At 46.8% G+C, this 144179-nt stretch overlaps 4 protein-coding genes across 4 annotated transcripts; all 4 read right to left on the bottom strand.

The window, feature by feature from the left end:
• Nucleotides 1–3798: 3798 nt before the first annotated feature.
• Nucleotides 3799–13607, bottom strand: LOC142004031 (kallikrein-6-like). Its single transcript, XM_074981452.1, has 5 exons — nucleotides 13580–13607; nucleotides 9111–9200; nucleotides 6645–6813; nucleotides 5896–6061; nucleotides 3799–3963 (listed from the first exon to the last, which is right to left on the bottom strand). Exons 1-5 carry the CDS (start codon nucleotides 13605–13607, stop codon nucleotides 3799–3801), a joined length of 618 nt encoding a protein of 205 aa, XP_074837553.1.
• Nucleotides 13608–27560: 13953 nt separating this feature from the next.
• On the bottom strand, nucleotides 27561–61377 carry LOC142004032 (anionic trypsin-like). The gene is made up of 6 exons (XM_074981453.1): nucleotides 61329–61377; nucleotides 50361–50523; nucleotides 45125–45378; nucleotides 44303–44439; nucleotides 43290–43415; nucleotides 27561–27734 (listed from the first exon to the last, which is right to left on the bottom strand). Exons 1-6 carry the CDS (start codon nucleotides 61375–61377, stop codon nucleotides 27561–27563), a joined length of 903 nt encoding a protein of 300 aa, XP_074837554.1.
• A 17825-nt stretch (nucleotides 61378–79202) lies between these two features.
• Nucleotides 79203–86737, bottom strand: LOC142003960 (kallikrein-14-like). Its single transcript, XM_074981354.1, has 5 exons — nucleotides 86692–86737; nucleotides 83959–84121; nucleotides 81088–81344; nucleotides 79739–79875; nucleotides 79203–79370 (listed from the first exon to the last, which is right to left on the bottom strand). The coding sequence occupies exons 1-5, from the start codon at nucleotides 86735–86737 to the stop codon at nucleotides 79203–79205; spliced, it is 771 nt and encodes a 256-aa protein (XP_074837455.1).
• Nucleotides 86738–111749: 25012 nt separating this feature from the next.
• On the bottom strand, nucleotides 111750–137755 carry LOC142004033 (trypsin-3-like). Its single transcript, XM_074981454.1, has 5 exons — nucleotides 137653–137755; nucleotides 121591–121753; nucleotides 113587–113840; nucleotides 112799–112935; nucleotides 111750–111911 (listed from the first exon to the last, which is right to left on the bottom strand). The coding sequence occupies exons 1-5, from the start codon at nucleotides 137753–137755 to the stop codon at nucleotides 111750–111752; spliced, it is 819 nt and encodes a 272-aa protein (XP_074837555.1).
• Nucleotides 137756–144179: the final 6424 nt, after the last annotated feature.

A 144179-nucleotide genomic window follows, 5' to 3' on the forward strand; every position in this document is an offset into this window, starting at 1 on the left:
GAGAAATCAAGACCCTGAGACTGGCAATGCCCAGGATCAATGGAAAGAGGCTAATGCCTCCGGACAGCCTGACTGATGGGCAGGGGGGACAATGAGGGAGTCCTGAAGTCACAGGATCCCCGTCCTCCATGTGCACTGGATCTGCTTGGGTGAGGTTAAGTGGGGCTGAGCTGAGGAGATGACATGTGCCTGAACAGAGCTGGGAGCAGAGCCCTGGCATCCAGAGAGAGCCAGAGACAGCTCAGCAGCGGAGCCATGCAGGGAGCCAGAGACCCTGACGTGCAGCCTGGAGGGCAAAGCCTGGCTGACCTGCAGCATCCCTGCAGCACAGCCAGGCCCTGAGAAGGAATCACAGGACTACAGAATCCACGGGCTAGAAGAAACCTCACGAGGTCATTGAGTCCAGCCCCTTGCCCAAAACAGGATCAACTTGAATGAGGCCTGGGAGCTACAAGGGACAGATTCTGGCCTGTCCTGAAATCCCAGAGGTACTGTTTGCGAGGTGTCTGTGCCGCAGAGCAGAATGATGTGTTTAACTTATTGCATTTTTCCATAGACTAATTTTTACAAATTGAACGTACGAGCCCAATGTGCTTCTCTCGTCTCTGTCCTGGCTTCTTACCTGGGGTCACCCTGTGCTTCTTCCACCCCTCACACCTCAAGAGTTCCAAATGGCTAAGTATGGGCCCCCCAAAATAGCGAGCCCTGGTTGAAAAAAATCACAAGATAAAAAAGAAGAAAACCAGCCACCAAAACCGCTGGGGCTTGTTCATTCTCTGTTTTTTCTGGCTGTGAGTTGGCTTCCCAGATGTCTCTTTCCCAACCCCAGATCTTGAAAGGGATTTCTTGGTCAAAAGCTCAGAGTCTAATGAGTCACGGGACTCCAGAAGCTCGAGGCTTTATGAACAAACCCACCCTCGTGTGACTTGTCATATAACCATGTGAGATTTTGGTCACTTGATCTGAAATAATGAGCTAAGGGTTATGGCTTGTGCAATGGGGTGTGCCAACCTCGCACTGCCCGACGGGTTGTGAACGGGCTTATTGGGTGGAGAAGGCCCCTCCCCCATGGCCCTCCCGGGCCTGCTCCAGATGCAGGCCTAGTATAAAGGCCAGAAAAGATGGTCAGTTGTGGGCTGGCCACCAGGGAGGAAGGAGTCACACCCTGAGGAGCAGCACCGAGCCTGAGGGAGCAGCAGCCTGAACCCAAGCAACACCCAGCACAGACAAGTAGGAAGTAGCTCAAAGGCAGGGAGCCAGCAGGCAGCCCGGTGAGCTGGTGGGTTTTGGGGGGACTCCCTGTTTAGCTGGTGATTGGGGGTGCCTAGGCTGGGACTTGGTGGAGAGGGCAGGCCTGGCCCCCACTGCCCCCACCTTTGTGACCCCAAGGAAGGGAGAGCACAAACTACTATATGGACTAGACCGCTGGGTGTGATGGCGGGAGCGACCGGGCTGGAGAGCCCAGGTACAACGAGAGAGGGTGTTATTGTCTGAGTCACAGATCCAGACGTCCCCAGAAGCTGATGGGGCTGGACTGTGGACTAAGTCACTGCGCACTATTGGCGAGAGGCCAGCTTACGAGGCGCAACCCCTTGGAAGGGGGATGGGGCTGGAGGCTCTGTCACAGCTCACCCCTGAGCGCACCTGACCAGAAGATATTTAGATATTTGGAGCTCTAGCTCGGAAGGGCAGTTTTGGGGCATGGCCAGAAAAGGATCTGGATTGAGGACAACACCAGTTCATTAAAGCCTTTATTACAATGCATAGAAGAGTAACGCACATTGGAAAGCGTAGGGTTACTACAACACACCATCCTAGGGCTCCTTCTGGTAACATTACAAAGATAAAGAATTACTTTGCCTAGTGTCCTCACACCCCTTCCTGATGTCGGTCCAGAGTCACCCCAGCACACCCAATGAAGCTGATGGTCTCAGCAAGTGGATCATTGAGTGGCTAAACTGTATTATAATCTAAGACCATAATTTATAGAAGATAAAGGCTAACCACCAACTGGAAAACACACACAGTAACAGAGAAACACTACCTAACTGCAGCCAAACACATCACTATAGAGGGTCTTGGCATTGCTCAATTCCAACTCAGCCTACCACGTCCACATTTTATTTCCTTAACCTGACATGGTGCCGGGTATCTTACTCTACAGGGTAGTAGATTATGACACTTGCCACTACGTATAAATGAGATTATTTCATCTCAAAACTGTTACCTTTGACCCTTTGGAAAACTTCTCTGTGCTGATGTTTTGCATTGCAGCTACCGACCAGTTATGGCATCAGGTGAACCGGCACAGCCTTGAGGGTCATTTCCCCTGCTTGGTTCCCCACAACTTGAGGAGCAGTAAGCACAGCAAGCTTTTTCTTTCCTTAGGACAAAAGTTGCTTATGCTGACCTACTGTGCCGCTCTGCTTTAGCTGTTCATGCAAGATACAGGCCTTCAGGTTTCTTGCATGGCAATTTAATACTATGGATAATCAATACCTACAAAGAATACCCTATCAAGAATGCATATTGGTTTTTTTTGTATATGGCATATAATGAATTAGTAGGATTCCCACAAGAAAAACATGTTACCCAGCATAGTAGGAGAGCAACTTAGTTCCAAAAAGAGGAGAAAAGAAAACCAACCACCAAAACTGCGAGGGCTTGTTTGTTCACTATTTTTTGTAACTCTGTAAGCTTCCCAGGCGTCTTTCTAAACCCTAGGTGTAGAAAGTGATTTCTTTGTCAAAAGCACAAATTCTCATGGGTCACATGACTCCAGGAGTTTGAGGCTTTATGAAACAAATCCACTCTCATGTGACTTGTTGTATAGTCACGTGAGATTTGGATCACTGATTTGCACCATTTCCAGGTCTTGAAGTTTTAAGCTGAGACTTGTGGAGATGTTAATGGCCATAGGTAAATGCATCTATCTAGGAACAAAGAATGTCCCCCAGACATAGGGGACGGGGGAGTCTATCTGAACAAGCGGTGACTCTCAGAAAGATTTGGGGGCTGTCATAGAAAATCATTTGAACCAGAACTCCCAGAGGTTGTCTACACTAGAGGTGCCACAACTGCGTCACTGGAGCCATGTTCCTGTAGCAGCGCTGGAGACCACTTCAGTTCCGTCAGATTTCAGACTTCCAGACTTCTCAGCACCTCTAGGCCCTGACACCACCCGTAAGCAAGAGACCAGATCAAAGACCCTTGAACTATTGGTAATTTAAAACAAACTTTTTTCATTTTTAATCCATTCTCAGGATTTTTGAACCCATCCCAATATTACCCAGGGATCTCACGATTTAAAAAGCAACCCCACCATTTTCAAAGCCATTTTGTAGATTTCAAGCTGAGCCCCAAGGTCCAAACCAAATCTCAGGAGTTTTAAGGTCAATCACTTGATTTTTTTCAAACAATAACGTGAATGTCAGAATGACTCATAACTGTTAAGAAAACCTCCCCAATTTAAATCAATCTTGTGAATTTATCAAAACAATGTTGCAAATTTCAAGCTGATCTCATGATTTGTTAGACAATCTCATGATTTTCTGGCTGATTCTTGCCTTTTAAATGACTCCCCCATTTTTAACTGAGTCTCAGGATAAAGTCAGACCTGGCTGGTAACTGTTGGCTGCTTTAAACTGATCACACTACAGCTCCCCGATCCCAGTCCCACCCGGGCTAGTTCTGCACACCCGAATGCGTACACACTGGGTGCTGCAGCAGGATGAAGGGAGAAGCCTGGCTGGGGTGGGTGTTTGGTGGGTTTTGGTGGTGTGGTGACACTCTGAGCTCTCAGTATGATCCAGAGTCCTTCCTGCGTATGGTGTTATTCACCCACTTGGTGACTCGGCAGACATTAGCATAGACTCCAGGATCTTCCTGATGGCCACAAACGGTCCCCCAGGAGATCACGCCCTGCAGCTTCCCATTGCAGACGAGTGGGCCTCCTGAATCACCCTGTAGAGACAATGCAGAGTGTCAGCAAAAACAGCCACGTTCCCAGCATGCACACACAGATCATGGACCATCCCCTCTAGCACTGGGAAGCAGGGATATACACACACAGACACACTCAAACACACGCATAGGGCAGGGCCTGTATCCTTGTGGGGGCGAAGGGGGAATCAGGAACATGCACCCTTTTCATAACCTCCAGCAGGGGGCAGCAGGGACACAGAGAAGGCACCAGACCTGGCTGGGGCAGGGGCTGAGTGACAACTGCCCCTCAGTTCAGACCAAGCAGGATTTGGAGGTTATAGGGGATAGAGTATTGAGCTGTGGGAGTTCAGACACCAGCACCTGCCCCCATCTCCAGGATATGCTTCTTACTTCGCATGGGTCCTCTGTGCCCTTTTTCGCTCTAGCGCAGAACATGCTGTTTGTGATCCAGTCTGGGTAAGCGTCACGACATTTGTCCTGGGGGAGGGTGTAGACGTTTGCACACTGCAGGATGTCTGCGTACGTCGCTGGACAATGACATGAAAAGAAGAGTTTAAATAGAAGGTGCAGGAGAAGAAAACTTAGTGTAAGACCCTTGACTGCTGTAAAATGGCATAGATCCATTGACTCCCCTGTCGTTACAGCCAATTGATCACAGCTGTGATCTGCTGCCATTGACTCTGTGTGATTGACCCAGCTGGGATCTGGCTGCACTGAGTCCAGAGGAGCTATGGCTGGTTCCCACCAGCTGGGGATCTGGTATATGTTTTCCAAAGAAGAAAATTTTTGATCAACATAAAAATAGAAAAAAAAAAAAGCCTCATTTCATAGCAAATGTTTCATACAGATCCAGCATTTTAAGTGATATTTTAATGTTTTCTTTCTAATTGAAGGACATCGGTGATGTTTTAAAATGGTTTTGAAACCAAAAGGAAAGGTCATTTCAAAGGAAATATTTCAAATAAAAAAATCAAACTGTTGTATCTCAGAGGTATCAAGTTTTGTTCACAATATTTATTCTGCAAATGTTTCTGAGAATGAAATCACCCCAAATCAAGTGGTTTTGAAGCTGCATTTTTCACCACATCTCATTTCAATTGAATAGATTCACCAGGAGGAGCCCAAGATCCTTGACAGCCCAATAACAAGGTCTTCTGAAAGAGCCTCCACCCCACTTTTGACACTGAACTCAGCCTCAACCCCTCCCCTCAGGGCTGTCCTTCAGGTTTTTGGTGTCTGACACAGCCCAAGCACCCGCATCCTCCATCCCCTGTGAAGAGGGGACAGCCACTCCAAGAGGTGAGGTTGTGCAGAGAGTTATGGAGGTAGGAGCTGGTGAGGTGGGCAGGAGGAGAGCAGGGAGGACTGTGGGGGACTAGACAAATTGAGTGGCACAGCTGGCTGGAGCTGTGGTCCAGCAAGTGGAGGGGTGGGAGTATTAGTGAGTGTGTGGGGAAAACTGGACTGATGGGGCCAGAGGTGAAAGAGAGAGTGGTGGGACTGGGAGATCAGGGCTAGGAGGCAGAGTAAAGGATGGATGGAGAGGGGATTGGACCAGATGGTGCCAGGAGGTGAAGCAGGAAGGGAAGGTGGGGGCATGCGAACAAGGTTAGTAGGTGGAGTGTGGGGAAGGGAGCAGGGGGATCAGGGCCCAGAGGCAGACCAAGGAGCAGAAGGTCGGGTGACTGGGGCTGCTGGCATCATTGTGGCCCACACAGCTCATGATGGCCCTTGGCACATGCAGCACAGGACACTACTAAATATGGAACAACACCAGTGCCCTGAATTTTAGTGGCACCCAACACAACTGCATATGCTATGTACACCTAAGGATAGCACTGTCTCCCCTCCTTGCCCCAGCATACGTTTGGAGGAAGTTTGTCCCCATCCTGACACGCTGCATCGTATCCCAGGAGTGGGACATCTGGTAGCCAGTATGATCGTGTTCACGTAGCTGTTGATTTGAACGGGCTTATCCAACTCCAGAAGCATGAAGTCATAGTCGTCGGAACTGCTGTTATACTTGGGGTGTATGAAGTACTTGTAGATGTTTCGTGTCTGCTCTGTGCCTTCTTTCACGCGTAGATTATGCTCCCCCAAACGCACCTTCAACGAGCTGCATGGAGAGGGGCCAAGGGAAGAAGTTCCAATATTAGGGGATTTTTCGTACACTCCTAACTCTCTGTCCCCCCGCCCTAAGTGTCCCAGTTTTTCAGTTACAATCTCATCACTCTACTTTGGGCACTCATGTCACTGCAGTCTGCTCTTGCCAAGTTTAACCTACCCATGGAAGGACTGAGAAGGGCAACCAGTCACATCTGAGCCAGAGAGTTTTGAATCTGGGAACCACTCCCAGAGTTCCACCCCATCCCATCAGATCGTAGAAACCCTGCCCAGCAGCTGTCAGGGGAAAGCTACAAGGCTTGATGCCAGCAAGTGCTGGGCCAGTTTCGGCTGGGCAGACCCATACAGGTGTGTCAAGGCACATCTGCGGAAGGTTGTTGGAAAACCGCAGAGGGTGCAGAAAAGGTCCAGAAAAATGATATGAGGGCTGGAAAATAATAGACATGGATGGGGCTGAGGTTGTGGGGGCAGAGAAAGATGTGGGCATGGATGGGGGGCACCAAGGGAGAAGAGGATGTGGATGTTGATTATTCTATTACGTCACCATCTTTCCCTCCATCCCCATGCTGACTCACCTAATGCCTGGAGAGCAGTGTGCAGCAGTTAGCACCCACTTTGGGTGTATCAGGCTCCCACCACACAAGACTGTGTTAGAGTCCACGAGGGCTGCTTGGTAGGGACGTGAACCTTTGACACAGTTCTGCCCCCCAACGACCCGGTCTACATTTTCCACTGAGGCTGAGGCTGTAATGGAGAGAGGCACATGTCAGCTTCCAGCAGGAAAGGAGGCAGGGTGAGCATCATCTATCTGTATGGCTTGGCTGGTGGTAGAATGACTGTAAGACACCACTCACACACACCCGTGCACAAGCAAAAGGTGAGCTGAGGTTGTACCAGGTGAGGTATCTCCAGTGAGGCTAGGAATGTATTATTGCCACAGAAAACCATACATTTCCCAGAGAGAGGAACAAAGTGCTGATGATAGAAGGGGAAATGGAAAGAGCTTGGTTGGTTTAACAGCCAGGAAAGGCTAAGGCACATCTGATTGTTCTCTCTAAATCCAGCAGGGCGGGGAGCAGAGTTCCCTCTAATTTTTTCCATCATCATCATCAATAACCGTGAGCTTGTTGGTGTCTGATGCCTCTCTCACTATTCCCTTCCATCTTTCCCCGTCCAGTGTGGAGTGGCTTAGTTTCTGTAGACGAGCTCCGCACCAATCTACTATATCATCTACCCATTCTCTGTGGGTCTGTCTCTCCTATTTGAACCGTCCATTATGTTGAATACCAGGGTCTTGATTTTTCGTTCATCGTTCATTCTGTAAATATGACCAAATAGTTGTAGCTTCTGTTTTATCGCCTTCTGCAGCAGGTTCTCTTTTGGCTGTATCTTTCTATATAATTCCTCACTGGTGACCTTCTGCATCCATCCTGTTCTCAGAATCTTTCTATAACTCCTTTCCAGAGCCAATATTTTTCTTTTCAAATCTTTCATTATCACCCATGTTTCACATCCGTACAACATGCTGCTGAATACACACATTTTCAAGACACTCAAGCTTCCTTCCTAAGCTAATCGCTTTGCTTTTCCAGATCTTATCCATCAGCCTCAAACTTGCACTCGCTTTCGCTATTGTAATTGCTATTTCCTTCTTACAGTCTAGAAGTTTTTCCATCGGGGCAGAATATATGTTGGTATGTGTTCCAAAGCACGTGTGAGTGTACACCATGAACAGAAACATATGCTCGGACATGTGGGTGGCTGTGGGCACTTGGCTAATCAGTTAGGTGGCACCTGAATCTCTCTTGGGCAGCCACCCAAGCACTCAGCTTAGTGGAAACTCAGGCGGGGGTTGGAGAGGTGGTGCCAGGCAGGGAGAAAATATCTATAAGAGATGGACACTGTTGTTGGGACAACAAATGGGGATAAGCACCATGGACAAATCAAGGCTGAGAATTAGAAAAATTAGTGAGCAGAGAAGGAAAGAAGCTGTGGTCCAGGAGCAGGGGACAAAAATCCTCATTATTTACTGATGGAGCTTGGTACATATATGTGACTGATTTGTCCATGGGAGAAGGGGCTGGAAAAGATGACTGAGGAGGCCCATTCACTTTGGCAAGGTTCAAAGTTTTTCCAATTGTTTATTGAAATTGTCTAAAGCCTTTTAAGCAGGGACATGAAATTTTGCAAAGGGAATAATCAGGATCAGGGAGGTGCCTTTTGCTGCTCGCAAGTAAACTCACCTACCTACAGTCATGTAACAAACATCTGGACTTTGCAATTCACACACGTTTAGGAGACTAGTGAGATGATGTTTCTAGTGTTGGCTGATGTTTCTAAGCTTTACTGCAATACAGATAATTAAAACAGCCATCTGGTTTTGGATCGTATGTTTCCCATTTTGTCAAAGTTGAAAATTTTGGCAGGATTGTGTTTAATGGGAAGAAAATTCTTTAAACAGAGATAAAAGAAGAGTGGTATCTCGTATAGCTGGGCTCCACAATCAAAATTCATCTCCCATGATGCCTGAGAACTGGGGTCTCATATGAGGCATTACCTTCTCAACCAGAGTAGAGGACATTATCAAAAAAGTCTCATGTTCTATTTTAAACTACGTTTACGCATTTTTCTTTGCAGAATTACCACTGGATTAGAAACGATATCTAGTCTATAAAAGTGATATATTTTAATTTACTGACGTCCACATTTCAGTGAAATATATTTTTCCCCAAATAAAATATTGTTTTGTGGGAATTATCAAAACTCTTTGTGTCCTGATTTAGGATGAAAACAGATTGTGAAATCACAGCTCCCTGCCAGATCCACAAACAATATCAATTCATGTGAGGTAAAGTCTGAGTATATGAATTCTCTCACATAAGCTGTGGAATTTGTGATGGGACTGCCAGGAATTCTGCACTTCCTGAGCAGCAGCCAATCTTCAGCAATGTCTCTGTGATACCCCTGGAAGGACCTGTCGTGAAGCAGCAGAACCCGCTCATACCACCCAAATTTTCTTCTCACTTGACACTTTTTCCTACCTGCTGCTGCCCCGACCACCAGCATCGCAGTGATCAGCAGTTTCATGGTGGTTGTGGCAATGGGTACAGTCAGGGGATTCACTGGTTTTCCTGCAGGGAAAGATATTGACAGGGAATCACTGGCCATGAGAGTCTTCAGGAAGGCAGATGGATCTTGCATGCGTGGTGGTCACTTGAGATTCAGGAAAGCCAGGCTTGAGTCCCTGGTCTGCCTCATCCTCCCATTAGCCAACAGCTTCTCTGCACCTCAACTGTCCTGCCTGTGTCCAGCTACGGTAGCAGTGCCCTACATGGAGTTGGGGGTTGGGGAATAAATGCTCTAATGGTCTCATGTCAGTGGGGAGCCATCCTCAGCTCAGCTCCATCCTCCACTTCTGCCTGGTTTCAGTTGCCCCCAGGGACTTATTCCATGAAAAGACCTGAGCTGTTGGGTGAAGGGGAACTAAACTCAACCCACGTGTCAAAGATTTCCCATGAGCTGGACTGAGCCCAGCCCTCCTCCCATTTGCCCTTGTTCTCATTCTTGTGTGTTGCCCCAATAACAGACAAGAGCAACCCCACCCCTGCCCAAGCAGGTTACTAGGTGACCAAATTAACGGATCTAAGGTGCTATCTGCCCTCCATGACTGCCATGTCTGAGACACACCCCCTATTTTATTTATCCTCACTATACTTTGGTGAGGCTGGGCAGGACTACAATCCCCTCTGTATAGATGGGTAAATCGAGGGACAGAGTCTCCTACAGGGAAGTGGCAGCAGTGCAGATATTAGAAGGCGTGGCTTCAAATTACCCACTGAGGACCCCAACAGCCAGTCTTCTCTGAATGCCCCTTTTCACCCCCATCCCCACCCCAATAACCAATCTGAGGCCCAGTTACATCCCGTCAACACACCAAAACAGAGCTATGGCTTTGGAAGCCCAGAACCACACCAATAAGAGAACGACGGCCTCAACCCACCTCCCTACATTTTCCCCCTAACCTCACCTTTCTCCTTTGTCCTCGGCCTCCCAGCCCCCACTTTCCCAGGCAGCCAGCCTGATGACAGGGGTTGGACTCACCCTGCCTCACTTGCAGTTCCTGGCCAGGGCCCTCAGGAGAGGAAGAGACACCAGCAGCTGTGTCTTGGAAAAAGGGAATTATAATCTGGGGGAATGGGACACTTTATATACCAGAGAAAAGGGCTGTCCCCAGGAGTCACTGTGATTGCCACATCTAGATGTCCCACATGCCAGCAGCCAGGCACCACCCTGCATCTATCAACGCCTGGCTCCAGTAGGATTGAGCAGGGGAGTTGGAGGAACAAACCAGCCTTTGTTCCTGTCTCTGTTCTCTGCAGGGGAATTGGGTGGGAATTACAAGAGAACCTTCTCCATTGCCCAACCCTTCCACCGCGCTCTGTGGTGTGTGCCTTCCTCTTCTCTTCCTGCCATTGACCCTTTGTTCCCATGTTCACCCTGGGGCCTCCCTCTACTGCCGTCCCATCCGAATTCTTCTCTCTGGGCAATGGGTGGTTTTCCCAGTGGCGCTAATATCCCCACCCCTGATGGAGATACCTTGCCTTGTACAACCTCTGCTTGCCTGATTCATTTGTACAACTGTGCACAAGCAGCAGCACATTGTCATTCTGCCACTGGCTAATCCATACAGATGTGACTGATACTTGCCCCGGTTCCTTTCCTGCTGGAGGCTGACATGTGTCCCGCTCCATTACAGCCTCAGCCTCAGAGAAACATAAAGACCAGGTCATTGGAAGGAAGTCCTGACCTTTGGCACATAGCCCTCCCAAGTGGTTGCCCAGAAGAACAGCTACATGAACTGTGGTGGGACTCTGATATACCTGAAATGAGAGTTTTGAAGAGATTGGGTAAATCAATGTGGGGGTCAAGGGAAAGGCAGTGATGTAATGGAGTAATTGTTACCTGATCATTATCTTTCTCTCAGTGTCCCCCATCCATGCACACATCTCCCTCTGACCCCACAATTCCAGCCCCATCCACCTCTATTATTCTAAGAACATAAGAACAGCCATCCTGGGTCAGACTCAGTACCCTGTCTGCTGACAGTGGCTAATACCAGGTGCCTCACAGGGAATGAACCGAACAGGTAATGATCTCCCTCCTGCCATCCATCTCCAGCTTCTGACAAACAGGCTAGGGACATCATTCCTTACCCACCCTGGCTAATGGAACCAACGACATAGGAAAGGGTAGGAGAGATGTCCTGGAGGCCAAATTTAGGTTGTTAGGAAAGAGACTGAAATCCAGGACCTCTAAGGTGGCATTCTCAGAAATGCTTCTTGTTCCACATGCAGGGCCAGGTAGGCAAGCAGAACTTCAGAGTCTCAATGAGTGGATGAGATGATGGTGTAGGGAGGAGGGGTTTAGATTTATTAGGAACTGGGGACACTTTTGGGAGAGGAGGCGCCTATATAGGAAGGATGGGCTCCACCTAAATCGAAGGGGACTGGTGGCACTAAACGTTAAAAAGGTTGTAGAGCAGTTTTTAAACTAAGAGATGGGGGAAGCCGATAGGTGCAGAGGAGCACGTGGATGAGACGGAGACTCCTCTTAGAGGAGAATCCATCGATGGAGATACTCTAGGCTTTAGTAAAAACGAGAGGAGGGGAGATATCAAACAATGGGCTAGATCAGACAACCAATCATGAACAAAAGAATCTAATACATCTGGGATGGGAAGACAAATAAGCAGAGGCAAATCTTTAAAATGCTTCTACACAAATGCTAGAAGTCTGACTAAGAAGATGGGTGAACTAGAGTACCTTGTATTAAAGGAGGAAATTGACATAATAGGCATCACGGAAACCGGTGGACTGAAGACAATGTATGGGACACAATCATACCAGGATATAAAATATATCAGAAGGATAGAATGGGCCGTGTGAGTGGCGGGGTGGCACTGTATGTGAAAGATAATGTAGAATCAAATGAAATAAGAATTTTAAATGAATCAAAATGTTCCCTATAATCACTATGGATAGTAATTCCAAGCTCTGCTAAGAATACAGCAGTAGGGATATATTATCGACCGCCTGGTCAGGACAGTGATAGTGATGTTGAAATGCTAAGGGTGATTAGAGAGGCTACGAAAATAAAACACTCAGTGGTAATGGGGGATTTCAATTATCCCCATATTGACTGGGTACATGTCACATCAGTACGAGATGCAGAAATAAGATTTCTTGATGCTGTTAATGATGGCTTCTTGAAGCAGCTGGTACGGGAACGCACAAGGGGAGAGGCAATTCTTGATTTAGTGCTGAGTGGAGTGCAGGATATGGGCCACGTGGTCAGTATTACAGGACTGCTTGGGAATAGTGATCATAATGTAATAACATTTAATATTCCTGTGGTGGGAAGAAAACCTCAGCAGTCCAACACTCCAGCATTTAATTTCAAAAAGGGGAATTATGCAAAAATGAGGAGGTTAGTTAAACAGAAATTAAAAACCAGAGTGACTAGAACAAAAACCCTGCAAGCTGCACGGAAGCTTCTCAAAGACACTATAAGACAGACCCAACTTAAATGTATACCCCAAATTAAAAAACAGACTAAGAGACTGAAAAAAGAGCTACCACAGGTTAACACCCATGTAAAACAAGCAGTGAGGGATAAAAAGGCATCTTTCAAAAAGTGGAAGGCAAATCCTAGTGAGGTAAATAGAAAGGGACATAAACACTACTAAATTAAGTGTAAAACTTGTGGAAGAAACAAAGCTTCACTCTGCGTTTGGTTAGAAACTGTCAGAGACTCTTTATTAGAATATATGAGCAGCTGCAGGGGAGAGCCCCAACTGACAGAGTTTCCCCTAGCCAGTGATAGGTGTCTCCCCGAACACCACTTTGGGCAGATAGATACACTTTTACAAGTAAAGAAAACAATAGTCCCGTGGCTCAGTAACAGACAAACTTCAAAGCTTACTCTCCTAATTAACGGGGAGCGGGCACTGCTTGGGTCTGGCTTATCTCAGAGCTGCTTGATGTTATTAGTATGCTAGAAGCATCAGCGTCTCATCTCTGGTCTCTGCACACCTCTAGTGTAGTACCCATCATTCCTTTCAGGTCAGGCTATAGCTTGACCAGACTTTTGCTAGGCCTCTGGTCTCTTACTTCCACCGCCCCCACCCCCCCACCTTTTGTGCTTTAGCACAACCATCACAACATGCAATTTTTATCTTGCTGTGCCTACACACTAAAGCAGGCCTACAAATTGCAAGCTGATATCTATATCACAGATGAAGGCTTTTTTTTTTGGTCTTTTAGAAAACTGCTGGACCCAGAAGGTCGTCTAGTGCCCCAAGGCAGAGAAAACCCAAATATACCTTCATACTTTAATTTGGAGTGGCAAATCCTCTTCAGCAAGGGAGAGGTGACTAGCATGGTCACCTGCTGTTGGGGCTTGGTCTTCACCACCAGCGCAAGCTGGGTGCCCAATGTCACAGCCTACTGACCCGGTCCTTTAAGACCTTGAACGGGCATCTTCGGCTGCTCCGGTTGGTGCACCAAGGAAGGGTGGTTCCCAGGGTGAAGAGAGGTATTAACCAATATCAGGAGCACATCCACCATTGTTTCTCTTGTACAGACCTCAGATATCCCAAGGGCTAGTGGTTTGAGCTCACAGGCACATCAGGTGGGGTTGTTGGTGTGGGTGTTTCAGTGGCGACAGTAGTCTTCTTGCAGTGAGAGGCGTGAATTCAGTTTTGAGTCCTTCTAGCTTGACAGCTGTATTGGTTGTCAACAAGGCCTGGCAAGGATCCTTGAACGAGGTTCCAGCGCTGACTTTCTGTGATATACCTTGACATGCAGCCAATCTCCAGGTAGCAGGGAGCGACATGGCTCCTCAGGTTCTCTAGGGAGTGCCTCCTGTACCTGTGAATGGAAGACTTTGACACACTTCATTAATACCTGACAAGAGTTTAATAATGCTTCATCAGTCAAGTGACTATCAGCTTTTGATGCTGACAACAGTGGGGAGACCAGGATCCTATAGACCTTCCCATTAAAATCTCAGGCTCACCAAGGCTAATGGTAGAGCATCTACCCATTTTAGGCTAGTTTCTGCACAGATTCTTTTGCAAGCTTGTTCTTTAGAATCCCATTCTGTCTTTCCACAGCTTCTACTGATTGTGGGTGGCACAGGCAGTGAAAATTCTGCAGAATTTGCAAGGCATTACATATCTCCTGCATAATCTGACCTGTAAAATGAGTCCCTCTGTCACTGTTGATGGTCAGTGGAATTCCAGCCCTGGAGATGAAGTCCTTTAACAGAATCTTGGTTACAGCTTTTGTATCGGCTTTGGTTGCACGGTAAGCTTCTACCCACCCTGAAAACATACAAACTATCACAAGTACATATTGATATTTACAACATTTCGGCATTTGAATTAAACCAATCTGGATATTTACAAAGGGTCCCCGCAGTGGGGCATGTGTTGCCCTTTTGGTCTTTACAGGTTTCCCACCATTGTGGGCCTGACATACTGGACAATCCTGGCAATAATGCTGCACTACAGAGGGAAAAATTGGAGCATACCAATCACTTTGAACCACAGTAATCATCCACCCTTTGCTTACTTGAGCCACACCGTGGTGCACGCAAGCAAAATAAGGGAGAAGGACCTTGGGTGCAACCAGGCAGCCATCTGGGGAGCCCCAAAGGTGGTCAGGATGCAAAAGGCATCCATCCAGGCTGCAGGTGGCCTTTTCTGGATCAAGGGCCTGATTGTGGAATAGTGCAACATCAGTAAGAGTTGCAATAGGAGACTGGGAGTCTGTAAAAATAGGAAATAGTGAAGTGGCCCAAGGGGGGAAAGGGCTGCAGCTTTAGCTGCTAAGTGAGCCAAGGCACTTCCACATGTAACTTCATCATGAGGAGACTGATGAGTAGCACATTTAATAGCTGCAACAGCACATGGTAACTGCAAGGAGTTTAATAAGGCAGCAACATAGGGACCATTTTTAATTTGCGAGCTCCCCCACCCCCCGAGGTAAGAAACCCTCTTCACTTCCATAATTTACGATAATCATGAACAACTGTGAAGACATAACAAGAATCAGTAAAAATATTGACAGGTTTGCCTGTGGCAAGGACACAAGCATGCGTAAGGGCAACAAGTTCAGCCACTTGGGCAAAATATACATTAGGTAGGGGCTTACTTTCAGTAACTTCACATAGGGAACACACCGCCTACCCAGCTACTAGGTTTTCCTCGTTGTTCCTTATATACCAGCCAGGTGGTGTTACAAGTGTTGAGGGTGTGGCTGGAAGACCTCCTTTTCCTTTGTAAAGAGTTTAGGCACTACAACACCCTTACTTACGTAAGCAAGTTCATGGGGGAATCAGGTTTTAGCTGTTTTGCATACCTTTTCCTTTAGTTTGCCTGACCAAATACATTTGAGGGAGGGTGGAGTTGCTAGGCACCACACTCATTAGTCTAGGCAGCTGCTGAGCAATTTGATTTGTGGAGCTGATACTGCATTGTTACTAGCAACACATCAGATAACACGTGGCCTTGACAGAAAAACTGCCAGCTGAAGCTTCAAAGCACTTTGGGCAGACTCTTACACCAACAGGGTTTAACTTTTCTGCTTTTTCTGGGTTTTGCCTCACCTGAAACGTGTATTTTTATGTTTACTTAGAAATATAGGCAACTTAACAACGCTATTAATAAGATAAGCACAAACATAAAAAATAAAACCACACTCTTCATGCTGAGAGGGGATTCATGACGTTTTAGGTTGTTCTTCAGTAAATACCAGTTTTTCTGTGTTTCTGAAAGACAAAAGAACACTTTTCTAGCCCCCGTTGGGGGTGGCAGATTACATCTTCAAATATTCCATTTACAAATATGCTTAGTTCTTTTTAAACTCTGCAAGCTACTTTGAATTTTCTCCAGACGCTTCAGAGTTAGTGATTTACTCTTTCCCCCTAATCACATGCTTGCTGCCTCAAAAAAGAAAACTTTATTAGCTCAGATCTCACTAACTGAAGGTGTTATTACAGGGATCTGACTTTCCCTTTGACTTTTATTACTTCCCTTATTCCTGCTAATATGCCCTCAGGACTCTCAGACTATAGCTTTCTTTACCTATTGCTTACCTGTGTGGGCCCAATCCTGTTTTCATTGTTAAAACGTTTCTTTTTATGGACACAGGCTTTAACTTATTGGCAATATAGCAAGGACCGGGGGCTCCTTGACTACCCCACGCACACCTTTTATCACGAGGGATGTCTTTAATTATCATTTTGAACATTGCTTAAAGACTTTCCCTTTATTAAAAGACAACCATATATATAGCATCTTATTACAGGGTCACTCATGTTAAGAGCATACTTTTTTTTTAACATCCGTTGCACTACTCTAACTAATTGTACACTACTGTACACAGCTTACATTCCCTTTTATACATTTGGGGCAGTTAAATCCCAATAGAAACCCTTTATCTTCTTGTGGCAAGTTTTATTGAATTATGGAGATTTAAATTTGATTATTTCTTTAGAACTGGCCAAATTTGGGCTATTGAAGGGGCTCTGGGTCTTAATGAGGACCCCTTTCTTTAGTAAATCTTGGATTAACTTTAAAGCTGAGAGCTGTCGGCACATCGGTATTAAACCCTTCTTCTAACTTGTATATCTGGTTTACCAGACCCTGCAGATCCCTATGGCTCTGCTGGGCATAACCCTGAGCAGGAGATTTCAAGTACATCTCACCCATTATTTCTATATATTGATGTTACCTCTATAATTTATTTAACTTTACAACAGAAGAGACAATTTAACTCTGTGAGTTTATTTAGGTTTTACACAACTTTATAGACCGATAAGTCTAACATCAGTACCAGGCAAATTAATAGAAACAATAGTAAAGAATAAAATTGCAAGGCACGTAGAAGAGCACGAATTGTTGGGCAAAAGTCAGCATGGTTTCTGCAGAGGGAAGTTGTGTCTAACTAATCTATTAGAATTCTTTGAAGGGGTTAATAAACATGCGGACAAGGGGCACCCAGTGGACATAATATACCTAGATTTCCAGAAAGCCTTTGACACGGTCCCACAGCAAAGGCTTTTATGTAAATTAGGCAGTCATGGGATAGGAGGAAAGATCCTTTCATGGATCGGGAATTGGTTAAATGACAGAAAACAAAGGGTTGGAATAAATGGTATATTTTCACAATGGAGGGGGTTAACTAGTGGTGTTCCCCAGGGGTCAGTCCTGGGACCGATCCTGTTCAACTTGTTCATCAATGATCTAGAAAATGAGGTAAGCAGTGAGGTGGCAAAGTTTGCAGATGACACCAAGTTGTTCAGGACAGTCAAAACCAAAAGGGATTGTGAAGAACTACAAAAAGATCTCAGCAAACTGAGTGATTGGGCAGCAAAATGGCAAATGAAATTTAATGTGGGTAAGTGTAAGGTAATGCACATTGGAAAAAATAACCCAAATTACACGTACAACATGATGAGGTCAAATTTAGCTACGACAGATCAGGAAAGGGATCTTGGAGTTATAGTGGATAGTTCTCTGAAGACATCCACACAGTGTGCAGCGGCAGTTAGTAAAGCAAATAGGATGTTAGGAATTATTAAAAAAGGGATAGATAATAAGACAAAAGATATCATACTTCCCCTATATAAAACTATGGTATGCCCACATCTTGAGTACTGCGTGCAGATGTGGTCTCCTCACCTCAAAAAAGATATATTGGCATTAGAAAAGGTTCAGAAAAGGGCGACTAAGATGATTAGGGGTTTGGAACGGGTCCCATATGGGGAGAGGCTAGAGAGACTGGGACTTTTCAGTCTGGAAAAGAGGCGATTGAGGGGCGATATGATAGAGGTATATAAAATCATGAATGGTGTGGAGAAAGTGAATATAGAAAAATTATTTACCTTTTCCCATAATAAAGAACTAGGGGACACCAAATGAAATTGATGGGTAGTAGGTTCAAAACTAATAAAAGTAAATTTTTCTTCACACAACGCACAATCAACCTGTGGAACTCCTTGCCGGAGGAGGCGGTGAAGGCCAGGACTCTATCAGGGTTTAAAAAAGAGCTCGATAAATTTTTGCAGGTTAGGTCCATAAATGGCTATTAGCCAGGGGTAAAGTATGGTGCCCTAGCCTTCAGTACAAGGGCAGGAGATGGATGGCAGGAGATAAATCACTTGATCATTGTCTTCTGTTCTCCTTCTCTGGGGCACCTGGCATTGGCCACTGTCGGCAGACGGGATACTGGGCTGGATGGACCTTTGGTCTGACCCAGTATGGCCATTCTTATGTTCTTATGTTCTTGTTCTTAACTTTTGTTCTCTGATATTGGAAGGTGTCCACATCGGAAGGCGTCCTCTCCTTATGGATACACCAGCAAGACAAACAGACAGACAGACAGACAGACAAAATTACCCCAGACCGGTCAAAAGCAAAGAAGCTCCAAACACAAAAGGATGAGGAGTGCAGATTAGTACAGATTCTAATTGCCAGACACTTGGCAGTACAAAACCAAAACAGCTCTTTGTTGCTGCCAGGGCAATTTATCAGATTCTGACACAAACGTGTTAGCAAGACAATTAATTTAAACAAAACTCCATGACATATACACATATACCACAACATAAATGCTTGCATGACTACACTCTGTACCACAAAGAGTTAAGAAGTTAGGAAAAAGAACTTGAACTAACAGCTTTCAGAGTTGGTCAGTTTCTTCAAGGTCTTATAGTCCGGGCTTTTGTCCAAAAAGCTGTTTCTCACAGCCCAGATGCATCTGCCCCGATATTCCTTACTCTCCTACATTGTGTTTGATCCCATTCTCCTGCTGTGACTGCTGTGACCTGACGGGTTGCAAAGTTTAGCTTCTGCTTAAGCGGTTTAATAACGGATTTACAGCAATTATGATCTGAAGGGGCTCCACCTTGTTTTGCTGTTAGTTTCTTTACCTTGCCCTGTAGGACTGGATTTTAAATTTGAAGGGTCAGACTGATCAGTCTTATCTTGTTGCTTCAATTTCTTTACATGCAACATCAGTTTATTATTGGAGTCCTTAAGACTCCTTACCTGGGATTCATTTAAGAGCTTGGATGTTTTCTCTTATTAGTTTCTTCATACCAATCAAAATATACATTCCACTGAGTTTGAGAAATTTTGCTACCTTTTGATTCTAATGCCCTCTGGAGAGAAATAATTTTATCCAAGTCAAATGTACCCTCTAGAGGAAATTGCTTTGAAGGATCATTTCTGGTGCACCAATTCCATTTACCCAAACCACACACACTTTATGGCCATAGTATCGGAGGGGGAGCCGTGTTAGTCTGGAGCTGTAACAGCAACGAAGGGTCCTGTGGCACCTTATAGACTAACAGAAAAGTTTTGAGCATGAGCTTTCGTGAGCACAGACTCACTTCATCAGATGCTGGTCTTGGTTTTATACCTGGCCCTTCAGACTTCCAAGACCAGCATCTGATGAAGTGAGTCTGTGCTCACGAAAGCTCATGCTCAAAACTATTCTGTTAGTCTATAAGGGGCCACAGGACCCTTCGTTGCTGTTTATGGCCATAGTGAGTATACATATAGTATGCTGGGGTGCCCTTTGGCGGGGCTGGGACCTCCTTAGACTCACTGCCCCCCATAACCTCAATTCACGTGGGGCACTCACACAGGAATGGCTTATTAAGGATTAGGTGACCAAGACCGAGGGCAGTGCTCAAAGCAGCGTCCTAACAGTCTGACAGTCACACTCACCTCTGACCATTCGAAAGGAGTACCGTGGAGAGTATAGGGAAAGAAACCACACAAGTCTGCTGGGTCACAAGATTCAGACTGGACAGCCGTGGGAACAGGTTAGGGTAAGATGGGCCTAATCGTTGAGCCACGAGGTTCCATTGATCCCCCCGCCTTGCTTTCGGTCTCCTCATATGCAGGGAGCCCTGGTGCGGCTGTAGTCAACTTAAGTCCCAGGCTTGGTCAACTATTTATACAGTGATTCTAAAGGACGACACATCCAGTCCTAGTCCCAGACCCGGTAAGCGGCTCATCTCATCCATCCATCAGGGAGGGGAATGGCACTGCCTTATGCCGGACAGTGCATAGCATGGAAATATGCACACAAAAGGAAACACGCTGGGGTTCAGGATTTTTCCGTAGTCCTAACCCTGGACAGCATAACTGTGGACCTCAATGTCCACAAATTAGCCACCCCTATTGTCTAGGCAACTTATCTGAACCTCAATTCACACCAACACACTTACCAAAACTCTAGGAGCGTCTGACAGCTTTATAGGTCTTCATGTCCAGATGGCGTTGCCCTGACATCCACAGGCAGTCCTCCACCAAAAACCCTCACAGAGATTTCAAAAGGTCTCTTACCTCTGAAGTGGCGCTGAGGGTTTTGGAGGAGAACAGTCCACAAGTCGTCAAAGTTCTAATCGGGCGTTACCATCCGAGTCACGGCACCAGAATTGTGGAAGAAACAAAGCTTCACTCTGTGTTTGGTTAGAAACTGTCAGAGACTCTTTATTAGAACATACAAGCAGCTGCAGGGGAGAGCCCCAACTGACAGAGTTTGCCCTAGCCGGTGATAGGAGTCTCCCCAAACACCACTTTGGGCAGATGGATATACTTTTACAAGTAAAGAAAACAATAGTCCCGTGGTTTAGTAACAGACAAACATCAAAGCTTACTCTCCTAATTGATGGGGAGCGGGCACTGCTTGGGTCTGGCTTATCTCAGAGCTGCTTGGCATTATTCGTATGCTAGAAGTATCAGTGTCTCATCTCTGGTCTCTGCACACCTCTAGTGTAGTAGCCATCATTCCTTTCAGGTCAGGCTATAGCTTGACCAGACTTTTGCTAGGCCTCTGGTCTCTTACTTCCACAAACGGTAATAAGGAAAGCCAAAAAAGATTTTGAGGAACAGCTAGCCAAAAGCTCAAACTAAAAACAGTGGGGCCCCTAGACAATGCAAATACAAAAGTAGCAATAAAAGGATGATAAAGCCATTGCTGAGAGACTAAATGATTTCTTTGCATAAGTCCTCACGACTGAGGATGTTGGGGAGATTCCCAAACCTGCACCGTTTTCTGTGGGAAATGAAACTGAGGAACTGTCCCGGATTGAAGTGTCATTAGAGGAGGTTTTGGAACAAATAGATAAACTTAATGTTAACAAATCACCGTGACCGGGTGGCATTCATCCAAGGGTTCTGAAAGAACTCAAATGGGAAATTGCAGAACTATTAACACTAGTTTGTAACCTGTCCTTTGAATCAGCTTCCGTACCTAATGACTGGAAGATAGCTAATGTGACACCAATATTTAAAAAAGGGCTCTAGAGGTGACCTTGGCAATTACAGACTGGTAAGTGTAATGTCAGTTCTGGGCAAATTAGTTGAAACAATAGTAAAGAATAAAATTGTCAGGCATGTAGAAGAACATAGTTTGATGGGCGAAAGTCAACATGGCTTCTGCAGAGGGAAATCACGTCTTACTAATCTGTTAGAGTTCTTTGAAGGGGTTAACAAACATGCAGACAGGGGAGATCCAGGGGATATAGTACACTTAGATTTCCAGAAAGCCTTTTACAAGGTGCCTCATCAAAGACTCTTATGTAAATTAAGTTGTCATGGGATAAGAGGGAAGGTTCTTTTTATGGATTGAGAACTGGTTAAAGGACAGGAAACAAAGGGTAGGCATAAATGGTAAATTTTCTGAATGGAGAGGGTAACTAGTGGTGTCCCCCAAGGGTCAGTCCTAGGACCAATCCTGTTCAACTTAGTCATAAATGATCTGGAGAAGGGGGTGAGCAGTGAGGTGGCAAAGTTTGCAGATGACACTAAACTGTTCAAGATAGTCGAGACAAAGGCTGACTGAGGAACTTCAAAAAGATCTCATCAAACTGAGTGATTGGGTAACAAAATGGCAAATGAAATTTAATGTGGATAAGTGTGAGGTAATGCACATTGGAAAAAATAACCCCAACTATACTTACAATACAATGGGGGCTAATTTAGCTATAACTAACCAGGAAAGAGATCTTGGAGTTATCATGGATAGTTCCTTGAAAACATCCACGCAGTGTGCAGAGGCAGGCAAAAAGACAAAGAAGATGTTAGGTATTATTAAAAAAGGGAGAGAAAATAAGACAAGGAGTATCTTACTGCCCCTATATAAATCTATGGTACGCCCACATCTTGAATACTGTGTGCAGATGTGGTCTCCTCACCTAAAAAAATATCCTGGCACTGGACAAGGTTCAGAAAAGGGCCACTAAAATGATTATGGGCTTGGAACAGGTCCCGTGTGAGGAGAGGCTAAAAATATTGAGACTTTTCAGTTTAGAAAAGAGGAGACTGAGGGGCGACATGATAGAGGTATATAAAATTATGACAGGTATGGAGAGGGTGAATAAGGAGAAGTTATTTTCTTGTGCTCATAATAGAAGAACTAGAGGACACCAAATGAAATTAATGGTTAGCAGGTTTTAAACTAATAAAAGAAAGTTCTTCATGCAGCCCATGGTTAACCTGCGGAATTCCTTGCCAGAGGAGACTGTGAAGGCTAGGACTATAACAGAATTTAAGAAACAGCTAGATAAATTCATGGAGGTCAGGTCCATAAAAGGCTGTTAGCCAAGGGTAGGAATGGTGTCCCTGGCCTCTGATTGTCAGGGGCTGGAGATGGATGGCAGGAGGCAAATCACTTGATCATTGTCTTTGGTCCACTCCCTCTGGGGCACCTGTGTAGCCAGACAGCCAGCCCCCTCTCAGACCAGCATTGCTGGGAACACAAGGGAGCCAAAACAACAGGGCACTTAACATAAATTCCAGCACAGCCTTTGAAGCTGTGAGAAGCACAGGTGTGCTGCTACAATGTGCCTCTGGGAACATATACAACGATTAGGCTCACAGCAGACAGAGAAGCTGTGACAGACATGGCTCTTAGCCCCTACTAAATAACATGATGCACACACACCCACATCCTAGGTGGGAAAATATTTACCCTAATAAAAGAATGTCCAGTAGTCGAAACTTATTGTTTCTCTCCCTTGCAAGTGTAAACTACTCTTGCGAGAGCTGGCGTCGCCCAGACAGACCAGCCCCAATTTGGCATAAGAAAGGAGAAAGAGAATAAAGGAGTACAGAGGTATAAGTATGGGACCTACAGCACCATGATTTTTGAGTGCTTTTCACTATCTATCTGCTGGTCAGATAAGTGACAGCCTCCCAAGGCTTCTGCAGCTAAGAGGGTCCCTGAGCCTTGTCCCTTATTCGTCTTTCCGCGGAATTGAGTGACCGATCCTGGCTTGGCACCGCTGGAATCGAGAGATGCAAGGAGGGTAAGAAGCACCCACACCTGATCTCCTATCTTTAGTGTACACATATTTTGAAATAGAGCTCTATACTTTGTTGTCTTTCTTTGGGATTGTGGCTTCAGCTTTGTAACTTGTTTGTGTGTGTAACATCTATACATTTAAATAAGTAGGCACTAGCAATTTTGTAACCACATGATTAGAATCTAGTTTAATAAATTTTGGTAACCATTTGTGCATAAGCCTGATTTGTTTCTCTGGTTTACTGTAAAGCAGCCAACACAATTAAAGAACCTCAGCCGTTTTGGCTATAAAGCCTGGCCATTAGGTGAGAGTACTAAGAGCCTAGCGTTGAGTTGTGCCGCCTCCACGGGGCAAACTCTTGGGGCGCCTGTCAGTCAATCCTGACTGCCCACTGCGAAGGAGCTCTGAGCTCTAGCAGTTAAAGTCACGGGTGTGGAAAGGCTCTTAGTGCTGCCATTGGGGCACCTGTCAGTCAGTGTTGACTGCCCACTGCGAAGGAGCTCTGAGCTCTAGCAGTTAAAGTCATGGGTGGTTAGGACCTTGGGGCATCCGTCAGCCTAGCCCGGGCTGCCCGCCGCGAAGGGACAGTGCGTCCTAGCGGTTAAAGTCACGGATGGTATAAAACGGGCATAGCTGGCACCTCACCAAACATCCTTGGCCATCGGCTAACAACCTGGCACTGGTCACTGTGGGCAGACAGGCTACTGGGCTGGATGGAGCTTGGTCTGACCCAGTATGGCCGCTCTTATGTTCTTAATAGCCATTAATGGACCTACCCAGCATGAATTTATGTAGCTCTATCATGTTACAGTCCTACCCTTCACAGCCTCCTCTGGCAAGAAGTTCCACATTTTGTGTGCTGCATGAAGAAGAATTTCCTTTTATTTGTCTTAAACCTGCTGCCCATTAATTTCATGTGGTGTCCCCTAGTTCTGATCTTATGGGAACAAGTAAATAATTTTTCCTTGTTCACTTTCTCCACACCACGCATAATTTTATACACCTCTATCATATCCCCCTTAGTCTCCTCTTTTCCAAGCTGAAAAGTCCTAGTCTCTTTAATTTCTCTTCATAGGGCACCCGTTCCAAATCCCTAATTATTTTAGTTTCCCTTTTCTGAACCTCTTCTAATGCCAATATACCTTTTTGAGATGAGGAGATCACATCTGTACACAGTATTCAACATGTGGGTGTATCATGGTTTTATATAAGGGTATTAAGATATTCTCCATCTTATTCTCTATCCCTTTTTTAATGATTCCTAACATCCTCTTTGTTTTTTCGACTTTCCCTTCACACTGCGTGGATGGTTTCAGATGTTTTCTATCCATGATGACTCCAAGATCTCTTCTTTCCTGATTAGTTATTAACATTAAATTTCATTTGCCATTTTGTCGCCTAATCACTCAGTTTTGTGAGATCCTTCTGAAGTTTTTCGCAATTTGCTTTGGTCTTAAATATCCTGAGCAGTTTGGTATCGTTTTCAAACGTTGCCACCTCACAGTTTATCCATTTCTCCAGATCATTTATGAATAAGTTGAATAGGATTGGTCCTAGGACTGACCTTTGGGGAACACCAGGCTCTCATATAATTTTTCTGGATCTTTTGTTCACCTTCTGCAGTTTTCCAGCAACCTTCTGCAGAAGTGCCTCGGCACACCTGTATCGGTCTGCCCATTGGAAGCTGAACTTGCACTCGCTGGCAGCCCTTGTAACGTCCTCCTGACAGAATGCAGTGGAGCTCTGGGAATAATTTTCCTTGACTCCAGACTAATGTTTTATTTCTCACCCTAGAGGATGGGAGGTCTGAGACCCACTGCTAATTTCAGGGCATCTGGGAGGCTCATTGGCTGAAACCAGGAGCCCTGACTCCCAGTGCCTTCCAACCTTCAAGGCTAAACTACAGGTGCTCTCAAACCACAGGTGACGCTCACGGCTCCAAGAAATGCACCATGAGAATTTGAGACATGGAATGAATGAGTGGTGTTCTGCAGAAGGGGAATGCCTGACAACAAAGCTGCAATTAATCCAGGTCTTTTCCCTCACCTCCATTTGTCCTAGCTCTGACTTTGTGTTAGGACTAAGCAGGGTTCTTTCTTGTAAGCTGAAACATCCATTAAATTGTATAAGTAATATGCCATTCTCAGTCTTCCACAGGTAGGTTCAACATGATGTGAGCAGACCACGGTGACGTGGGCGCCAAAATTGAAGGGAGGAGACCACAACTGAGAAAAAATGGGACACATTTTGGTGTGTGTGTGCGGTGGAGGGGGATAGTCACTAGCATGAGACAAAGCCCCTAATACAGGAACCTCTTCCACTGGCCGAAGGCTTGGAGAGATGCCCAGAAGAGATTCAGGTGCCGCCCAACTGATTACACAGCGCTTACAGCCACCCACAGTGGGCGGAATATGTTTCTGTTGGTGGTGCACATCCACCCATGCCTTGGAGCACAAACCAGCATTTATTCCACCCACAGATGGGGAAAAGATTAAAGGGCACCCTGCACCCTGCCCTGTTGCATTGAGAGAGAACGCTCAGCTCCCATCTCAGCCTTACTTTCCAGTTGAACCAGTTGAGCTTTTCCCCTCTCCTCTTCTGCCATTGACCCTTTGTTCCTATGATCACTCTGGTGCCCACCTCTACCACTGTCCCAGTTGGAATTTCTCTCCCTGGAAATCCTGTGCTTTTTCCAGGGGCACCAATGCATCCCCTCCCTACTGGAGATACTTTGCCTTGTACAGCCTCAGCACACCGTGTGCATTGGCAAGTGGTGACTCTTGCTAATCCTGCCACCGGTCAATCTGTACAGATGTGACTGATGCTCGTCCTGGTCCCTTTCCTGCTGGAGGCTAACATGTGCCTCTCTCCATCACAGCCTCAGCCTCACAGGAGGATGAAGACTGGGTCGGAGGACCTGCCCTATACCTACTTATCTCATAGAGCTGGAAGGGACCTTCAGAGGTCATCAAGTCCAGTCCCCTGCCCTCATGGCAGGACCTGTCTCCCTCCCTGACCAATTATTTTTTTTTAAATCTCTTTGACCCAGATCCCTAAATGTCCCCCTCAAGGACTGAGCTCACTAGCCTGGGTTTAGCACATCAATGCTCAAACCACTGAGCTTCACCTCCCCTTCTCCCTTTGGTTCACAGCCCTACGAAGCAGTTCTCTTGAAGAATGGCCACATCCACTGTGGTGGGATCCTGATACACCCTACAGGGTGCTAGCTGCGGCACATAACTTTAAAGAGATGGGGATGCTGGGGGAGGGGTGGGCGGGGTGTCAAGGGAAAGATGGAAGTGGAAGGTGGAGCTGAGCTGGGGAAGATGAGGTTCCCATTGACATCAGAACATGAGTGCATATATTCCCCAAGCCCCCACTCCAGATAGGACATTGTATCTTCATGGTGCACAGGCAGGGTAGTTCAGGTACCGAGAAACTGCTTGCTAATGGGAATATGAGGAAGAACAGGGACTCAAGCCTGGCTTTCCTGAATCCTAAGGGAGCAGCACACATGTGAGACTGTTCAGCCTCCTGAAGCCCCCCATGGCCAATGATTCCCTGTCAATCTCTTTTCCTGAAGTAAAACTAGTGACTCCCCGGACTGTATCTATTACTACAACCGCCATGGAGCTGATCCTTGTGATGCTGGTAGTCGGGAAGGCAGCAAGTAGGAAAGAATCAGCCAAGACGCCTGGGTGAGGTGAGAGCATTCCGAAGTTTCACCACAGGTGCTTCCAGGGTGTAACAGATACGTTGCTGAAAACAGGTTGCTTTTCAAGAAGAGCATTGCTCCCAGCAACTGAATTATGGATTCACAGCTTGAGAAAGGGAATGAATATGTTAATATCTTATCTCACCTGAAACTCAGATGGATTTATATTGCGTGGGGAACAGCCAGGGAGCTAAGAGTTTGCAATCTGTTTTCCTCCCAGATCAGGACAAAAGGAAACGAGTTTGATGATTCTCACCAAGCAAAATATTTTATGGGGAAAAAAATCATTATTGCCAAAAACCAATAGGCAGCTGTCATCAATGTTTAGGTGCCAAATCTAGAGGCTGAAGATGATGTGAAGCAGAAGTTCTACACCCAATTGGACACAGTCCTAAAAGACAAGTTTATTTTCTGGGGGGATTTCAATGCTGGGGTTGGACGAAATGTGGACCACTGGCAGGCTGCCGTTGGGAAAGAAGGATTTGGCAGCAGCAACTCCAGTGGAGCGCTCCTCCTCATGAAATGTGTGGAACACGAGCTCGTCATCGTGAACACCCTTCTTCTGCTGGAAAAACAAATTTAAGACCTCATGGCAACATCCTCCGTTGAAGCACTGGCACCTCATAGACTAGTCACTGTCCATGCCCATCCCTGCAACAAACCTCGTTGCCAGCTCTGCCCACATATCTACACCAACAACACCATTACAGGACCGAACCAGATCAGCCACACCACTGTGGGTTCATTCAGGTGCACATCTACCAATATAATTTACGCCATCATGTGCCAGCAATGCCCCTCTGCTATATACATTGGACAAACTGGACAGTCTCTACGTAAAAGAATAAACGCACTCAAATCAGGTATCAGAAATGGCAATATACGAAAACCCGTAGGAGAGCACTTCAATCTCCCAGGCCACACAGTAGCAGACTTAAAAGTAGCTATCCTACAGCAAAGAAATTTGAGGACCAAACTCCAAAGAGAAATTTCTGAGCTACAATTCATCTGCAAATTCGATGCCCTCAGCCCTGGCTTAAACAAAGCCTGCGAATGGCTGGCTAAATACAGAAGCAGCTTCCCCTCCCTTGGTGTTCACACCTCCAGATCAACTGCTGGTAGTCAGCCTCACCCTTGCTGACTGAGCTAACCTTGTTATCCCCACCTTTGCTCTGGCTTATTTATACCGGGCCCTGCAGATTTCCAAGACCAGCATCTGATGAAGTGAGTCTGTGCTCACAAAAGCTCATGCTCAAAACTTTTCTGTTAGTCTATAAGGTGCCACAGGACCCCTCGTTGCTGTTACAGATCCAGACTAACACGGCTACCCCTCCGATACTGTCCGTGCTCGGGGTTGGCATGATGTCCTTCTCACACACGCAATAACTAGCACTGATGACTGCTGGACCAATCACCACCTTCTTGGATCCACAACAGCAATTAGGATTGTCAGCAAATGAAGAACTCAGAAGAAACTGATGTGATGAAAGATCAATGTACAAGGCTTAAAGGACCCATCAGACAAAGTGACTTCCAGATAGCACGCCAGAGGAAACGGCCAACAGCATACCCTGAAGATGTGGAAGAACACTGGTGTCAAATGAAAAATGCCATCATTGGAGCTTGTGGAGAAACCATTGGCTACCAGTTCAGGAAGCATCAGGACTGGTTTGATGAGAATGATGTGGAAATTGGATGTCTGACTGAGGCAAAAAGGAAAGGCTTTAGGGCCCAGCAAAGTGACAACAGCGCCGCAATGAAGAGAGAAGCACATGCCAAGGTGAAGGCAGAAGTCTAATGTAAAACAAGGACTCTGAGAAACCAATGGTGGAATGAGAAGGCACGAGAACTCCAGCATCTTGCGAACGTCAAGAGTACAAGAGGTTTCTTCAATGCCATCAAAGCTGCTTGTGGACCAAGAATCCCTTGACTCAATCCCCTGAACACAAAGCATGGTACCCAGCTTTTGAAAGACAATGAAGCAATTGCTTCTCACTGGACGGAGCACTAAAATGACCTCTTGATCCACCCCTCCCAAGTGGTCCTAGAATCCTTTGACCAAATCCCTCAGCAGCCACCAAGAGATGATCTTTCAACTCCTCCTATCCTGAGTGAGGTCCAAGCTGCCATCAAAGCGATGAAATACAAGACAACCAGATGAGATGGAACCCCCGCCGAAGTCTTCAAATAAGATGTGTCAGAGCTCCACAAACAACGCCACCTCCTGATTCTCAAGGTCTGTGATAGCGAGCAAATGCCATGACAGTTCAGAGACACTCTGCTAATCAGTCTCTTTAAGAATGGTGACAAGTATGATTGTGAATGCTATCGTAGCATCTCGCTCCTGACAATGGGAGGGAAAATTTAACCTACATCCTTCCAAACCAACTCCTGCCACTCTCAGAAGAAATTCTCCCAGAATCACAGTGTGGCTTCTGACCATTTCAAGGAACGGTGGGCGTGAGCTTCACTGCCCAGCAACTGCAAGAAAAATTTCGTGAACAAAACCAAGCCTTATACACGAACTTCATCAACCTAACCAAAGTGTTTGACTCAATCAATTGTACCGCCCTGTAGACCATCCTCTCAAAGATTGGCTGCTTCCAAAAACTTCATTAGCATCTTGAGGCTGTTTTACAACATGATTGCCCCTGTATTAAGTAACAACGGATCCCAAGTGACCCTTTTAAGGTCAAACTAGGAATTAAATAAGGCTGCATTATTGTCCCATCACAGTTCTGCATCTTCATCGCCATGACCCTTTACCTTATTGATGACAAGCTTCCAGATGACATGATGATTGTCTATGGAATGAATGGGAAATTTTTTAGTTTCAGAAGACTGATGGCTAAAAGCAAGACCTCTGTGACCTCAGGCATGGAGCTCCAATATGCAGATGACAACATGGCTGCTGCTCTTTCTTCCAGGGCCCTTCAGACCATTTTAAGCACCTTCATCAAAGCATATGAGAACCTTGGTCTCACACTGAAGACCAAAAAGACTAAAGTGCTCCACCAACCCTTGCCGATTGGACAATCTCATATACCTTCTCTTGAAGTCAACCGAGAATGGCTGGAAAAATGTGCAGCAGTTACTTGGAAGTTATCTTTCCACTAAAGTCAACATTGACACAGAAATCCAGCATCTTCTGAGCTGTGCAAACTCTGCTTGCACCCACCTGAGACAAAGGGCCGTCAAAAACTGGGACATCTATCCCAAGACAAAGTTCCTTGTATTCCATGCAGTGATTGTTCCAGTGCCATTTTACAAATGTGAAATCTGAACAACATACAAGTGTCATTTGAAGGCACTTGACAAATATCATCAACTCTGCCTCAGGATAATTCTAAATATCTCTTGGGAGGACAGGCGCACGAACACTAGCATCCTGGAAGAGTTGAGCATGACCAGCATTGAAGCCATTATCATTCACCAACCATTGACAGAATCATAGACTACGAGGACTGGAAGGGACCTCGAGAGGCCATTGAGTCCAGCCCCTTGCCCTCATGGCAGGACCAAGTACTGTCTAAACCATCCCTGACAGGCATCTATCTAACCTGTTCTTATATCTGCAGTGATGTAGATTCCACAACCTCCCCTGGCAATTTATTCCACTGTTTGACTACCCTGACAGTTAGAAACCTTTTCCTAATGTCCAATCTAAACCTGTCTTGCTTCAGTTTAAGTAACTTGCCCCAGCCCCTTCAAAGACCCGTGCAGGGATAGAACTCACAAAACTGGGTTTACAAAGCCCATGCACTAAGTTATCCCTCCCATGAAGTATAGAATTGGAGATACACATCTCCTAGAACTGGAAGGGATGACCTGGGGAGGTTGTCTAGTCCAGTCCCCTGCCCTCTTGGCAGAGGCAAGTACCATCCCAGGCAGCTATTTGCCCCAATCCCTAAATGGCCTCCTCAAGGATTGCAGAACTCACAACCCTGGCTTTAGCAGGGCAATGCTCAAACCACTGAGCTACCCCTCCCACTCTCCCTTTGCTTCACAGCCCTACCAAGCAGTTCCTTATGAGGATTCTCACCAACAACCACAATCTATACCGCAGGAACACCAGTCCTGGAACTTTTCCTTCCAACAAGGTCCGTTGACAACTTTGTCCACATATCTATTCTGGACATACCATCACTGGACCTAACCAGGTTAGTCACAGAATCATGGGCACATTCTTATGTTCCTCAACTAACATCATATATGCCATCATGTGCCAACAATGCCCAGACGGTTTGTGTATTGGACAGACTTCAAACTCTCTCAGACAAAGAATTAATGGGCACAAAACAAACATAAGAATAATCCTGATTCACAAACTTGTCAGTCAACATTTTAGTGGAGTGGGCCATCCTGTTCATGACTTAAAAGTCCGCGTTTTAATCAAGAGGAATTTGCACAACAGTCTGCAAAGAGAGGCTGCTGAACTCTCTTTTATATTCAAACTTGACACATTAATACGTGGTTTGAACCGAGGTGTGAATTTTCTGGGTCATTATAGGGGCTCTTTTGCATACTTGGCTTAATCTAATTCTTGACTCCCCCTGCCCCCGCCCCTCTACTCTCTGATTTGCTCACCTTGATAATTTTTTTCTGATTTGTCAACCTTGATTACCTTTTTGGTTCTTTGTGCTTTAAATATCGAGTCTGTTCTGGTATGGCTACAATCTGAAGTAGTGGGTCCATCCCATGAAAGCTCATCACCTAATAAATTATTTTGTTAGTCTTTAAAGTGCTTCTGGACTGCTTTTTTGTTTTGATAGAATATAGACTAGCTCTCTGTTACTATTCAGAACAGGGGCTGTGTAGACAAGGAATAGGTGCTATTTCGAAATCAGCCATACTGCATCCAAGGGATCTAATCCGAAATAGGCTGTATTGTGTCTGGATCCTCTATTTCAAAATAGCAGAGCACTGTTTCAATATGCATTTTGGCTATGTATATATTAGCCCCTTCCTTTTGGAAGGGGCATGGTAATGAGCGAGTTGGGAAGATGCTAACGAGGTACTTCCATGAATATGCAGTATCTCATTAGCATAATGGCACCTGGGTGCGATTCAAAAGCACCGCTTTTGAATTGTGGGCCACCGATGTAGACGAAGGCTTTTGAAGTCTGGGGTTCCCTTCGGAAAGCCCCCTTCTACACGGCCAGTGTGCGATTAGAAAGCAGCACTTTCAAATCGCGTGCGGCCCTCATTATGCTAATGAGGTGCTGAATATTCATGGTAGCGCCTCATTAGCATCTTCCCAACTTGCTCATTACCATGCCCGTTCCAAAAGGAGGAGGCTAGTGTAGATGTGGCCTTTGTTTGCAGCTGCACTATTTTGAAATAAGGCATTCCAGAAAATCACTTCCAAAATATAATGAAATAATGCTCCTGTGTAGATATAACCTTAGCGAGAACTGAAGGAAGAAAATTGTGGAATGGGGAAGGAGGCAAAAATCCTCATTATCTGAAGATAGAGCTTGATACATATATGCAATCAAGTTACCCATGGAAGCAGGGGATAGGTAAGATGACACAGGAGGCCCCTTCAGATTGGCAAGGTTCAAAATATTTTTCCAATCATTATCTGAAATACTCTAAAGCAGGCGTGTCCAACCCGTGGCCCACGGGCCGCATGCAGCCCTGGACAGCTAGTAATGCAGTCCCACAAGATCCTAAACTTTTAACATTATTATGTGATTTATATACATTAACTATGTTATATATTTTATATGCGGCCCAAGACAATTCCTCTTCACTCAGTGAGGCCCAGGCAAGCCAAAAGGTCGGACACCCATGCTCTAAAGTCTTTTCAGAAGTTACTTGTGATTTTGCAGGGGAATAACCCTGTTGGCAGGGAGGTGACTTTTTCTGTTCACCTATAAATTCATCTACGTATGGGTACAAATCTCTGGAAATGGCAATTTACATGTGCTCTGGAGACTGGTGTTTTGGTCAGTGACTGGTGTTTCTGGTGAAGTGGGTCATTAACCCCAAAAGCTTATGCTCCAATAAATCTTTCATTCAGCTGCACATCTACCAATGTAATATATGCCATCATGTGCCAGCAGTGCCCCTCTGCTATATACATTGGACAAACTGGACAGTCCCTACGGAAAAGAATAAATGCACGCAAGTCAGATATGAGAAATGGCAATGTACAAAAGCCTGTAGGAGAGCACTTCAATCTCCCAGGACACACAGTAACAGATTTAAAAGTAGCTATCCTACAGCAAAAAAATTTTAAAACCAAACTCCAAAGAGAAATTGCTGAGCTACATTTCATGTGCAAATTTCACACCCTGAGCTCAGGATTAAACAAAAACTGTGAATGGCTAGCTAAATACAAAAGCAGTTTCTCCTCTCTTGGGCTACGTCTACACTAGCCAAAAACTTCGAAATGGCCATGCAAATGGCCATTTCAAAGTTTACTAATCAAGTGCTGAAATACATATTCAGCACCTCATTAGCATGCGGGTGGCCGCAGCAGTTCAAAATTGACGTGGCTTGTCCAGACGGGGCTCCTTTTCGAAAGGACCCCGGCTACTTTGAAGTCCCCTTATTCCTGTGAGCAGATAGGAATAAGGGGACTTTGAAGTTGCCAGGATCCTTTCAAAAAGGAGCCCCATTTGGACGAGCCGCTCAGTGGCAAGCCACGTCAATTTCGAAGTGCCGCGGCTGCCCACATGCTAATGAGGTGCTGAATATGTATTTCAGCGCTTCATTAGTAAACTTCGAAATGGCCATTTGCATGGGAATTTCAAAGTTTTTGGCTAGTGTAGACACGGCCTGGGTGTTCACACCTCCAGATCAACTGCTGGTAGTAGGCCTCACCCTCCCTGACTGAGTTAACCTCGTTATCTCCAGCCTTGCTCTGGCCTGCCTATTTATACCTGCCTCTGCAAATTTCCACTACCTGCATCTCACAAAGTGGGTCTTTGCCCATGAAAGCTCATGCTCATACATTTCTGTTAGTCTATAAGGTGCCACAGGACTCCTCATTGCCAATAAATCTGTTAGTGTATAGGGTGCCACAGGACTTCTTGGCCCTTTGTGTTTATGAGCTTTATTGCAATACATATAATTAAAATGATATTTTTTCCCCTTTTTTTCCAGAAGGAAAATTTTCCCATCACAAAAAAACCATTTTTTCAAAGCTGAAAATTTTGGCAGGGTTCATGCTGATGCAAATTGTTTAAAAACATATCAAAAAGGAATATCCTCTTTTATAACCTGGGGTCCACAATCAAACTCCAAAATGTCTGTTAGTCTATAAGGTGCCACAGGACTTCTTGTTGTTCACAGTCAAACTATATCTCCCATGATGTACTAGCTCCTTCTACTCAAGAGTTGCATGGTGCTTACATTAGACACACAGTGAAACCAGAGCACTGAACCTTATCAGAAGGGGCCATTCTGATTTTTTAAATAATGTTTGCTTGCACATTTTTCTTTGCAGAATTACCACTGCATTAGAAATGATGCTTCAGTCCAGAAAAGTGATATATTTTGATATCAGTTTTTAATTTAGACATCCATATTTCAGTGAAATAAAGTTGTTTTCCCCTAAAACATTTTATTTAGTGGGAATTATCAAAATTGTTTCCTTCTGTCCTGATTTGGGATGAAAAGAGATTGCAAAATCATAGCTTCCTGCCTGTTCCACAAACAATAAAAATTCATATGAGTCATGTGCGATAAGATCTGAATGTATTAATTCCCTTTCGCAAGCTGTGGAATACGTAATGCCACTGCTGGGAATGTCGCTGTTCTTGAGCGACAGCCCTCTGATAACTGCCGCCTACATGCTGGTCAGTGACTGGGGGTCATCGTTGTCCTGCTACCATCGCCCATTGCTATGGGACTTGGACACAGAAATAAGTGTGGAACACACCTGGGTCTTATTTCATTTATTGTGGAGATGGGGCTCATGAAAGGTCCCTAAAAGCAGGCATGCCACCAGTGCCTGAACACTGGCCCCACCCTCCCATTGCCCTTTCCCCTTGAGGGTAGAGACATGGTAGGATGGCAGCAGGACAGTGATGATCAGAAGCCCCCAGTCACCGACTGGCACTTGGGCAGCAGACGTCAGAAGGTGCTGGTTGTATTTGGACAGAGGTAGACCTGCAACTCTGCAGCTGGCTTTAGGTGCATCTTTGGTCCCCCACAGGGGAGGAGGGGTTGCGTGCTAGATAGGCTCAGTCTGAACTAGAACATGATTTGTTGGGCAAAAGTCAGCATGGTTTCTGTAGAGGGAGGTCGTGTCTTACTAATCTATTAGAGTTCTTTGAAGGGGTTAACAAGCATGCAGACAGGGGGGATCCAGTGGACATAATGTACTTAGATTTCCAGAAGGCCTTTGACAAGGTCCCTTACCAAAGGCTCTTATGTAAATTAGGTGGTCATGGGATAGGAGGAAAGATCCTTTCATGGATTGGAAACTGGTTAAAAGACAGGAAACAAAGGGTTGGAATAAATGGTAAATTTTCACAATGGAGGGGGGTAACTTGTGGTGTTCCCCAACGGTCAGTCCTGGGACCAATCCTGTTCAACATGTTCATCAATGATCAAGAGAAATGGGTAAGCAGTGAGGTGGCAAAGTTTGCTGATGATACCAAGCTGTTCAGGATAGTCAAAACCAAAGTAGATTGTGAAGAACTACAAAAAGATCTCAGCAAACTGAGTGATTGGGCAGCAAAATGGCAAATGAAATTTAATGTGGGTAAGTGTAAGGTAATGCACATTGGGAAAAATAACCCCAATTATACATACAATGTGATGGGGGCAAATTTAGCTACAACAGATCAGGAAAGGGATCTTGGAATTATAGTGGTTAGTTCTCTGAAAACATCCACGCAGTGTGCAGCGGCAGTCAGTAAAGCAAATAGGATGTTAGGAATTATTAAAAAAGGGATAGAGAATAAAACAAAGAATATCTTACTTCCCCTATATAAAACTATGGTACACCCACATCTTGAGTACTGCGTGCAGATGTGGTCTCCTCACCTCAAAAAAGATATACTGGCATTAGAAAAAGTTCAGAAAAGGGCAACTAAAATGATTAAGGGTTTGGAAAGGGTCCCGTATGAGGAGAGGCTAGAGAGACTGGGACTTTTCAGTCTAGAAAAGAGGAGACTGAGGGGCGATATGATAGAGGTATATAAAATCATGAATGGTGTGGAGAAAGTGAATATTGGAAAGTTATTTACTTGTTCCCATAATATAAGAACTAGAGGACACCAAATGAAATTAATGGGTAGTAGGTTCAAAACTAATAAAAGAAATTTTTTCTTCACATAACGCACAGTCAACCTGTGGAACTCCTTGCCGGAGGAGGCTGTGAAGGCCAGCACTCTAACGGAGTTTGAAAAAGAGCTTGATAAATTTTTGGAGGTTAGGTCCATAAATGGCTATTAGCCAAGGGTAAAATATGGTGCCCCTAGCCTTTAGTCAAAGGCTGGAGAGAGATGGCAGAAGACAAATCGCTTGATCATTGTCTTCGGTTCACCTCTTATGGGGCACCCGGGCAGCCAGGCCGTCAGCCAGTGAGCGAACGCATCCGCATTCCGCCTCTTGCTCCCCATTACCTGGAGCACCTCCTCCTCGCTCCAGAGCCCCAGCAGGTCCCGCAGCTCGGCCTCCGTCCAAGAGGGGCCCCGCTGCCGCTTCCCAGACTGCTTGGTCCTCTGGCTGCCCTGGCTGCCCTGGCTCCCCTTGGGGGGGGTCCCCTGGGGGCGCTGGGGGGGCTGCTGGGCAGCCATGGCTGCTGACAGGGGCTGAGGGCTGTGCAGGCTCGCCGCCGCGTGTGCAGGCAGGAGCCTGCACGTTGCCTCAGCCTCCTGCAGTCAGGGCGGGGGAGGGGACCTTTAAGGGGCTGCTCCACGCGGCCACCAGTGAGCTGAGGGGCTGGAGACAGCGTCTCTCAACCCCACAGCTGATGGCCGCCATGGAGGACCTGTCAATTTCGACATTGCGGGACGTGGCTCGTCTACACTGTCCCTACTTCGACGTTGAACATCGAAGTAGGGCGCTATTCCTATCTCCTCATGAGGTTAGCGACTTCAACGTCTCGCCGCCTAACGTCGAAGTTAACTTCGAAATAGCGCCCGACGCGTGTAGACGTGACGGGCGCTATTTCGAAGTTAGTGCCGCTACTTCGAAGTAGCGTGCACGTGTAGACGCAGCTTGAATGTCACTCAATGATCTTTCAAGGTCCCTTCTATTCCTACATTTCTAAGATTTTACGGATAGCTCAGAACGTAGGTGAATGTGTGGCTGGGTGGATGGATGAGTGGTTGGGTAGCTGGGTGGAGGGCGGATAGATGGCTCCTGCATGGAGATGTGGAAAACGCTGGGTGACACTTGAGGTCTCTGCTACACTGTGATGGGTTGGACTAAGACCAACAATTTATTAGGTGATGAGCTTTTGTGGGACAGACCCACTTCTTCAGATCATAGCCATACCAGAATAGACTCAATATTTAAGGCACGTAGAACCAAAAATCATAATCAAGGGTGGCAAATCAGAAAAATATTATCAAGGCAAGCAAATCGGAGAGCAGAGGGGCAGAAGGGGGGGGGGTGTCCAAGGATCAGATAAAGCCAAGTATGCAAAAGAGCCTCTATAACGAGCTAGAAAATTCCCATCCCAGTTCAAACAATGTGTTAATGTGTTGAATTTGAATATAAAAAGCGAGTTCAGCAGCCTCTCTTTCCAAACTGTTGTGAAAATTCCTCTTCAGGAAAACGCAGACTTTCAGGTCATTAACAGAATGGCCCACTCCATTAAAGTGCTGACTGACAGGTTTATGAATCAGGAGTGTTCTTATGTCTGTTTTATGCCCATTAATTCTTTGTCTAAGAGAGTTTGAAGTCTGTCCAATATACAAAGCATCTGAGCATTATTGGCACATGATGGCATATATGATGTTAGTTGAGGAACAGGAGAATGTGCCCGCGAGTCTGTGAATAACCTGGTTAGGGCCAGTGATGGTACCTCCAGAATAGATATGTGAACAAAGTTGTCAACGAGCCTTGTTGGAAGGAAAAGTCCCAGGACTGGTGTTCCTGCGGTATACACTGTGGCTGTTGGTGAGAATCCTCATGAGGTTGGGAGGTTGTCTGTAGGAGAGAACAGGCCTGTCCCCTAGGACCTTCTGGAGATTGGCATCCTGATTAAGGATAGGTTGTAGGTCTTTAAGAATGCATTGCAGTGGTTTGAGTTGGGGGCTGTAGGTCGTGGCCAGTGGTGTTCCATTCTTGGCTTTTTTGGGCCTACCTTATGAGGATTCTCACCAACAACCACAGTCGATACCGCAGGAACACCAGTCAGCTACCTCAGGCAACAGTCATCCCTGCCCCCCTCCTTAAGCACCAGTTGCCCCCGCCCTCCCCCCCACCCCAAACACCGCTGCTGGGATGCTCTGCCTCAGGGGACAGGGGCAGCAGTGAGCTCCCGGCTTGGTAAGGTGGCCAGTCTGGTGCCCACAGCGTGCTGGCAGCGGAGGGGTGTCTCTGCAAAGGCATGGGGGCAACCGGCCCTGAGCGCGCGGCCGGGTGAGACTTACCTGCGGCGGCTCCGTGGCCCGGCCCAGTGGGCGCCGTGGTGGGCTGGCCACCATTCCCATTGGTCACCGCACTTCCGTGGCAACAGTGGAGGCCACATTGTGTGTGGGAGGGACTGGAGGCTGGGAGGGGAGGCTGTGGGAACCACAGGGGAGGCAGCAGAAGTCAGGGTGGGGGTGGGGTGGGGGGAGGGCGGGCCACTCTTCCAGAACATTCCAGTATGTTCATGACTACAGTGGGACGGACGGACAGACGGCTCTCCTTTTATAAGAGCATGTAGATTCACCCTCCCTGGTGCGTGTGTGTGTGTGTGTGTGTGTGTGTGTGTCCCTGCTGCCCCCTGCTGAAAGGGATGGGCCCTGCTCTGTGTGTGTGTGTGTGTGTGTATGTGTGTGTGTATGTCCCTGCTGCCCCTGCTGGAAGGCATTGGCCCTGCTCTGTGTGTGTGTGTGGGTGCCTGTGTGTGTCCCTGCCGCCCCCTGCTGGAAGGGGTGGGCCCTGCTGTGGGTGTGGGTGTGTGTGCACTGAGGGCGTGGCTATGTTTGCTCGTGTAACCCACACACCTAGGTGTGTAGTCTCCAAGGGGTAGCCATGTTAGTGTGTGTCTTCACAAAACAAAGCAAGCAATCCTGTGCCATCTTAAGAGTAACAATTTTCTTAATTATGTAATGAGCTTTTGTGGGTAAGAGCCACTTCATCAAATTTGGAGCGAAAATGAGCACACATATAGATAGAGTGCAGGGGATGTGCAGAGGAAGAAGAACAAGGAGGCAAAAAAGAACAGATGAGGTTCGCTGACTTATGTAGTGGCACCTAGACCGCTCAGAGAAAGAAACAGCCTCCTCTGTAGGCTTAGATCAGAGGCAGCTGGGCCGAGAGAGATACCCTAAGCTCCAGAAGTCCCAGTGTCAAGTCCACCTCTTGTCTGTTATACTGACCTTCTGCACCGCCCATGCAGGGTGATTCAAGTGGCCTGCAAAAGGAAGATTCAGGTTTAGTAGCTCGTTCCTCATTTGCTGAGTGTGCTATGAAGAGTGACAAACTTCTAATGCTTGTCCCGATTTGGGCACTTCTCTTGTATGAATAGTTGGCGTGAAAGGTTTTTAACATTGTCACAGAATCATAAGACCAGAGATGAGAAAAGACAGCAAAGGGCAATCAGATTAAACCCCTGACAAGGTGCAGGAGAAAAGAAATGTCACACTTTTATTGTCGTAAGCGGCAAATCTGGACCCACCCAAAATTGTGAGACTAAATGAAAAAAAATCACACTATTAAAAAAAAGAAAAGAAAAGAAAAAAGAAACCCAGCGAACAAAACTCAGTTTTTTGTGGGTCTGGGTTGGCTTCCCAGCTGTCTTTGCCCAAAATTCAGGCCTAGAAATTGATTTCTTTGTCAAAAGTTCAGATTTTCATGAGTCACATGACTTCAGGAGCTCAAGGCTTTATGAGCAAACCCTGCCTCATGAGCCTTGTCATATACTCCTGTGAGATTTGGGTCACTGTTGACCTGAATTAATTGACTAAGTGTTATGGCTCGCTGTAGTATAAACTTCTATTTTAGTTTTATCTAAGTTAGGATAACGTTGTAATTTAGGACAATGCTGTAATAGATTAACTCATATCTGATGTTAAGCTCAGATGGTAAAAGAATGTAAGGAGTGTTAGTTTTAACAAACTTGATGTTCTGTCTAAATGCTGATAATGTTTCTATGCTAATGAAAACCCCCAGTTGTGTGAGTGAGGAACATATGCAAGAGGTTCACCAGACGGTCTAGTAAGGGACCAGAGCAGACCCATATTGTGGCATATCCTCATTAAAAAGTGAGAAGAGGGCATATTGACAACTCTGAAGGAAGGAGGAAGCCATCAATTAGAATCTGCATGATGGGATAATAGGTGAGAAGAATAACTTAAGGAAACATTTAGAAACTTGAGAAATCAAGTAGTCTCAAATGGTTGCAGTATCCACTGATCCCGCTGCAAGAACACTGTTATAAGAAGGGGGCTCTTCTGCCACACATTTTGGGTTTGTCTGACTGTTCCACCGGGATCTGAAGGGAACCTGGTCCTGATCCATCCTCATATTTTATTAGCTAGGTCAACTAATTGAAAGCAAGCAGCAGTCTGGTAACTATAACATCAACCAACAAAGCAAACCAGCAGTCATGGAGCACTTTAAAGACTAACAAAATGATTTATTACGTGATGAGCTTTCATGGGACAGACCCACTCCTTCAGATCGATAGCACTTCCAGTCCAGACTCTGTTATATACCACAGACGTCCCATAAAACTGCAATAAAAACTGAGAAATCAAATACATGGAACGGAAGGAGTGGAGTGAGGGGTCATGGGATGCTAAGTGTCTTGCCAGAGATGCCGTTTACTGTTCCCAAGAAAATTCTGCATGAATTGTTTAAATAAAACCCCGCAAAAATCACAGTTTACACACTCAGGGGTTGGCTTACTGGCCTTGCACTAAATTGACTTATCAGAGTGCACCCATCAATGTCCATTCTCTTCACAGTCATGAGGAGTAAGGGAAGTCGACCAGAGAGTTTCTCCCATCACCTCCCTCTGTGGGGACAGCAGTGAAAATTGATTTAAGAAACATCAACTCCAGCTACTCAAGTCTCATAGCTGGGGCTGCATATTTTAACTGGTGCCCTCGGGACCTGACCAGGGCCAGACAAGAGAATTTGACAGACTACAGGTGGTCAATATTGTCTTGAATCATTGTCAACACTTCCACTGCTCTCTGGGTGCGTAGCAGACATTTAGGGGTACTTTAGAGCTAAACAACAGTCCCAGACCACTGAGAGCCAGGACTGGTGGCTGTAAACAAATTTTATGGGACCACACCCATGATAAGTGGCCTTCCAGGTGGCTAAAATCATGTCAGATTTTGGATGTTGCTGGATGAGAGAGTTCTGGATTAGAGAGATTCAGCCTGTAGTGTAGATTTGGCCTCAAACTATAGTTCATAGCTTAATGTGACATCAGACCAAATCTTAACGACTAACAATGACTCGGTTGATAGGAAGCATTGTTTTTTTCTTTTCCAAAACACTGTATAAAGACCAAGGCTGCAGGATTGTAGCAATGGCATGCTTTTATTGTAGAACCATAAATTTTCAACATGAGCAAAACCATTTCTTAGCTTTTCTCCCATGTTAGACCTGAACAAATCAGCTTTTCATTCCCATTGATAACAAACATTTCATTCCCACTCATAACATTGGTAGCCCCCCACCTCCTCAGCCCAAAATGTCTGAATTTCCCATGGAATGGATGCTTTGTTTTCCAGTCAGCTCTGGTTTAGAGGAGCACAAACTGTCTGCCTACCTGTCCATCTCTGTTCTGACACAGCTTCTTCTCTGAGATCAGGCTGTACTTTCTTGGCCTGTGTTGCTGGTATCTCTTACCCCAAGAGTTCAAAATAGGCAAGTCAGGGTCCACTGAAAATTGTGAGACTGGTTTTAAAAATCACAAGATATGAAAAACAAAACACAGCTGCTAGGGTTTATTTATTCTCTGTCTTTTGAGGCCCTAAGGTCCGTTTTGCAGTTTTCGTTCTCCAAACTCAACGTCTAGAAAGTGACTTTTTTCAACAACAGCTCAGAGTCTCATGGGGTCTAATGTGACTCCAAGAGCTCCAGGCTTTATGAAAAAAGCCACCCTCAAGAGACTTGTCGTGAAACTAGGTGAGATTTGGCTCACTGAATTGCTCCATTGCCAAATCTCACAGTTTAACCCTGAGTCTCATGGGGATGTTAATGGCTTCATATAAATGTATCCACCTAGGAACAAGAATGTCCACCAGACTTACAGGATGGGGGTGGGGTGTAGTGGGGGGCACTCTATCTGGACAGGCAGTGACTCTCAGAAGGATGTGGGAGCTGTGGTGGAAAATTAGCGGAACGTAAACTCCAAGGACTTGAATTCCTTCAGATCTCAGACTTCGGGGCTTCAGAGCAGATAGAGTCACTTACACCACCCGTACCAATGCAAGGGACCGGATCAAAGACCTTTGTGCTACTTATGGCACTTGAAAACCAACCTCAAAACATCTAATCAACATTTAACATTCTCATGATTTCAAAACTCAACTCACAATCGTCAGGCTGATCACGTGATTTTTCAGCGCAATCTCCTGATTTTTAAAGGCACCTTGTGATTTTTGAAGCAGCCCTGTGAACCTCAGGCTGATTCAGGACTTTTATGGAGTTTTTTAAACCAACCTTGTGAATTTGAGTCTGATTTGAAACTAGTCTCACAATCTTCAGGCTGGTTTGTGTCTTTTAAACCACTCGCTGATTTTTAACCCAGGCTCGGGATTTTGTCAGGCCTGGCTTGTGACTCTTGGCTGCTTTGGGCTGGCTGCTCTGCAACACCCCCATCCCAGTGCCTCTCCCATTCAGTACCCCCCACCCGGATGCTGTGGGCACATGAGGAGAGGTGTTGCTGGGATGTGTGTTTCAGGGGGTTGTTGCAGGTGCGATGTGCTGCGACCTCTCAGGATGAACTGCCACTATTTGCATTTATGACTCTCTTCACCCATTTGGCAGCTTTGCAGACATTGGCGTAGACCCCAGGCTGTCTTGGTAAGCCACAGACAGTGTTGCCCCAGGAGACCACACCCTGCAGCTGCCCATTACAGACCAGTGGGCCTCCTGAATCACCCTGCGGAGACAAAAGAGAGCCATCAGCAAACACAGCCACGAATGTTGCGTACACGCCCCCCAACACACACACAAGGGGTCCCAACCCCTCCAGCAGAGGACAGTAGAGACACACAAAGTAGGGCAGGGCCCATTCCTTGCAGCAGGAGGCAACATACACACAGAACAGGGCCATCCCCTCCAGCAGGCGGTAGCGCGCACACACACACACACACAAACACACACCCAGAACATGGGGCCCACACCCTCCAGCATGAGGCAGCAGAAATACACACAGACACACAGACATAGCCACACACCCACAGAGCAGCTCTGGGCCCATCTCCTTCAGCAGAAGTCAGCACACACACACACACACGCACGCACACACAGAACTGGGCCTATCCCTTCCAGCAGGGGGCAGCACACACGCATGCACGCACACAGCAGGGCCCATCCCTTCCAGCAAGGGGCAACACACATACACGTCCACTCTAGCAGGGGGGCAGTGGAGACACACACAGAACAGGGTTGGGCCCATCTCGTCCAGCAGGTGGCAACAAACAAACACACCCATACACACACACTGCACGGGGCAGCAGGGACATACAGACAGGAAGGGCATAATGAACAGAACTGGGTTCAGGTGGTCCCAGTTTACTACCCCAGCACTGGGGGTCAGGACAAGCCAAGGAGATGGATGAAGCCCACGCTTCGGGCTTACTGAGGCTGGAGGGTAGGCTGGCTGCTTTTCCCTGGGGCACGAAGACTGGCTGGGGCAGGGGCTGAGGGATGAATGTTCCTCAGTTGCAGGCTGAGAAGGATTTGGAGGACACAGGGGATAAAGAGTATTGAGCTGGGTGAGCTCAGACACCAGAACCTGCCCCGATCTCTGGGATACCCCCTTACATAGCATGAATCTTTGCCACCCTTTTCCACACCAGCGCAGAACACGTTCTCCGTGATCAAGCTCCCGTAAGTTGCCTTGCACTTGTTCTGGCTGATGGTGGGGATATCTGCACACTGCAGGTACTTTGGAAAATTCTCTGGGCAATGACAGAATATTAAGAGTTTATGAATAGGGTACAAGGAGCAAGAGAAAAACACTTCATGTAAGATCCTCCACTGGTGTAAACAAGCATAGATCAACTGACTCCAGTGGAGCTACAGCCCACTGACCCCAGCTGGGGTCTGTTCCCATTGATTCCAGTGGAGACACAACCCATGAACCCCATTTGGGATCTGGCCCCATTCCCTTTCTGAAAAAGGAAATGTTTGATAAATAGAAACACCAGAAGAAAACCTCTGTTTCAGGCTTACTTTTAAATCCAGAATTTTGTGATATATTACTCTTTCCTTTTGATTTGAAGCATGCCTGTGATGTTCCCAATTTGTTTTGAAAACAAAAGGGAAGGCAACTGCAAAAGAAAATGTTTCAAATAGGAACAAATATGCCATTGGGCCTCAGTGTTTTCAAAAGGCAAAGTTTTCACTTTGGGGAAATATTTTTTCTGAAATGAATGAAATCGCTCTCCAATTTGTGGAGGTCACATTCGTATTGTTGAAGCTGTGGTTTGTCACCAATTGTTTCCATTGAAAAATTTCCCAGGAGAGAAACCAAAGACCATTAGCAACCCAATAGCAAGGTTTCCTTAAAGAACTTTTGCCCCCCCACCACACCATACTGAACTCGACCTCAACCCCTCCCTTCTACACCTAACCACCTCGTACTTTTGGGGGAACTGGTGGTGCCCCATCCTGACAAGCTGCATTGTGTATCAGGAATGGGACAACTGGTAGCCAGCTTGATTGTTCGCACGTTGGAGTTGATTTCCACGGGTCTATCCAACTCTAGGAGCATGAAGTCATTGTCAAATGTGTGGCGGTTATACCCAGGGTGCACAAAGGAATTGCGGATGCTTCGTATCTGCTCTGTGCCTTCAGTCTTCTCTAGACTATAATCCCCCAGATGTACCTTCACTGACCTGCATGGAGACAGGGCAAAGGAAGAGATGAATGGGCAGCTCTTCAAAGGTCGTAGTGGGCACTAAACTGGAGCTGGGCTGAGAATGGAATTTCACTGCTGAGGTGGCCTAGGAGACCTTGTCAACTGGTCTTCCCAACAACTCAGTTTGGTGCCAATCACATCCAATCCCATTATTTCTTGGCACACATGCCTAGACTTCGAAGAGCTGATGAGGGTAGGTATGGGGCATGCCAAAGACACAAAAAATATAGGTATTAGTTACTTTATATACAACTGTAACCCCATTCCGAGGCAGGTGCCCTCCATTTTACTAATGCCATGCACTTTGTAATTGGTCTGGATATTTCCATATCCAGTTCCTGTCCATATCACACTTTGTTCTCGTGTCTCAGGTGCACACATATTTTCAGGGGGTAGCTCTTAGTGTGAGTTTCATAAATAGCAAACAGTCCTGTGGCAACTTGGAGACTAACAAATTGATTAGGTTGTGAGTTTCCATGGGTAAAACCCGCTTCTTCAGCGGGAAATGGAGAGGAGAAATAGATGCCAGGGTTTATATAGCAGCGAACTGCGGGGGTGGGAGGAAGTTTCTGTCACTATGAGGACCAGTTAATGGAACAAATTGGGTGTGTCTACACTGGCCGGCTACTTCGAAGTAGCTGGCACAACGTCGAAATAGTATGCGTTGCGTCCAAACGCACCATGCGCTATTTCGACGTTGAAATTGACGTTAGGCGGCAAGACATTGAAGTCGCTATTCCTATCCTAAGACGGGAATACTGCCCTACTTCGACGTTCAACGTCGAAGTAGGGTGTGTGTAGACGATCTGTGTCTTGCTACGTTGAAATAGCTGGGTCCTCCATGGTGGCCATCAGCTGAGGGGTTGAGAGATGCTCTGTCCAGCCCCTGCGGGGCTCTATGGTCATTGCATGCAGCAGCCCTTAGCCCAGGGCTTCTGGCTGCTGCTGCTGCTGCTGCTGCTGCTGCTGCTGCTGCTGCTGCAGCTGGGGGTCCATGCTGCATGCACGGGGTCTGCAACCGGTTGTTGGCTCTGTGGATCTTGTGCTGTGCAAGCCAAGTGTGTCTGGCAGGGGCCCTTTAAAGGAGCGGCTTGGGGCTTTGCTGCCCCCTTATTTTGACGGGGAGTGCTTGTGTGTGTGGACGCTCTGCATTTCCTTCCGGGGTGGCTCCTTTCGATGTTCTCTGTCGCTACTTCGACGTTGAACATCGATGGCACCAGCCTGGAGGATGTGTAGACGATAAGCGTCAAAGTAGCCCATTTCGATGTTCTTACTTCGAAATAGGCTACTTCGAAGTAATGTGCTAGTGTAGACGTAGCCATTAAGTTGGATGTGTCTCATTCCTGTGAATGCCAAGGTGTGGAAATTGCCCTTATAATGTGTAACTGCAATAACCACACACCACACCACAAGAACACTAACCCAGGAGCCTGTTCCTGCAACAAACCCCACTGCCAGCACTGTGCATGTCTATACTAGTGACACCATCACAGGACCTGAGCACATCAGCCACACCATCAAGGGATTCATACACCTACATGTCCACTACAGTGTGAACCTCTCTTGTCCAGCACCCTTGGGACCTGACCGCTACCAAGCAAGATAATTTGCTGAACCATGGGGGTCAATATTTTCTAGCACATTACCACCACTTCCACTGCTTACTGGGTTCTTAGAAAACATTAAAGGGTAAATTACAGCTAAAGAACAGAGTGCAGGGGTCTGGACTCAGTGGCTTATTGAGGTCCCTTCCAGTGCTAAGAGAAATGTATCTCTCAAAGTATGTATTCGCTCATATGTGTGCATGTATCATGTTGGTACTTGGGGTTATGAATAGTTATATATAGTTATATATCTTAGGAATGTGTAAGTCTGTTTGTTCAAGAACTCCTCCTAAATGTCAGAAGCCAGGATCACCAAATTTGTTATGCAGCTTCCTCTTATCAGAAGTTAAAGCAACGTCAGAGTTTGGCTGTGTCAGCTTACTGGGATGGGATTGTATTCTGAACAATGGTATTTGGAGATAAGGAAATAGGAAGGAAGATCAGTGTCGATGGTATTGAATTAGAAAATGTAGAGAAGTTCACATATCTGGGGAGCAACATAACATATGATCTAGACTGTCAGAAGGAAATAGTGACTAGAATAGTGAAAGCAAGAGTGAGTTTGAAGGCGATGGATGAGATCTGGAAAAGCAAAGCAATTAGCTTAAGAACGAAGTTGAGCATCTTGAAAACATATTCAGCAGCATATTGTATGGATGTGAGACATGGGTGATAACAAAATATTCAAAAAGAAGAATATTGGCATTTGAAAGAAGTTGTTATAGAAAGATTCTGAAAATAGGTTGGACGCAGAAGGTCACCAATGAGGAATTATATAGGATTATACAGCTGAAAGAACCTGCTGCAGAAGGCTATAAAATGGAAGCTACAACTATTTGGGCATATTTGCAGAATGAATGGTGAATGAAAAATGAAGACCCTGGTATTTGGCATAGGGGACTATTTGAATAGAAGAGGCAGACTCCACAGAGAATGGGTAGATGATATAGTAGATTGGTGCACAGCTAGTCTACAGAAACTAAGCCACTCTGCACTGGACAGGGAAAGATGGAAGGAAATAGTGAGAGAGGCATCAGACACCAATGGGCGCTGAGCCCATGGTTATTGATGATGATGATGATGAAACAGAGAGGGAGGGGTGTGAGAGCAGAGACAGTTATACTCAGGAATGACCACAAGAGGGCAGCAAACACCTCAGTGATCACTTGCAGCCCAGCGGCATGGCCCCGACTACCTCGGCCTGCCCCAGGAAGCAGCTGCTGGCTGCTCTGCAACCTCACCACCCTGCTTTGGCCAAAGGGAGTGCCTGGGCAGCCTGCTCCCATCCCAGACACGGTGTGGATTGTGCAGACCCCTCCTGCATTGGGGAGTATCAGCAAGCAGCCTGCACTGCCAGTGAAGAGTAGTCAGCCCTGTTAGGACTCAGCGAAGCATGTGACTAACCCACATGATACTAAACTTTATTTTGGTGCCTGTATTTTTCCACACATTCAGCTGGGAACTTGACTTGGAAGAAGGGGGTTCCTGCCCTATGGAACAGGCTACAAAAGCGGAGGGAGGGTAATTTCAACAAATGGCCTCACTCCTGATCTGGGAGAACACCTGGAAACACCCAGGGTCAAAGACTGAATTGGCAGGGCTGGTTCTAGGCAGAGGAGGAAGGAATCTTGCCTGTATAGGAAACATCAACTATCCCCCCGGCCCCATCTCACTCACAAGACCCAGGGAAGGTCGTCCCAGCTCTGACAGGGCCTTGGAGTTTGGAGGAAGGGAGAGTTGCCCCGGCAACCACATTCCAAGAAGAGGCCATGCAAATGAGGACCAGGATATAGCACCATCCGATTTGCTATCCCAGGCTGGTGCTCAAAACAAACGTGTTATTGCTCTGTACTGTTACTGTCTTTTGCTTTAATCTTCTTGATAAGTACCCTTGAATGTGTCCGTGTAAAGGCGCCATCATTGCTCCTGTAGACGCATCATCCATCCAATTAGACACATAGATGTTATTGCACGGCTGCTTTGTTTAAGTAATTTAGTAAGGAAAACCACTTCCACCAGAGATAAGGTATTCTGTAAGCAATGGCCAGGGATACTATGTAACATTTTTAGATGGTTGGCTTCTTGTGCTCATTTCGTCGTGCTGCTAGGACCTATCCAGGCTTGGGTAACACCCATGCCATATCAGAGAGGTAGCCGTGTTAGTCTGTATCCTTGAGAACAACAAAAAGTCCTGGGGCACCTTATCGACTGACAGATATTTTGGAGTATAAGCTTTCTTTCGAGGGCAAAGACCTTTGCCCATGAAAGCTTATGCTCCAAAATAACTGTTAGTCTATAAGGTGCCACAAGACTTCTTGTTGTACCCATGCTGTAGTTTCCCCCTGCCCATTAATAATCTATGTAATCAATTGTAAACTATTGTCTGGCAGTGGTCCTCTGAGTCCTGATGGGCGAAGTGGCACTCCACCAGCTCTGTCAGTAATAAATCCTCCTGCTTGCTTCATACACAGTGTCCAGACTTTGTTCCACCAATTGTGAGAGAGATGGGGGGCGAGTAATCCAGGTAGCCATCACTCATGATAGCTGGGTTTCTGAATTATAGGATTAGAGGCCTACTCCAGACTTTAGGATTCAAATAGGGGTTCTTTAGCAGAATACCATAACCTGCCTCAGAAATTTCCATCCTACACAAACACAGCTGAGTGTGGCCCTGGTTATGGATGTTTGTGTGAGCTTGGAGACCTTTGAAGCTTGTCACAATGTCCCAGTGGAAGAGGGAACCTATGTTGGTAAAACAGATTGGCTTATTGGTGCAGGATGCAACTCTGAAGGCCAATCTCAGGGGAGACCTGGGGCTTCAATCCCATGGGGTGCACTGAAGTTCAGGGCTTCAGTCTCAGGGTCCCTTAGCTACGGTATGGGTAATGGCCCTTGCTTTGACTCAGTGAAGCGTGTGACTAGCTCACACGATACTAAACAGCAGCCCCCCACGTTGAGAACTCAGAGCATCAGGCTGGATTGAAGGGTAAATATTCCCCGGAGTGCCACTCTATTACATCAGGTCCTAGAAAAACTGCACAGAAGCAGCCGGGGGGATGCTACAGGGATGAGATTCCTTCCGCACATGCCTCTGGGCTGACCCATCGAGGCCCACCATGTCTGTGCTGGGCAGGCATATTGGAAGAAGGGCTCTGGGAACCCGCAGAGGATGTACAGAAGAGCCACAAAATGATTTGAGGACCCGGAAAGAAGGGAGGAGAGCGGGACTGGGGACTGGGGGTGCAGAGGGAGACCTGGGCATGGGGGAAGGACACAGCAAGGCAGAAGATAAGGGCTGGGATGTGGATTATTCCCACTCGTCACCCTTACTCCCTCCACTTCCGCGCTGACTTACTTGAGGAGTGAGAGGCACTGTGTGGCAGTTAGCACCCACTTTGGGTGTACCAGGCTTCCACCGCAGTAGATGTGTTTGTTTATCACGAGAGCTGCCTGGAAGGGCCGGGAACCCACAATGCAGGGCTTCCCCCCAATGACCCGGTTTTCTTCAGATCCTGAGTCTGCAATGGAGAGAGGCACATGTCAGCCACAGGCAGGGCAGGGGGCAGGGCGAGCTTCAGTCAATCCACATGGACTGGGCAGTGGCAGGATGATCATGAACCGCTGCTCACATGCAGCCATGAAGAAGCACCTGGCACTCTGAGGAGGCACCAGGTGAGAGATTTCCAGCAGGGAGAGGAATCACAGAACACTACAACTGGAAGGGACCTCAAGAGGTCATCAAGTCCAGTCGCCTGCACCCCCAGCAGGATCCAGCACCATCTAGATTATCCCAGTTAGCTATTTCTCTAACCTGTTCTGAAATCTCTCCAATGATGGAGATTCTACAACCACCCTAAGCAATTTATTCCAGCAATTAACCATCCTGACAGGGGCTGTGTCTATGCTAGCAAGTCCTTTTGAAAGACTTTTTGAAAGGAGGGGTCTCTTTTGAAAGAGCCCACGGAGCACCTACACACAAAAAGCATTCTTTCGAAAGTAAATTGAAAGAAAGTGGTGCTTTTTTGAAATCACTCTTCCTTTCCTATTTCAGGAAGCACTCCCCCTTTCGAAAGCTTCTTTTGAAAGACAATGCATGTAGATATCTGCAGGGCCCTTCTTTTAAAAGAACAGTCTTCATTTTTGATCCCTCTCCTGTTCTTTCGAAAGAGCGGAGGCTATGTAGATGCTCTCTTTTGATAGATCAGATCACTCTTTTGATCCATTTTCTGTGTGTGGGCGCACACTTTCGAAAGAAGCTCTTTCGGAAGAGATCTTCCAGAAGAGCTTCTTTCGAAAGATCTTTGTAGTGTCGATGTAGCCAGGAAGTTTTTCTTAACGTCCAACCTAAACCTCCCTTGCTGTAATTTAAAGCCCATTGTTTCTTGTCCTATCCTCACAGGCCAAGGAAAATAATTTTTCTCCCTCTTTTTTGTAGCACCCTCTTAGGTACTTGTAAGTTGCTATCATGATGTACGCAGAGGCAAGACAAGGTTGAAGGCGATGGAGGATGAAGTCTCCCTCCTCCTGACTGCTGCTTGGCCTGGAGAGGTTTTGTCCTTCTCTGAAGGCTCCTGCCCCCAGCATACTTGGCCCCTGTCCCTGACAGCCAGGCCTGGGCAGGGAGCAGCCGCTTCTCATGCCAGCTGCTCCTGGTCACTGCTTTGTGTGGCACAGCAGCTGAATGAGAGAAAGCTCAGCTGTGGGGATGAGGGGGCAGGGGAGGAGATCAGTTTCCAGTCTCCACCCAGGCCTGGCTGGGGAAAGCTGGTTCCCCCTCTATCGCTGTTACGTTTCTGGCTCATTTGGCCTCTGTCCCTGGCATGGAGAGGAAGGCGCCACCTCTTCAGCCAGGCTCTCTCAGGTATCCTCAGCTGTAACTGCCCACAGGTGGACTTGAATCTGGGACCTCAGCAGCTCAGGGCATGAGCTTCTACTGCTGGAGCCAAAACCAAGCTGGCAGTTAACTAAGGCTGTAGAGGAGGCTCATTCTTTCTCTGGGTAAGTAGCCTAAGTTCCACTCCATGGGACAGTGAATGATACCCCGAGGTGTGTGGGTTACACAGCGACCATGGGCAGCCCCCATGCTGCTGGGCCAGGGCCATCCTCAGGGTGTATAGGGTCCTGTGCACAGCGATGCTGAGAGGCACCGTGGACCTGGGTGCAAGGTGGGAGGGGAACCTGGCTCTCTGCTGCTGGAAGGGGTGGGGCCAAAGGCAGAAGGGGTGGGGCTTGGAGACGTCAGACCTGGTGCTCCCAGGCCATTCCCTCGGCGCTGCCTGCGGAGCGGTGTGCAGCACTCTGCCACATTTCAAAGGGGCCCGGGAAATTCCAGGCCTGGGAGCTACTGTCACCTTTGCCCCCCTTCCGTGGGCCTGCCTATGCAGTAGTATTAAACTGGTGCACCCAGAGCAGTCCCTAGAAATTTTGATGGCTTACACAGCCCATCGTGGGGGTGTGCGTGTCCCTGTGTAACTCCTTGTCTTTCTCCTCCAAAGTTTGCTGGGCTTTTCTAAGTCCCTCCAATTTCTCATTCAGATTTCTCCCCAGCTAAGTGCACGCCACAAGCAAACATCCCACAGCTATCCCTTTCCCCAGCTCAGCCTATTGTTTCTTCTTCTCTGTTTCTATGCCTCATGTACAAACCCCACTGGGCTGCAATGCTCAGAGATCATCTTGCTCTCTCTTAGGCCAGGTCTCTACTAGACCTTAAAGTTGATTGTAGATACACAATTCCAGCAACGGCAATTGCGTAGCTGGAATCGATGTATCTATGATCGACCTATCTAGCTGTGTAAGTTACACAAGATTGAGGAGTAACAGAGAGGAAGCTGTGCTAGTCTATACACTATCAAAACAAAAAGCAGTCAAGTAGCACTTTAAAGACTAGCAAAATGGTTTAGTAGGTGAGCTTTCGTGGGACAGACCCACTTCTTCAGACCACAGCCAGACCAGAACAGACTCAATTTTTAAGGCACAGAGAACCAAAAGCAGTAAGCAAGGAGGACAAATCAGAAAAAGATAATCAAGGTGAGCAAATCAGAGAGTGGAGGAGTGGGGGGGAAGGTCAAGAATTAGATTGAGCCAAGTATGCAGACAAGCCCTTTCTGAGTCACTATAGGGGCTTGTTTGCATACTTGGCTCAATCTAATTCTTGACCTTCTCCCCTACCCCTCCACTCTCTGATTTGCTCACCTTGATTATCTTTTTCTGATTTGTCCTCCTTGCTTACTGCTTTCGGTTCCCTGTGCCTTAACTATTGAGTCTGTTCTGGTCTGGCTACGGTCTGAAGAAGTGGGTCTGTCCCACGAAAGCTCACCTAATAAACTATTTTGCTAGTCTTTAAAGTGCTGCTTGACGGCTTTTTGTTTTAAGATTGAGGAGTGCAGAGCTTGACTGCTGACCCCTGATTGTTCTAATCTTCTCCTTGTTCATGGGCACCTTGTAGTTCAAGCTTTCTGCAGAGGTGATATGATGGAGAATGCTGCAACGGAGACCCTCTCAGAGACGGGATCAGAAGACTCCACTGACTGGACGGCATGGGACGCTTATTCCTCGGGATGGCAGTTCTACGATCGCTATCCCTGAGAGAAGAGGATGGGTGGTGGTGGTCGGGGACCCAGACAATGATGTGTGTAGGCAATTGTTGGCAGTCCGTTCAATAGGTCCCCATAAAAATGGCGTCTAAAAGGAGTGCATCAATGTTGCTCCCTTGGTGGTCTATCACAGCTCAACCCACATCTGCAAAGCTCCACAAATGACTTGTCTTGTAATGTGTTTGAGATAAACACTGTTCTGTGTAGACTGGGAGAGGGGTCTTGGAACAAATCATCATCATGCCTGATGAGGCCGACCAAGTGGAAGACTCTGATGCAGAGAGCAACCTGTTCTGGAAATGACCAATTTTGCATGGTAAGCAATCAAAAGAGGTACTTATATGGTCCATTGGAGTGTCCTATCAAAGACCCACATTTCTGTTTTATTCTAAAGTAGCCTGCTTTGATTGGGAGTCAAGCAAGTTCCCCTCTTCCCACTGTTGAAAACATCACCATTATCCAGTTGGATCCAGACAACCAGGATTTAACAATCCAGAGCACACCCACATTTCTTGTCTATATCCCCACAGCAGTATTGCAATTAAAGTCATTGTTAGCTCCATCAAGAGACCCACCTCTTAGAAATGACTAATGATCTGGATAAGACTAGCAAGTGACTACCCAATTAATGAATAAAGATGATTTATCTTTAACAACCCTGGCTTGAACGTTGAATTAAAAGGATGGGTTATAGTCCAAGAAATAGTTATAGGGATTACTTCATTATTCCAGGAAACACACAGGCCGTGTCTACATGACAGATTTTTGGGGACAAAAGTGGCCTTTTGTTGACAAAACTCTTAGAATGTCTACACACAAAATGTGTTTTGCCGACAACCTCAACTGAACAGAGCACTTTCCCTGACACTGTTATCCCTTTCTGCGTTGAGGAATAACGCTTCTGTTGACAGAGTTCTGTGAACAAAAATGTAGTGTAGACACACCAGGGCCCTTTTGTTGACAAACAGGGCTTCCAGTTCACCAGATAGCCCTGTTTGCAGAGCTTCCAGTCAGCCATTCTGTCAAGAGAGGGCTGGGCAGTCTGACTGCTCTCTGTCAACAGAGTGGATTGCTCTTTCGACCTACTTTAATGTGTAGACGCAATCTGTTGACAGAGCTTTTGCCGGTAGATTCTTCCGACAGTTACTTTTGTGGACAGACTGTGGTAGTGTAGATGTAGCCTCAGTGTATAAATCTAACAGCTGTAAGCAAAGACTTAGACTGGTGCCAAATATTGATGACAACCATCAGAGGGTTAGCTCAGTTAGTCTGTATCTGCAAAAACACAAGGGCTACGTCTACACGTGCAGCCAACATCGAAATAGCTTATTTCGATGTTGCGACATCGAAATAGTCTATTTCGATGAATAACGTCTACACGTCCTCCAGGGCCGGCAACGTCGATGTTCAACTTCGACGTTGCTCAGCCCAACATCGAAATAGGCGCAGCGAGGGAACGTCTACACGTCAAAGTAGCACACATCAAAATAGGGATGCCAGGCACAGCTGCAGACAGGGTCACAGGGCGGACTCAACAGCAAGCCGTTCCCTTAAAGGGCCCCTCCCAGACACAGTTGCACTAAACAACACAAGATACACAGAGCTGACAACTGGTTGCAGACCCTGTGCCTGCAGCATAGATCCCCAGCTGCCGCAGAAGCAGCCAGAAGCCCTGGGCTAAGGGCTGCTGCCCACGGTGACCATAGAGCCCCGCAGGGGCTGGAGAGAGAGCATCTCTCAACCCCCCAGCTGATGGCCGCCATGGAGGACCCAGCAATTTTGACGTTGCGGGACGCGGATCGTCTACACGGTCCCTACTTCGACGTTGAACGTCGAAGTAGGGCGCTATTCCTATCTCCTCATGAGGTTAGTGACTTCGACGTCTCGCCACCTAATGTCGAAGTTAACTTCGAAATAGCGCCCGACGCGTGTAGACGCGACGGGTGCTATTTCGAAGTTGGTGCTGCTACTTCGAAGTAGCGTGCACGTGTAGACGCAGCTAAGAAGTCCTGTGGCACCTGATAGACTAGCAGATATTTTGGAGCATAAGCTTTCATGGGCAAAGACCCACTTTGTCAGGTCCATGAGTGGGTGTTCCAGAGGAGGGTCACAACTATATATCATTATGATGACAACTGTATGTCTCAAGGAATGCACCAGGTTGCAGAGTACGAGTTCTATAATAGTTTTCCACTTCCTCAAACAGTGGAAATTAGGGTTGAAACTGCCCCCTTGAATGCCTGATCATTCACATCTGCACGTTTGATGGAGTTCATTTGACATATCACACCAACAAAGAGTAGAGTGGAGTCTATGGGGCTAGCCTGCTTGCCTACCTATAGATATAGAATTTCTTATAGATTTCTTATGTCTGTATAGGGTTGATTACTTGTCTTTTTATTATGGGGTTTATTATTGTTGTTATTATTAATTATTATTATTATTATTACTATTATGGGTTTATAAGTTTATATAAGTTTGGCTGTAACATAAGGGACCTACTGGCCATATCCTGTATGTTGAGCTAAGGCAAAGTTAAAACATTTATATCTGGGATTTTTCACTCCCCCAGCAGAGGTGGCTTACATATGTCTGGGAGGTTTCACCTAGATCGTAAATCCATCTGACATATGTTCAGGACCCTTCATCTAGATAGATCTTGCTAAAATAAAGTGACCTTTAATGGCAGAGGGGCCTTCTAGACGTACTTCCAAATGTACTAGGTGTACCACAAGAAGAAAAATAACACATGTGAGAATGATTGAATGTCATTAACATGCATATACATCATCAATACATACAAACATACCATGTGTATTGAGCCTATAAAGTAAGTCTATTTTAAGATTTTTGTGGAGGAGGAAAATAAGTTTGGATGTAGAAGGAGGTTCCCAAGCACAGAAGCCTTATAAAAAGGAGTGCTAAGGGCTTGATTAAAGTAATTAGGTAGTTATATACTAGGTACTTTGGTAGTAGGAGGGTAAGGTTGTTTTCTAAGCAAGCTTCTAATTCTCTAAACTTTGTCTTTCTAAAAGTCTGATTTCAGAGGTAGCTGTGTTGTTTCAGCAAAAACAAGGACTCTGATGGCACCTTAAAGACTAATAATTTTGTTATGTCATGAAACTGTTAGGTTACACCTACACCACAGTGATTTGCTGACAGAAGTTACAGAAGTTGTTGACAGATTGTGGCCAGACAGCAAAGCAGGTCGAAAAAGCAATCCACTCTGTTAACTGCCCGGCCGTTCTCTTGACAGAATGGCCAACCAGAAGCTCAGTAGACAGGGCTGCCTCGTGACTTGGAAGCGCTGCCTGTTGGCAGAGGGTGCCCCAGAGTGTCCATAGTTGCTTTCAGTCTAGAGATTCTGTCGACAGAGGCATCCTGCCTCCTCGGGGAATGGCAGAACGCTGTTCACAAAAGTGACGCATTCTGTCGATTTACTATCGAGAGACTGCATTTGTAATGTGGATGCTTTGCAAGTTTTGTCAACAAAATGCCAGTTTTGTCAACAGGCTATCTAGTGAAGACATTGCCTTCATCTTTAAGGTGCCCCGGACTCCGTGATGGCTTTTTCTCTAACAGTCCCGTAGTTTTAAGTTTCATATCATTCAGTGAAATAGTCTAATATAGCTTTTATCACTCTTAGCATCAAGGTCTGCTTCAGCACCTCTCACTTGAGAATTGAGGAATCTGGACCTCAACTAGGTTGGCATACCAGTAGTGAGGCTGGTCCTTCTCAAGGAAGGTGTGAGCATATTAACCAAAGCTTTATAGCAGCAATGGGAAACCTTCTTTGGGTTGGGGCCACTGCTCCACAGAAAAATCAGTCAGGGAGCACACACGTGAGAAGCGAAAAAAACCAACCTCCCTCCCCACTGCACTGACATGGTCCCCAACTGAAAAACAAAACAAAAACAAGCAAGCAACCAACTAATTTTTCTTATTTCCCTCATGGGGGGAGGGGCAGGGCTGGTAGATTTTTGTGGGCACCCTGAGATTCTGGGCTGGAGCAAAAAATGTGGGGTTCAGTGTGTGAGGGAGCTGCCAGGAAGTGGGCTTGGGTTGGGTGCAAGGGACGATGCCAAGTAAGTCTGGGGTTTGGGATCTGGGCGAGAGCGGGGTACAAGAGTGTGCTGGGGGTGGGGCTGCAGGAGAGTGGTGGGGCAGGAAGCTTGCTTCATCTTTGAAGTAATAATAATGCATTTGTAACTCTGATTTATTTTACCATTTGATCACTATTTGATCACTATTCCACATATCTTAGCAAATCTTTAAACTATTTTCACCTCAGTGTGAGCGTCTCGTCATACCATGAGGGTCTGTTGAATATTTCATGTAGCCTGATTCTCAGATAAAACTTTGTTATCTTCTGATCTGATTAATCAGGAAGTTTATAACCCATGTTATCCAAATTAATGTGATAACCTTCTAAATTAGGCAACAATCTCCCAGGATGCACCACAGCCAGTGACACCCATAATGCTGTGACCCATAATGCTGTCACCTTCCCTCACCAAGAGAGGTGTGTCATGGATGATGTTGGCTGCCCACAGAGCTTGGCCAGCAGAGGAGGATAGAGGCCTCAAGAGCCTATGCTATAACTCCCATGAACTGGGGCAGCATTGCTGGGTAACAGTCAGCATGGACTGGCCAAGTACAAATCACCTCAGACCAACCTGATAGTTTTCTTTGATAGGACAACAAGCCTCGTGGAGGGGGAAGCGGTAGATGTGGTATACGCAGACATTAGCAAAGGATTTGGTACAGTCTCACACGACCTTTTTATCCATAAACTATGGAAATGCAACCTAAATGGAGCTTCTATCAAGTTGGCGTGTAACTGCTGGATAACCGCTCACAGAGATTAACAAGAAGTCAGGTGGCACCTTATAGACTAACAGATATTTTGGAGCATAAGCTTTCGTGGGCAAAGACCCACTTCGTCAGATGCATGAATGGGGGTTCCAGAGGAGGGTTTAAATATACGGGCTTATGAAAAGGAGGTAGTCCCAGTCAAGAGGAGGGCCACAGCTGAAAAGGTCAGTTCAGTCATGGAAGACGGCCCATTATCAGCAGTTAATGTGTAGTTGTGAACATCAAGAGAAGAGAAACCAGGTCAGGGACGGTGAGGCCCATTTTCAATCACAACTCCACATTAACTGCTGATAATGGGCCACATCCTCTGTGACTGAACCCTCCTCTTGAGTGGGACCCCCTCCTTTTCATAAGCCCATATATTTAAACCCTCCTCTGGAACACCCCCACTCATACATCTGATGAAGTGGGTCTTTGCCCACAGAAGCTTATGCTCCAAAGCATTTGTTAGTCTGTAAGGTGCCACAGGACTTCTTGTTATTGCAGATACAGACTAACTCAGCTACCCCTCTAATACTTGTCACAGAATGTAGTTATTAAGGGTTCACATTCATGCTGGAATGGAACAAGTGTCATTCTACTGGGATGAGTTCTGGGACCAGCTCTGTTCAATATCTTCGTCAATGATTTACATAATGGCACAGAGATTATTGCCTATTAAATTTGCAGATGGTATCAAGTTGGGAGGGGTTGCAAGTGCTTTGGAGGTTAAGGTCAGACTTCAAAATGATCTGGACAAACTGGAGAAATGGTTTGAGCTCCATAAATCATAGAATCATAGAATCTTAGGGCTGGAAAGGACCTCAAGGGTCATCTAGTTCAGCCCCATGCTTCAAGCAGGATCAACCCCCCACTAAGTCATCCCAGTCAGGACCTTGTCAAGGATGAATTTCAATAAGGACAAATGTAAAGTGCTGCACTTTGGAGGGACAATCAGTTTCACACATGCAAAATGGGAAATGACTCCCTAGGATGGAGTACTGCAGAAAGGGATCTGGGGGTCACAGCAGACCACAGGCTAAGTAGAAATACAGTGTGACATTGTTGCAAAAAAAAGAAAGCACGATGCACGATGCATTAAGAAGAGTGTTGTGAGCGAAACACAAGAAGTCATTCTTCCGCTCTACTCTGCACTGATTAGGCCTCAGCTGGAGCCCTGTGTCCTCCTCTGGGCCCCACGCGCTAGGAAAGATGTAGAAAAATTGGAAACGGTCCAGAAAAGAGCAACTAAAATGATTGAAGGTCCAGAAAATACAGCCTATGAGATAAAAAGGAATTGGGTTGGTTTAGTTTGGAAAAGAGAAGGTTGAGAGGGGATATGGTGGCAACTTTCAAGTACCTACAAGGGTGTTACAAGGAGGAGGGAGAAAAATTATTCTCCTTAGCCTCTGAAAATAGGACAAGAAGCAATGAGCTGTCGGGGTGGCTAGTTACCAGAATAAATTGCCTCGGGTGGTTTTATAAACTCCATGGTTGAACATATTTAAGAAGAGGTTAGATAAATATCTAACAGGGATGATCTAGATGGTGTTTGGTCCTCCCAAGAGTGCAGGGGATGGAACTGGGTGACATCTCATGTTCTATGATTTCCAGATCAGAATGGTTCATGTTTCAATTAAAATAAAAAAGTCCAGTTTATTTGCAGGGAGGGTGAGCAGAATATTTGTGTAGGCAGAATTTATGTGCAAAACCAGCTTGCTCTCACAGGATGATAAACTCTCATAGGCAGTGCTGGAATTAACACTTACAGACAAAGTTGCCTCACACTTCCCCTGATTAAACCCTGTGTTAATTGCTGAACATTTCAGGTCAAAATTTTCCACTCTGGCTGTCTGTAGCCCTGTTTTAGAAAGATTCAGTTCAGCCGTTTCTAGGAAGGAGTTCAGAAATGATAGGTCCTTTGTGCAGTATTCCAAGAGGTCTCCAATCGCTTTTTGAAGCACTTTTGCACCTTGGCAATAGGAAGCTGACATTTTGCAAAGGAATAACCCGGAAGCCAAGGAGGTGCCTTTTGCTTTTCCGAAGAAAAATCACCAATATGTGTTCAGATTATAACACTCCAGAAATTAAACATTACACATGCTAAGGTGAGGAAATGGTTGGTCATGGAGTGGCATTTCTAGGCTTTACTGCAATATAAATAATTAAAACTCTGAAACTTCTTCCCAACAGGAAATGCGATTTGGTCAGAGCTGAAAATTTCTGTGAAAATATGTTGCTAGTGATGCTGCTCTTTTAAAAAGTTCAAAATAAAGCCATCCCCTGTATGGGCTGGGCTCCACTATCAAACTACATCTCCCATGGTGCCTCAGAGCCAGGGATTCCCATGATGCACTAGCCTCTCCTCACCCAACTTGTCTACGCTACCATCTTCCCTGGAAGGAAGGGTGGTAATTAGGGTGTTGGGAGTTTACTAATGAAGTTCTGCCATGCACAGGCAGCTCTACATTAAGCAAATTCCGCACCCCCCCAGCAACTTCGAAGTGTTTAACTTCAAAGTACTGGCACGCGTGTAGCCGCAGCTCACCCGCTGGTACTTTGAAGTACCAGGGCAACTTCAAAGTCCCCTTATTCCTGAAAAGTTTTAACATTCTTTCCTTCTGTCCTGACTTGCGGCAAAAACAGACTGCGAAATCGTGGCTCCCTGCCAGCTCCACAAACCAGGAAAACTAATCAGAGACAAGGCCTGAATATACTAATTACCTTATGTAACCTATGCCGGGAACTTTGCTCTTCCTGTGCAATCACATGTCTTAAGCAACGACTCCAAGACACTCCTAGAAGGGCCTGTGCTGAAAGTGCAGAAACCTCTCATCCCACCCACATTTGGTTTCTCCCTTAAATCTTTTTCCTACCTGCTGCTGCTGCGCCAAGTACCAGCATCACAATGATCAGCAGCTCCATGGTGGTTGCGGTGATGGATATAGTCGGGAGTCGCTGGTTTTACTGCAGGGAAAGAGATCGACAGGGAATCATTGGCCCCGGGTGTCTTCGGGAGGACAGGTGACACGCGGGTAAGATGCTTGCTTAAGAGTCAGGAAAGCCAGGCTTGAGCAAGCAGTTTCTCTGTCCCTAGGCTGCCCTGCCTGAATCAAGAAGTGACAACAATACCCTACAACTGTAGCATCTCAGCACCTCCTGATCGTTGGCTATGGGCATCTTCAGGAGGATGGATGGTCTCACATGTTTGATGATCACTTAGGCTTCAGGAAAGCCAGGCTTGAGTCCCTGTTATTCCTCAAACTCACATTTGTCAATGTGTCAGGTGATGGTAGCAGTGCACTAAGCTGAGTAGCGGGTTGGGAAATCAATGCTCTAATGGTCTGATGTCAATGGGGACCCACTCTCCTCAGTTTGGCTCCGTCTTCCACTTCTGCCCAGTCCCAAACTGCTCTATGAAAGATCTGATCTGTTGAGCGATGAGGGACTAAAATTCAACCCACATGACAAAGATTTCCGTGAGCTGGACTGAACTCCATCTCTCCTCTTCTCGTTCGCTTTCTTGTGTGTTGCCCCAATAACAGAGGAGAGCAAAACCCCCATAAACAGCTTATTAAAATAGCAGTTAATGGATCTCAGGTGCTATCTTGCCTTCCATGACTGTAGCATCTCAGCACCTCCCAGTCTTTACCATATTCCTCCTCTCCACACTTTGGTGAGGCTGGGCATGTCTATGGTCCCCATGGCACAGATGGGGAAACCAAGGCACAGAGTGTCTAAACATTTGGTCCAATATCCTAAAGGAAGGTGGCAGCAGTGCTGAGATTAGCGGGCGTAGCTTCAGATTTTCAGCTGAGCACCCCAACTTCCACTCTGTCTCCACTGAATACCCTGAATTTCACCCTCTTGCCCGCACAATAGCAGAGCTCAGGCCTGGCTCCATCCCAACAACACACCAAAACAGAGTGATGCCGTCTGGAATCCCAGAATCACCCTATTAACGGCATGATGGCCACAACCCACCTCCCTACATCTCTCCCTTAACCTCAGCTCTCTCCTTTGCACCAAGCCCCCTCAGCCCCTCCACCGCACCCGCCTAGAGAGCTTGATGACAGAGGCTGGACTCACTCTGCTTCACCTGCAGTGCCTGGCCAGGACCCTTGGGAGCAGAAGAGACACCAGCAGTTGTGTCTTGGGAAAAGGGAGTGATCATCTGGGGCAACAGACCACTTTATATACCAGAGAAAAGGGGTGTCCCTGTGAGTCATTGTGATTGCCATAGCTAGGGAGATGCCCCACATACCAGCAGCTGGGTACCTCCCTCCACCCCCAGACACTTGGCTCCAGTAGGTTGGCTTCTGGGGAGTCAGAGGAGTAAATCCACCTTTCTTCCTGTCTCTGTTCTCTGCAGGGGAAATGGTCAGTAATTAACCCTTAGAACAGCACCTTCTCCATTGCCTGACCCTTCCACCCCACTCTGTTGTGTGCGCCTTCCTCTTCTCTCCCTCCTGTCCTGACCCAGCCTGACTGTAGTCACTGGTCTGTGGTTCCACTGTTCAGTTTGCTGCCCCTCACCTCCTGGTGATACCGTAAAGATTGGGAGGCGCTGAGATGCTACAGTCATGGAGGGCAGATAGCTCCTTGGATTCCATAATCCATTTCCCCCACTCCCTGTAGGGCATTGCTGTCATCGTGGCACAGGCAGGTAGTCGAGGTGCAGAGAAACTGCTGGTTAATGGATGTATAAGGACGAGTAGGGACCCAGTGGTGTCAGAAGAGCAAGGAGCAATGATCTGAAGTTACAGAATCAGAGAGTACTAGGACTGGAAGGGACCTTGAGAGGCCATCAAGTCCAGCCCCCTGCCCCAATGGCAGGACCAAGTACTGTCTAAATCATCCCTGATAGACATCTATCTAACCTGTTCTTAAATATCTCCAGCAATGGAAATTCCACAACCTCCCTTGGCAATTTATTCCACTGTTTGACCACTCTGACAGTTAAGAACTTTTTCCTAATGTCCAACCTAAACCTCCCTTGCTGCGGTTTAAGTCCATTGCCTCTTGTTCTATCCTCAGAGGCCAAAAAGAACAAATTTTCTCCCTCCTCCTTATGACACCCTTTTAGATACCTGAAAACCACCATCATGTCCCCCCCTCAGTCTTCTCTTTTCCAAACTAAACAAGCCCAATTCTTTCAGCCTTTCTTCTTGGCCTCTGAGGGATGGTTTAGACAGTACTTGGTCCTGCTATTGGGGCAGGGGGCTGGACTCGATGGCCTCTCAAGGTCCCTTCCAGTCCTAGTACTCTATGATTCTGTGATTCTGTAACTTCAGACCATTGCTCCTTGTTCTGCTGTCACTACTGGGTCCCTGCTCTTTCCTACACATCCATTAGCCAGCAGTTTCTCTGCACCTCGACTGTCTGCCTATGCCACGATGACAGCAATGCCCTACAGGGAGTGGGGGAAATGAGCCCCTTCCAGTCCTTGTGTTCTATGATTCTATGAATACTATCCAGGAACTGCTCATGGAGTTGGATACTCCTCAACCTGGCTACCTCCTCCTGAAGCTCTCCCACCTGCTGCCTGAGAGATTCCACCAGCAGGCACCTTTCACACTGGATGGTCCCCCCAGCCTGGATATCAGTGAGTGGGAACTGCAAGCCACAGCCCCTGCAAAGCCACACCAGGATCTGAGTAGAGGCATCCATGGTCAGGCAGTCGGTCTGGCTACAGGCACAAGTGGAGGAGACAGCAGTAGTGCTGGCACAGTGTTATGGGTCTTCCTAACCATCATAGGCCTCCCTCTGTCAAACTCCCTCCCAAACTCCCCTGTCCGCAGCTCCCTGTCCGCTTCGCTCCGCTGGTCACCCTTGCCCCTGGCTTTTAAAGCCGCCTGTCCTGGGTCAGGCCCTCTCCCCTGTCAGTCACATAGGGGAAGGCTAATCAAGGGAACAAAGGTCAGACACGCAGTCCCAACTGCCACAGAAACTGAAACTCACCCACCTGAAATCAAAATGGCAGTTCAAATTCAAACAGTTAAGCCCACTCACTCACCCCAAAAGCCAGCGCTCTCACCTGGTAGCTTCTGCAGCGGCAGGATTACTTGCTCTCCCTCTTAAACTCCCCTGTCTGCAGCTCCCTGTCTGCTCCAGAGAGGAGTAGGTTGGATATTAGGAAAAACTGCTTCACTGGGTGGTTGGGGAAGCACTGGAATGCATTGCCTAGAGAGGTGGTGGAATCTCCTGAGAGGTTTTTAAGACCTGGTTTGACAAAGCCCTGGCTGGGATGACTTAGTTGGGGGTGGTCCTGCTTTGGGCAGGGGGCCTGGACTCAATGACCTCCCGAGGTCCCTTCTAGCCCTCTATGATTCTATGAATCTTAAGCGAGCACCACACATACAAGACCATCTGTCCTCCTGAAGATGCCCAAGGCCAATGATTCCCTGTCGATCTCTTTCCATGCAGTAAAACCGGTGACTCCACCCATTGTATCCATTGCCGCAATCGCCATGGACCAATGAGGTACTGGTAGCCAGGGCAGCAGCCGGGAGGAAAAGAGTTAAGTGAGTAACCAAAGTTGGGTGGGGTGAGAAGGTTCTGCGGTTTCATCACAAGTGTCGCAGAATTGTTGCTGAAGACAGGTTGCAGCTCGAGAAATGTGAAATTCCTAGCAGTTGCATGGGGTATTCCACAGCTTGTGAAAGGAAATTGATATATTCCGATCTTATCTCAGATTAATATGTGTTGATTTTGGAACGGGCAGGGAGCTACGATATCACAATCTGTTTTCATCCCAAAGCAGGGCACAAGGAAGGAATTTTAATAAATACCAACCAAACAAAATATTTGCTTTTTGGGAGAAGGGGGCATTAATTTCACTGAAATGTGGATGTCTTTAAATTAAAAGCTGTTTTCAAAATGTACCATTTTTATAGAGTAGATAGAGCCTCATATCTATTACAATGGTAATTCTGCAAAGACAAGTGCACAAACATTATTAAAATAATTTCAAGGACCCTCTCTGATAATTTCCAGTGCTCTGGTTTCACTGTGTATCCAATGGAAGCGGCATGCCACTCTTGGTTAGGAAAAGCTAGTGCATCATGGGTGATGTATTTTGATTGTGGAGCTGCATCTATAAAAGAGACTTTGATCTGTTTTTTAAAAATTGGCAGTGCAGTTGTGATGCTGACAGACCCAGGTTGCCAATGCTAAGGATAGCACCTGTGAGCACAGGGTCTAAAGCCCTGCACTCTAACACATGAGCTAAGGGCCAGCTGGTTCTCAGCTGAGGCTGTAGAGCAGAGCCTTCATTCACCCCAGATGAGGTCTCAGTACCTCTGGGTACTACACAGTGAACACAGTCCTGTCAAAATTTTCAACTTTGACAAAATGGGTTTTGCTGATGGCAAAGCCTTCTTTCTGAAAGTATATGAAATTTTAATTATTTGCATTGCAATAAGCTTAGAAAAACCAGTCCCTTACCAACACACTGGTCTCCTGTGCATTAGTAATTTGCAATCTCCAGATCTTTGTAATTTGACCATATGTTGGTGAAGTTACACGCCAACAGCAAAAGGCACCTCCCTGTCCTGGTGGCAAAATTTCATGTCCCTGCTGAAGAGGCTTGAGTATTTCAAAAAACTACTGGAAATCGTTTGAACCTTGCCAAACTGAAGGGACTTCCTGGGTCATCTTGTCCAGCCCCTGCTCCCATCGGTAGCTTGATCGCATATGTGTATCAGGCTCCAAATTCAAAATATGAAGATTTTTGCTCCCCTCTTCCTGTTCCACAACTTCCTTCCTTCGCTGCTCAGTAACATATTTTCCAGTTCTCAGCCTTGCTTTATCCATGGTGCTTATCTCCATTTGGTCTTGTCCCTACAGCACTCTCCATCTCTTGTACTTATACTTCCAACCCTTTCCCTACCGGTATTCTTGGCAAGCTGAGCATTTGGATGGTCACCCAGCAGAGAGTCAGCTGCTGCCCAAGTGATTAGCAGAGTGCCGACAGCCACCCACAGTGGGCAGTGTATATGTTTCTGCGGGTGGCGTACATCCACCCATGGCTTGGAGCCCATATCAGCATTTATTCTGCCCACCAATGGCAAAAAATCGAGGGAACACTGCTCCCCATCCTGCTGTGTTTAGAAAGAACAATCAGCTGCCACCTTAGCCTTACTTTCCAGTTAAACCAGTTGAGCCCTTTCCATCTGCCTGTGTGTCATCAGCCCTTTGTTCCCATGATCCCTTGGTGTCTCTCTCTATTGCTGTCCAAGTTGGAATTCCTCTTTCTGGAAAACGTGTGGTTTTTCCAGTGGCAGTGATGCATTCCTATTCTCACTGGAGATACCGCACCTGGTACAACCTCAGTTCACCGGCTGCTTCTGCACAGGTGTGTGTGAGCGGTGACTCACTGTCATGCTGCCAATGGCCAATCCATCCAGAAGTGACTGATGCTCGCGCCAGTCCCTTTCCTGCCGGAGGCTGACATGTGCCTCTCTACTGCAATCGCAGAGGAAGATGAAGACCAGGTCACTACGGGGGAGGCCTTGCCCCTTATGCTCAGGGCACTACCAAGAGGTTCTCCTGAAGAACAGCAGCATTCATGGCGGCAGGGTTCTGATATGCCCAAAGTGGATACTAACTGCTGTGCACTGCTTTGAAAAGACTGTAGCAGCAACGAAGGGTCCTGTGGCACCTTATAGACTAACAGAAAAGTTTAGAGCATGAGCTTTCGTTAGTTAACTCACTTCTTCAGATGCATCTGAAGAAGTGAGTTAACTCATGAAAGCTCATGCTCTAAACTTTTCTGTTAGTCTATAAGGTGCCACAGGACCCTTCGTTGCTGCTACAGATCCAGACTAACACAGCTACCCCTCTGATACTTGAAAAGACTGGTAAGTCAGGATGAGGGTCAAGGAAAAGAAGGCGAAGAAACTGAAAAATCAACGTGCTCTTTGAAGGGGTTAACAAACATGCAGACAGGGGAGATCCAGAGGATTTAGTATACTTAGACTTCCAGAAAGCCTTAGACAAGGTACCTCATCAAAGGCTCTTGTGTAAATTAAGTTGTCATGGGATAAGAGGGAAGGTCCTTTCATAGACTGAGAACTGGTTAAAGGACAGGAAACAAAGGGTAGGCATAAACGGTAAATTTTCCAAATGGACAGGGGTAACTAGTGGTGTCCCCCAAGGGTCAGTCCTAGGACCAATCCTGTGCAATTTATTCATAAATGATCTGGAGAAGGGGGTGAGCAGTGAGGTGGCAAAGTTTGCACATGACACTAAACTGTTCAAGATAGTCGAGACAAAGGCTGACTGAGGAACTTCAAAAAGATCTCATTAAACTAAGTGATTGGGCAACAAAATGGCAAATGAGATTTAATGTGGATAAGTGTGAGGTAATGCACATTGGAAAAAATAACCCCAACTATACTTACAATATGATGGGGGCTAATTTAGCTATAACTAATCAGGAAAGAGATCTTGGAGTTATCATGGATAGTTCCTTGAAAACATCCACGCAGTGTGCAGAGGCTGTCAAAAAGATAAATAGGATGTCAGGCATTATTAAAAAAGGGAGAGAAAATAAGACAAGGAGTATCTTACTGCCCCTATGTAAATCTATGGTACACCCACATCTCGAATATTGTGTACAGATGTGGTCTCCTCACCCAAAGAAAGATATCCTGGCACTGGAAAAGGTTCAGAAAAGGGCAACTAAAATGAATATGGGCTTGGAACAGGTCTTGTATGAGGAGAGGCTAAAAAGATTGGGACTTTTCAGTTTAGAAAAGAGGAGACTGAGGGGGGACATGATAGAGGTATATAAAATTGACAGGTGTGGAGAGGGTGAATAAGGACAAGTTATTTTCTTGTGCCCATAATAGAAGAACTAGAGGACACCAAATGAAATTAATGGGTAGCAGGTTTAAAACTAATAAAAGACACTTCTTCACTCAGCCCATAGTTAACCTGTGGAACTCCTTTCCAAAGGAGACTGTGAAGGCTAGGACTATAAAAGAATTTAAGAAAGAGCTAAATAAATTCACGTAGGTCAGGTCCATAAAAGGCTCTTAGCCAAGGGTAGGAATGGTGTTCCTGGCCTCTGATTGTCAGAGGCTGGAGATGGATGGCAGGAGACAATCGCTCGATCATTGTCTTCAGTCCACCCACTCAGGGGCAACTAGTACTGGCCACTGTCGGCAGACAGGTTACTGGGCTGGATGGGCCTTTGGTCTGACCCAGTGTGGCCATTCTTATGTTCTTATGTTCTCATTGTAATCTTTGCCTTTGCTGTCCCCCAGCCATGCCCATGTCTCTCTGCACCCAGCAACCCTAACTCTATCTATTATTTTCCAGCTCTCATATAAGTGCACCCTCTGCGGTTTTTTAGTGAATGCCTGCAAATGACTTTAGCAAAGCTTTTGATACAGTCTCCCACAATGTTCTTGCCCGCAAGTAAAGGAAGTATGAATTGGATAAATGGACTGAAAGGTGGACAGAAAGCTGGCTAGTTGGTCAGGCCAAACATGTAGGCTACGTCTACACTAGCACACTATGTCGAAGTAGCCTCTTTCAAAGTAAGAGTATCAAAATAAGCTACTTCGATGAGTATTATCTGCACATCCTCTGGGGCTGGTGCCGTCAACGTTCATTGTTGAAGTAGCGTCAGGGAATGTCGAAAGGAGCCGCCCTGGAAGGAAATGCAGAGGGTCTACACACACACAAGAGCTCCCCGTTGAAATAAGGGGCCAGCAAAGCTTGCGGACAGGGTCACAGGCTGGACTAACCCTTCTGGGGAAAGAGCAAACTGCTCCCTTAAAGGGCCCCCCCAGACACACTCCGCCTGCACAGCACAAGGTCCACAGAGCCAACAACTGGTTGCAGACCCTGTGCACACAGCATGGACACCCAGCTGCACCAGCAGCAGCCAGAAGCCCTGGGCTAAGGGCTGCTGCATGCAGCAACCATAGAGCTCTGCAGGGGCTGGACAGAGCGTCTCTCAACCCCTCAGCTGATGGCTGCCATGGAGGACCCCAGTATTTCGATGTAGCAGGATGCGGATCGTCTACACACACCCTACTTCGACATTGAACATTGAAGTAGGACGCTATTCCCATCTCTGGATAGGAATAGCAATTTCGATGTCTCGCTGCCTAACGTCGATTTTAATGTCGAAATAGCGCATGGCGCGTGTAGACACAATGCGTGCTATTTTGACGTTGTGCCAGCTACTTCGAAGTAGCCAGCTAGTGTAGACTCACCCGTAGTGATCAATGGCTCAATGTCTGGTTGGCAGTCAGTTTCAACTGGAGTGCCCCAGCAATTGGTTCTGGGCTTGAATTGTTTGAAATCTTTATGAATGACTGGAATGAGGGAATGGATTGCATCCTCAGCAAATTTCCATGTAATGCTAAACTGGGGGAGAGGTATATAGGTTGGAAGGTAGAGATAGGGTCAGAGTGACCTAGGTAACTTGGAGGATTGAGCCAAAAGAAATCTGATGTGGTTCAACAAAGTCAAGTGCAGAGTCCTGCACTTGAGATGGAAGAATCCCAAGCATTGTTGCAGGGCTGGGCACTGACCGGCTAAGTAGCAGTGCAGCCAAAAAGACCTAAGGATTATACTGGATGAAAGTCTGGATGTGAGTCAACAGTGTGGCCTTGGAGCCAAAATGGCTAATGGCATATTGGGGAGTATTAGGAGGAGCATTTCCAGTAGATGTAGAGAAGAAGTTAGTATTTCCTTTTATTTGGCACTGGTGAGGCCACATCTGGAGTACTGTGTCTAGTTTTGGACCCCATCCCCCCAGCATAAAAAGGATGTGGATGTATTGGCATGAGTTCTGCAGAGGGTAACAAAAATGATGAGGGGTCTGGAGCACATGACCTACAAAGAGAGGCTGAGAGATTTGGACTTACTTAGTTTCCAGAAGAGAAGAGTGAGGGGGTCATTTGATAGCACCCTTCAGTTTCCTGACGGGAGGTTCTAAGGAGGATGGAGAGAGGCTGTTGTCAGTAGTCAGGGATGGCAGAACAAGGAAGTTTTGTGTCATATGCCATAAGCCTGGGAAAATCCCACACCCAGAGTTCATAACCAATCCTCAACTAGCTGCCCCTGCTCGAATGGATTGAGCCGCGTCCTTCGTCTCTCATGCTCACCAGTCCAATACTGTAAACAGCCAGTCCACACACCCAAACTTTCTTCATACCCCCACTTTCACATTCACAATGTGTTGGGGGGAGCCATCTGCAATCCATATCTTACACTGTAGTGATGACTACCCTGTAACCCCACAAAACTTCAAGCATTGTTGAGACTCCACAATTCTTACACTGGATGATAGCATAAATTGTGACTTTACAACAACATGTTGTTTACAATAGACAAATCTCACAGCTGTGCCTGCTCCCATAGGCATTGTTTACAAGGTATTACATACGCACACCTTTGTATTTTCATGCAAATGATCTCTGAAGGACACATTCCCCAACTCTTTCAGCAGTATTGAGCTCCTGCTGGTACAATCCTTATATATGATTCTTTGTGCCTCGGCACAACTGTATCCACTGCCCAGTGGAAGATGGCCCTGCACTCACTGGTGTCAGACCTTTTAACATCCCTCTGGCAGATCCTGTGCAGGTTTTCTAGGAGCTGAGGGAATGGAGTGGAGCTCAAGGGAGTAGTTTCCTTTCACTCCAGCCTGATGGTTTTAGTTCTAACCATGAGGGAAGGGAGGTCTGCAGCCCACTGCTAGTTTCAGTTCATCTGCAGGGCCCATTGGCTGAAACCAGGAGCCCTGACTCCCAGTGCCTCCCTCCCTGTAAGGCGAAAACGCAAGGGTGTCACCCTATAGCTGAAGTCCGGAGCCCCAAGACATACAGAACGAGAGTTTAAGCCTTGGAGTGAACACAGGGTGTTCCACACAAGGGGAGTGCCTCATAACAAAGCCATTCAAGCTTTATTCTAGAGCTCTGTAATTACTGCAGGTCTTTCCACTTTCTTATTTTGTCTTAACACTCTCTTTGTTTTAAGACAAAAGGGGGGGGTCCTTTCTTGTATTTAGAAAAAACCATTAAATTGTATAAATAATATGCTAAATTCCTTGCAGTATTTTTTTCCATTTGAGACACTTTTTTCTTCAAAGCTTCCTGTTAGTCTCTTTTGCAAAAAGTTTCTTGGTGACTGTAGGTGCCCGGGGCTATGGCAGCGCCCGTAGCTCTGGACGGGACCACAGCCACACCGGCTGTCTTGGGAAGCCCAGCCCCCGTTCAGGGTGGGGGCCACCGAATAAGGCTCTACAGAATAAGCCCAGCGCTCAGTTCAGGGCGGGGCAGCAGCCCGTCAAGGAGGGGAGGGGGGAGGGGTTTGCTTACATGTGACCACGGCACTGGGGATCCAGGTCGCTCCACAGCGCCATGGGTTCTGGTGCAGCATTCCCTGGGCCACTTCCTACCCCCACCTCCATCGGGGCAGGGTCCCAGTCCACCTGGTCAGGGGGTCCCCAGGGGTCGGCCCCATCAAATCGTCTACCTTTGGGGGCTCTGGCCAGTCGGTCATCTCCACATCATTGGGGTAGTTCGGTGGCGGTAGCACGGTGGGTCCGAGGCGATCCTGGGCCTGGGGGCTGCAGGGGGCTGCTGGAACTCCAGGGCAGGCTGCTCCTGGGGCCTTGTGGTTGCTAGCCCCTGCCTGTCTGGCTGGGCCTGGGGTTTCCTCCAAGAAGGGGGTCCTCCGCCGGCGTGAGGGCCCTGGCAGATCTGGGAAGTCTGGGTAGGTCCCCTGGGGCATGTGGATCCGTAGCTGTCCTGGCTGGTCTGGGCCGCTGGGGGCTTGCTCCTCCCGACCGGCCGGGCGGCGGCGGGCTCTCTGCCCCTGGCGTCCAGGAGCCCGCGCAGACGCTCCCTCCCAGCCTGGAGGCCCAGGCTTTAATGGGTCCCGAGCTCTGCCCTTGGCCCTTCTGGCTCTAGGCCCCGCCCTCTGAGGGGTGGGCTACTGGTGTTCTGGCTCTGGGGCTGCCCACCAGGGCCTCTGCGCAGCCTCCTCTGCCTCTGAGTTGGCGGGAGGCCATGGCGGCTCACTACAGTGACCGAAAGAAGCTATTCTTCTCCCTGATTTTTGAAACCCCTGGAAAACTTGAATCCCTCTGTCTCAGATGCAACTGGTTGCCATTTGCAGTCCTTCCACAGGGAGGCTAAACTTGGTGTGAGCAGACTGCAGCGACAAGAAAGAGATCACAACTCTGAGCAACTAGGACTCCTTTTTTTTGCGGGAGGGGCAGATATTTACTGGTATAAGATGAAGCCCTTAATATTGGAACCTCTTCCATTGACATCTCTGTGCAGCTCAGTGCAGGTGCCTCTGGAGGAAGATGATCTAGGAGTGAAAGAACCCACAGAGCAGACATGAAAAATCTGCAACCACATCATACACCCCAAGCATAACCTCCACTGCTGTTTTGATTATGATGTCATGCTACTGTCATTGAATAAACCCTCCTGACTCAACAACTATGTGAATATGATCAAACTGGCTACCTATTGTCCCACTCCTAGAATACAAGGCCGTGTGTTGGGATAAGGCACCGTCAGTTCCCTCAAATGTATGTTGCGGTATAGGGAAGAGCGTGTGAGGTTGGATTTGAGCTTCAGGGTGGCGGTAAAGGGTGTTTCAGGAGCCCGTGTTCATGGACATTCAAGGGTCTTTGGCTTCTCCCTGGGGAAACTTTAAACCAAAATGAATGTTGGTGAAAAATGCAGCTTTGAACCACCTAATTTTCCCACTAATTTGGGGCAATTTCATTCTCAGAATCATTTTCAGAAAAAATATTCTGAAAAAGCTCTCCTTTTGAAGTCCCTGAGACACAATGGATTGATTGATTTGGAATATTTCCTTTTGGAATGCCCTCTTTTCAAAACAATATTAAAACACCACAGAAGTCCTTCAGATCAAAGAGAAATATTAAAATGTCCCATACAATGCTAGATCTAGATGAAACATTAGCAAAGAAAAGGGGGTTTTGCTGATGGTGTTTTTTCACGTTAACCAAAAATTTTGTTTTTTGGAGAGTGAATGTGGCCTGGTCCCCAGCTGGTGGGAATCACCCATAGCTCCTTTGGAGTCAGTGGGGCCAGATCCCAGCTGGGGTCCATCAGCCAGAGTTCTGTTGGAGTCAATGGCAGAAGACTGCAGCTGTGGTGAATTGGCCATACCTACATGGGAGTCAGTGGATCTATGCCAGTTTGCAACAGTTGAGCTGGATGAGGGACTGTATTGCATCCTCAGCAAGTTTGGAGATGACAGTAAGCTAGGGGGAGAGGTAGATGTGTTGGAGGGTAGCGATAGGACCCAGAGTGACCTGGATAAATTGGAGGCTTGGGCCAAAAGAAATCTGATATGGTTCTATAAGGAGAAGTGCAGAGTCCTGCACTTGGGATAGAAGAATCCCAGACATTGTTATAGGCTGGGGACTGACTGGCTAAGCAGTAGTACAGCAGAAAGAGACCTAGGGATTATGGTGGATGCAAGGCTAGATATGAGTAAACTGGGTGCCCTTCTAGCCAAGAAGGCTAATGGCATATTGGGGTGCATTAGGAGAAGCATTGTGAGCAGATCTAGAGAAGTGGTTGTTCCCCTCTATTCAGCACTGGTGAGGCCTCATCTGGAATATTGAGTCCAATTTTGGGCCCCCTGGTATAAAAAGGATGTGGATGTGCTGGATCAGGTTCAGTGGAGGGCAAGAAAAACGATTAAGGGGCTGGGGCATGTGACCTATGAGGAGAGGCTGAGAGAGTTGGGCTTATTTAGTTTACAGAAGAGAAGACTGAGGGGTGATTTAATAGCAGCCTTCAACTTCCTGAAGGGGACCTCTAAAGAGGATGGAGAGAAACTGCTCTCAGTGGTGACAGACAGCAGAACAAGGAGCAATGGTCTGACGTTACAGCAGGAGAGGAGTAGGTTGGAAGTTAGGAGAAACTACTTCAGCAGGATGGTGAAGCACTGGAATGTGTTACTGACAGAGGTGGTGGATTCTCCATCCCTTGGTATTTTTAAGTCCCGGCTTGACAAAGCCCTAGCTGTGATGACTTAGTTGTGGTTGATCCTGCTTGAAGCAGTGGGATGGATTAGATGACCTCCTGAGTTCCCTTCCAGACCTAGGATTCTATGAACTTCAGTACTTTTAATTAGGTGCCTTCTGCATGTCTGGCACCTGGTACGAAACATGCTCGATTCTGCTGAGAAAGAAATTGAAGAAAAGGGGAGAGATTTGTTTCAAAAATAATTCGCTTGGGTTCAGGGAATTGGTGGGAACGGGACAAGTGCACAGTGAGCCAGGACATGGGGGCTACGTCTACACGTGCAGCCAACATCGAAATAGCTTATTTCGATGTGGTGACATCGAAATAGTCTATTTCGATGAATAACGTCTACACGTCCTCCAGGGCCGGCAACATCGATGTTCAACTTCGACGTTGCTCAGCCCAACATCGAAATAGGCGCAGCGAGGGAACGTCTACACGTCAAAGTAGCACACATCGAAATAGGGATGCCAGGCACAGCTGCAGACAGGGTCATAGGGCGGACTCAACAGCCAGCCGCTCCCTTAAAGGGCCCCTCCCAGACACAGTTGCACTAAACAACACAAGATACACAGAGCTGACAACTGGTTGCAGACCCTGTGCCTGCAGCATGGATCCCCAGCTGCCGCAGAAGCAGCCAGAAGCCCTGGGCTAAGGGCTGCTGCCCACGGTGACCATAAAGCCCCGCAGGGGCTGGAGAGAGAGCATCTCTCAACCCCCCAGCTGATGGCCGCCATGGAGGACCCAGCAATTTCGACGTTGCGGGACGCGGATCGTGTACACGGTCCCTACTTCGACGTTGAACGTCGAAGTAGGGCGCTATTCCTATCTCCTCATGAGGTTAGCGACTTCGACGTCTCGCCGCCTAACGTCGAAGTTGGTGCTGCTACTTCGAAGTAGCGTGCACGTGTAGACGCAGCTGGGATGTGCAGGGAAGGGAGGGAAGAGAAGAGGGAGGCAGTGGGGAGGGGACAGTCCTGAGAAATACTTCCTCCTCAAGTGAAAGCTTCACCCACAGCCTCTGGCTATGAGTAGTAATTAAAACCATTTGGCAAGCATGTGCTAACCTTGCATGTACTGACATAACCAGTCGGGCATTAGTATGCCTAAAGGAACTTAGTTTAAAATTTGCTTTAAATATTTTATTAGTCTGTGGCTGAATCCTATAAAATCACACCTCTAATAATCCTTGCAGGAATATTTAAATGCACACTCTGAATGTTCAGCTTTAGCTTTACATGGTTAGCTCTTCGGACACAGGTTTTTAAAAAAATTCTTCAAAAGATCCTCCCCCCATCTCAAATGCATATTTTAATTTTATTATCACAGTACAAAAGCTTGCTCACCACCCCCCACACACACACTGAAGAGAGAACTTTCCTTTTCTACCAGAGAGCTGAACAAACGAGTTTCGCTTTTACTTCTATTTGATGAAATAGTGTCAAGAGAACCTCCACCGAAATCAATACTTTACTAAGATATAAAATCTTTTGAGACACCTAAAATTTTTGGAAACATATTTTAACATGAACATATAGGCTACATCTACATGACAGTGATCAAGAGTTTATTCTCTGCCTTTGGCACCAACACCATCATGTGTTCTTCCACTTGGAACTTCTGGGGTCTCACTTGACGGCTGTAGTAAGTCTGTTGGGCCTCCTGCGCCTTCTGTAAATGTTCCTGCACTGTGGGGGTGACTGGCTATCCTGTCCTTCACCTGGAGCACATGATCAATGATGTTCCTCCCTGGGTTGGGCTGCTCCTCCGACGCCTCTTTGGCGAGGTCCAGAATACCCCAGAGGCTATGCCCGTACAAAAGCTCAGTAGATGCTCGAGGGACTTCCCTTACAGCTAACATGAGGTATGGCAGTAGTGTCCTAGTCTTTGCCATCCCAGCTTACCACTTTCCTTATCATATCTTTCAGACCCGTTAAACTGCTTGATGAGACTGTTGTTCTGGGGTGATAGACTGATGCCCTCATGGTATGTATGCAGAGCAGGGTACATAAGTCCTTCATTAGTTTTGACATGAAGAGCGTCCCTTGATTTGTTAGGACTTCTTTGGGTATCCCTACCCTAGAGAAGATCTGGATTAGCTCCCTCGCCGTTGTTTTGGACAGGGTATTGCACAGGGGCACAGTCTCTGGGTACCAGGTAGCATAGTCCACCACAACTAGCATGCTCTGATGTGTGGACTTCACTAGTGGCCCAGTTACATCCATGGCAATCCTCTCAAAAAGGACTTCAAAGATTGGCAGGGGTACCAATGGGGCCCTCGGCTGCAGTTGGGACCCATGTGTAACTTTTCTATGAATGGCAGGTGACTGCCAGAAGGGCCAAGTTCAGTTCCTAGGGGATTCCATCAATAATGCAACCTAACCGGCTTGAAGCCCAACCCAGTAACCTGAGACAATCTCACCCTATCTGCTGGGTGCCTGTAAGGGGGCATTGCTTCCCTTCTTGCAAACACGTGTTTAATAACAGTAGCCTAACATGAATTTACACAGAGATACATACAGTATTGCTAAACAAAGGGGCCATGTCTACACTAGCCCCTTCTGAAACGAGCCACATAGGCAGATGTTAATGAGGCACTGCCATGAATATGCATGGGGTTTGAAAGTGCAGCTTTTGAATTGCATGCTGCCTGTGTAGATGGGGGGAGCCTTTTGAAAGGACCCCCCAGACTTCAAACGCCCCTTCTTCCTATTTGGTTTTAGGAAAAGGGGGCTTTTGAAATCCAGGGGGTCCTTTTGAAAGGCTCCCCATCTATATGGGCGGCGCACAATTTGAAAGCAGCACTTTCGAACCGCTGGCGGCCGGCATTGTGCTAATGAGGCGCTGCATATTCATGGCAGTGCCTCATTAACATCTGCCAATGTGGCTTGTTACCATGCCCCTTCCGAAAGGAAGGGACTAGTGTAGAAGTAGCCAGGAAGGGAGAAACCCAACAATAACATGTTGTTTGCAATAGGCAAATGCCCACTGCTTCGTCTGCTACCCAGCAGGTCTTGCAAACAAAGCAGGGATAGAAAAGACATTGAAAGATCGTTGAGCAAAGTCCATTCCCCACACTGAGTTAGCAGGTACTATGTTTAGACCATCCCTGACAGATGTGTGTCCAACCTATTTTTAATTACCTCCAGCAATGAGGATTTCACCACAGTCCCAAGTAACCTACTCCACTTCCACTAGGAAGGTTCTTCCTTGGATCTTAGCCTATGTTTCATTGTTCAATGTAACATCAGAATCTAAACTAAATGACCCAAAATGACTATGCCAACAAGAAACATTTGTTTTTAATTTTCAGAGAGATTTTATTGGGGGCAAAGTTAAAACAGAGTTTTATAATCGTACATCCCATGTTACTTATTCTGGATCAGGTGAACATCCAAAGAACCACACTAAAGCACTTACAATGCATGAATCTGCCTGGAAATTATGAGATTGGCTTAAAAATCACAAGATCAGCTTGAAATTTACAAGACAGTAAAAAAAAACCCTGAGACTGACTTAAATTGGGGTGAGTGGTTTAATGGGCATGAATCAGTCTCAAATTCACAAAATGGTTTAGAAATAGGCACACTTCCTAGCGAAACAAGGTTTACCAATTTCGAAATTAGCCAACTGCTATTTCAAAAATATTTCAAAATAGTGGTTGAATTGGGTAGATGTTAGGAAAGTTATTTCAAAATAACAGCTGTTATTTTGAAATAACTTTGCTGCATAGACATACCCTGAGTCACAACATTGCCAGGTCTTGCAGTTTTAGGCTGAGATTCGTGGAAATGTTAATGGCTGTAGGTAAATTCATCCATCTAGGAACAAAGAAAGTCGACCAGACTTAGAGGACGGGGGACTCTGTCTGGACATACAGTGACTCTCAGAAAGGTTTGGGGATTGTGGTAGAAAATCAGCTGAATGTGAACTCCCAGAGGTTGTCTACACTACAGGTGCCACAGCTGTGTCACTGCAGCCATGTTCCTGGATCAGTGCCTGAGAATGCTTCAATTCCATCAGATCTCAGACTTGCAGATTTCAGATCAGTTAGAGCCACTGGCACCCGCTGTATGAATGCAAAAGACCCGTTCAAAGATCTGTGCACTACATATCGCGCTTTAGAACAAGTCTTTTAATTTTAGTTTAGTCTCATGATCTTTAAATGCAAACCACATCATCTGGCAACCTCATGATTCGAAAAGCCATCTCACAATTTCAAAAGCCCTCTTCCAGATTTCAAGCCGACCCCCTGGGTCTAAATCATATCTCAAGAATTTGAAAGTCAACCGCTTGACTTTTTTTTTTTCAACCAATCTTGTGAATTTCAAACTGATTCATGACTGTTAAATGACTGTCCCCAATTTAAGTAATTTAAGTCAGTCTCAGGGTTTCTTTTTTTTTACTCAATCTTGTGAATTTCAAGCTGATCTGATCTTTAAACAAACCTTATAATCTACACATGGATTCATGCGTTTAAAACGACTCACCCATTTTTAACCAACTCTCAGGTTAATGTCATTCTTGGCTGGTAACTATTGTTGCTTTGGACTGACCACGCTGCAGCTCCCCCATCCCAGTCCCACCTGGGCCAGCTCCCCGCACCTGACTGAGCACACAGTGGGTGCTGCAGCAAGAGGAGGGGAGAGGCTGGCTGGGGTGCATGTTTGGTGGGTTTTGGTGCAGGGGTGATGCTCTGAGCTCTCAGTCCAAACAAGAGTCCCTTTTTCTTATCGTGTTCTTCACCCACTGGGTGACTTTGCAGACATTGGCAAAGACCCTGGGCTGTCCTGGCTTAGCACAGTGGGCTTTTCCCCAGGAGACCACACCCTGGAGCTTCCCCCGGCAGACCAGTGGGCCTCCTGAATCGCCCTGTAGAGACAATGCAATGTCAGCAAACACAGCCATGCCCCAGCATGCAGAAACCCATCCCCCACCAGCAGGGGGCAACAGGGACACACACACACACACACACAGAACTTGGCCCATGCTGTAGGTGGAGGTGGCAGGGACACACACACACACACACACACACACACACACACACACACACACACACACACACACAGCCTCCCCATACCATCCACCAGGGAGCAGTGGGGATACAGCGCAGGGATGAAGGCTGGCTGGGAAAGAGCCTGAGAGACAACTGCTCCTCAGTTGCAGGGAGAGAAGGATTTGGAGGTTGTGGGGGACCAAGAGTATTAGAACCTGCCCCCATCTCCAGGTTACTCTCTTACCTTGCACGAGCTTGTGCCACCCCTTTCCACACCAGCACAGAACATGCTCTTTGTGATCTTGCCTGGATAAGTTTGAAGACACTTGGCCTGGCTGGTGATATAGAGATTTGCACACTGCAGGATGTCTGGGTGTGTTTCTGAACCATGACAGGAAAAGAAGAGTTCAAGGACAAGGTGCAAGAGAAGAAAAATTCATGTAAGACTCTTAACTGCTGTAAACTGGCATAGATCCACTGACACCCATGTAGTTATGGCCAATTGACCACAGCCGAAATCGGCTGTAATTGACTCCAACAGAGCTCTGGCTGATTGACCCCAGCTGGGATCTGACCACACTGACTCCAAAGGAGCTATGGGTGATTGCCCCATTCATTTTCCAAAAAAGGAAATTCATAATGAACGTAAAAGAAGAAGAAAAAACTATTCATTTCATGGCCAATGTTTCAAGCAGAGCTAGCATTTTACGTGGGATTTTAATATTTAACATCACAAACAAGCACTCCTGTAGCACTTTAAAGACTAACAACATAATTTATTAAGTGATTTATTATTATTTTTATTATTATTATTATTATTATTATTATTACTACTATTTATTTTTGGTTCTCTGTGCTTTAAATATTGAGTCTGTTCTGGTATGGCTATGACCTGAAGTAGGTCTATCTCGCGAAACCTCATCACCTAATAAATTATTTTGTCAGTCGTTAAAGTGCTACTGGACTGCTTTTTTTGTTTTGATAGTATATAGACTAGCATGGCTATCTCTCTGTTACGAATTTATTAAGTGATGAGCTTTCATGGGGCAGACCCATTTCTTAGCACAACAAATACACACCAGAGAGATAGAACTTATATATTTGTGGAGCACTAATTCAGAGATGAAGAAGTGGGTCTGCCCCACAAAAACTATGTTCATAGTCTTTGAAGTGCGACATGACTGCTTGTTTGTTTTGTGAAGATACAGACTAACAGGGCTACCTCTCTGTGACTGTTTAATATTTAAATTTGAATTGAAGGACATCTGTAATGTTTAAATATGGTTTGGAAAGCTAAAGGATAGGACATTTTGAAAGGAAATATTTAAAATAGGTGAAAAAAATCGAGCCATTGTGTCTCAGAGATTTTGAATTTCTTTTCAGAATTATATTTTTTTTATTAAATGAATGAATTCGCCCCAAATCAGTGGGATAATTAGCTGATTTTGAAGCTTCTTTTTCCACCAAAATTCATTTTGTTTGAAGCGTTTCCCCCCGGAGAAGCAAAAGACCCTTGAAAGCCCACTCTCAAGGCCTTCTGAAAGAGCCCTCCACCTCCCCAACCTCGACCCTCCCCTCTATACCCCAACATACTTATGGGGGAAGTGGTGGTGCCCCATCCTGACACGGAGCATCGTCTTCCCGGAGTGGGACAACGGGTGGCCAGTTTGATCGTGTTCACGTTGCTATTGAGTTGAACGGGCTCATCTAGCTCCAGAAGCATGAAGTCATAGTCCAAATGGTGGCGCAAGCTATATCTGGGGTGTATGAAGTAATTGAGGATTTCTCTTCTTTGTTGTGTAAATTCTTTCACTCGTAGATTATAGGCCCCCAAATGCACCTGCACCGAGCTGCATGGAGAGAGGACAATGGAAGAGGTTCAACAGGAGGCTATGCAAAGGTCTTAGTGGACACTCAACTAGAACTGGGCCAATAATGTGTATTTTGATGCAGCGGTAGCCTCTGACACCTTGACAAAGTAGTTCTCTAAGAGCTCATCTTGACTCCGATCTTGTCCAATCTCTCTCTCGCTCTCTTTTTTCTTTTTCTTGGCACGTACTTAGACTCCACAGAGCCAATCACTGTCAGGCATTACAGGTGGTTACAAGGCATGCTGCTAATACAAGTAATACAGTTATTGGTTACTTTACATACAAGCCTGTCTGTATTCTATTTCACATGATATCAGGCACTTCATGGTTGGTCTGGTTATTTTCAAGCCAAATTCCTGCAGATACCTTGCTTTGTTCTCATTCCACAGGTACACAGGCTACTTTGTTAGATTCCTGTCCTTCGGCATAGTCTCTGTCCACAGTCTTGCAGACACTGATGTAAGGAATGTGCCAGCAGGAACTCAGTGCTGCTGAAGGCTGGGAAGAATACGTTTCCCAGAGATTATTTGCATGAGAATGCAAAGGTGTGTCAGCAGGGCTCCCTGGTTTAAAGCATCGTAAAGCAGACGGGGAGGGATACGGGTTGAACCAGCTAGCTGAGTGCCTTGGTCCTGCCTATGCCTTGGCCATATAGCTATAAGCCTGGTTTGACTGGCCCTCTCCACCTGTTAAAAGATAGAGCTGGATACTAGCATTTTCATGAGACTCCACTTTGGTGGATACCAAAAGCTGAAATCACAAGATGGCAGCTGAGGCCACCAAGAGCTGAAATCACAGGGTTTTGCCTCGGGCCAGACCCACAGCAATGGACAGCAAGACTGGTGGACAGCGTGACCAGCGGACGGCTGGTAGGAGCAAGCGGAACGCCGGACTGGCACAAAGGTGGCATTGTCTCAGGTTCCGTGAGGGAATGCATCAGCGTGAGGTGCCAGTGCCCGCAGGGACTGGACCAAGTTGTAAGTGAGGCATTTGAATTGGGGGGTGCGGAGAAAGTTGGGCGTGTGGATTGGCTGTCTACAGTATTGGACTGGTGAGCCTGAGAGGCCAAGGACATTGCTCAATGCATTTGAGCTGGGACAGTTACTTGAGAACTGGTAATGAACTCTGAGTGTGATAATTTTCCCAAGCTTATGCTAATTGTCTTTTCTGCCTTTTTTATTAAAAGTCCTTTTCTACACTCAGACTCTGTGCGTGCGAGTGGGGAAGCATTGCCTCTCCAAGGCGCCCAGGGGTGTGTGATGTTCCCAGGCTGCTGGGTGGGGGCTTGAGCCGCTTCTGTGTGAGATGGATGAAAAGGAACCCCTAGATGTTGAACCCGGCCCTGGTTGCTGCCAGTTCCTTCCAGCAGAAGGGTTACACTATGGTTTCTTGCACCTGTTTTTACACAACTGAAATAACCAGTTTGGTGACTTCATCCTGAATATGTGGGATATTTCCGTGTTGTCAAAGCTGCAGTTTTCACCCCAAGTAATTTATTCTTTTTACTTGGTTTTTGGGTAGGCTGATGAGACAACCCAATAGTATTGGGACTGTCCCATATTTTGCTGTATCTATCTGATCCCCTAAAAAACATTGTCCCAGTTTTTCACAATTGTAATCTCCTCACCCTACTTTGACACCCACGTCACTGAGGTCTGCTCATACCAAGTTTAACCTGCCTGTGACAGGAGTGAGAAGTGCAAAAAATTGGGGAAGAATAGCCTGTTTCAGTTATCAGGAAACTTTTCTCAACAAAGACTAACAGGGAACTTGAAAGAAAAAATGGTCTTGAATGGAACAATGGCCATGTTTTGAAAATGGCAACATGGGACATGGCGATATTTAACATGTCATTTATCTGATTTAACGATTTTTGCCAACGACAAGAAAGGACCTTTCCTTTGTCTTAAAACAATGAGAGAATTAAGACAAAAGAAGAAGGGGAAAGACCTGCAGTAATTACAGAGCTCTAGGAAGGCAGCCTAAAGAGCTTTGTTATAGGCACTCCCTTACTCCGGAACACCACACATTCACTGCAGGGCTGAAGTGCTCATTGTGCATTCCTTGGTGCTGGGTGGGCATATTTGGGCTTTAGCCTTGCAGGGAGGGAGGCACTGTGAGTCAGGACTCCTGATTTCAGTGAATGGGTCTCACAGATGACTTGAAACTTGCAGTGGGCCACAGACCTCCCCTCCCCCACAGTGATTACTAAAATCATGAGCTGGAGTCAAGGGAAACTGCTCCCAGGGCTCCAGTCCATTCCTTCATCTCCCAGAAAACCTGCAAAGGAGCTGTCATGGGGATGTTACAAGGGCTGATGCCAGCAAGTGCGGGGCCAGTTTCCACTGGGCAGATCAATGCAGGTGTGCCGAAGCACATGTGCCAAAGGTTGCTGGAAAACTGCAGAGGGTGCAGAAAACATCCAGAAAAGTGACCTGAGGGCTGGCAAATAATAGAGGTGGATGTGGCTGGGGCTGCGGGGGCAGAGGGAGATGTGGGCATGGATGGGGGACACCAAGGGAGAAGATAGTAATGGGGGTGTTGATTATTCCATTACATCTCCGTCTTTCCCTCGACCCCCATGCTGACTTACCCAATCCGTCTGGAGCAGTGCGCAGCTGTTAGCACCCACTTCGGGTGTATCAGGCTTCCACCACAGTAGTTGCGGCCGTTCCTCAGGAGAACTGCTTGGTAGGGCCGTGAGCTGAAGAGGCAGGACTTCCCTCCAACAACTCGGTTTCCCTGTTCCCCTGAGGCTAAGCCTACAATGGAGAGAGGCACGCATCAAGCTCACGCAGGAAAGGACTGGGGTGAACACCAGTTACGTCTGTATGGACTGGCCAGCAGCAGAATGACTATGCGTCGCCGCTCACGTGTGGCCATGCAAAGGCACAAGGCAAGCTGAGGTTGTGCCAAGTGAGGTCTCTCCAGTAGGATTAGGGATGTATTATTGGCACCGGGGAAACCAATTCTGGTCACGCATATGCCAGAGGGAAGAAATGCAACTGGGACAGTGGTAGAGGGGGGCACCAGGGTGGTCAAGGAAACAAAGGGCTGATGGCACAAGAGGAGATGGAAAGAGCTTGACTGGTTTAACCTGAGAGGACAGCCAAGACAGGAACCGACTGTTTTTTCTAAATGCAGCAGGGCAGGAGGTTTCTTTGGGGGGACACTAAGGAGGAAGAAATGGGGAGAAGCAGCAGGGATAAACTGGGGCTGAGGATTAGCAGAAAGTTATGACCACCATAGGAAAGAAGTTGTGGAATGGGTCAGGGGCATGGGGAACGTGTGTGATGGTGGCAAAAATCCTCATTATTTTGAAGATGGACTTTGATACATATAGGCTGGGTCTACCCTTGCCCCAAGTTCGAAGGGGGCGTGGTAATCAGGGCCACGGAGATTACTAAAGAAGTGCTGCGGTGAACATGCAGCACTTCAATAGGCTAATTCTCCCCCGTGGCAACTTCAAAGTGTCAAACTTCAAAGTGCCGGCATGCATGTAGCCACGGGCACTTCGAAGTTGCCACCGGGGGCAGAATTAGCCTAATGAAGTGCTGTGTATTCACCGCAGCACTTCATCTCCTGTTGCCCTGAAGCTGGGGGCAAGTGTAGACAAGCCCGTATACAGCTGAGTTGCCCATGGAAGCAGGGACTGGACAGGATGACCCAGGACGCCCCTTTCTTTTGACACGGTTCCAGTGGTTTCCCATTCATTTTTTGAAATACTCAAAGGCAGTGATTCCCAACCTTTTCACTAGTGTGGACCCCCAATTACCACCCCCGAAGCCATTCGCGGACACCCATCAAATCCAGTTCTAGCGGCTATGTGTGCTTCATTCAATAGAAAAGGACACCACAACATCGATTTTTTCAGACAGCAATTAATTACATCATTGGAAGATATTTAATTAACAAACAATAATCGATCGCATCTTTGCGAGTAATTTAAAACTTGCTTTCCATGATCATTTTTATTTATCTTTTCTTTTTTTCACTGACCCCCTGCAAAGCCCTCATTGCGAGTGACTGCTCTGAACCCTTGACAGCTGGGACTTGAAATTTTGTAAGAGATTCAGAGAGGTGCCTTTTGCTGTTTGCATGAAAATTCACCTCTATTAGGTCAAATTACAAACCTCTGAAAATCACAATTTACACATATGTGGGAGAGCAGGGAGGTGACCAGTGACTGGACTTTCTTAGGCTTTCCCATGATACAAATAATTAAAACTGTCTCACTTTTTCAGATGGAATGTTTTTCCATTAGAAAAAGACATTTTGTCAAAGTTGAAAAAGTGGGCAGAATTATATTGATTGTAGCTACGTCTACGCTATAGAGATCTTTCGAAATAAGCTCTTCTGGAAGATCTCTTCTGAAAGAGCTTCTTTGGAAAGAGTGCGTCCACACACAAAGAAGAGGATCAAAGCGTGATCTGCTCTTTCTAAAGAGAACGTACATATAGCCTCTGCTCTTTTGAAAGAATGGGCCAGGGATCAAAAATGAACATCATTCTTTCAAAAGAAGGGCCCCGTGGAGTGTCCAGACAGGTTTTCTTTCAAAAGAAGCTTTCCAAAGGGGGAGTGCTTCCTGAAATGGGAAAGGAAGAGTGATTTCTAAAAGAGCACCGCGTTCTTTCGATTTGCTTTCGAAAGAACGCTTTTTATGTGTAGACACTCCATGGGGTATTTTGAAAGAGCCCCATTCTTTCAAAAAACCTTTCAAAAGAACTTGGTAGTGTAGACACAGCCATTGACGTAAATTCTTTCAAAACACATCAAAAAGAAGTGGTATCCACCATCAACTCACAATCCCCATGATTCCTCACAACCAGGGGGACTCCCATGGTGCACCAGCTTCTCCCTAACCAAACTGTTCCTGGTAAGTTGCTTGAAACTTTGTGATATTTTTAATAATGTCTGTTTGCATGTTTTTCTGTGTAGAGTTAACATTTTATTGGACATGATGCTCCATAAAAGTGATACATTTGACATTGACTTTTTGAGGTCAGACAGATTTTTCTTCCCTCAGTATTTTGTTGGATGGGAGATACCCAAATTGTTTCCTTGTGTTCTGCTTCCAGACGAAAACAGATTGTGAAACCATTGCCTCATCCACAGGCAATAAATGCAGCCAGAGATGAGATATGAATATGCTAATTATCTTCTGCAACCTGTGCAATCTGTAGTGTGACAGCTGGAGCTTTGCAATTCCTGAGCAACAAGCTGACTCAGCAATGTCTCTGTGATACCCCTGGAAGGGCCTGCGGTGAAACCGCAGAACTCTCTTATCCCACCCAACTTTGGTTTCTTGCTTGATTTCTTTTCCTACCTGCTCCTGCCCCAGCAACCAGCATCACGATGATCAGCAGCTTCATGGCACTTGTGGTGATGGAAACACTGATGGAATCACTGCTTTTCCTTCAGGGAAAGAGATCAACAGAATCATTGGTCATGGGTGTCTTGCAGAGGACAGATGGTCTCACATGTGTGGTGCTTAGGCATGCCAGGCTTGAGTCTCTGTCCTTCCACATACTCCCATTAGCCAGCAGCATCTCTGTGCCTTGACCTCCCTGCCTGTGCCAGGCGATAACAGCAGTGCCCTACATGGAGTGGGGGACTGGGGAATATATACATTAATGGTCTGATGTCAATGGAGAGACAGTCTCCCCGTCTCAGCTCCATCCTCCACTTTTGTCCAGTTCCAGTCTTCCTCAGGGGCCTGTTCCATGAAAAGTCTGATCTGTTGGGCAAAGGGGAACTAAAACTCAGCCCACATGAGAAAATGTCCATGAGCTGGACTGAACCCACCTCTCCTCCCCTTGTTCCCCTCCTTGTGTGTTGTTCCAATAACAGAGGAGAGCGAAACCCCCATAACCAGCTTATTAAAATAGCAGTTAATGGATCTCAAGTGCTATCTGCCCTCCATGACTGTAGCACTTCAGCACCTCTGTTACCCACCAGCTCTGTTTTTGGGGAACCAGAGCAGGACCACCTGTCATCCCTGTGCTCTTGGGGAGTCAAGGAGTGACACTCAAGGAAGACAAATCCCTTTTCCTCAAGTCTATGTTTGAATCAAAGACAAAGCACTGATTTGATCAGGGGAAGGCACGCCTAAATCCTACCTACAAGGGTGATTGGTTTGAGGAAACACCCTTAGCCTCATCTGCGTCAAAGATTGAAGAGAAAGACGTCTCCATTAGTATAATGAATTACAGAACAGCTCTTCCAAAGCATCACAGAGGGAGCCATGTTAGTCTGTATCTTCAAGAACAACAAGAAGTCCTCTGGCACCTTATAGATTCTCACAGACCTTAGAAGGCAGGCTCGTCCCTGCCTACAGACAGCCTGCCAACCTTAAACAAATTCTCAACCGCAACTATAGACCACAACACAGTAACTCTAAACCTGGAACCACTCCCTGAAGCAAACCTTGCTGCCAACTCTGCTCACATATCTACATCAGTAATATCATCACAGGACCTAACATCAACCATACCATCAGGGGCTCCTTTACCTGCACATCTCTTAATATAATATATGCCATCATGTGCCAGCAATGCCCCACTACAATTTACATTGGCTAAACTGGATGCTCTTTATGTAAAAGAATAAATGGACATAAAACAGACATCAGGAACGGCAACATACACAAACCTGTAGGAGAACATTTCAATCTCCCTGGACTGTCAGTAACAGATTTAAAAGTAGCAGTCCTACAACAAAAAAATTTCAAAAATAAAATGGAAAGAGAGATCTCTGTTTTGCAATTCATTTGCAAATATGACTCCATCAACCAAGGATTAAATAGAGACTGGGGGTGGCTGGCCCCTTACAAAAACAGTTTCTCTACGCTGGAAGTTCACAAACTCCACTTTAGAATCTGACAATGGGCCACATCCTCCCTGTCTGATCTGACTTGTTTTTTCCGCTTTTGCTACATACTACTGATAACGGAGGGGTAGCCGTGTTAGTCTGGATCTGTAACAGCAATGAAGGATCTCTACCAAGCATTCTTGAAACTCCAATACCCACCTGAGGAAGTGAAAAAACAGATCAACAGAGCCAGACGTGTGCCACGAAGCCTCTTACTACAGGACAAGCCCAAGAGAGAAACCAACAGAACACCACTAGCCATCACCTACCGTCTGTCCTCAGCTAAAACCTCTACAGCGCATCATCAGGGATTTAAAACCCTTCCTGGACAATGATCCCCCACTTCCACAGGCCTTGGGAGGCAGACCAGTCCTTGCCCACAGACAGCCTGCCAACCTGAAGCAAATCCTAACCAGCAACTATACACCGCACCACAGTCACTCTAACTCAGGGACCCATCCATGCAACAAACCTCGTTGCCAGCTCTGCCCACATATCTACACCAGCAACACCATTACAGGACCTAACCAGATCAGCCGCACCATTGTGGGTTCATTCAGCCGCACATCTACCAATATAATTTATGCCATCATGTGCCAGCAATGCCCCTCTGCTATATACATCAGACAAACTGGACAGTCTCTACATAAAAGAATAAACACACAAATCAGATATCAGAAATGGCAATATACAAAAACCCACAGGAGAGCACTTGAATCTCCCAGGCCACACAGTAGCAGACTTAAAAGTAGCTATCCTACAGCAAAGAAATTTCAGGACCAAACTCCAAAGAGAAATTTCTCAGCTACAATTCATCTGCAAATTCGACGCCCTCAGCTCTGGCTTAAACAAAGCCTGCGAATGGCTGGCTAAATACAGAAGCAGCTTCCCCTCCCTTGGTGTTCACACCTCCAGATCAACTGCTGGTAGTAAGCCTCACCCTCGCTGACTGAGCTAACCTTGTTATCCCCAGCCTTGCTCTGGCTTATTTATACCTGGCCCTGCAGATTTCCAAGACCAGCATCTGATGAAGTGAGTCTGTGCTCACGAAAGCTCATGCTCAAAACTTTTTTGTTAGTCTATAAGGTGCCACAGGACCCTTTGTTGCTGATACTACTGATAATGGGCCATTTCCACCCTGATTGAATAGACCTTGTCAGATGAAGCAGGTCTTTGCCCACGAAAGCTTATGCTCCAAAATATCTTTTAGTCTCTAAGGTGCCACAAGACTTCTTGTTGTTCTCTTCCAAAGCAGGAACCCCACTGAACTATGGGATACCGAAAGCAAAGAAGCATGGCCTGATAGGAAATCTCTGCTCCAGATGCTAATGAACGCAGGCCTTCTCACACTTGCATTAGTCATTAGCAGGCCAATTCTAGTCATGGATCCTATTGATACTCAAAATACTGAAACTGCCTGGTTGCACTGTGAGCTCTTTCAAAGAACATCACCCATAGCCAGGCATGATCTGTCTCTATTGTCTCGCCTCTGTTTACCCATAATCAAACCCAGTGTTCTTCTTGAACCATTGTCCTGCCTCTACAAAAACACCTACCCTTACTCAGCAAACTTCTGATGCCTGGATGTAAACTCTGCCTCAGTTCCATGGAGAGCTCATCATCTCCTGCTTGATCCTGCTGGGGGCTCTGCTTGTTTCCTGCCCTCTGGATCCTGAGCTACTGTCAACACCTGGGACCCTCCCCCGCGATCAGTGCAAACTCCACAGAGTGGGGAGATGTCTCTTTTTCTTGCTTTCTCTCTCTCTAAGCAGAGCCTCCTAACCTTGTCTTATGTAATTAGTTCCATGGTTTGCCTGCCCTAACGTTTGCATTCAGATTATTCACTATTGTAACAGAGAGGGAGCCGTGCTAGTCTATATACTTTCAAAACAAAAAAGCAGTCAAGTAGCACTTTAAAGACTAACAAAATAAATTATGTATATTATTATTAATTATATTATATATTATTTATATTTATTTATTTTATTATTATTATTTATTATTATTTAATAATTAATTTTGTTAGCCTTTAAAGTGCTACTTGACTGCTTTTTTGTTTTTATTTACTATTGTAACTGTTAAATAAATATTCACTACCCAGGAATAAATAACTTTCATTGTTACACTAGTGGCTTCTCTCGCTTTTTCTTCCTCCCTGGCTCCCTCATCCTCAGGCATGTTGTTTGGGCTTCCCTATTCACTCTGCAACAATGCTTCTTGTACCTAAGCTAAAAGACCTCCTTGGTGTTCAGCAGTCCTGTGGGGTTTGCCCATTGAGTGAGTCACTAGGGCTATGTGTACACTAGCCCCCCCACTTTCAAAAGGGGTCTGCTAATGAGACACTTTGGGATATGTTAATGAGGTGCTGCAATGAATATTCAGCACCTCATTAGCATAATGGCAGCTGCGGCACTTCAAAAGTGTTGCTTTCAATTGCACGTGGCTTGTCTACACCTATAACCAAATAGGAATAAGGGGATTTTGAAGTGTGCGGGGTCCTTTCGAAACGGACCCTGTGTAGACGAGCCGCATGTGATCGAAAGCAGCACTTTCAAAGTGCTGTGGCTGCTATTATGCTAATGAGGCGTTACATATTCATTGCAGCACCTCATTAGCATATCCCAAAGAGTCTCATTAGTAGCCTCCTTTTGAAAGTGGCGGGGGGGGGGCTGGAGTAGACGTAGCCAAGGAGAACAGTCGTGCTGTGGATGTGGGGATGGGGGAGGGGGCGCTGAACAGGGCTGGTGGCACATGAGCGGGGCAGCTGAGAGCACTATTTAACCCAGCCACTGAGTTCAAGGGCACAGGAGGGCCACAGCTTGGCACTGCTGTGCAACGAGCCCGCTGAGTGCAGGGTGTGTGTGTGTGGGGGGGGCGGTCCTCAGCCCAGGGCGGGAAGAACTGAATCGTGCGGACCCTGGATCAGGCAGAAAAGCTCCATTGGGAGGGAACGAGCAGAGGGGAGAAGGGAATCTCCTTAGAAACACTAGCAGCACAAGCAGCACATGGGTACAATTACTCACCTCCCCCCAGAACCCTGAATAAATGAGCGAACCCCAGAGCGACAGGCACGGCTGGTAACACCTCTCTGACTTTTCTACATTTGTCCTCACAATTCTTTGCTGAGGCTGGGCACTGCTCCAATCCTCACTGCACAGATGGGGAAACCGAAGCCTGCAGCTGGTAAGCTATTGGCCTCAGTCCTCCAGGAACGCAGCAGCAGTCCAACGTTTAGCTCTCACCTCTTCGAAGTACCAGCTGGGCAGCTGGACTGCCAAACAGTCCATCTGCATTGAATGCCACATCCCATGATATAATCAGCAAATCAAATAGCAAGGCTCCTGTGTGAGCCCATTGTCTGCCCAAAACAGAGCAGTCCCCTGGTAACCCATCATCACCTCTATAACAGAAATCTGCCCTAAACCGTCACCTTACATCACTCCCAAAACCAAAGTGTTCCACTTTCCACCACTATGACCTCCCACCCCAGGCAGACATCCTGATGACGGGATGAACTAGCCGTCCTTCACCTGTATCTCCCGGCAGGGGAACAGAAGAGGTTCTGGCAGAGGTGTCTTGGAAAAAGCTGAGGAGCCTCTGGAACGGGCTACTTTATATGCCACTCACATGGGCTGTCCCTGTGAGTCACTGTGTCAAAGGAGATGCCCCACATATCAGGAACTTGGTGCCTCCCTCCACCCTCAAACACCTGGCTCCAGCAGGCTGGATCCTGGAGAACTCTGGGAGCAAGTCACGGCTTCCTTCTCTGGCATGTGCAAGGGAACCTCACCCTTTCTCACAGCTGAACCTTCTGCACTGCCAAAGCAATTCCCCAAACCTTCCACCCTGCTCTGGAATGTGCACCTTCCTCTCGCTGCTCTGCCAACCCAGCCTGACTGTGATCCTGCTCTTAAGTTTGTCTCCTTTCGCTGCATGATGCTATACCCCCATATTCTTTAATGAAAATACTCTCTTGAATCTGAATATGCGTAACTCAAAAAGGCTTTATGCAAATAGGTCAAGTAACTAACCATTCAAGCACCTGTGATTCTCTGCTGGCGTGTCCTTAATTTATGGACGTGTGTTATTCTTGGGTGTGACATTAGGAATATGAAATGTAAACCTAGTTTATTAAGATAGTTGTCCAGTGAAAGCCACTAGTGGTGCAGGAGGAACTTAATGGCACTGTGCTCAAGACCAGGGGTCTATAACCTGCAGCTCTGGAGCTGCATGTACAACTTTAAAGACTTCTTTATGACTCCCGACATTATAATTGCAAAGTAAAAAAAAAAAAACCACCTCCTGATTATTTTTGATAAACAGTGAATGTCTAAAAGCCCAAAAATGAGAAGCTCATACCTAAATAGCAAACGATCTGAAAACATTGGATACGTCCCCCAAGCAGCCTCCAGAGAGAGAAGGTTGGGGAGTGAAAGTCAGGAAGACAGTGGTACACACACACACACACACACACACACACACGTACAGTGTGAAGAAATAGAGTAAAAAGTCTGTGAACCTTCTGCAGTAAATGTGTACCGCAAATCATTGTGTGGGTGCTGTTCTTAACACAGGGATTACAAAAAGTCCAGCGGGATGTTATTTATTAAGGACTGTCTCATATTCACATGCTCTTGAATTACTGAGGTTTTTTTACTGAATTGGAAAAAAAATGGCTCTTCTTGCTGGTTTGCTTGCTGACCCCTGCTCAAGCCCATGATCTGTAAATGGTTTTGTTTTTCCTCTTAGCCCAAACTGGTTGGGCCTACAAAGACCTGTGACCTTGCCACTTGGTCCTGGAATCTATCTTGAATTTGGTATTTTTCCAGAGGAGGATGGGAGAGAGTGAAACAAAGGATTCCCACAAGTCCAGCCAAAGAATTTGCAGGGCCCAAAGTGGCCACTGGCTGGTGTGATGTGTGCAGCGGGGCCTGGCTGGTGGGAATGTGGATCCCTGAACACTTAGGGCCCAAGCCAATCACCTGGCTTGTTTTGCCCCAAGGCCAGGCTGAATTCCCACCCTGGCTCATGTTCCCTGGGGAAGTGGCACAATGTAATCGGGAGGACACATGACTGGCCCACATGTATCTCCAGTGAGGAACATCCAGACACACCTCCCGAGGCCAGAACAATTGATCCCATCCATTGCTGGGCCTTTGTGATCAGCTGGAGACAGTCCTGGCTGAGCAGATCTAAGGGAACTGCCCCTGTCTCCTTCCCCTGCAACCCACACTCAGTCCAGGGGCTGCTGTACTCTCCTTGCCCAACCAGAGCTACCTGAGGGGAGGGAAGAGTCTGTTTTAATCCCACTCCACTGCCCCACCTGACACATTCATCCTCGGAAGAAACACAAGGAAGGAGGTGCAAGAGGGGAGGACCCCTCATTCTTCTGATAATCAGCCTATTATGCGAGGTGCCTGCACATGAATGCAAGAAGCCTGGGATGTAAGCAGGAAGAATTGGAAGTCCTGGGAGCAGCAAGAAAGGAAAATGTGCTTGAAATAATGGATATTGCAAGGGGTGACTCACATGATTGGAGCATTTTAAACTGTTCAGGAAGGACAGGCAGGGGAGGAAAGGTGGAGGAGTTGCACTGTGCAAGAAATGTGCCAACAGGAGCTCAATATTGCTGAAGGAGTTGAGGGAACGTGTCCTTACAGATTATTTGCATAAAAGGCAACGGAGTGCATATGCAGTACTTTGTAAACAAAGCCCGATGGGTAGCAGGTGAAGCAATGCCATTTCATCTATTGTAAACAACATGTTGTTGTAAAGTCACAATTTATGCTATCACCTGTTGTAAGAATTGTGTAGTCTCACCAATGCTTGAAGTTGTTGTGGGGGGTACAGGGCAGTCATCATTGCTGTGTAAGATATAGGTCACACAGGACCCCCCCATCTGAGCATTGTGAGGCAGAGCATGACTGCCTGCCTGCCCATCTGCCTTGTTTGACTAGTCCTCCCTCTCCCTCTCCCTCTGTCTGTCAAGGTTGGGTCTGTGGTTAATTTGTGAGAATTCATGTTGGTGAGTACTGAAATGCTGTGGCTAGGCCTAGAGCTGAAGCTATGGAGAGCTGGAATAATAGGGTTTTGCCTACAGCAAAACCCACACTACAGTGGACAGGTGGCTGGCAGGAGTGACTGGTGGGCATCGAGTGTGGCAGCTGCCAGAAGCAAGCAGGACACTGGACCAGCACAAAAGTGGTGTTGGCTCAGGCTCAAGGAGGGAATGCATCAGTAAGAGGAAGAAGGGCTCTTTCAAAGATGGGGTTTATTTTCGAAAGAGCCCCATCTACACTGCCTTTTTTCTTTTGAAAGACTTTCTTCTAAAAAGAGGTTATGCAAATGAAGCGCAAAGTATGTAAATCAGGGCCTCATTTGCATTTTTTATTTCCCTCATTTGCATTCCTCTTTTGAAAGAGGAATGCAAGTGCAGACACTGCCGGGATGTGGGATTTTCCCAAGCTAATGCCATGTAACTTCTGTGCCTCTTTCATTAAGACTGGGTCTACATGTGCCCCTTTCGAAAGGGGCATGTTAATGAGCAGGTTCAAAATATGCTAATGAGGCACTGCAATGAATATGCAGCACCTCATTAGCATAATGGCAGCCGCGGCGATTCAAAAGTGCGGCTTTTCGAGTCACATGCTGCCCTTGGAGACGGGACCTTCCGAAAGGACCCCCCCTCAGTTTTCAACAGCCCTTCTTCTGATCACCAGATAGGAAGAAGGGCTTTCGAAAACTGGGGGGGTCCTTTCAGAAGGTCCTGTCTCCACAGGTGGCGCGCAATTCAAAAAGCTGCACTTTCAAATTGCCGCAGCCGCCATTATGCTAATGAAGCACTGCATATTCATTGAAGCGTCTCATTAGCATATTTCAAACCTGCTCATTAACATGCCCCTTTTGAAAGGAAGGGGCACGTGTAGACCCAGCCTAAAAGTTTGTTTTCTACACTCAGAATCTGTGCTTGCGAGTGGGGGCGCATTGCCTCTCCGAGGCACCAAGGGATGTGTGAATTTCCCAGGCTGCTGAGCGATGCCAGTTCTATGTGAGAGTGATAAAAAGGAACCCCTAGATGTTGAATCTGGCCCTGGCAGCTGCTGACTGCTTCTGGTAGAAGGGATACAACTGTGTGTAAAAGAGCAGGTGATTCTTCAGCGCTCCTGTGTGAAACAGGAGAAAAGCCCATTGACAGTCTCTGGGTTAAGTTTAGAGGTGGGAGCAACCAGGGTGATGTCGTGGTGCGGGTCTACTCTAGACCACCAGATCAGATAGATGAGCCTTTTTTCAGACCACTAACAGAAGGTTCCAGATCTTCTGGGAGACCAATACAGCAGCACACAAACAGTCCAGGAAGTTTTTGGAGAATGCTGGGGACAACTTCGTGGTACAAGAGCTGAAGGAACTAACCAGGGGCCAGGCTGAGCTCAGCCTGCTGTACACAAACAGGGAGAAACTGAGAAGAAGCCGTGCTAGTCTATACACTAGCAAAACAAAAAGCAGTCAAGTAGCACTTTAAAGACTAGCAAAATAGTCTATTAGGTGAGCTTTCGTGGGACAGACCCACTTCTTCAGACCATAGCCAGACCAGAACAGACTCAATATTTAAGACATAGAGAGCCAAAAGCAGTAAGCAAGGAGGACAAATCAGAAAAAGATAATCAAGGTGAGCAAATCAGAGAGTGGAGGGGTGGGGGGTAAGGTCAAGAATTAGATTGAGCCAAGTATGCAGACGTGTCTCTATAGTGACTCAGAAAGTTCCCATCAAGATTTAAACCATGTGTTAATGTGCCGAATTTGAATATAAAAGCCAGCTCGGCTGCTTCTCTTTCCAGAACGGTGCAATAATTCCTCTTCAGTAATACACATACCTTTCGGTCATTGACAGAATGCCCCATTCCATTAAAATGTTGACTAACTGGTTTGTGAATCTGGAGTGTTTTGATGTCTGTTTTGTGCCCGTTGACCCTTTGTCTAAGGGAGTTAGAAGTCTGTCCAATATACAAAGCATCTGAGCATTGTTGGCACATGATGGCATATATGATGTTAGTAGAGGAGCATGAGAAAGTGCCCGTGAGTCTGTGAGTAACCTGGTTAGGTCCAGTGATGGTATTTCCAGAGAAACTTTAACAATCTACACCCCACCATCAACTTATGCCTCGATTACAACATGCAAGAGATACATTTCCTGGACACTATAGTACTAATCAGGGATGGCCTGATCAGTACCACACTGTACCGAAAACCTACTGATCGCTGTACTTATCTACACCCTTCTAGTTTCCATCCTGCACACGTGACTAGATCCATTGTTTACAGTCAAGCTCTTAGGTACAATTGCATTTGCTCTGATCCAACTGACAGAGACCAAAAACTACAAGAACTTTACCAAATATTCATAAACCTGAATTACCCACCAGGAGAAGTAAAAAAACAAATTGACAGGGCCAGACGAATACCCAGAGACCAGCTACTCCAAGATCGGCCCAAAAAAGCCAAGAACAGAACACCACTGGTCATCACCTACAGCCCCCAACTCAGACCACTGCAACAAATTATTAAAGACCTACAACCTATTCTTAATCAGGACGCTACACTCCAGAAGGCCCTGGGTGACACGCCTGCTCTCTCCTACAGACAACCTCCCAACCTCATGAGGATCCTCACTAACAGCCACAGTCTGTACCCCAGGAATACCAGTCCTGGAACCTTTCTCTGCAACAAAGCCCGCTGCCAGCTTTGTCCACATATCTTCTCTGGAAATACCATCACTGGACCTAACCAGGTTACTCACAGACTCACGGGCACTTTCTCATGCTCCTCTACTAACATCATATATGCCATCATGTGCCAACAATGCTCAGATGCTTTGTGTATTGGACAGACTTCTAACTCCCTTAGACAAAGGGTCAACGGGCACAAAACAGACATCAAAACACTCCAGATTCACAAACCAGTTAGTCAACATTTTAATGGAATGGGGCATTCTGTCAATGACCGAAAGGTATGTGTATTACTGAAGAGGAATTATTGCACCGTTCTGGAAAGAGAAGCAGCCGAGCTGGCTTTTATATTCAAATTCGGCACATTAACACATGGTTTAAATCGTGATGGGAACTTTCTGAGTCACTATAGAGGCTCGTCTGCATACTTGGCTCAATCTAATTCTTGACCTTCCCCCCCCACCCCTCCACTCGCTGATTTGCTCACCTTGATTATCTTTTTCTGATTTGTCCTCCTTGCTTACTGTTTTTGGCTCTCTGTGTCTTAAATATTGAGTCTGTTCTGGTCTGGCTATGGTCTGAAGAAGTGGGTCTGTCCCATGAAAGCTCACCTAATAAACTATTTTGCTAGTCTTTAAAGTGCTACTTGACTGCTTTTCGTTTTGAGAGAGAAACTGGTAAGGGAAGTAGATGGGGATGGCAACCTGGGCTGCAGTGATTGTGAAATGGTTAAGTTCAGGATCCTGACCAAAGAAAGAAAGGAGAACAGCAAAATACAAATCCTGGACTTCAGAAAAGCAGACTTTGACTCCCTCAGGAAACTGATGGTCAGGATCCCCTGGGACACTGACATCGGGGGAAAGGAGTCCAGGAGCTGGCTGTAATTTTAAGAAGCCTCATTAAAGGCGCAGGAACACACCATCCCAATGTGCAGCTGTTATGAACGGGAGCTGCCTAGGAAAGCTGAAACTTACCTGGAGAGCTAGGAAAGGGTTAAGCTAACCTGCCTCTGAGGGAGGAACTTTGGGGGAAATTGGCAAAGAGCCAATAGAAAATAGATAAAAAAATTCAAGCCTGAAACTGAACCACTGAGACAGAGAAAGGCGGGGGATTTCTCCAGGGATGAGGAGAAGACATGAGCTCTTCAGTAACAGATCTCCTGAGCTCAGGACAAGAAGTTTAGGTAGTCACAGAAGGTTTATCATTTTCATTGTTGGAGGTTCCGAAATTATGTCTGAGCTGGTTATTTGTTCCTTTTGTTCTCTCCTGTAACCAAGACTCTGACCCACGGAAAAATCCATGTTTTGCTTTAATTTGTGGATTTTTTTTTAAACCGTGGACAATACTCACAAAAATAGTCTTGTTTTAATAATAAAAGTGCTTTTTGTCTTCTTGTTAAAAAGTACTGTCTGATTCTTTGTGTCCTACAGGGGCTGAAATCTACAGGCATGGCCCCCATGACCTGCACTTGTAGATACATCTTTGTTTTAACTATTTTCTCATTAGAGTTTTTAAATATCATGTTAAGTCATTTTATGTATCATTGAATTAAGCCCTGTTATATAGAAATTTGGTCTCTATTTTGTAGAACAGTTCCTAGAAGTAGGTAAGGTAAAGAAAAATCTCTCTGCACTCTTTATTTTTGGGTTGCTTAATTGATTGCCCTGTTGAGTGAATGAATGGATGGAAAGGCCTGGGAAACAAGCACCTCTAGGTACTTGCAAGAGTTGGAGAAGGTAGATCCAAGACCAATGAGAAGAAAAATGGAATCTGTGAAGTGGGTCCATTGAAAGGAGATTGGACATGTGGACGCCTTGGGAGTCACCAGCAAGTGCCCGCCTTTGGGAGCACTACCCAGAAAAGGGTGCTAAATGCATATTCATAAGATTGCTCTTCCAGATTATGCATATGCATGAGATGACCTACTGGTGTCAACATGCATGAGAGAGAGGACACTATACATGGGAGGCATCTTGCACAGGGACCCAGGGTGGTTTTTGTCAGCAGCGGAGCACCAATCTGGATCTGAAGAAGCCTGGCTCCACCCCTCTCCCATCTAACTCATCTGGCCAGTGCAGTTAGGGGGAGCAACTACTGGTAACAGCAACAAGACTGGAGTGTGCTTGTGAGAGTGTGTGTGTGTGTGTGCGCGCACACGCGTGCAAGTGTAACATATGCATATGATAAGTGTTGATTGCTATATGTGTATTACCAATACATGTGGTATTTTGCCTTTTCCCTTGAAAAGATCCCCTGCAGTACTTTTCAGTACAACACACTCAAAGTGTCAAGTTTGGGAGTCATCTGTGACAGCCACAAGAAAAGCAATTATGGTAAGTGGCCAGCTTGGTTTAGTGGTGAAATCTTTGGTGATCTTAAACACAAATTGGAAGCTTACAAGAAGTGGAAGCTTGGACAGTTGATGGGAAGCATATAAATATATTACTAGGCCATGCAGGGGTGTAATCTGGAACACCAAAGCACAGTTGGAGTTGCAGCTAGCAGAGCAGAGTAGGCATCCATCAGTCCCGGAGGACTATGGTGTGTTGTTGCACCCAGGGTTGGATCGACAGCAGCGTCTAGTGTGGCTGTAAAGTCCGATTCTTGAGTGACAGTCTTTCCGCACAGGGTACAGGAGAACACTGAGCCCTGGTTGATGGACTGGGGGCAGGACTTCCTCAGGGTTCTTTTCTCTTCTGCCTGTTGCCTGAGGTTGTCTTCATACTGGGACAGTCCTTTTTTCACCTGTTGCTTCCACAGGCATCGATCGGTGGCGAGTGTCTCCCAGGTGGCAGTGCTGATGTTAGCAGCCTTCAAGTTGCGCTTGCACACATCTTTGTAGCAGAGATGAGGTCTTCCAACCGGCCTGGTCCCTGTCACCAGTTCACCGTAGAGCAAATCCTTAGGTATGCGACCGTCCTGCACGCGGGAGATGTGACCTAGCCATCGCAGGCGTCTCTGCTTGATCAAAGTGTGCATGGTGGCAGTCCCTGCTCGTTTGAGCACCGTGTTGTTGGTCACCTTGTCCCACCAGGAGACCCTCAGGATGCATCTCAGGGAATGCATATGAAATGAGTTGAGCCTCTTGTCATACTTGGAGCTCAGCGTCCAAGTTTCGCAGCCATCCAGGAGGGTACTCAGTATGCAGGCTCTATAGACTTGTGCTTTGGTGTGCTCTGTGAGTTTCCTGTTGGACCATACTCTTTTTGTTAGCCTGGATAGTGTGGTGGCTGCCATTCCGATACGTTTGTTAATCTCACTTTCAAGGGCGAGGTTGTCAGATATTGTGGAGCTCAGGTAAGCAAACTCGTGGACGACTTCCAGCTGGTGATCGCTGATGCTTATGGCAAGCAGATGGTTAGTGTCCTGACTCATCACTTGTGTTTTCTTGATATTGATAATAAGACCGAACTCTTTGCAGGCATCCACAAAGCGATTCATGAGGTGCTGTAGTTCCTCCTGTGTATGAGTTGTAATAGCCGTATCGTCCGCAAAGAGGAAGTCTCGCAAGCACCCTGTTTGCACTTTGGTCCTTGCTTTAAGCCTAGACAGCTGGAAGAACTTGCCATCAGATCTCGTGTGAAGGTAAATGCCTGTTGTGGCTGAACCAAAGGCATATTTGGGCAGGGCGGAAAAAAATATTCCAAAAAGTGTAGGGGCCAGAACGCAACCCTGCTTCACTCCACTGTGGATACTGAAAGGTTCGGAGGTGGATCCTACATAGACAATGACTCCCTTCATGTCCTTGTGGAAAGACTTGATAATATTGAGCAGGGTGGGGGGACAGCCAATCTTTTCCAGAATTTGAAAAAGACCGTTTCTGCTAACAAGGTCAAAAGCCTTGGTTAGGTCGATGAATGCAATGAGTAGTGGCCTTTGCTGTTCCCTGCACTTTTCCTGCAGCTGCCTAAGGGAAAATATCATATCGATGATAGATCTTCTTCTAGCTCTAAACCCACACTGTGACTCAGGATAGACTCGTTCTGCACGGACTTGGAGCCTCTTTAATACTACCCAGGTAAATAGCTTTCCAGCGATACTAAGGAGGGATATACCACGATAGTTGTTACAGTCGCTCCTGTCACACTTGTTCTTGTAAAGAGTGACTATGTTGGCATCTCTCATGTCTTGTGGTACTTTCCGCTCCTTCCAACACTGACACAGCAGCCCATGCAGTTCTGGAATCAGGCTGCTCTTAGCACGCTTGAGAATTTCTGATAGATTGCTGTCTGTACCTGGGGCTTTCCCAACTGCCAGTGCGTCAAGTGCCTGGCTGACCTCCAGCGCTGTTGGTACATTATCGAGCTCTGACGAAGTTGGAAGGCACCTAATGGCATTCAGTGCTGCTTCTGTGACAGTGTTCTCCGAAGCATACAACTCTGAGTAACGCTCCACCCACCCTTCCATCTGTTTGGAGCAGTCCTTAAGGATCTCTCCATTGAGTGCCTTCAGGGGACCAATCTTATTTTGAATTGGTCCAGTGGCTTCCCTGATTCCATCATACATGCCCTTTACGTTGCCATTGTCTGCACAGGTGTGGATTCTGGAGCAGAGCTGAAGCCAGTAGTCATTAGCACAGCACCTGGCTGTCCTTTGGACTTTACTACGAGCGGCCCTGAGTATCTGCAAGTTCCTCTCACTAGGGGATGTTTTGTATGTTCTCGCTGCAGGCCGCTTCTCCTCAACGGTGGGCAGCAGCTCTTCTGAGTGTGCTTCAAACCAGCCAGCTGACTTCATCTGCTTCTTGCCAAAAGTCGACATCGCTGTGTTGTAGATGGTGTCCCTAAGGTATGCCCACCTTCCGCTGGCATCTGCACTGGTTGGGCCAGGAAGGGCCGCATCGAGGGCACGGGTAAACTGTGCAACCCTCTCGGGGTCTTTGGTCATGCAGATGTTGATTCATGGCCTACCTGCATTCTTTGTTCGATACAGCCTCCGAGGGTGAAGCCTGATCTTGCTGGCAACGAGTGAATGGTCGGAGTCGCAGTCTGCACTATGATAGCTGCGAGTCTGCTTGACGTTGCCTATGCAGGCGCGCTTTACAAGGATCAAGTCCAGCTGGTGCCAGTGTTTGGACCTGGGATGACGCCATGACACACTGTGCTGGGGCTTGGTCTTGAAAAAGGTGTTGGTAACACAGAGACTGTGCTGGCAGCAAAGCTCCAGCTGTCGCTGCCCATTCTCATTTAACTTCCCAACTCTGAATTGTCCTAAGCATGTGGGCCAGCTGGAATGGTCAGCACCAACTCTTGCGTTAAAATCCCCAGGAATGATCAGTGGCTTGCGAGTTGGAGTTCCAGCTAGTAAAGGATGTGCAAGGTAACAAGAAGGGTTTCTCCAGGCATGTTACCAATAAGATGGTCAGAGAAGATGTGGGACCCTTACTGAACATGGGAGGTAACCTAGTGACAGATGACGTGGAAAAAGCTGAAGAACTCGATGCTTTTTTTGCCTCTGTCTTCAAAGACAAGGTGAGCTCCCAGGCAGCTGCATTGGATATGAGTCAACAGTGTGCCCTTGCGGCCAGGAACGCTAACAGCATACTGGCGTGTAGTAGTAGAAGCATGCCAGCAGATTGAGGAAAGTGATTATTCTCCTTTGTTTGTCAGCAGAAAGCAACAAAAATTATTTGGGGGCTGGAGTGTGGGGCTTGTAATGAGAGTCTGAGGGATTTGGGCTAATTTAGTCTACAGAAGAGAACAGTGAAGAGAGATTTGATAGCAGCCTTCAACTTTCTGAAGGGGGGCTCTAAAGAGGATGGAGAGAAGCTGGTCTCAGTCATGATGGATGGCAGAATAAGGAACGAGGAAAAATGGTGTCACGTTGCAATGACGGAGATCTAGGTTCTATATTCACAGAATCACAGAATCCCAGGGCCGGAAGGGACCTCAGGAGGTCATCTAGTCCAGCCCCCTGCTTCAAGCAGGATCAACCCCTACTAAGTCATCCCAGCCAGGACCTTGTCCAGCCGGGACTTAAAAACCTCAAGGGATGGAGAATCCACCAACTCTCTAGGCAACGCATTCCAGTGCTTCACCACCCTCCTGGGGAAGTAGTTTTTCCTAATATCTAACCTACACCTTTCCCTCTTCAACTTCTGACCATTACTTCTTGTTCTGCCATCTGACAGCACTGAGAACAGTTTCTCACCCTCCTTTTTAGAACTCCCCTTCAGGAAGTTGAAGGCTGCTATTAAATCATCTCTAAGTCTTCTCTTCTGTAAACTAAACAAGCCCAAATCCCTCAGCCTATCCTCATGGGTCTTGTGCTCCAGACCCTTAATCTTTTTTGTTGCCCTTCGCTGAACCTGCTCCAGCAAATCCACATCCTTTTTATACTGGGGGGCCCAAAACTGAACACAATATTCCAGATGTGGCCTCACCAGTGCCGAATAAAGAGGAATAACTACTTCTCTAGATCTGCTCGAAATGCTCCTCCTAATGCACCCCAGTATGCCGTTAGCCTTCTTGGCTACAAGGGCACACTGTTTACTCACATCCAGCCTTTCATCCACCATAACCCCTAGGTCCCTTTCCATCATATTGCTGCTGAGCCAGTCGGTCCCCAGCCTGTAACAATGTTTGGGATTCTTCCGCCCCACGTGCAGGACTCTACACTTCTCCTTATTGAACTGCATCAGATTTCTTTTGGCCCAGTCCTCCAATTTATTCAGGTCGCTCTGGATTCTCTCTCTACCTGCCAACGTATTTACCTCTCAAAACTACAGGCAAAACTATTTCACTAGAAGAGGGTTAAGCTCTGCAATGTGTTACCGAGAGAGGGGGTGGAATCTCCATCCCTAGAAGTTTTTAAGTCCTGGCTTGACAAAGCGCTGGTGGAAATGATTTAGTTGGGATTGGTCCTGCTTTCAGCAGGCGGTTGGACTCCATAATCTCCCGAGGTCTCTTCTACCCCTAGGTTTCTATGATACCATGAAATCAAGATTAGGCTGAGAAGTGTGATCTGCAACAATCTCTTAGTGGATTAGGCTCAGGTGGCGTGTTTCTTGTTTATTTTAGCTCAGTTCCTTGCTTTGATCCATCTTTTTTTTTCAGTTGCAATCACTTCATTCCTACTTTTTTACTTAATAAAACACTTTTATTTATTGTGAAACCCAGTATAAACAATTGTTAATGGGGTGGAGTGTGGCGAGGGATGAAGGGCCTGTGCTTCCCTCTCTTTCACTGATAAATGGGACAAACCTTTTGAGCTTTCTCCGTGTAAAACTTTTGCACACAGTAAGATGGATTTACTAGGGGTGGGGTTGGTCCTTTATAAGCACTGTGCTCCTGGATGCTGTGAAGTCCCTCCCAAACTCAGCTGTAATCAGCCTCTGTGTTACTCTCTTGTGGGCTGTTACTCCAACCCTGTGCCCTAGTTGGGGGAGACCAGAGCTTCTTGCATAGCAAGAAGGGGTGGTGGGGTGCCCAATGGGCAGGTAGGAAAAGTCAGTGGTATGATCAGCACCCTAGGTGAGAGTCCAGAGGACCTCTGTGCTCCAACCTGTCACACGCTGATCTGGTAACTTGTCTCACCCCCCGATGTGTAACAAGGGTTGCCAGGGTTGTGGTTTTTCAGTTGGAACATCTGGCTGGAAAGGGTTCCCGGTGGCTCCACTCAGCACCAACTGGGGTGTTAAGAGTCAGCTTGGCAGGGCTGGCAGACTCCCTATGTGCCCCTGAGTGGATCCGTGAAGTGGCAACTTGTCCCTCTGGCTCCTAGGTGAAGGGAGAGCTGGGGAGGCTCCACGTACTGTGCCCACTTCGTGCTCAGTTTCTGAAGCTCCCATTGGCTGGGAACCACAGCCAATGGGAGCTGTGGGGGTGATGCCTGTGGGCACAGTCAGTGCCCACTATACGTGGCTCTATGGGTGTGCCTACACCTAGGAGCTGATGGACATATCATTGATTCCAGGGAGCCCAGGGATGAGCAGTGCCCGGAGCCCCTTCCCACACACAAACCCTCTGCCCCAGCCTCCTCCCACACCCTGAACCCCTCATTACTGGCCCCATCCTGGGACCTGCACCACGAGCTGAAGCCCTCACCCCCTCCTGTATCCCAACCCTTTTCCACAGCCCAGTGCAAAGGGACAGGATCTCTGAACCTCTCTGAGCTACAGGAGGAGGTGGCCAGGTTGAGGAGTATCCGAGTCCATGAGCAGTTCCCGGATAATATTCAGGTGGAGACTGAGGAGGTAACTGTCCCAGTGCACAGGACGGCTGATAAACCACTGGAGGAGGTGGACCAGGGTGGACACTGGCAGCTGGTTACTTCTCGCAGTGGGCAGCGTCCCACCCCTGCTCAGAACCCTCCCACTGTGGTACTGGAAAACCGTTATGCTGTACTTGATACAGGAGACCAAGAATTACCCAGTACAGAAGAGGAGAAGCCTCGTACCCCCAAGGCTGGGAAGTCTACTGCCACCCCTGCAAGAAGGAAACGTAGAGTAGTGGTGGTTGGAGACTCTCTTCTGAGGGGGACGGAGGTGCCCATCTGTCACCCTGACATTTCATCTCGGGAGGTGTGCTGCCTGCCGGGGGCCCGTATCCGAGACGTTATGCAGGCATTGTCGAGGATTATCCGGCCCTCTGACTACTATCCCATGCTTCTCATCCATGTGGGAACCAATGATACTGCGAGGTGTGACGCTGAGCAGGTCAAGAGTGACTTCAGGGCTCTGGGGGCACGGGTCAGGGAGTTTGGGGCGCAGGTGGTATTCTCTTCAATCCTGCCTGTCAGAGGTAGGGGCCCAGGCAGAGACAGGTGTATCCTGGAGGTGAATGCTTGGTTGTGTAGATGGTGTCGCCAGGAAGGCTTTGGTTTCTTTGACCACGGGATCCTTTTCCAGGAAGGACTGCTAGGCAGAGATGGCGTTCACCTTTCGAGGAGGGGGAAGACCACATTTGGACACAGGCTGGCTAACCTAGTGAGAAGGGCTTTAAACTAGGTTCAACGGGGGCAGGGGAGCAAAGCCTGCAGGTAAGTGGACAGCATGGATACCTGGGAGATGAACTTGAAATGGGAGGGAGTATGGGCTACACTGGGAGAGTAAAAAGAGGGCCAGGGCAAAACTGGGAGGCAAGACCAAATCAATGTCTGAGATGCCTATATACAAATGCAAGAAGTATGGGAAATAAACAAGAAGAATTGGAAGTACTAATAAATGAATACAACTATGATATTGTTGGCATCACAGAAACTTGGTGGGATAATACTCATGATTGGAACGTTGTTATTGAAGGGTACAGCCTGCTTAGGAAGGACAGACAGGGAAAGAAGGGAGGAGGTGTTGCCTTGTATATTAAAACTGTATACACCTGGACAGAGGTGGAGATGGATGTAGGAGATGGAAGGGTTGAAAGTCTCTGGGTTAGACTCAGAGGAGTTAAAAACAAGGATGAGGTCCTACTAGGCATCTACTACAGGCCCCCTAGCCTGGTGGAAGAGGTGGATGAGGCTTTCTTTAAACAGCTAACAAAATCATCCAGGGCCCAGAATTTGGTGGTGATGGGGGACTTCAACTATCCAGGTATATGTTGGGAAACTAATACAGCAGGGGACAGACTGTCCAATAAATTCTTGTATTGCATTGCAGACAACTTTTTATTCCAAAAGGTTGAAAAAGCTACCGGGGGGAAGCTGTTCTAGATTTAATTTTAACAAATAGCGAGGAAACTATTGAGAATTTGAAAGTGGAAGGATGCTTGGATGAAAGTGATCATGAAATCACAGAGTTCACAATTCTAAGGAAGGGTAGAAGGGAAAACAGTACAATAGAGATAATGGATTTCAGGAAGGCAGATTTTGGTAAACTCAGACAGCTGGTAGGTAAGGTCCCATGGGAAGCTAAACTGAGGGGAAAAATGGCTGAGGAGAGTTGGCAGTTTTTCAAATGGACATTATTAAAGGCCCAAAAGCAAGCTATCCCGCTGCGTAGGAAAGATAGAAAACATGGCAAAAGACTGCCTTGGCTTAACCAGGAGATCTTGCATGATCTCAAACTAAAAAAGGAATCGTATAAGAAATGGAAACTAGGACAAATTACAAAGGACGAATATAGGCAAACAACACGAGCGTGCAGGAGCAAGATTAGAAAGGTTAAGGCACAAAAATGAGCTCAAGCTACCTACAAGCATAAAGGGAAACAAGAAGGCTTTTTACAAATACATTGGTAACAAGAAGAAGACCAAGGAGAGGGTAGGGCCATTGGTCAGTAACAAGGGAGAAACAGTAACAGGGAATTTGGAAATGGCAGAGATGTTTAATGATTTCTTTGTTTCGCTCTTCACTGAGAAATCTGAAGGAATGCCTGACATAGAGAATGCTAGTGAAAAAGGGGTAGGTTTAGAAGTTGAAATACGAAAAGAACAAATTAAAATTTACTTAGAAAAATTAGATGTCTGCAAACCACCAGGGCCTGATGAAATGCATCCTAGAATCCTCAAGGAGCTGATAGAAGAGGTATCTGAGCCTTTAGCAATCATTTTTGGAAAATCATGGGAGACAGGAGAGATTCCAGAAGACTGGAAAAGGGCAAATGTAATACCCATTTATAAAAAGGGGAACAAGAATAACCCGGGAAACTACAGGCCAGTCAGCTTAACTTCTGTGCCGGGAAAGATAATGGAGCAGGTCATTAAAGAAATCGTCTGCAAGCAATTGGAAGGTAGTAAGGTGATAGGGAACAGCCAGCATGGTTTTGTTAAAAACAGATCATGTCAAACCAACCTAATAGCTTTCTTTGATAGAATAACGAGCCTTGTGGATAAGGGAGAAGCGGTGGATGTGATATACCTAGACTTCAGTAAAGCATTTGACACGGTCTCACATAATATACTTATCAATAAACTACTCAAATACAACTTAGATGGGGCTTCTATAAGGTGGGTGAACAACTGGCTGGATAACCGTACCCAGAGAGTAGTTATTAATGGCTTTCAATCCTGCTGGAAAAGTATAACTAGTGGGGTTCCACAGGGGTCTGTTTTAGGACCGGTTCTGTTCAATATCTTCATTAACAATTTAGATATTGACATAGAAAGTACACTTATTAAGTTTGCAGATGATACCAAGCTGGGAGGGGTTGCAACTTCTTTGGAAGATAGGGTCATAATTCAAAAGGATCTGGATAAACTGGAGAAATGGGCTGAGGTAAACAGGATGAAGTTTAATAAGGACAAATGCAAAGTGCTCCACTTAGGAAGGAACAATCAGTGTCACACATACAGAATGGGAAAGGACTGCCTAGGAATGAGTACAGCAGAAAGGGATCTAGGGGTTATAGTGGACAGCAAGTTAAATATGAGTCAACAGTGTGATGCTGTTCCAAAAAAAGCAAACATGATTCTAGGATGCATTAACAGGTGTGTTGTGAACAAGACACGAGAAGTCATTCTTCCGCTCTACTCTGCGCTGGTTAGGCCTCAGCTGGAGTATTGTGTCCAGTTCTGGGCACCGCAGTTCAGGAAGGATGTGGAGAAATTGAAGAGGGTCCAGAGGCGAGCAACGAGAATGATCAAAGGTCTAGAGAACATGACCTATGAAGAAAGGCTGAAGGAATTGGGCTTGTTTAGTTTGGAAAAGAGAAGATTGAGGGGGGACATGATAGCAGTTTTCAGGTATCTAAAAGGGTGTCATAAGGCAGAGGGAGGGAACTTGTTCTTCCTTGCCTCTGAGGATAGAACAAGAGGCAATGGACTTAAATTGCAGCAGGGGAGGTTCAGGTTGGACATCAGGAAAAAGTTCCTAACTGTCAGGGTGATCAAACACTGGAACGAATTGCCAAGGGAGGTGGTAGAATCTCCATCACTGGAGATATTTAAGAAGAGGTTAGATAGATGGCTTTCAGGGATGGTCTAGAAAGTGCTTGGTCCTGCTATGAGGGCAGGGGGCTGGACTCGATGGCCTCTCGAGGTCCCTTCCAGTCCTACTCTTCTATGATTCTATGATTCTATGAACATGCATTGGAAAGACCAGCTAAAGACGGGAGTGATAGGCCATTTGTGCAATGTTCAAAGAATTTTCCAACCACTCTTTTAAGCATGCTAACGCCTTGGCAGCAGAGACTCGAAATTTCGGAAGGTTGGCTCTGGAGTCAGGCAGGTGCTGTTTACTGCTCCCAAGAAAATTCTGCAGGAATTGCTTAAATTAAACCCCATGAAAAATCACAATTTACACACTTGGGATTGGCTTACCGGCCTTGCACTAAATCGACTTATCAGGGTGCTCCCATCAATGCCTATTCTCTTCACAGTCATGACGAGTAAGGGAAGTCGACCAGAGTTTCTTCCGTCGACCTCCCTCTGTGAGGACAGCAGTGAAAATTGATTTAAGAAACATTAACTCCAGCTACTCAAGTCTTGTAGCTGGGGCTGCATATTTTAACTGGATTTTATCTCCTTGAGGTTGAACCTCTCTACTCCAGCGCCCTCAGGACCTGACAAGGGCCAGACAAGAGAATTTGCCAGACTACGGGAAGTCAATATTGTCTTGAATCATTTTCAACACTTCCACTGCTCTCTGGGTGCGTAGCAGACATTTAGGGGTAATTTAGAGCTAAACAACAGCCCAGATCACTGAGAGCCAGGACTGGTGGCTGTAAACAAATTTTATGGGACCACAACAAACTGGGCCACACCCATGATAAGTGGTCTTCCAGGCAGCCAAAATTATGTCAGATTTGGATGTTGCCAGATGAGAGAGTTCCAAATTAGAGAGATTCAACCTGTAGTGTAGATTTGGCCTCAGACTATAGTTCATAGTTTAATGTGACATCAAACCAATTCTTAATGACTAACAATGACTCTGTTGATAGGAAGCATTGTTTTGGTTTTTTTTCCGAAACACAGTATCAAGGCAAAGGCTGCTGGATTGTAGCAATGGCATGCTTTTATTGTAGAACCATAAATTTTCAACATGAGCAAAACCATTTCTTAGCTTTTCTCCCATGTTAGACCTGAACAAATCAGCTTTTCATTCCCATTGATAACAAACATTTCTTTCCCACTAAGGGTGGGAATCAATAACATTGATAGCCCCTCACCCCCCAACCCCAAAATGTCTGAATTTCCCATGGAATGGATGCTTTGTTTTCCAGTCAGTTCTGGTTTAGAGGAGCACAAACCGCCTTCCTACCTGTCCATCTCTCTTCTGACACAGCTTCTTCTCTGAGATCAGGCTGTGCTTTCTTGGCCTGTGTTGCTGGTATCTCTTACCCCAAGAGTTCAAAATAGGCAAGTCAGGGTCCACTGAAAATTGTGAGATTGGCTTTAAAAATCATGAGATGTGAAAAACAAAACAAAGCTGCTAGGGTTTGTTTATTCTCTGTCTTTTGAGGCTCTAATGTCCATTTTGCAGTTTTCGTTCTCCAAACTCAACGTTTAGTAGTAGTAGGCATCCTTCAGTCTGCACAGACTATGGATTGCGCCCTTTAAAGTTTCAATTTAAGACTTCATTTACAGCGTCTATTGTGACTATAAAGACCCACACGAGAGTGACAGTCCTTGCTGCATCTCTTGCAGATGTAGTGGGTGTCTGGCAAGTCCTTATTGTGCTTTCTGTGCGCTCGCTTCTCCTCTGCTAGCTGTCTGATCTTCAACTCGCCCTTCTGAAGGCCCTTGTGTAACCCCTGCCTCCATCTGCCGCGGTCATCTGCTAGTTCTTCCCAGTTGTCCAGCTCGATGTCTACCTCTCTGAGGTCTCTCTTGCAGACATCTTTGTAACGCAACTGGGGGCGTCCGGGGGGTCTTTTGCCAGAGGCTAGCTCACCATACATGTCTTCCAAAAGAAAGACAACGTCTAGAAAGTGACTTTTTTCAACAAGAGCTCAGAGTCTCATGGGGTAATGTGACTCCAGGAGCTCCATGCTTTATGAAAAAAGCCACCCTCAAGAGACTTGTCGTAAAACTATGTGAGATTTGGCTCACTGAATTGCTCCATTGCCAAATCTCACAGTCTAACCCTGAGTCTCATGGGGATGTTAATGGCTTCATATAAGTGTATCCACCTAGGAACAAGAATGTCCACCAGACTTACAGGATGGGGATGGGGTGTAGTGGGGGGAGGGCTCTATCTGGATGGGCAGTGACTCTCAGAAGGATGTGGGAGCTGTGGTGGAAAATCAGCTGAACGTAAACTCCAAGGTCTTGTCTATCTTATGTGTGTCACAGCTGTGTCATTGCAGCCACGTTCTGGAAGCACAATAAAGCTTGAATTCCTTCAGATCTCAGACTTTGGGGCTTCAGAGCAGATAGAGTCACTTACACCACCCGTACCAATGCAAGGGACTGGATCAAAGATCTTTGTGCTACTTATGGCACTTGAAAACCAACCTCAAAACATTTAATCAACATTTAACATTCTCATGATTTCAAAACTCAACTCACAATCGTCAGGCTGATCATGTGATTTTTCAGCACAATCTCCTGATTTTAAAGGCACCTTCTGATTTTTGAAGCAGCCCTGTGACCCTCAGGCTGATTCAGGACTTTTTTGGAGTTTTTTAAAAACGAATCTTGTAAATTTCAGGCTGATTTGAAACCAGGCTCACAATCTTCAGGCTGGTTTGTGTCTTTTAAACCATTCGCTGATTTTTAACCCAGGCTCGGGATTTTGTCATGCCTGGCTTGTGACTCTTGGCTGCGTTGGGCTGGCTGCTCCACAACACCCCCATCCCAGTGCCTCTCCCGTTCAGTACTCCCCACCCGGATGCTGTGGGCACATGAGGAGAGGTGTTGCTGGGATGTGTGTTTCGGGGGTAGTTGCAGGAGCGATGTGCTGCGACCTCTCAGGCTCAGCAGCCAGAATTCGTATTTATGACTTTCTTGACCCAACTGGCAGCTTTGCAGACACTGGCGTAGACCCCAGGCTGTCTTGGCAAGCCACAGACAGCATTCCCCCAGGAGACCACACCCTGCAGCTGCCCATTACAGACCAGTGGGCCTCCTGAATCGCCCTGCGGAGACAAAAGAGAGCCATCAGCAAACACAGCCACGAATGTTGCGTACACCCCCCCAACACACACACAAGGGGGCCCAACCCCTCCAGCAGAGGGCAGTAGAGACACACAAAGTAGGGCAGGGCCCATTCCTTGCAGCAGGAGGCAACATACACACAGAATGGGGCCATCCCCTCCAGCAGGGGGCAGCGCGCGCGCGCGCACACACACACACACACACACACACAGAGAGCATGGGGCCCAACCCCTCCAGCAGGAGGCAGCAGAGATACACACACAGACACACCCACCCACGCGCAGCACAGCGCCTGGCCCATCTCCTCCAGCAGGAGGCTACACACAGAATGGGGCCATCCCCTCCAGCAGGGGGCAGCGTGCGCGCACGCGCGCACACACACACACACACACACAAACACAGAGTAGGGCCCATCCCTTCCAGCAGGAGGCAACACACATACACGTCCACTCTAGCAAGGGGGCAGTGGAGACACACACAGAACAGGGTCGGGCCCATCTCCTCCAGCAGGTGGCAACAAACAAACACACACATACACACACACACTGCACGGGGCAGCAGGGACATACAGACAGGAAGGGCATAATGAACAGAACTGGGTTCAGGTGGTCCCAGTTTACTACCCCAGCACTGGGGGTCAGGACAAGCCAAGGAGATGGATGAAGCCCACGCTTAGGGCTTACTGAGGCTGGAGGGCAGGCTGGCTCCTTTTCCCTGGGGCACGAAGACCGGCTGGGGCAGGGGCTGAGGGATGAATGTTCCTCAGTTGCAGGCTGAGAAGGATTTGGAGGACGCATGGGATAAAGGGTATTGAGCTGGGTGAGCTCAGACACCAGAACCTGCCCCGATCTCTGGGATACCCCCTTACATAGCATGAATCTTTGCCACCCTTTTCCACACCAGCGCAGAACATGTTCTCCGTGATCAAGCTCCCGTAACTTTCAGTGCACCGTTCCTGGCTGATGGCGGGGATATCTACGCAGTGCAGGACCTCTGGAAAATTCTCTGGGCAATGACAGAATATCAGGAGTTTATGAATAGGGTACACGGTGCAAGAGAAAAAATTTAGTGTAAGATCCTCCACTGGTGTAAACCAGCATAGGTCAACTACCTCCAGTGGACCCCATTGATTCCAGTGGAGACACAACCCATTGACCCCATTTGGGATCTGGCCCCGTTCCTTTTCTGAAAAAGGAAATGTTTGATAAATAGAAACACCAGAAGAAAACCTCTGTTTCAGGCTTACTTTTAAATCCAGAATTTTGTGATATATTACTCTTTCCTTTTGATTTGAAGCATGCCTGTGATGTTCCCAATTTGGTTTGAAAACAAAAGGGAAGGCAATTGCAAAAGAAAATGTTTCAAATAGGAACAAATATGCCATTGGGCCTCAGTGTTTTCAAAAGGCAAAGTTTTCACTTTGGGGAAATATTTTTTCTGAAATGAATGAAGTTGCTCTCCCATTTGTGGAGGTCACGTCGGTGTTGTTGAAGCTGTGCTTTGTCACCAATCGTTTCCATGAAAAATTTCCCAGGAGAGAAACCAAAGACCATTAGCAACCCAATAGCAAGGTCTCCTTAAAGAACTTCCCCCCCACCACCACACCATACTGAACTCGACCTCAACCCCTCCCTTCTGCACCTCACCATCTCTTACTTTTGGGGGAACTGGTGGTGCCCCATCCTGACAAGCTGCATTGTGTATCAGGAGTGGGACAACTGGTAGCCAGCTCAATCGTTTGCACATTGGAGTTGATTTCAACGGGTCTATCCAACTCTAGCAGCATGAAGTCATTGTCATGGGGGCGGCGGTTATGGTCAGGGTGGGCAATAGATTTGTGGACGCTTCGTATCTGCTCTGTGCCTTCAGTCTTCTGTAGATTATAATCCCCCAGATGTACCTTCAATGAGCTGCATGGAGACAGGGAGAGATGAATGGGCAGCTTTTCAAAGGTCGTAGTGGGCACTAAACTGGAGCTGGGCCAAGAATGGAATTTCACTGCTGAGGTGGCCTAGGAGACCTTGTCAACTCGTCTTCCCAACAACTTAATTTGAAGCCAGTCACATCCAATGTCATTTTTTCTTGGCACACATGCCTAAACTTCACAGAGCTGATCAGAATCTTGTGTAAGGGCAGATATGGGGCATACCACAGACACAAAAAATATAGGTATTAGTTACTTTATAAACAAATTTAACCCCATTCTGAGGCAGGTGCTCTCCATTTTACTAATGCCATGCACTTTGTAATTGGTCTGGATATTTCCAGACCCAGTTCCTGTCCATATCACACTTTGTTCTCGTGTCTCAGGTGCACAGAATATTTTCAGGGGGTAGCTCTTAGTGTGAGTTTCATAAATAGCAGACAGTCCTGTGGCAACTTGGAGACTAACAAATTGATTAGGTTGTGAGTTTCCATGGGTAAAACCCGCTTCTTCAGAGGGAAATGGAGAGCAAAAACAGATGCTGGGGTTTATGTAGCAGCGAACTGCGGGGGTGGGAGGAAGTTTCTGTCACTATGAGGACCAGTTAATGGAACAAATTAAGCTGGATGCGTCTCATTCCTGTGAATACGAAGGTGTGGAAATTGCCCTTATTATGTGTAACTGCAATAACCGCACACCACACCAGAGGAACACAAACCCAGGAACCTGTTCCTGCAAGAAACCCCATTGCCAGCACTGTGCACGTCTATACCAGTGACACCATCACAGGACCTGAGCACATCAGCCGCACCATCAGGGGATTCATACACCTGCACATCCACTGCAAAGTGAACCTCTCTTGTCCAGCACCTTTGGGACCTGACTGGTACTAAGCAAGAGAATTTGCTGAACCATGCAAGGCCAATATTTTCTAGCACATTACCACCAATTCCTCTGCTTACTGGGCTCCTAGAAAACCTTTCGGGGTAAATTACCACTAAAGAACAGAAAGCCAGGACTGGTGGCCGGAAACAGATTTTATGGGACAGTGGAAACTTGGCCACACCCATGATAAGTGGTCATTTGGCTCACTAAAGCCATGCCAGATGACGGAGTTTGCTGGAAAAGATAGCTCTGGATTTAGAGAGGTTCAGCTTGTAATCTGATAGATGCCATCAAATGCCAGCAACGCTCCTCTGCCCTGTCTGTTGGCCAAACTGCACAGTCTCTGCATCAAAAGATGAATGGCCACAAAGCTGACATCAGAAACTGGAATACACACAAACCTAGAGGGGAACACTTTAACCTCCCCGGACATTCAATAATGGATTTAAAAGCAGCCATTCTTCAAGAAAATAATTTTACCCCAAGATTACAGAGGGAGACACCTGAATTGGAATTCAGCTACAAATTTGATGCCTTCGGCCTTGGCCTGAATAAATATCTTAACTGGCTCATGCATTACAATTTCCTCACCGTTGATATTGACAGAAATAAGACCCATCCCACTTAATTTGTTTCATTCACTGGTCCTACTGATCACAGGTAATGTCTTTCCCCTCCTCTGTGTAAACCCTGGTCTATTTTTCCACTCCATTTCAGTCTGTAGAAACGGGTTTTACCCATGTTAGCTCAGTGGTTTGAGCATTGCCTTGTAAACCCAGGGCTGAGACTTCAATCCTTGTGTAGGCCGTTTAAGGATCTGGGGCAAACAGACTTTAAAAAAAAATCTGTCATGGATGGTGATAGGTCCTGCTGAGAGGGCAGGGGATGGGACTTGATGATCTCTGAAGGTCTCTTCTAGCTCTATGATAGCTATATCTCCATATATTAATCTCTAAGGTGCCACAGGACTTTTTGTTATTTGTACAGTCTGTTTTGTTTGTTTTCTCCCTGTCTGCATCATCTCCTTCCACACGTTCTTAGCTGTTGCTGCTCATGCTCTTATTTCTCTCACCTGGTTTTACAGAGTGGCAATGAACAAGTTGGTGACTTTGTCCTGAAACTGTGGGACTTCTTGGGCTTATCAAAGCCGCAGTTTTCACCCCACGTCCTGGAAACAACTGACCTTAGGGACACAGAAGAATGCAGCTGCCTGTGTGCATTTGGGTGCCCCTGTGCAGCCATGTGTGCTGGTATGCCTGATGACAACACTGAATACATTTTCTGGTTCCTCTCCAGCCCATCTCCCAGCTGATCTCCCCTTTCCACAGCAGGGCTTTTCCCTGCTTTCCTCCTCTGCCCTCACATGCTCTTCTCAATTAGCAGCAATGGGCAGCTAGTGAGGGTGCTCCCAGCCTCTGCAGCTCTGCTCCGGCCTCAGGGAAGCCAGGCCCTGAGAAGAAGCTGCCCTGGGGGGAAGGAGAGAAGCCCAAGGCCCCCAACAGAAGCCACACAGGGGTGGAGGACTCAGATATACAGAGCCCCATAATTCATAAGGAAGCCACTGAGCACGAATTCCTTCTCCTTGGCTCTTGGGTGGGGTGACCAGATGTCCTGCCTTGTCCTGGGTCACAGGCGGCAGCCACTTATACCAAGTTACATCTATGTGAGAGAGTAAATCTACGTCAAAAAATTTCAAATTCTCCATTGGAGCACAATGTTGGAGGAGAAAAGTTCATTTTGGTTGTTGCGAAACATTTCAAAAAACAAACTAGCAGGGCACTCGTAAGAAAAGTCTCAAATAAAAATCGTTACAGTTATGAATATGATTTATAGGGCTTAATTAGTATTTTATCCCAAATACAGCGAAGAAACCCACTGAGTTGTAACATACAGGGTTAAGACAAAAAGGGTCGGGCGAGGAGGAAGGACAGATCTGTCTCCAGGACCTGTCATGCTTACATAGCTCCAGAGAAACACCCTGAATTGCTTTCAGTTTGGGGGGTGCTCCCCTTGTGAGAAACACCATGCCTGTGTCTACGCATATTGCTTCTTCCGGAAGCGGCACGGTAATAAGCTATCCGGGAGATGCTAATGAGGCATGGATGCAAATTTTCCGCACCTTATTAGCATGTCAGCACGTGGTTTGGAGTCCAGAAGAGCTCCAAAGCATATGTGCAGACGCGCGGCCTGTGGGGATCTTCTGGAAGGAAACCCTCCTTCCGGAAGCCCCCTGTTCCTCAAAATTTTGGGGAAGAAGGGGCTTCCGGAAGGACGGTTTCCTTCCACAAGATCTCTGTGGGCCATGCGCCTATATGTGTACTTTGGAGCCTGGAAGAGCTTCTTCCAGGCTCCAAACCATGTGCCAATATGCTAATGAGGCGTGGAAGATTTTCATCCATGTGCCATTAGCATCTTCTGGATAGCTCATTACCACGTGTTCACTCCAGGGCTTAAATTCTCATTGAATTAATCCTGGCCCCCTACATCCCTCCTCCATTCAGAACTCTAGGCCAGTGCTCCCTGTAAGCTGATTGCTTGGGTGGTCACCCAAGAGAGATTCTGGTTCCCCCAGCCAATCAGCAGGGCGCCTACAGTGGCCCACAACTGGAAGCATGTTTTCTACTGGCGGTGCACATCGGCATGTGCCTTGGTGTGCATAACAAAATTTATTGCACCCATGGATGGAAAAAATAGAGGGAACATTTTCCAGATTTCAGCAGGTGAGTTGGGACGAGCGTGATATAATTACAGTGCATCTTCTTACACAGTTTGCAGCAGGGTCACCATGTTCGTCTATTTTAACAAAAACAATGTGGAGTCCTGTGGCACCTTGAAGACGAACCCATTTATTTGGGCATAAGCTTTTGTGTTGGTGGGCTTTTTGTGGCTTGTACACAATGTGCCATGGGAGGTGTTAATGGAGAAGGGTGTGCTAAATATAGAAAGATAAATCTGTCAGGGATGATGGTAGGTCCTGTGGTGAGCACAGGGGACTGGACTTGATGACCTCTTGAGGGTCCTTCCAGTTCTAGGACATATGTATATCTCAAAGTATCTAGTCTTTCATATGTGTGCATGTATCATCTTAGTATCTGGGGTTATGAATAGTTATATATAGTTATATATTTTAGAAATATGTGTCTGTTTGTCTATCTGGCCGCCTGTGAGTCTGTTTGTTCAAGAACTCCTCCTAAATGGCAAGAGCCAGGACCACCAAATTTGATATGCAGCTTCCTCCTATCCTAAGTTAAAGCAAGGTCAGAGTTTGGGTGTGTCTGCTTTCTGGGATGTGATTGTGTTCTAACAAACAGAGAGGGAGGGGTGTGAGAGCAGAGACAGTTATACTCAGGAATGACCACAGGAGGGCAGCAAACACCTCAGTGATCACTTGCAGCCCAGCGGCATGGCTCCGGCTACCTCGGCCTGCTCCAGGAAGCAGCTGCTGGCTGCCCTGCAACCTCACCGCCCTGGGCTGGCCAAAGGGAGTGCCTGGGCAGCCTGCTCCCATCCCAGACATGGGGTGGCTTGTGCAGACCCCTCCCATGCTGGGGAGCACTGTCAAGCAGCCTGCACTGCCCAGGCAATCCCTGGGACAAGCCAGCAGCCAGTCCCCTGTGCCCCTGGGAGGAGCCAGTGAACAGTGCTCAGCCCTGCTAGGACTCAGCGAAGTATGTGACTAGCCCACATGATACGAAATTCCATTTTGGCGCCTGTATTTTTCCACACATTCTGCTGGGATATTGACCTGGAAGAAAGGGTAAGAGTCAACACAGCTTTTGTAAGGGGAAGTCACGCCTCACCAATCTATTAGAATTTTTTGAAAGGGTCAACAAGCATGTGGACAAGGGGGGATCCTGTGGATGTAGTTCTCTTAGATTTTCAGAAAGCCTTTGACAAGGTCCCTTACCAAAGGCTCTTCAGCAAAGTTAACTGTCATGGGATAAGAGGGGAGGTCCTCTCTTGGATTGGTAACTGGTTAAAAGATCGGAAACAAAGGGTAGGGATAAATGGTCAGTTTTCAGAATGGAGAGAGGTAAATAGTGGTGTCCCCCATGGGTCTGTACTGGGGCCAGTCCTATTCAACATACTTATAAATGATCTGAAAAAAGGGATAAACAGTGAGGTGGCAAAATTTGCAGATGACACAAAACTACTCCAAATAGTTAAGTCCCAAGCAGACTGTGAAGAGCTACAAAGGAATCTTAATAAAACTGGGTGATTGGACAACAAAATGACAGATGAAATTCAGTGTTGATAAATACAAAGTAATGCGCTTTGGAAAATGTAATCCCAGCTATACATATAAGATGATGGGGTCAGACTTATCTGTTACCACTCAAGAAAGAGATCTTGGAGTCACTGTGGACAGTTCTCTGGAGACATCCACTCAGTGTGCTGTGACAATCAAAAAAGCTAATAAAATGTTGGGAATCATTAAGAAGGAATTGATAATAAGACAGAAAATGTCATATTACCTTTATATAAATCCATGGTACGTCCACAACTGGAATACTGTGTACAGATGTAGTTGCCCCATCTCAAAGAAGATATATTGGAATTGGAAAAGGTTCAGAAAAGGGCAACAAAAGTAATTAGGGGTATGGAACGTCTGCCATATGAGGAGAGATTAATAAGACTGGGACTTTTTAGCTTAGAAAAACGATGATTAAGGGGCGATATGACAGAGGTCTATAAAATCATGACCGGTGTGGAGAGAATTGTTATTTACTCCTTCTCACAATGCAAGAACTAGGGGTCACCACATGAAATGAATAGGCAGCAGGTTTAAAACAAACAGTAGGAAATATTTTTTTCACACAACACACAGTTAACCTGTGGAACTCCTTGCTGGTGAGTGTTGTGAAGACCAAGACTGCAGTAGAGTTTAAAAAAGAACTAGACAAATTCATGCAGGATGGGTCCATCAATGGCTGTTAGCCAGGCTGGGCAGGGAGGGTGTCCTTAGCCACTTTTTGCAAGAGGCCAGAAATGGGAGACAGGGAATTGATCACTTGACGATTCCCTGTTCTGTTCATTCTCTCTGGGGCACCTGGCATTGGCCACTGTCAGAAGACAGGATACTGGGCTTGATGGACCTATGGCCTGACCCAGTGTGGCTGTTCTTATGCCCTATGGAGCAGGCTACAAAAGGGGAGGGAGGGTAACTTCAACAAATGGCCTCACTCCCGATTCAGGAGAACACCTGGAAACACCCCAGGGACAAAGACTGAACTGGCGGGGGCAGGGAGCTGGTCCCAGGCAGAGAAGGAAGGAATCCTGCCTGTATAGGAAACATCTACAAACTGCTCATCCTACTAAACAATGAGATGCGGTTGGATTCAAAGCCTGTGCAGTTCATAGGCCAGGGTTGCACTAGATGCTAAAGTTGGTTGTGGATACACAGCTGTAGCTATGGCAATTGCGTAGCTAGAATTGACTTACCAACCATAAACTTACCTGGGAGGTTGACTCACAGAAGAAGGTTGATGGGTGAAATTGTCATGTCAACCTTCCTTACTCCTCACAATACTGAGAAGGACAGGGGTCAACTGACGAGCCCAGAGAGTTTGATTTTGCATGTTCCTACTAGGCATGTAAAATCGGAACCCGGAAGGTTGACACTGACTGGGTCGATCAGCTGCGTAGTGAACACATACCCTAAGACTGGATTTGGGGTGATTTTGTACGTCTTCTACTTTGATCTGGTCGCTTTGACTTGTAATCACTCTTCCTGCAGCTCATAAAGCTATGTTATTATTTTGTATCTAAAATGGTGCAATTAGAGTGGCGTGAAAAATCCCGGCTCCAGGACAAGGACTGGGCATGCCCAGTTTCTTTTGTAGAAGTGGTGGGATGGAAACCAACACATATGCTGGTGAGACTTTTTGACCAGGGCAGGACAGTACAGCTCTGGAATCCTAGGTGAGGCAGCTGGGGTTGGGGTGTTTGGACTGGAGCCTCTCAGCTGGGGGTTCATGGAGTGGCTGGCAGAGCAGTCACAAACACTCTTGAGTGTGGCCCTGGTTGTGGATGTTTGTGTGAGCTTGAAGTATCGGAGGGGGAGCCGTGTTAGTCTGGGTCTGTAACAGCAACGAAGGGTCCTGTGGCACCTTATAGACTAACAGAAAAGTTTTGGGCATGAGCTTTCGTGAGCACAGACTCACTTCATCAGATGTGTGAGCTTGGAGGCCTTTGAAGCTTGTCACAATGTCCCAGTGGAAGAGGGAACCTACGTTGGTAAAACAGATTGGCTTATTGGCGCCCCAGGTGCAGGATGCAACTCTGAAGGCCAGTCTCAGGGGAGACCTGGGGCTTCAATCCCACGGGGTGCACTGAAGTTCAGGGCTTCAGTCTCAAGGTCCCATAGCTACGGTATGGGTAATGGTTCTTGCTTTGACTCAGTGAAGCGTGTGATGAGCTCACACGATACTAAACAGCAGCCCCCCACGTTGAGAACTCAGAGCATCAGGCTGGACTGAAGGGTAAATATTCCCCGGAGTGCCACTCTATTCCAACAGGTCCTAGAAAACCTGCACAGAAGCAGCCGGGGGGATGCTACAGGGATGCGATTCCTTCTGCACATGCCTCTGGGCAGACCCATCCAGGCCCACCACATCAGTGCTGGGCAGGCATATTGGAAGAAGGGCCCTGGGAACCCGCAGAGGATGAACAGAAGAGCCACAAAATGATTTGAGGACCCAGAAAGAAGGGAGGAGAGCGGGACTGGGGACTGGGGGTGCAGAGGGAGACCTGGGCATGGGGGGAGGACACAGCAAGGGACCAGATAAGGGCTGGGATGTGGATTATTCCCACTCGTCACCCTCTCTCCCTCCACTTCCGCGGTGACTTACTTGATCTGTGAGCGGCAGTGTGCAGCGGTTAGCACCCACTTTGGGTGTACCAGGCTCCCACTGCAGTAGATGGTGTTGCCTACCACAAGAGCTGCCTGGAAGGGCCGGGAACCCCTGTTGCAGGGCTGCCCCCCAATGATCCGGTTTTCTTCAGATGCTGAGTCTGCAATGGAGAGAGGCACATGTCAGCCACAGGCAGGGCAGGGGGCAGGGCGAGCTTCAGTCAATCCACATGGACTGGGCAGTGGCAGGATGATTATGAGCCACCGCTCACATGCAGCCATGAAGAAGCACCTGGCACTCTGAGGAGGCACCAGGTGAGAGATTTCCAGCAGGGAGAGGAATCACAGAACACTAGAACTGGAAGGGACCTCAAGAGGTCACCAAGTCCAGTCGCCTGCACCCCCAGCAGGATCCAGCACCATCTGGATTATCCCAGTTAGCTATTTCTCTAACCTGTTCTGAAATCTCTCCAAGGATGGAGATTCTACAACCACCCTAAGCAATTTATTCCGGCAATTAACCATCCTGACAGGGGCTGTGTCTATGCTAGCAAATCCTTTCAAAATATCTTTCGAAAGAAGGGGACTCTTTGGAAAGAGCCCACGGAGCGTCTACACACAAGAAGCAATCTTTCGAAAGTAAATCGAAAGAAAGTGGTGCTTTCTGTGAAATCACCCTTCCTTTCCTATTTCAGGAAGCACTCCCCCTTTCGAAAGCTTCCTTCAACAGAAAATGTGTGTAGACAGTCTGCAGGGCCCTTCTTTTAAAAGAACAGTCTTCATTTTCGATCCCTCTCCTGTTCTTTCGAAAGAGCGGAGGCTATGTAGACGCTCTCTTTTGATAGATCAGATCACTCTTTTGATCCATTTTTCTGTGTGTGGGCGCACACTTTCGAAAGAAGCTCTTTCGGAAGAGATCTTCCAGAAGAGCTTCTTTCGAAAGATCTTTGTAGTGTCGATGTAGCCAGGAAGTTTTTCTTAACGTCCAACCTAAACCTCCCTTGCTGTAATTTAAAGCCCATTGCTTCTTGTCCTATCCTCAGAGGCCAAGGAGAATAATTTTTCTCTCTCCTTTTTGTAACACCCTCTTAGGTACTTGTAAGTTGCTATCATGATGTACTCAGAGGCAACACAAGGTTGAAGGGCATGGAGGGTGAAGTCTCCCTCCTCCTGACTGCTGCTTGGCTTGCTGGAGGTGGAGAGGTTTTGTCCTTCTCTGAAGGCTCCCGCCCCCAGTATACTTGGCCCCTGTCCCTGACAGGCAGGCCTGGGCAGGGAGCAGCCGCTTCTCGTGCCAGCTGCTCCTGGTCACTGCTTTGTGCGGCACAGCAGCTGAATGAGAGAAAGCCCAGATGTAGAGATGAGCGGGCAGAGGAGGGGAGCAGCTTCCACTCTCCACCCAGGCCTGGCTGGGGAAAGCTGGTTCCCCCTCTATTGCTGTTACGTTTCTGGCTCATTTGGCCTCTGTCCCGGGCATGGAGAGGAAGCCGCCACCTCTTCAGCCAGGCTCTCTCAGGGATCCTCAGCTGTAACTGCCCACAGGTGGACTTGAGTCTGGGACCTCAGCAGCTCAGGGCATGAGCTTCTACTGCTGGAGCCAAAACCAAGCTGGCAGTTAACTAAGGCTGTAGAGGAGGCTCATTCTTTCTCTGGGTAAGTAGCCTAAGTTCCACTCCACGGGACAGTGAATGATACCCCGAGGTGTGTGGGTTACACAGCGACCATGGGCAGCCCCCATGCTGCTGGGCCAGGGCCATCCTCAGGGCATATAGGGTCCTGTGCACAGCGATGCTGAGAGGCACCGTGGACCTGGGTGCAAGGTGGGAGGGGAACCTGGCTCTCTGCTGCTGGAAGGGGCGGGGCCACAGGCAGAAGGGGTGGGGCTTGGAGACGTCAGACCTGGTGCTCCCAGGCCATTCCCTCGGCGCTGCCTGCGGAGCGGTGTGCAGCACTCTGCCACATTTCAAAGGGGCCCGGGAAATTCCAGGCCTGGGAGCTACTGTCACCTTTGCCCCCCTTCCATGGGCCTGCCTATGCAGTAGTATTAAACTGGTGCACCCAGAGCAGTCCCTAGAAATTTTGCTACCTTACACAGCCCACCGTGGGGGTGTGCGTGTCCCTGTGTGAGGGGAAGCTGGAGGTGGGGATCACCTCTCTGGGCCACGCAAATGGGCTGATCGCACCTCCAACACAATATATAACCGATTGATTTACTCCTTGTCTTTCTCCTCCAAAGTTTGCTGGGCTTTTCTAAGTCCCTCCAATTCCTCATTCAGTTGCCGCCCCAGCTAAGTGCACGCCACAAGCATACGTCCCACAGCTATCCCTTTCCCCAGCTCAGCCTAGTGTTTCTGCTGCTCTGTTTCTATGCCTCGCATACAAACCCTGCTGCACTGCAGGGCTCAGAGATCATCTTGCTCTCTCTTGGGCCAGGTCTGCTCTAGACCTTCTAGTTCATTGTTGATACACAATTCCAGCAATGGTAATTGCATAGCTGGAATCAATGTATCTACGATCGACTTATCTAGCTGTGTAAGTGACATGAGATTCTACTTGTCCCCTTCTCCCACTCATCTTAAAGGGTAAAATAGAACTTACTAGCTGTTTCTACCTTACTTACAAAAGCCCATGGGTTACAATGCTGTGAGTAAGATATGACCTGTCTCTCCCTTGTCTTATAGCCAAATTATTTTACCATAAACCTATTATAATACAGGTTGAACCTCTCTCTTCCAGCACGCTCTTGTCTGGCAACGTCCGTCGGCCAACATGATTTTAATTAGCTGGCTGTCTACTTATCGTGGGTGCAACTAAGTTTCCTGCAGTCCCATGAAGTTTGTTTACAGCCACGAGTCCTGGTTCTCAGTGTTCTGTGCTGTTATTTAGCTGTAATTTACCCCTCGTTGTCTTTTAAGAACCCACTAAGCAGTGGAAGTGTTGGTAATGCTACTAGGCAATTTTGATCTCCTGTGGTTCAGCAAATTCTCTTGTTTGGCACCGGTCAGGTCCTGAGGGTGCCAGACTAGAGTTTCAACCTGTAAGACAAGTAATCAAACCCTTAAGGAAATAAGAAATCAATAAGAATATAGATATCTCTAGGCAAGCATGCATGTTTGCCCTGTCAGCTGCAGGAGCAGGAGAAGCTGGAGGTAGAACAAAGCAGGTATCAGGTACAAGAAGCACACTGTTGGCAAAAGCAAGTAGATGCCAGCTTAAGATCATGGAATGGTTATCCATAGACTGTGGTCGGCGATGGGAAAGAACCCAAGAGTTTTTGGAGATCAGGGTGTTAGAATAATAGAATCCCAGGTCTGGAAGAGACCTCGGGAGGTCATCGAGTCCAGCCCCCTGCTCCAATCAGGACCAACCCCAACTAAATCATCCCAGCCAAGACTTTGTCAAGGACTTTGTTAGAGAGAGATAAGGCTTGTAACAGTGCCCGAGTGCCCCTGTAGAGAGCTCCTTGAGAGACGGAGCAAGTATGGGGGTACAGAGGGAGCTACACGTTGTGAGAAAGATAGGAGACAAATTAGAGAAGGATGAAGACTCAGGTCCCATTCCTGTTGGTATGGTGGGGATGATGCATGTAGCCCTAGATCTTCACTCTCTGAGTGTATAGATCCATTCTCCCCAGACCAGGAAGTCATTTTGAGGCACTTGGAGGAGGAGAGAGTGATCAGGAAAAGTCAGCATAGATTCATGAAGGGCGAGTCATGCCTGACCAATCTGATTAGTGTCTACGATGAGATAATTAGCTCTGTGGATAGGGGAAAACCAATGGATGTGATTTATCTTGACTTTAGCAAAGCTTTTGATACGGTCTCCCACAATATTCTTGTCAGCAAGTTAAAGCAATGTGGATCGGATAAATGGACGGTAAGATGGATAGAAAGCTGGCTAGAAGGTTGGGCCCAGCAGGTAGTGATCAACAGCTCGATGTTGGGATGGTGTTTGGTTTCTAGTGGAGTGCCCCAAGGTTCGGTTCTGGGTCCTGTTCTGTTCAACATATTTATCATGACCTGGATGAGGGGTTGGATTCCACCCTCAGCAAGTCTGTGGATGACACTAAGCTAGGGGGGAGAGGTAGATATGCTGGAGGGTAGGGACAGGGTCCAGACTGACTTAGACGAATTGGAAGACTGGGCTGCAAGAAATCTGATGAGGTTCAATAAGAACAAGTGCAGAGTCCTGCACTTGGGCTGGAAGAATCCCAAGCATTGTTACAGGCTGGGGTCCGACTGGCTCGTTAGTAGTTTTGCAGAAAAGGACCTGGGAGTTGTCATGGACAAGAAGCTGGAAATGAGTCAACAGTGTGCCATTGTAGCCAAGAAAGCTAATGGCATATTAGGTTGCATCAAGAGGAGCGTTACCAGTAGATCCAGAGAAGTGATTATTCCTCTTTATTTGGCTTTGGTGAGACTGCATCTGGAGTACTGTGTCCAGTTCTGGGCCCCCAGTTATAGGAAGGATGTGGATACACTGGAGAGGGTCCAGCAGAGGGTGACCAAAATAATTAGGGGGCTGGAACATATGACTTATGAAGAAAGGTTGAGGGATTTGGGACTGTTTAGTCTGCAGAAGAGAAGACTGCGGGCGGGAATTGATAACAGCCTTCAACTTACTGAAGGGAGGCTGCAAAGGGCTGGAGAGAGGCTGTTCACAGTGGTCACAGATGGCAGAACACAGAACAATGGTCTCAAGGTGCAGTTGGGAAGGTCCAGGTTGAACATTAGGAAAAACTTTTTCACTAGGAGGGTGGTGAAGCATTGGAATGGTCCACCCAGGGAAGTAGTGGAGTCTCCATCCCTGGAGGTGTTTAATTCTCGCCTCAACAAAGCCCTGGCTGGGCTGATCTGATGGGTTTGGTCCTGCTTACAGCAGGGGGCTGGACTTGATGGCTTTTTTAAGTCTCTTCCAGCTCTATTGTTCTGTGATTCTATGATTCTTTGAATTAACTCTTGCTGTTGTTCCTTCCAGCCACAAATCTCAAAGTCCATTCACTCATTCATTCATTCATGTTGGTAACTCATGACTTTCCTGTGTGGCTACATTAAATGCAACATGGCACAAGCACACGAAAGATGACACAGAGCAAACACATGTTCTCCTTCTTCTCCTCCAAATCCTGAGATACCCTAACATCTGAAGGTAGTGGTGAATGTTACTACATTAGCAGCTGGTGATCCTTAAGAAGACAATGGAAAATTTGACCTGTGGCCTGAGTGAATGTCTTCTCCCAAGGTTTTTTTTTTTTCTGTGCCATTTAGTGGCATGGAATACCATATGGGAATTGGAAAAGCAAAGCCATTTGTGTGAACTTGATGACTGGAAGGAGTTTGACATTATATAGATTTGAATGGAAGCACAAAGAGTGAGTTAGAGCGACCTTTAAGAACAAGCCAGGAAACAAAAAGTACATATTAATTGTGACCTTTGAACTTAAGGTTTGTGATCCAGTAATTGACTATGACAGTCCAAAACCTGGTGATGTAATTTGTCTTATGATGGACACAAGTTGTTTCTCACAAGTCATTTCACCACAATACCCATATTAAGGGGAAATGATTAATCAAGTTCAATTTATGCATATTGCAGTGGTGTTAAATTTATCTCATTGGTATCTATGGCTGGGTCTACACTACAGAGTTTTGTCGACAGAAGGGGTGTCCTGCCAACAGAATTCAGGGAGCGTCTACACACTTAAAGCATTCTGTCGACAAAGTCTCGACAGAACTCTGCATTTTCCTCGACAGTATTATCCCTCAAAAAGGTGACAGACCTGTTCTCTCCTACAGACAACCTCCTAACCTTATGAGGATTCTCACCAACAGCCACAATCTATACTGCAGGAACACCAATCCTAGAACTTTTCCTTGCAACAAGGCCTGTTGCCAACTTTGTCCACATATCTCTTTCTAGAGATACCATCGCTGGACCTAACCAGATTATTGACAGAATCATGGGCATATTCTCATGTTCCTCAACTAACATTGTATATGCCATCATGTGCCAATAATGCCCAGATGCTTTGTATATTGGACAGACTTCAAACTCTCTTAGACAAAGAATTAATGGGCATAAAACAGGCATAAAAACACTCCTGATTCACAAATCTGTCAGCCAGCACTTTAATGGAGTGGGCCATTCTGTTAATGACCTGAAAGTCTGAGTCTTACTGAAGAGGAATTTTCACAGCAGGTTGGAAAGAGAGACCACTGAACTCTCTTTTATATTCATATTTGACACATTAACACGTGGTTTGAACCGGGATGAGAATTTTCTAGCTCATTATAGGGACTCTTTTGCATACTTGGCTTTATCTAATTCTTGATTCCCACCCCGCCCCTCTGTATGTGGTTCTTTGTGCCTTAAATATTGAGTCTGTTCTGGTCTGGCTATGGTCTGAAGAAGTGGATCTGTCCCACGAAAGCTCATTACCTAATAAATTATTTTGTTAGTCTCGAAAACGCTACTGCACTGCTTTTTTGGTTTTGAGGCATAACAATCGCTGGACAGCGTACTGTCAACAAAGTGCAGTGCAGACACTTCTGTCAACAGAGAGGGCTTCCTGTTACCGGGCAGCCCTCTTTGCAGAGTTGCCATTCCGCTTTCTGGCACCAGAGGCCAGTGCAATCTGGCAGTTCTCTGTTGCCAGAGCAAGCTGTGTGTAGATGCAATCTGTTGACAGAGGTTCTGCCGGGATTTCCCTGCCGACAGTAACTTGTGTCGACAGATGCTTCCAGTGCAGACATCGCCGATGTGAATTCAGCTATTGTCAGCACATCACTGCACCTTTGTTCAGTTCCTTTGTGGATAAGAACACAACTTATCAACATCAGAGGCGTAGCCGTGTTAGTCTGGATCTGTAACAGCAACCAAGGGTCCTGTGGGACCTTATAGACTGAAAAAGTTTTGAGCATGAGCTTTCGTGAGCACAGACTCACTTCATCTCAACTGACCATTTCGTTGCTGTAACTTATCAACAGTAAGTGTGACGTTGTTCTATTGGGGATGGATAAAGCAAACCATAAATTGCATAGCTCTTGGAGAAAGCATGGATTAAATCCCATTGGAGTTTTAGGGTCCCTAAAAGGCCTGTTTGTTTCAGGTACGTCAACTTGGAACCAAGTAGATGTTTGGAAGATTCGAAAACCTACAAATTATGTGTTACGAGGGGAAGTCAACCGAGCTGCCAATAGCATCGGTGTTGTCACAGGTAAAACAATTTATAATTCATAACATAACGCAACTATTTAATGAGCCCCAACATAACATTAATCATCTAATTTTAAACGATTATCAGCACAAGGATCAGCACTGAGGAAAGGAGACTATCTGCTCAGCATAGGGCGAGAATGTTGTAAATACGATAACAAAATCATTACGCTTGGAAAAGGTCCCTGACTTAATCAAAGATGAGCAGGTGCTGAGTTAGTTTTCTCCCAAGTGTTTTCAAAAGCTGGAAAGGGAGGGATTCACCTTTGGGGGTATGCCAGCTTTCATCAGCAGGTGCAACGAGTAAACTGGGGTCTGTGACGCCTCATTTCAACTGAAACAGTTGTTTTGTTTTTTCTAACGACTGTGCAATGGCAGAATGCTGGTATGTTTCACTCACAGTTTCGTTACCAGTGTTTGACCCTGACAACGATGTGTATAGGCAAATGGCGGCTGTCTGTTCAATAGGTCTGCTGAAGACGCCATGTACAAGGAATGCATCAATGTTCCTCCTTTGGCTGTCTATCACATCTCAGCCCACATCTGCAAAGTTGCACAGATGACGTGTCGTGTAATGTGTTTGAGACAAACGCTGCTCTGTGTAGGCTGGGAGAGGAGTCACGGAACAAAGGATGTCAGGGATGGTGTTTGGTCCTCCCAAGAGGGCAGGGGACTGGACTAGATGACCTTCCGAGGTCCCTTCCAGTTCTAGGAGATGCGTATCTCCAATTATTTAATATTTAATATTTAAAATAAATCATCATCATCATGCCTGATGAGGCTGACCAAGTGGAAGACTTTGATGCAGAGGGCACCCGATTCTGGAAATGGCCTGGTAAGCAATCGAAAGAGGTACTGATATGGTCCACTGGAGTGTCCTATCAAAGACCCACATTTCTGTTTTATTCCAAAGTATCCTACTTTGATAGGGAGTCAAGTAAGTTCCCCTCTTCCCACTTTTGAAAACATCACCATTATCCAGTTGGATCCAGACAACCAGGATTTAACAATCCAGAGCACACCCACATTTCTTGTCTATATTCCCTCTGCCAGTATTCATAGAATCATAGAATACTAGGACTGGAAGGGACCTTGAGAGGTCACTGAGTCCAGCCCCTTGCCCTCATGGCAGGACCAAGTACTGTCTAGATCCACCCTGATAGACGTTTATCTAACCTGTTCTTAAATATCTCCAGAGATGGAGATTCCACAACCTCCCTTGGCAATTTATTCCAGTGTTTGACCACCCTGACAGTTAGGAACTTTTTCCTAATGTCCAACCTAAACCTCCCTTGCTGCAGTTTAAGCCCGTTGCCTCTTGTTCTATCCTCAGAGGCTATTTTGCAATATAAGGTGGGTGCAAAACTGGCTGGATAACTGTACTCAGACCGTGCTGACACATGTTAATGAGCTGGTTCAAAAGTCTATTCTAAGATTTTTGTGGAGGAGGAAAATAAGTTTGGATGTAGAAGGAGGGACCCAAGCGCAGACAGCTTATATAAAGGAGTGCCAAGGGCTTAGGTAAAGTAATTAGGTAGTTAGGTAATCAGGTACTTTGGTAGTAGGAGGGTAAGGTTGTTTTCTAAGCCAGCTTCTAATTCTCTAAACTTTGTCTTTCTAAAAGTCTGATTTCAGAAGTAGCTGTGTTGTTTCAGCAAAAACAAGGATTCTGATGGCACCTGAAAGACTAATAATTTTATTATGTCATAAAACTGTCAGGCTACACCTACATCATAGTGATCTCTTGACAGAGGTTACTAAACTTCTGTTGACAGCTTGCGGCCAGACAGTAAAGCGAATCGAAAAAGCAATCCGCTCTGTCAACAGAGAGCGGCTGGACTGGTCAGCTGCTTTCTCGACAGAATGGCCAACCCGAATCACAGCAGACAGGGCTGCCTAGTGACCTGGAAGTGCTGCCTGTTGACACAGGGGCCCCCAGAGTGTCCATAGTTGCTTTCGGTCTGGAGATTCTGTCAACACAGGCATTCTGCCTTCTGGGGGAATGGCAGACCGCTGTTCACAAAAGTGTGACGCTCTGTCGAGAGACTGCATTTGCAATGTGGATGCTCTGCAAGTTTGTCAACAAAATGCCAGACATAGCCTTCATCTTTAAGGTGCCCCTGGACTCCATGTTGGGTTTTTTTTTCTGATGTTGGGGTTTTTTTTCTGATCGTCCCTTAGTTTTAAGTTTCACGTAATTCAGTTAAATAGTCTAATATCGCTTTTATCACTCCTAGCATTAAAGTCTTCTAAGTTCAGTACTTTTCACTTGAGGATTGAGGAATCTGAACCTCAACTAGCTTAGCATGCCAGTAGCGAGACTGGTCCTTCTCAAGAAAGGTGTGAGTATAATAACTAAAGCTTTAGAGCAGCAATGGGAAACCTTCTTTGGGCTGAGGCCACTGACCCACAGAAAAATCATTCAGGGAGCACACGTGAGAAGTGAAAAAACACAACTGCCCTTCCCACTGCACTGACATGGTCCCCAACTGAAAAACCAAACCAAACCAACCAACCAACCAACCAAAGAATCAATTATTCTTATTCCCCTCATGAGAGGAGGGGCAGGGCTGGTAGATTTTTGAGGGTACCCTGAGCTTCTGGCATGGGGCAAAAAATGAGGGGTTCAGTGTGGGAAGGGACTGCCAGGAAGTGGGCTTGGGGTGGGTGCAGGGGAAGATGCCAAAAAAGTCTGGGGTTGTGGGATCTGGGCGAGAGAGGGGTGGAAGCGTGGGCTGGGGGTGGGACTGCAGGAAAGGGGTGGGGTGGGAAGCTTGCTTCATCTTTAAAATAATAATAATGCATTTGTAACTCTGATTTATTTTTCTATTTGAGCACTATTTGATTACTATTCCACATATCTTAATAAATCTTTAAGCTGTTTTCCACTCAGTAGCTGTGTCTACACGTGCACGCTACTTCAAAGTAGGGGCACTAACTTCAAAATAGCGCCCGTCGCGGCTACACGCGTCGGGCGCTATTTTGAAGTTAACTTCGACGTTAGGCGGCGAGACGTCGAAGTTGCTAACCCCATGAGGGGATGGGAATAGCGCCCTACTTCGACGTTGAACGTCGAAGTAGGGACCGTGTAGACGATCCGCGTCCCGCAACGTCGAAATTGCCGGGTCCTCCATGGCGGCCATCAGCTGTGGGGTTGAGAGATGCTCTCTCTCCAGCCCCTGCGGGGCTCTATGGTCACCGTGGGCAGCAGCCCTTAGCCCAGGGCTTCTGGCTGCTGCTGCAGCAGCTGGGGATCCATGCTGCAGGCACAGGGTCTGCAACCAGTTGTCGGCTCTGTGGATCTTGTGTTGTTTAGTGCAACTGTGTCTGGGAGGGGCCCTTTAAGGGAGCGGCTTGCTGTTGAGTCCGCCCTGTGACGCTGTCTGCAGCTGTGCCTGGCACCCTTATTTTGATGTGTGCTACTTTGGCATGTAGACGTACCCTCGCAGCGCCTATTTCGATGTGGTGCCACGCAACGTCGAAGTTGAACATCGACGTTGCCAGCCCTGGAGGACGTGTAGATGTTATTCATCGAAATAGACTATTTCGATGTTGGCTTCACGTGTAGACGTAGCCAGCGTGAGCATCCTCTCATACCATGAGGGTCCGTTGAATATTTGGTGTAGCCTTATTCTCAGATAAAACTCTTGTTATCTTCTGATCTGATTAATCAGGAAGTTTATAACCCATATTATCCAAATTAATGTGATTAACCTCCTAAATTAGGCAACAATCTCCCAGGATGCACCACAGCCAGTAACACCCACAACACTGTCACCCTCCCTCACCAAGAGAGGTGTGTCATGGGTGATGTTGGCTGCCCGCAGAGCTTGGCCAGCAGAGGAGGACAGAGGCCTCAAGAGCCTATGCTATAACTCCCATGAACTGGGGCAGCATTGCTGGGTAACAGTCAGAATGGGCTGGCCAAGAACAAATCATCTCAGACCAACCTGATAGTTTTCTTTGATAGGACAACAAGCCTCATGGGGGAGGAAGCGGTAGATGTGGTATACGTAGACATTAGCAAAGCATTTGATACAGTCTCACATGACCTTCTTATCAATAAACTATGGAAATGCCACCTAGATGGAGCTTCTATCAGGTGGGTGTGTAACTGCTGGATAACCACTCACAGAGATTAACAAGAAGTCGGGTGGCACCTTATAGACTAACAGATATTTTGGAGCATAAGCTTTCGTGCGCAAAGACCCGCTTTGTCAGATGCATGAATGGGGGTTCCAGAGGAGGGTTTAAATATACGGGCTTGTGAAAAGGAGGTAGTCCCAGTCAAGAGGAAGGCCACAGCTGAAAAGGTCAGTTCGGTCATGGAAGACAGGGCCCATCATCAGCAGTTACTGTGAAGTTGTGAACATCAAGAGAGGAGAAACCAGGTCAATTCAGTCAGGGAGGATGAGGCCCATTTTCATTCGCTAGTGTGGAAGTGTGAACATCAAGAGAGGAGACACTGCTTTTGTAATTGGTAACCACTCCCAGTCTCTGTTCAGTCCTTGGTTTATGGTGTCAGATTTGCATTGCAGTTTCTCTTTGGAGTCTGTTTTTAAAGTCTTTTTGTGTAGGACGGCTACTTCTAAATCTAGTACCACAACAAAAAAACAGATTCCAAAGAGATCAACCAAGGGCTGAACAGAGATTGGGAATGGCTGGCCAATTGCATAATCAGTTTCTCCTCTCTTGATTTTCACAGTTCCACATTAACTGCTGATAATGGGCCACATTCTCTGTGACTGAACCCTTTTCTTGAGTGGGACCCCTTCCTTTTCATAAGCCCATATATTTAAACCCTCCACTGGAACCTCCCACTCATGCATCTGATGAAGCGGGTCTTTGCCCACAAAAGCTTATGTTCCAAAATATTTGTGAGTCTATAAGGTGCCACAGGACTTTTTGTTTTTTTTGAAGGTACAGAATAACTCAGCTACCCCTCTAGTACTTGTCACAGAGTGTAGTTATTAATGGTTCACACTCATGCTGAAAGGGAACAAGTGTGATTCCACAGGGGTGAGTTTTGGGACCAGCTCTGTTCAATATCTTCATCAATGATTTACATAATGGCATAGAGATTATGCCTATTAAGTTTGCTGATGGTACCAAGTTGGGAGGGGTTGCAAGTGCTTTGGAGGCTAAGATCAAACTTCAAAATGATCTGGACAAACTGGAGAAGTGGTTTGAGCTCAGTGGTCTAGGATAATTTCAGTAAGGACAGATGCAAAGTGCTGCACTTTGGAGGAACAATCAGTTTCACACATGCAAAATGGGAAATGACTCCCTAGGATGGAGTGCTGCAGAAAGGGACCTGGGGGTCACAGTGGACCACAGGCTAAGTAGAAATACAGTGTGACACTGTTGCAAAAAAAAAAAAAAAAGGCAAACGATGCATTAAGAGGAGTGTTGTGAGCAACACACAAGAAGTCATTCTTCCTCTCTACTCTGTGCTGATTAGGCCTCAGCTGGAGCACTGTGTCCTGTTCTGGGCCCCACATTCTAGGAAAGATGTAGAGAAATTGGAAAGGGTCCAGAAAACAGCAATTAAAATGATTGAAGGTGTAGAAAATACGGCCTGTGTGTTAAAAAAGAATTGGATTTGTTTAGGTTGGAAAAGAGAAGGTTGAGAGGGGATATGGTGGCAACTTTCAAGTACCTACAAGGGTGTTACAAGGAGGAGAGAGAAAAATTATTCTCCTTAGCCTCTGAAAATAGGGCAAGAAGCAATGAGCTTAAATTGCAACAAGGAATGTTTAATTAAGATATTAGGAAAATCTTCCTACCTGTCAGGGTGATTAATTACTGGAATAAATTGCTTAGGGTGGTTATATAAACTCCATCATTGGACATATTTAAGAAGAGATTAAATAAACATCTAACAGGGATGATCTAGATGGTTTGTGGTCCTCCTGTGAGTGCAGGGGATGGACCTTGATGTCCTCACAAGGTTCCTTCCAGTTCTAGTGTCCTATGATTCTATGACTTCCAGATCAGAATGGTTCATGTTTCAATTAAAATAAAAAAGTCCAGTTTATTTGCAGGGAAGGTGATCAGAATATTTGTACAGGCAGAGTTTACATGCAAAACCAGCTTGCTCTCACAGGGAGATAAACTGTTGTAGGCGGTGTTGCAATTAGCACTTACAGACAAGGTTGCCTCACACTTCCCCTGATTAAACCCTGTGTTAATTGCTGAACATTTCAGGTCAAAATTTTCCACTCTGGCTGCCTGTAGCCCTGTTTTAGAAAGATTCAGTTCAGCCGTTTCTAGGAAGGAGTTCAGAAATGAAAGGTCCTTTGTGCAATATTCCAAGGGGTCTCCAATCACTTTTTGAAGCATTTTTGTACCTTGGCAATAGGGAACTGACATTTTGCAAAGGAATAACCCGGAAGCCAAGGAGGTGCCTTTCGCTGTTCCCAAGAAAAGTCACCAATATGTGTTCAGATTATAAGACTCCAGACGTTAAACATTACACATGCTAAGGGGAGGAGATGGTTCAGCACGAAGTGGCATTTCTAGGCGTTACTGCAATACAAATAATTAAAACTCTGAAACTTCTTCCCAACGGGAAATGCCATTTGGTCAGAGCTGAAAAATTCTGTGAAAATGTATTGCTAGTGATGCTGCTCTTTTAAAAAGATCAAAATGAAGCGATCCTCTGTTTGGGCTGGGTTCCACTATCAAACTACATCTCCCATGATGCCTCACAGCCAGGTATTCCCATGATGCACTAGCCTCTCCTCACAAGAAGTACATGATGCTTCCTGGGATAGGGTCTGCCATTGTTGGAAAAGGCCGTTTTGGTTTTTTTTCATTAATTTTTGGATACATGTTTTATTTCTTAAAGAATTAACATTCTATTAAAATGGTACATTTTTATACATGCTTTAAATTTAAAGAAATTGAAATCTCAGCAAAACAGATTTTTTTCTCCAAAATCATTTTGTTTTGCAGGAAGTTTTAACATTCTTTCCTTCTGTCCTGACTTGCGGCAAAAACAGATTGCGAAATCGTGGCTCCCTGCCAGCTCCACAAACTAGGAAAACTAATCAGAGACAAGGCCTGAATATACTAATTATCTTATGTAACCTATGCTGGGAACTTTGTTCTTCCTGTGCAATCACGTCTTAAGCAACGACTCCAAGACTCTCCTAGAAGGGCCTGTGCTGAAAGTGCAGAAACCTCTCATCCCACCCAAGTCTGGTTTCTTGCTTAACTTTTTTTCCTACCTGTTGCAGCTGCTCCGAGTACCAGCATTGCAATGATCAGCAGCTCCATGGTGGTTGTGGTGATGGATACAATCGGGGGTCACTGGTTTTACTGCAGGGAAAGAGATTGACAGGGAATCATTGGCCAAGGACGTCTTCAGGAGGACAGGTGACACACAGGTAAGGTGCTTGCTTAAGAATCTGGAGAGCCAGGCTTAAGCAAGCAGTTTCTCTGTCCCTCAGCTGCCCTGCCTGAACCAAGAAATGGTAACAGTGTCCTATATGGGTGAGGATAAACACGCTGTGATCGTATGATGGCAATGGGGGCCCAGTTTCCCCTTGCCCCCAGCTCAGATCCATCTCCCACTTCCGCCCGGTCCCAGTCTCCCCCAGGAAGATGGAGAGATGAAGATGGAGATCCATGGAAAGATCTGTTCTGTTGGGCAAAAGGGGACTCAAACTCATGCCAAAGGTTTCCATGAATTGGAAATCCCACCTCTCTTCCCCTCATTCCCCATCCAGCCTGTTGGCCCAATAACAGAGCACATCAAAACCCCCATAAGCAGCTTATACAAAGGTAAGCTAATGGATCAAAGATGCTATCTGCCCTCCATGACTGTAGCATCTTGCCTCTATTACCGTATTTATCCCCACAGTTCCTTGGTGAGGCTGGGCAAGGCTACAATCCCCATAATACAATGGGGAAATTGATGCGTGGAGCAGCCAAGGGATCGGGGTAAGGCCCCATGGTGGCAGACCACAGATTAGAAGTACCAGCTGAGCAGCCAAGCTGCCAAGCCATCTGTCTTCATTACAGGCTCCATTCCACCCCATAACCTCCAAATAACAGAACAATGCCCCCCTGTCGCCTGATTGTCCCCTGAAAACTGAGAGATGCCCCTGGTACCTCATAATCCCCCCAGTAACAGAGTGGTGCTCTAGCAGCCCATAAGCACACCCAGCCCAGTGAGATACCCCCATACTAGTTCCCAGTTACAGTGCGAAGTCCCAAGCCAACCTCCCGATGCCGCTACCCAACCCGTAGCTTCCTCCTTTGCCCCCAGCCATCATGCCCCCGACCCCTGAACCAGACAGCCTGACGATAGGTGCTGGAGAGCCCCTGCTTCACCTTCAGCTCCTGCGGGGAACCCTCAGGAATGGAGAGGCACCAGGAGTTGCGTTTTGGACGGAGCTGAGGATCCTGCAGAATGGGCCCCCCTTATATGCCAGGGAAATGGGCTGTCCCTGTGAGTCAGTGTGATTAATGCATCTAGGTAACTGGCCCACGCACCGGCAGCCAGGCCCCTCCCTTTGCCACCAATCACCCGGCTCAGGTAGGTTGGATGCTGGGGAGCTGAAGGAGCAAGCCAGCCTTTGCTCCGGTCTCTGTTCTCTGCCAGGGAACATGACACAAATTGGTCCTTAGAACAGCCCCTTGTCTGATGCCAGAAGGGACTCCCTGAACCATCCACCCTGCCCTGGAATGTACGCCTTCCTCTTCCTGCTCTCCTGAGCTGGCCCGACTTGTCGTTGATCTATTGTTCTGCTTTTAAATTTAGCCCCTGGTCACCAGGCCCTGCTTCCTGACGCTTGGCTCGGGGCTGGCCCTGGGACCGCCTCAAACTCTGACTTACCAGAACATGGCCCGGCCAGGTTTTCCGACTCCTGCTTTGAGCCCAGCGTCAGACTGCCCACGTCCCACTCATGAACCGCTTTCGCCCTGTGCGGGGACAGCATAGATGGTCCTAAAAACAAGTGCTCGGTGGGTTTGGGGCCACTGACATGCAGGCCTGCCTCTGTCTGAATGCAAAACATGACTCCCCGGTGGTGGCCGCCTGTGAGCCGGTCAGTGACGGGGAGTGTCCGGTCATCGTTGGCTCCCTCCTTTTACCAGCCACCACAGGACTTGGACATGGGTCTGAGTGTGGAGGACGCCTGCATGTTGTTCCTTTCGACGTGGAAAAAGGGATGATGGAAGCTCTCTAAAAGCAGGGGGATCGCTCCTCCTCTTCTTTTGAGCCTGCACCTTCCAGACAGGACAACCTGCAGCCTGGTTGGGGAGCGCGTGGGAGGGGTGTGGGGGGAAAACTGCTTTAAGGGTTAAAAGAGTTTTTCATGCTAACCAGGCCTCACTCTGTAACAGGATACTAGAGGGTCATCTGCACTTTGAAGTCCCTACCTTGTCGCCTAGAGACGATTTATTCTGTAGGCTCCTCTGTCTGGGTTATCATGTACCTTTGTAGTGTAAACTGGCCTCAAGCAGATCTGGTGCTTCCAGAAACGTCTCAGGGCAATTCTGCTGAGATTTCTATATGTTAAAGAAGACACTTACCGACTAAACTGTCTAAACAAACTGTATAAAAAGCCCTTGAAACTGTTTCTCAGGGCTCCCACTTCTTTGTAAGGTGGCAGCCTGCACGCATGCATAATAAAGGTTCCTTTTAGATCTCACTTTTGCCTCACTGCTTTGACCTCCAGCCTCAGACCTTTGGGGGACACTGTACCCCAGGGGAACGGGGTTCCCCGACAATTTGGCCACAAGGATGGGATGGCTTGGAACTCCAGCTCGAGAGGCTGACACCGGGGAATGGGAATGGGCCACAGTGCGTATTTGAAGGGCAAGGGATCCATTTAAAATATCCCGGTCTGCCTCCCTGTTCTCATCGCCGGCTGAACCGGCTGGTGGTCAGAGTCATCTTTTGTTCCTAAATTTTCTCTGGGAGGCTTGAGAGAGATTTAAAACGTTGGGTATAGATGAATAGGGGTTGGATTGTTGCCGACTGATTGGTGGCGAGTCCAAGCGCATGATTTTGAGTGGGTGAAGTCTGGAACATGACCACAGCCACACCGGCGCTGTCAGTGCTACTGAACAGCTGCCGAAAGCAAGGGCGGCTTCCCTCCCAGCGCGTAAGAAGTGTGAGTGAAGCTGACAGTCTGTCTGGACTCCCACACTATCCTTGGAGAGGGTAGTGTTGCTGGGCTCCTGTGCTGCCCTTGGACAGGATAGTGCTAACATGGGTGGGAAAGCTCCCTTGAGTATGTCTCCGACCAAGGGGAAAGGCATCTCACAACCTGGGACTCCCTTGTCTCAGATGATAAGAATTTACAGTCAACTAGGGAAACTGCCGGTAGGTTTGAAACTTAGGAGACTTAAGAAATTAATGAACGTTTGGAATGGCTCTACTTATGGGAATCCCCAGAAACAGTGGCCACTAGAGGGCAGTTTTGATTTGGAAAAGCTTGCTTACCTTCGAGGTTTCCTCAAGGAAACACATCCTAACCAGATGGAATATTGGTACCTCTGGGAGGACGTGGCAGAAAAGAGAAAGAACCAAAGCATAATGGCTCACCAAAAAGACTCTATTGAAAAGCTGCAGCAATAATTGGCTACTCTAAAGAAACGGCCTGATTCCCCAGAATCGCCGTCTGCACCTCCGCTCTACCCAGCAACGGCACAATTATATCCTCAGTTGCCTGAGAATAGGGCTACCCCAGCCCTGGTCCCAGACCTGTCAGAGGACCTTCTGGACCTGTGGACAGGCTGGGTACCACCACCCCTGCATCCACCACCTCCCACTCTTCAGGCTTCTTCCCAAATGACCCAGACACTGTCTAATCAATCAGAACAGGCCCCATCTCTGCGCCAGGTAAAAGCACCCATCACCCTACCTGATATGGATCCTCCTGGTATGATTTTTGTACTCATTAAACCCCTTAAGGCGCATACTCTTCAGGAATTGATTGATAGCTTTAACCCTGAGTTGCTCAAAGCTGGTTGGAAGCCAACCGGGATTCGCACTGACACAAACTTTGTTACAATTATGAAGGGTGCCTGCCCATCTGCAGTTTCCTTTGAGCAATGCTGCTTCCCGACTTTATTTAAGAACTCACAAGGCCTGTCACCAACCATCAATATTTCTGATCAGGGAAACTCATCACAAGTCATAAAGGCTCCCCTTAGAATGTTTCCGGGGCTTCGGGAGAGACTGAACAGCGGATCCACGTACCATGGACTGCTGCTGACATTTTAAACTCTAAGAGCATTTTGCCTCCTTTCCAAGAGGACCCCCAAGGATTCCGTGAGGAAACGCAAAGGCTTGTTAACATTTATAACCCCACTCATTGGGACATGGACTGGCTCTTAAGAGGTAATCTGCTTCCATATGATTATGCAGCTTTAATTCGGCAAGCTCGGTTAGCAGCCCCACATCACGAGGGTGCTCAATGGCCAACTGATCCTGTCCCCGGTCCCCCCGCTAATTGTAATGAGCAAAATGTTTTGAACAATGACTTGAAGGGACTCCTTAATGCAATCACTGAGGTCGTCCCACTGCGGCAGGACTGGTCAAAAATACAAGCTGTTAAGCAAAAGCCAGATGAACCTCCTGTCTCACACATTGAACGCCTCCTGTCTGCCTTCCGAAAATTTTCCCAAATTAACCCAGAAGCGGAAGGTCATCGTCCCATTATTATTGCAGTTATAATGGACAATCTGCTCCCTGAAATCAGAGCCAGGATTAAAACCAACGTTGCAGGCTGGAGAGAGAACACAATCCTTCAAATTCAGGGGGCAGCCACACAGGTTTGGGAAAACCTGCAAGCTGACAAAGCAGAGAAAAAGGAATTAAAAACTACTCACAAGGCCATGCAAGTAGCAGATCTGCAGAAAAAGCAGAACCTTAAACGGCGCCCAGCTAGTGCACCACCGCCACCGAGAAGCTGAAACTTTATTCCATTTTCTGGCCAACCTAACTTCCCCCAACAACAACAGCAACGCTCACTAGCTCAGCCCCGGGGACCCCTAAGACCTGGGCAGTGTCATTAGTGTGGCAAAAATGGCCACTGGGAAAACGAACGCCGCAAGCGCTGGCAGGACGCGGCACAACAAAATCGGGGTCTCTTACAACACCAGAGCCAGCTCAATCCTGTTGCTGCTCCCTGGCCTGATCCCCCAAGCAGCCAAGATCTGCTTCCACAGCCTGACCCATGTGTTAGCCACTTGGGAACGAACCAAAATTCTCCCTGTAATTATGGACAACGCCGTGAGGTCCTCACATGACCCCTGCAGACTTCCCCACAAATTCCTGAACCTTTTGTCTCAATAACTGTGAATGGACAACCCCACAAATTTTTAGTGACAGAGAGGGAGCCGTGCTGGTCTATACACTGTCAAACAAAAAGCAGTCACGTAGCACTTTAAAGACGAACAAAATAATTTATTAAGTGAACTTTCGTGGGCCAGACCCACTTCTTCAGACCAGAGCCAGACCAGAACAGACTCAATAGTTAAGGCACAGAGAACCAAAACCAGTAATCAAGGAGGACAAATCAGAAAAAAATGATCAAGGTGAACAAATCAGAGAGTAGAGGGGTAGAAGGGTGGGGGGAGGTCAAGAATTAGATGAAGCCAAGTATGCAAATGAGCCCCTATGGTCAGTCAGAAAATTCCCATCCCAGTTCAAACCACGTGTTAATGTGCTGAATTTGAATATAAAAAGCCGTGTCCACATGTGCACACTACTTCGAAGTAGCGGCACTAACTTCGAAATAGCTCCCGTCACGGCTACACGTGTTGGGCGCTATTTCGATGTTAACATCGACATTAGGCGGCGAGACGTCGAAGCCGCTAACCCCATGAGGGGATGGGAATAGCGCCCTACTTCGAAGTTGAACGTCGAAGTAGGGCACGTGTAGATGATCCGTGTCCTGCAACATCGAAATAGTGGGGTCCGCCATGGCGGCCATCAGCTGAGGGGTTGAGAGACGTGCTCTTTCCAGCCCCTGTGGGGCTCTATGGTCACCGTGTGCAGCAGCCCTTAGCTCAGGGCTTCTGGCTGCTGCTGCGGCAGCTGGGGATCCATGCTGCATGCACAGGGTCTGCAACCAGTTGTCGGCTCTGTGGATCTTGTGTTGTTTAGTGCAAGTGTGTCTGGGAGGGGCCCTTTAAGGGAGCGGTTTGCTGTTGAGTCCGCCCTGTGACCCTGTCTGCAGCTGTGCCTGGCACCCTTATTTCGATGTGTGCTACTTTGGTGTGTAGACATTCCCTCGCAGCGCCTATTTTGATGTGGTGTTGCGCAACGTCGATGTTGAACATCGACGTTGCCAGCCCTGGAGGACGTGTAGACGTTATTCATCGAAATAGCCTATTTCAATGTCGCTACATCGAAATAAGCTACTTCGATGTAGGCTTCACGTGTAGACATAGCTAAAGACAGCTCAACTGTCTCCCTTTCAATAGTGGTGACAATTACTGTTTATTGATTACTGTTATTCGTTCTCTGTGCCTTAAATATTGAGTCTGTTCTAGTCTGGCTGTGGTCTGAAGAAGTGGGTCTGTCCCACGAAAGCTCACCTAATAACTTATTTTGTTAGTCTTTAAATTTTTAGTTGACACTGGAGCTACCCTTTCTACTCCAAGACAGTTGGAAACCTCCCTCCAAAAATCTTTTGTGATTAATGCTGTGGGAATAGGAGGTCAGTGTATTCCCCATCCAGTCTCAGAAACTGCATCTGTGACTATTGGGCCCTTGTCAGCTGAACATTCCTTCCTGTTATCTCCCTGTTCTCCTGTAAACCTTATGGGACGTGACTTGTGTAAATTGGGTGCAAACCTCTTCTGTTGAGAGGAAGGGATATTTGTAGACCTTCCTCCCTATCAGGCTCCAAATTTGATGGCGTTACTACTCTCAGAGGAATCTGATGAGGTCTCAGGACACGCACCCCTCCTGGACCTCTCAGATATCCCAGAGACACTGTGGGCAGCCCACGCAAATGAAGTTGGGTTGCTAGCCCCCGCCACACCAGTGCAAATAACATACAAACACAACAAGCCGTTCCCAAGGGTACCCCAGTATCCGTTGTCTAAGGAGGCAGAAGAAGGCATTAAGCCTGTGATTTCCTCCCTCCTTGAACAAGGGATACTTGTTTACACAACCTCTCCATGTAATACACCTATACTACCCGTGAAAAAGGAGGGCAAGTTTGATAACCAGGGTAAACAAATTTATAGGTTTGTGCAAGACCTAAGAGCCATCAACAAGTTTGTAATCCCCAGGTTTCCAGTAGTACCTAACCCTGCTACTATTCTTTCCCCTATTCCACCCACATCTGTATGGTTCTCTGTAATGGATTTATGTTCTGCCTTCTTCTCTGTTCCAGTGCGTGAGGATTCCCAATTTCTTTTTGCCTTTTCCTTTCAGGGCTGTCAGTTAACCTGGACACGTCTTCCCCAAGGTTATTGTGAAAGCCCTACCCTGTTTTCTCAGTTTCTGAAAGCTGACCTTGATTCCACATCTCTCCCCTGTGGGTCTGCTCTGGTGCAATATGTTGACGATGTGCTGATTGCCAGTGAAACTGTGGAAGGATGTAAAACTGATACTCCGCGTGTGTGAAAATGCCCATCTGAAAGGGGTCACAAGGCCTCCAAAGCCAAATTGCAATTTGTAAAACAACAGGTTCAGTACTTGGGACATTGACTTTCAGGAGATGGCCGCCAGTTAACACCTGACGGATCTCACAAGTACTCTCCATTCCTCTCTCATTAACCAAATGTCAGGTACGCAAACTTCTGGGTGCTGCAGGATATTGCAGACAATGGATTCCTAATTTTTCTGGACTCACCAGACCCCTTACTATGCTACTCTTACACGCAGCACCTGATCCAGTGAATTGACAGAATCACAGGCACATGCTCATGCTCCTCAGCTAACATCGTATCTGCCATCATGTGCCAACAATGCCCAGATGCTTTGTATATTGGACAGACTTCAAACTATCTTAGACAAAGAGTTAATGGGCACAAAACAGGCATCAAAACACTCCTGATGCACAAACCAGTTAGTCTACATTTTAAAGGAGTGGGCCATTCTGTTAATGACTTAAGAGTTTGCGTCTTATTGAAGAATTTTCACTCTGCTTTGGGAAGAGAAACTGCTGAACTCTCTTTCATATTCAAATTTGACACATTAACACACGGTTTGAACCAGGATACAAATTTTCTGGGACACTATAGGGGCTCTTTGGCATACTTGGCTTAATCTAATTCTTGACTTGCCCCCCTCCCCCCAGCTCTCTGATTTGTTCACGTTGATAATTTTTTTCTGATTTGTCAACCTTGATTACTGTTTTTGGTTCTCTGTGCCTTAATTATTGAGTCTCTTCT

The sequence above is a fragment of the Carettochelys insculpta genome, chromosome 30, assembly GCF_033958435.1.
Source record: "Carettochelys insculpta isolate YL-2023 chromosome 30, ASM3395843v1, whole genome shotgun sequence".
Classification (NCBI taxonomy): Eukaryota; Metazoa; Chordata; order Testudines; family Carettochelyidae; genus Carettochelys; species Carettochelys insculpta.

Coding starts and splice junctions, on each gene's coding strand:
- LOC142004031 (XM_074981452.1), bottom strand. CDS start 13,607: ATGCCCGTTCAAGGTCTTAAAGGACCGG. Junction 6,814..9,110: donor GGTGGTCGGGGCAGCAGCAG/GTAGGAAAAAGT, acceptor TCTCCATTACAG/CCTCAGCCTCAGTGGAAAAT. Junction 3,964..5,895: donor CCGTTCAAATCAACAGCTAC/GTGAACACGATC, acceptor TTGTCTCTACAG/GGTGATTCAGGAGGCCCACT.
- LOC142004032 (XM_074981453.1), bottom strand. CDS start 61,377: ATGGAGCTGCTGATCATTGTGATGCTGGTACTTGGCGCAGCAGCAGCA. Junction 45,379..50,360: donor CAGTGCCTCTCACTCCTCAA/GTAAGTCAGCGC, acceptor GTCTCCATGCAG/GTCAGTGAAGGTACATCTGG. Junction 44,440..45,124: donor CACCACCAGTTCCCCCAAAA/GTACGAGGTGGT, acceptor GTCATTGCCCAG/AGAATTTTCCAAAGTACCTG.
- LOC142003960 (XM_074981354.1), bottom strand. CDS start 86,737: ATGAAGCTGCTGATCATCGTGATGCTGGTTGCTGGGGCAGGAGCAG. Junction 84,122..86,691: donor GGTTGCTGGGGCAGGAGCAG/GTAGGAAAAGAA, acceptor TTGTAGGCTTAG/CCTCAGGGGAACAGGGAAAC. Junction 81,345..83,958: donor CACTGCTCCAGACGGATTGG/GTAAGTCAGCAT, acceptor CTCTCCATGCAG/CTCGGTGCAGGTGCATTTGG.
- LOC142004033 (XM_074981454.1), bottom strand. CDS start 137,755: ATGCTGTCCCCGCACAGGGCGAAAGCGGTTCATGAGTGGGACGTGGGC. Junction 121,754..137,652: donor CCTGGCCGGGCCATGTTCTG/GTAAGTCAGAGT, acceptor TCTCCATTGCAG/ACTCAGCATCTGAAGAAAAC. Junction 111,912..112,798: donor GTGGCAAAGATTCATGCTAT/GTAAGGGGGTAT, acceptor TTGTCTCCGCAG/GGCGATTCAGGAGGCCCACT.